Source organism: Bos grunniens, chromosome X (assembly GCF_055505025.1).
Source record: "Bos grunniens cultivar Pamir isolate PY7600 chromosome X, Bosgru_T2T1.0, whole genome shotgun sequence".
NCBI classification, from domain to species: Eukaryota; Metazoa; Chordata; class Mammalia; order Artiodactyla; family Bovidae; genus Bos; species Bos grunniens.
In genome coordinates, this window is record NC_141194.1 from 101,911,529 (window position 1) to 102,055,707 (window position 144,179).

Below are 144,179 nucleotides of genomic sequence, written 5' to 3' on the forward strand. Positions count from 1 at the left end.
CCATCTACTGGATCATGTTTTTATAACCATTCTTTCAATTACTACACTTTGGTTGGAGTTGCCCACTTATATTAAGTGTAATTACTGAAAATAACAATATTTAAAATATGTTGGATGGTACTAATGAATTCCTATTTAATAGCAAAATAAAATCAGATCAAGTAATAAGATGGCTATATTAAAAAATAAGCATGATTATCAATTAATTTGAAAAAAGAAAAGCAATAGAAGAAATTAATTAAATGAAAAGGTGAGTCTTTGAAAAAAAATGGTAAATTTGATGAATGTCTTGCAAAGACTGACAAAAATAAGTGAGACAAGACATGAATAACTAATATCATCAGTGTCATATGGTATTTCATTAGCAATCCAGCAATTGCTAAATGGATAAAAAAGCGAATACTATTAAAAATTCATAATAATAAAGTCAATAACACAGAAGATATACTCTTTTTTCTCAAAAACTACAAACTGCAAAAACTCAATCAAGATCGAACAGATAGCATAAATAGTTCTATAACATTTAAAGAATGAAATTGGAGATTATAAAATTCCCCTCCCCTGGAATGATTTTCAGGCTTAGATGGTTTCACTGAGAATACTACCAAATATGTAAAGTATAATTAATATCAATATTATATAATCTCTTGCAAAGTATTTAAGAGAATGGAACACTTCCTTACTTATTTTTTAAATTAATTAATTTATTTTAATTGAAGGTTAATCACTTTACAATACTGTGGTTGTTTTTGCCATACATTTACATTAATCAGCCATGGGTGCATATGTGTCTGCCCATCCTGCACCCCCTCGCACCTCCAACCCCACCCCGTCCCTCTGGGTTGTCCCAGAGCACCAGCTTTGAGTGCCCTGCTTCATGCATTGAACTTTCACTGGCCATCTATTTTACATGTAGTAATATGTATGTTTCAATGCTATTCTCTCATATAGTCTCTCCCTCACCTTCTTCCACAAAGACTAAAAGTCTCCTCTTTACATGTGTGTCTCTTTTGCTGTCTTGAATATAGTGTCGTCATTACCACCTTTCTAAATTCCATATATATGCATTAATATAGTGTATTGATGTTTCTCTTTCTGGTTTACTTCAATCTGTATAATAGGCTCCAGTTTCATCCATCTCACTAGAACTAACCCAAACGCATTCTTTTTTATAGATGAGTAATATTCACACAGTCTCTTGCAGAGTATTGAAGAGAATGGAACACCTCCCTACTTATCTTCATGAGGAAAGTACTACCATGAGAGCAATTATCTAGACCAGTACTTGATCAATATATCTCATTAAAGTATGCAGATGACACCACCCTTATGGCAGAAAGTGAAGAGGAACTCAAAAGCCTCTTGATGAAAGTGAAAGAAGAGAGTGAAAAAGTTGGCTTAAAGCTCAACATTTAGAAAACGAAGATCATGGCATCTGGTCCCATCACTTCATGGGAAATAGAAGGGGAAACAGTGGAAACAGTGTCAGACTTTATTTTTGGGGGCTCCAAAATCACTGCAGATGGTGATTGCAGCCATGAAATTAAAAGACGCTTACTCCTTGGAAGGAAAGTTATGACGGACCTTGACAGCATATTAAAAAGCAGAGACATTACTTTGCCAACAAAGGTCTGTCTAGTCAAGGATATGGTTTTTCCAGTGGTCATGTATGGCTGTGAGATGGACTGTGAAGAAAGCTGAGTGCTGAAGAATTGATGCTTTTGAACTGTGGTGTTGGAGAAGACTCTTGAGAGTCCCTTGGACTGCAAGGAGATCCAACCAGTCCATTATAAAGGAGATCAGTCCTGGGTGTTCTTTGGAAGGACTGATGCTAAAGCTGAAACTCCAATATTTTGGCCACCTGATGTGAAGAACTGACTCATTGGAAAAGACCCTGATGCTGGGAAAGATTGAAAGCGGGAAGAGAAGTGGACGACAGAGGATGAGATGGCTGGATGGCACTACCAACTCAATGGACATGAGTTTGAATGAACTCCAGTAGTTGGTGATGGATGGGGAGTCCTGGTATGCTGTAGTCCATGGGGTCACAAAGAGTTGGACACGACTGAGCGACTGAACTGACTGATCAGGGAATGTAATCTGTAAAATATTTTATTTTTTGGAATATGCTGAGATTTTTGATGTTGTTGTTGCTTTATTCAGTCATTTAAATATATATATATAGAGAGATACTAACTTGTGCCAGGAAAATAAGGATGGATATTATGTGGTTCCCAGTTCTATCTCTTCTGACTCATGTTTTCTACACTTTCACACTTCCTCTATGTCTGTACAGAGAACTCTTACTTATTTTTCAAGATCTTTGTAAACTTCAGAGGGTTCTCACTCTCGCAGATGAAATTAAATAATAACGTTTCAATCTTTGGAGTCTCTGTGACACCTTATATATACACTTATACAGTGTTATGTTCATTTTTGAATTTTGAGAGTATAGTAATACTTGTCAAAAGAAGACAAACTGCGAGTTCATATAGATCTGATCACAATTTTCAAGAAGAACAAAAATATAGGCAATTTAATAAAATAATGTTTGGTAACTGTTAAAACTGTTAGATAGAGTACTGTGGAAATACAGATGGAAGAGAAATAAGGATAGATTCTTCTTGGGTGGTGAGTACATAGAACATTTTCCTAGAGAAGGCAGTGTCTCATATACTAATTCCTTGGTGGAGAAGGGATATATTCTCTGCCAAGTGAATGGAATGAACAAAAGTAGGGTCATGACCCAGTGTTCAATGAGGATCAGGTGATGGGGAAAAAAGTTGAGTTTGAAGGATGTTTATGTGGAGGATTCATTTCAATATTTGGCAAAACTAATACAATATTGTAAAGTTTAAAAATAAAATAAAATTTTAAAAAGGAGAGAAAAAATAAATAAATATTAAAAAAAACCTATATGTGGGAAGCATTCGATAACAAAGTTGACTTAAAGCAACAACAACAAAAAAATAAATAAATAAAATAAAAAGGCGTCTAAGTCAAGTTTCAAAAGGTCTTTGTACTGGACTTTGCCTCCCAGTGAACACTTAAAGATAACAGTAGGGCAGTGGTAGAGAGGAGCTGAGCCCTGTCCAGGTAAGACATAATAAGACCATATATTTCTTATTCTCGAGGTCAAGGAAACCTTCTTGACTACACATGCACATAAAGACTCCTGGGGGTCAAAAATGGAGGAACAGCATCCTATAGCAGGTGATATCAACCTACATATAGGCTTCTTCACTAGAATCCATCTTGGCTAAGAGATGCACATGCACACACATGGGAGGACCCTGAAATAAACAGAACCAAGCAAAGCAAGATTAGTGGCCAAAGGAAACCAGAAAGAAATGTCCCATATAAGTGATTCAAAATACCATGAGAGTGCGACTCTCTCTGATTCCGTGTGTGTGAGTCTATTCACACGTGCTCTTTTTTCTCCTAATAAACACTTTATTTCACTTTAAAAACAACAACAACAACAACAACAAGATCTTGCTAGGGAACTTGGAGTTTATCATATAAACAAAACAGAACCATCAAAATTATTAAAAGCTTCTTATGAAACTAAATAGACAAAAGAATACTCAAGATTTAAAATTTTACTTCAGCATACCTGATTTATAATGAAGCTTTGTAAAGTACAACAAAGTACAACATTCATGCTTTTCCCTCCAAGTGTACCAGGATTGTGTTGTTCTTGTTTAAAGTATTAGTTTTACTCTTGGGTATAGCAATTTGACTTTCAAATCAGACCTTAGCTTTTGCAACGACGGAAAAAGGAGGAGGCTCATATTCAAAAGTGAAGTTTACTACAGATGTTTCAATGTCTTAGCTGAATTATTTAAGAATTAGAAAATAGCTATGGGTTATTTTGTGTCCGGGCAAACACATTAGGTTTGATTAGTTTTTATATTCTCATTTTACTTTAAAATAATAAACATATCTTGAAACACGTTACATGGAAATATATAACAATCATATGTGGGTTGTTGGTTCAAATCTAACCATTTTTCAATGTTTAGCAAAGACTCCCGTCTATTGATCCCCCACTTCTCCACCTTTACTCCTTACTCAGTTTCCATATATTTCTAACCTTGTGAAACTACAAAAATGTAATGCTTAAAGGTAATTTAAAACGTCAGGTCAGTTAGAGACAGTCAGTCATAATTAATGATTGCATAACACAAACTACCCTTCAATTCAGTGTTGCTTGTCACTTTACAACCAGTCCATGGGACATGAAAATCACTGGCAATAATTATCCAGAGGTGAATTCACAATACAAACTCTGGTAATTTCTTATGAAAAAGCTTTAACATCATTTTTTGTGTATTTTGATTAAATTGTTGTGAAACAATTTATGGAAAACAATGAATCTCAATTTTTTTCTTTGCCTCGAAGAATAATATGCATGCCTGAGAATAGAAGTACCACTTTTATAAACACTTTAACAACCAAAATATCTATTTATACAGAACTATTGACTTCAGTTTTTGAAAAAGAGCTTAAGTGAGCTCTTCTGCCATTATTAAATTCTTACCAACTATGTATTTGCGGGATTAGTATTCATCAGAGTATTCTTTTTGAAATATAACCATGTATCTAGAATGAACATGTTGTAATTAAATACTTAGATCATTGGAAATAAGATAATACAATGTATATGGTTCCAAAAGATACAATTAAGTTATACAAACAGTTCCTCTAGGCTTACACTCCCCAGATATAATTTGGTATATATATTTTCCTTGGTACTTTCCAATGTCATCTCATAGAATGTGCTATTGTACAGATTTGAATAATTAGGTCACTGGAAGCCCAAAGGGAGGCTGGATATTAGAGACAAGATTTTGTAATAAAGAAGATTGTCTTGCACTCTGGTACATTTAGGAAAAACAAAGTCCCTTGTTCTTCTTTTACTTCAGTAAAACACTTCAGTTTGTGTCTCATGACTGCACTAAAGTGGATTCCAGTGTTTTATTTACTCTTCCCTGGGAAGTCATCCATAAAATGTTTCCCCCCCTCCTTGGTGCTTATTTTCTAGTTTCACAATGTGAGCTAGTGAAGGTCATTAAAAAAAAACAAAAAAAAACAAAACAAACAAACAAACAAACAAAAAACAGGCTGCAAAGAATATCTGCTCTGAAACAAATGTGTGCAAGGAAAACAATTTAAATTGTTTTATTTTAAATTGTTAAATTTATTTTTAACCCTTTTTTAAATTTAATTTTATTTTTTAACTTTACAATATTGTATTTGTTTTGCCATCTATCAACATAAATCCGCAACAGGTATACACGTGTTCCCCATCCTGAACCCTCCTCCCTCCTCCCTCCCTGTACCATCCCTCTGGGTCATCCCAGTGTACCAGCCCCGAGCATCCAGTATCGTGCACCGAACCTGGACTGGCGACTCGTTTCATACATGATATTATACATGTTTCAATGCCATTCTCCCAAATCATCCCACCCTCTCCCTCTCCCACAGAGTCCAAAAGACTGTTCTACACATCAGTGTCTCTTTTGATGTCTCGTATACAGGGTTATTGTTATCATGTTTCTAAATTCCATATATATGTATTAGTATACTGTATTGGTGTTTTTCTTTCTGGCTTACTTTACTCTTTATAATAGGCTCCAGTTTCATCCACCTCATTAGAACTGATTCAAATGTATTCTTTTTAATGGCTGTGTAATACTCCATTGTATATAGGTACCACAGCTTTCTTATCCATTCATCTGCTGATGGACATCTAGGTTGCTTCCATGTCCTGGCTATTGTAAACACTGCTGTGATGAATATTGGGGTACATTCAGTTCTGGTTTCCTCAGTGTGTATGCCCAGCAGTGGGATTGCTGGGTCATATATATGCTGCTGCTGCTGCTAAGTTGCTTCAGCCATGTCTGAATCTGTTCGATCCCATTGACGGTCATATATATAGAAAACTATAAAACACTGGTGAAAGAAATCAAAGAGGACACTAATAGATGGAGAAATATACCATGTTCATGGATTGGAAGAATCAATATAGTGAAAATGAGGATACTACCCAAAGCAATCTATAGATTCAATGCAATCCCTAACAAGCTACCAACGATATTCTTCACAGAGCTAGAACAAATAATTTCACAATTTGTATGGAAATACAAAAAACCTCGACTAGCCAAAGCAATCTTGAGAAAGAAGAATGGAACTGGAGGAATCAACCTGCCTGACTTCAGGCACAGTCATCTGTGCCTGACAAAGCCACAGTCATCAAGACAGTATGGTACTGGCACAAAGACAGAAATATAGATCAATAGAACAAAATAGAAAGCCCAGGGATAAATCCACGCACCTATGGACACCTTATGTTTGACAAAGGAGGCAAGAATATACAATGGATTAAAGATAATATCTTTAACAAGTTGTGCTGGGAAAACTGGTCAACAACTTGTAAAAGAATGAAACTAGACCACTTTCTAGCACCATACACAAAAATACACTCAAAATGGATTAAAGATCTAAATGTAAGACCAGAAACTATAAAACTCCTAGAGGAGAACAGAGGCAAAACACTCTCCGACGTACATCACAGCAGGATCCTCTATGACCCACCTCCCAGAATATTGGAAATAAAAGCAAAAATAAACAAATGGGACCTAATTAAATTGTTAAATTTAAAACATTTCTTTTCTGCCATCTGATCTGACCTCTTACCAAAACAGGAAATAGGTAACTTATCCTTAATGCAGTCCTATCTGAAGATGCCTACTGACATTTCAGAACTTTCAAAAAAAATCTTCATACTCTGGACTTTACCCTAATTTCTCTTCTGTTTTCCATTATCTTTCATAAAATTTGCTTTCCCTATGCTCAATTCTCTTACATCTTACTACACGACAGTGAATGTTAGTTTCTGCTGATATGATGCATTGTGTATCAGGATGCATACAATAATAAGAACAGACAATCCAGCTTAAATAATATTCTCTCATAGCCAGAGGTTCAGAGACAGGAAGACTTCAGGGTGTGCTCAAGGTTCCTATCAGGGATCCAGGTTTTAACTCTCTTTTGGCTTTGTTAAATTATGAACAGCATTTGTAGTGGAGTAGTATTGTGTCAACTTATCTAAGTTGAAATCACATGTCCCAGAATTTCCTTCCCTGCATAGTTAGAGTTAGCAAGAGTCACAAATCATTTTGTGTGAGTTTTGGAAGGTAGAAATAAAGTAGCAGCCAAAGTATTTTTATGTTTAGAAGATTGATGCATGTGTACCAGGTGTTGTTGCAGTTCACACATGTTGTTGCTTATCTACTGACTAGTCATTTTGGCAAAAGGCAGGAGCAGGCCTTCAACTATTTGTCCTCTCCCTGGATTCTCAACGTTCTGTGACTACTGGACCATATGAGTATTTAGTTCCTCGATCAAGGATACTGTGGAGAGAGAGCAAACTAGCCAAGATACTGTGTTCAGGCTCTCTCACTCCATGTCTTGTAAATAATGACTATGTAACAGCTGAGATCATTTATAGCACTGCACATACACATCACGAGGTACTCACTTGGTCCCAGGTTGTGTGTGGTATGGCTGTATGAGCACCACCCACAAATTGGTGGCCTTACTGCTATTTCACGGCTGTGTCTGTTGGGTCAGCCATGAAAGGAGAGATTATAGCATGCCTACTTTTATGGCCATTGTGCCAGTCAGGAGAGAGGTTGTGTTGTGTTAGGTTATGCTATGACTGCTGCTACGGCTACTCTGTCAGCCAGCAGAGAATAAATGTGTCTGTGGTTCCTATTGCTCCTCAGCTGCTTGAGTCTTCTTCCAGCTTCCCCACTCATGTCTTGTCTACCGTGGATTCAACAAACAGTGCACACAGTGAGATACAGCAAGACAACTGGTATCACAAACAGGATCAGTAATACAGATACCAAATTCATATGCATAACAGCCACATCTTTGAAATTGGAAACAACTGAGAAACCAACATGAGATCAGGTTCATTTCCATGGGTTCCAGCCTCCCCTTACTCTCTCTTACTTCATATTCATCCCTTCCTCAGCTGCCTTCCCTGCAGATTTCAAGATCACTAAATATAAAATCAACAGACTTAAAGAGACTATTTATTAAGGTTCCACAATTGCATAAGCTTAAGGTCAAATATGGGCTTGCTAGGTGGCTCAGTGATAAAGAACCCACCTGCCAGTGAAAGAGATGCAAGAGAGGCAGGTTTGGTCCTTGGGTGGGGAAGATCCCCTGGAGTAGGAAATGGTAACCTGCTCCAGTATTCTTGCCTAGAGAATCCCATGGGCAGAGGAACCTGTTGGACCACAGTTCATGGGGTCACAAAGAGTCAGACATGGCTGAGTGACAAAGCACACATGCACACACAAGGTCAAATATATATATTTGGGAGTTGCATTCACAGGCCTATGAGGCCTATACTTGCCCAGGTTCAAGATCAAAGAAAGAGCCTAGAGTCAGCAGAAGACACATTATTTGTTTAATGGATGGGGGAGCTTACACATCTGAAGCAAGGTCTCAGAGTGACACCCTACCCTGGTGTGGGCAGGACATGGCAGTACCCTTCACTCTTGGGGAGAATAGGGAGACTACCAGTTTATAGGGAGAATTGATGTCAGATTGGTTCATTGGTTTTGTCTCTCTCAGCCCTTCTTGGCCCCTTGGGATAAGTACCTTCCTGGAGGTAGAGGTCTTCCCTTTGTTAAACTATCAAAGGGGAACCATTCTAGAACAATCACTAGCTGGGGCAGGATGGAGTAAGACAAGTATATATGTAATTACTGATTAGGCTCTGTGATTAAAGGGGAAAGTCAGTCAAGAGAGCAGGGTGTATTTGAAGCAGGGACTGCTGGAGCACAGGATGTACAGAGAACAAGAGAACATCCATCTTGGGTGCCATAATTATATATATATATATATATATATATATATATATATACACACACACATATATATACACACACACATATATATACACACACACATACTTCCTGGTGTGGTTAAGTTTCTATGATCAAACTCTGACCAATACAGCATTGCTTCAATAGTAAGATCATTGTAATTATATGTACAAGTGAAACAAGAGTGGATGTTGCACAAGATTTCATAAACTGAAAAATATGAGAGTTCACAATATTGATAAAGTTAAAACTTTTTAAAGATGCAATAAACATTTCTTTATAATTGCAAGGGCATAAAAAATACTGGTATGAACTAAACATGTTTGAAGTAAAAATTGTAGGATTTGATGGTGAAAGAGCAGGTGCAATGGAAGAGAAGCAGTATAGGGGCTAACTAATAGGGTCTTGCATCAGATTTCTTGGGTCCAAACTCTGCTTTAATCCTTACTGACAATGTTACCTTGAACATATTATTTAAGCTCTCTGAGCCTTAGTTTTCTCATTTTCAGTATGTGGATAATAATAGTAGCTCTTTGTTGCAGACATAATATACAAGATGTAGAGAAAGCATTCAATAGATTATAGATATAATTATAATGAAGATAATAAGCATAATAACTTTTATTCAATATTATGTTAGCTTGAGCAATCCTAAGTAGTTTGTGAGGAAAGGAAGCTCTCCAGTATTACTGAAACTTAAATTAAAAAAAAAATAGATCCCACAATTTCACTAGGAATTGAACAAAAAGACTATAAATCAACTCAAAAAGCTCATTATTTTATTATAGGCTTGATCAGCATCCTACTTTCTACCTGAGCAATGACCTGATATAAATCCTATATGCCTCAGAATACAAGCAAAATTGATATGACATGATATGCACGGAGCAATTGGGAGGTCATTAATAATAAATAATTGACTTCATTGTTCAGTTCAGTCACACAGCCATGTCTGACTCTTTGTCACCACATGAAACTGCAGCACGCCAGACTTCCCTGTCCATCACCAACTCCCGGAGCTTGCTCAAACTCATGTCCATCAAGTCAGTGATGCCATCCAAACATCTCATGCTCTGTCAACCCCTTCTCCTCCTGCTTTTGATCTTTCACAGCATCAGGGTCTTTTCAAATGAGTCAGTTTGCATCAGGTGGCCAAAGTATTCAAGTTTCAGCTTTAGCATCAGTCCTTTCAATGATTATTCAGGACTGATCTCTTTAGGATTGATGGGTTTGCTTTCCTGTCAGTCCAAGGGACTCTCAAGAGATTTCTACAACACCATAGTTCAAAAGCATCAATTCTCTGGTGCTCAGCTTTCTTTGTAGTCCAACTCTCACTACTGGAAAAACCACATTTGAATAGATGTACCTTTGTTAGTAAAGTAATGTCTCTGCTTTTTAATATGCTGTCTAGGTTGGTCATAGCTTTTCTTCCAAAATGTAAGCACCTTTTAATTTCATGGCTGCATTCACCATCTGCAGTGATTTTGGAGCCCTTCCACCAAAAATAAAGTCTGTCACTGTTTCCATTATTTCTCCATCTATTTGCCATGAGTGATGGGACAGTGAGCTATTTCAAATCCTAAAAGATGATGCTGTGAAAGTGCTGCACTCAATATGTCAGCAAATTTGGAAAACTCAGCAGTGGCCACAGGACTGGAAAAAGTCAGTTTTAATTCCAATCCCAAAGAAAGTAAATGCCAAAGAATTCTCACTACCACACAATTGCACTCATCTCACACACTAGTAAAGTAATGCTCAAAATTCTCCAAGCCAGACTTCAGTAGTAATTAAACTGTGAACTTCCATATGTTCAAGCTAGTTTTAGAAAAGGCAGAGGAACCAGAGATCAAACTGACAACATCCACTGGATCATCAAAAAAGCAAGAGAGTTTCAGAAAAACATCTATTTCTGCTTTATTGACTATGTCAAAGCCTTTGTGTGGATCACAATAAACTGTGGAAAATTCTTCAAGAGATGGGAATAGCAGACCACATGACCTGTCTCTTGAGAAACCTGTATGTAGGTCAGGAAGCAACAGTTAGAACTGGACATGGAACAACAGACTGGTTCCAAATAGGAAAAGGAGTACGTCAAGGCTGTATATTGTCACCTTGCTTATTTAACTTATATGCAGAGTACATCATGAGAAACCCGGGGCTGGAAGAAGCAAAAGCTGGAATCAAGATAGCCAGGAGAAATATCAGTAAACTCGGATATGCAGATAACACCACCCTTAAGGCAGAAAGTAAAGAGGAACTAAAAAGCCTCTTGATGAAAGTGAAAGAGGAGAGTAAAAAAGTTGGCTTAAAGCTCAACATTCAGAAAACGAAGATCATGGCATCTGGTCCCATCACTTCATGGGAAATAGATGGGGAAACAGTGGAAACAGTGTCAGATTTTATTATTTTGGGCTCCAAAATCACTGCAGATGGTGATTGCAGCCATGAAATTAAAAGACGCTTACTCCTTGGAAGGAAAGTTATGACCAACCTACATAGCATATTCAAAAGCAGAGACATTACTTTGCCAACAAAGGTCTGGTTAGTCAAGTCTATGGTTTTTCCAATAGTCATGTATGGCTGTGAGAGTTGGGCTGCGAAGAAAGCTGAGTGCCAAAGCTGTGGTGTTGCAGAAGACTCTTGAGAGTCCCTTGTACTGCAAGGAGATCCAACCAGTCCATTCTACAGGAGATCAGCCCCGGGTGTTCTTTGGAAGGAATAATGCTAAAGCTGAAACTCCAGTACTTTGGCCACCTCATGCAGAATTCACTCACTGGAAAAGACTCTGATGCTGGGAGGGATTGGGGGCAGGAAGAAAAGGGGACGACAGAGGATGAGATGGCTTCATGGCATCACCGACTTGATGGACATGAGTTTGAGTGAACTCCGGGAGTTGGTGTTGGACAGGGAGTCCTGGCATGCTGCGATTCATGGGGTAGCAAAATTTCAAACACGACTGAGTGACTGAAGTGAACTGACTGAAGTATTTCTTAGTAGAGTTCCCTGTGCTATACAGTATGTTCTAATTAGTTATCTATTTTATATGTAGTGTTAATGGTGTATATGTGTCAATCCCATTTCCTCCCATCCTTTTTTAAATGACAGAACAATGAAGTCAGTATTATTGACCTCATTAATTCACTTCATTAATGAACTCTACTTAATGCACTGTGGTGACCTGAATGAGATGGAAATACAAAAGGAGAGAGATATGTGTATATGTATGACTGACTCAATTTTCTATACAGCAGAAATGAACACAATATTGTAAAGTAACTACATTCCAATAAAAATTAATTTTGAAAAAGAAAATGAGCATCCTTATTGCCTTCATTGGAAATGGACTATTGCCACAATACTACCTTACTGTGCTCCAGCTATTAAGAAGCTTATAGTCCTATTGGTGTGTAAAACTTGTGTTCAAAACAAAGCAGTACAAGATAATTTATTATTTAGTGCCAACTAAAAAATAAAAATTACCTTTAATCTAAGGCTTATAAAAAAGAAGAGCCTATGGTGAACTTAAGTTGTTAAAAAAGGATATTTAATAGAGATGGAATTGCAGCACGTATTAAGGGATAAGATGGATGTGGATAGGCTGTGGACTTATATAAAATTAAGTTTTGGATATTAAATGAAAGTTTCACATAACTGGAAAATATATTGTTTAATGTCGAACACAGGGAAGATAAAGTTTCAATTTTATGATCTACCTTTTCCTGGAATATAACACATTTCAAAATAGACTGTAGCTTTTTGACTTTTAGAGAGACAAGAAATAATCCGTGTGAAATGCTAAAGAAAGGAGCAGCAAACTTAATATTGGCAGATTTTAGCTCAAGACCAGGTTCTGGCACTTCAGTTTAGTTCAGTTGCTCAGTCGTGTCCGACTCTTTGTGACCCCATGAATTGCAGCACACCAGGCCTCCCTGTCCATCACCAACTCCCAGAGTTGACTCAAACTCATGTCCATCAAGTCAGTGATACCATTCAGCCATCTCATCCTCTGTCGTCCCTTTCTCTTCGTGCCTCCAATCCCTCCCAGCATCAGAGTCTTTTCTAATGAGTCAACTCTTTGCATGAGGTGGCCAAAGTATTGGAGTTTCAGCTTTAGCGTCAGTGCTTCCAAAGAACACCCAGGACTGATCTCCTTTAGAATGGACTGGTTGGGTCTCCTTGCAGTCCAAGGGATTCTCAAGAGTCTTCTCCAACACCACAGTTAAAAAGCATCAATTCTTTGATGCTCAGCTTTCTTCACAGTCCAACTCTGACTACAGCAGTTGGTAATAAGACAGTAATGATCCATCAATTGAACGAAATGCACAAAAGCATAAATTTTGGTTAGTTTCCTAAGACTGTTTCTCTTGGACCATGATGCATAAGCTTATATCATCTGACCAGAAAGAATCCAGAACCAAGGTTTATGTTTTGGGAACTTCTTCCTTTTTCTTTGTATTTTGTAAGTTGGATCATGTCCCTGGTTATTGCTGTAAGGGGTCTTTCTCGAATTCAAAATTTCTCCTGGGATAGCAATAATCTGTTAGTGAAAGTGAAAAGTGAAAGTGAAGTCGCTGGGTCCTGTCCGACTCTTTGCGACCCCATGGACTGTAGCCCACCAGGCTTCTCCATCCATGAGATTCTCCAGGCAGGAATGCTGGAGTGGGTTGCCATTTCCTTCTCCAGGGGATCTTCCCAACCCAGGGATCGAACCAAGGTCTCCTGCATTGCAGGCAGATGCTCGTAGATCAGATCAGTCGCTCAGTCGTGTCCAACTATTTGCGACCCTATGAATCGCAGCACGCCAGGCCTCCCAGTCTATCACCAACTCCCGGAGTTCATCCAGACTCACGTCCATCGAGTCAGTGATGCCATCCAGCCATCTCATCCTCTGTTGTCCCCTTCTCCTCCTGCCCCCAATCTCTCCCAGCATCAGAGTCTTTTCCAATGTGTCAACCCTTCGCATGAGGTGGCCAAAGTACTGGAGTTTCAGCTTTAGTATCATTCCTTCCAAAGAAATCCCAGGCCTGATCTCCTTCAGGATGGACTGGTTGGATTTCCTTGCAGTCCAAGGGACTCTCAAGAGTCTTCTCCAACACCACAGTTCAAAAGCATCAATTCTTCGGGGCTCAGCCTTCTTCACAGTCCAACTCTCACATCAATACCTGACCACAGGAAAAACCATAGCCTTGACTAGACGAACCTTTGTTGGCAAAGTAATATCTCTGCTTTTGAATAGGCTATCTAGGTTGGTCATAACTTTCCTTCCAAGGAGTAAGCGTCTTTTAATTTCATGGCTGCATTCACCATCTGCAGTGATTTTGGAGCCCAAAAAAATAAAGTCTGACATTGTTTCCACTGTTTCCCCATCTATTTCCCATGAAGTGATGGGACTGGATGCCATGGTCTTCGTTTTCTGAATGTTGAGCTTTAAGCCAACTTTTGCACTCTCCACTTTCACTTTCATCAAGAGGCTTTTGAGTTCCTCTTCACGTTCTGCCATAAGGGTGGTGTCATCTGCATATCTGAGGTTATTGATATTTCTCCTGGCAATCTTGATTCCAGCTTGTGTTTCTTCCATTCCAGCATTTCTCATGATGTACACTGCATATAAGTTAAATAAACAGGGTGACAATATACAGCCTTGATGTTCTCCTTTTCCTATTTGGAACCAGTCTGTTGTTCCATGTCCAGTTCTAACTGTTGCTTCCTGACCTGCATATAGATTTCTCAAGAGGCAGATCAGGTGGTCTGGTATTTCCATCTCTTGAAGAATTTGCCACTGTTTATTGTGATCCACACAGTCAAAGGCTTTGGCATAGTCAATAAAGCAGAAATAGATGTTTTTCTGGAACTCCTCAATTAATTGCTAATGATACCATGAAACTAAGGGTGTTCCACAATAAATGTATGAATTAAAAAAATATAAATAAAAACTGTGATGTGATGAATAATCTTAGTATATATCATTTTTGATATATCCAAATGAGAAATATAATAACATACTACTTTTTGCAAGTAAGATGGAAATATACAATTTAAAGTTTTGATCATATATTTTCTTAAGGTTTTGAAAAGTAAGCAGTCTCATACGTTGTCAGTGGGAACTGTAATTGTCACAACCTCTGTGGACAGCAGTTTTATTTCATCTATCAGTGATAACACTATTTCTATACAAAGGCATATATACTTTTTTCAGGCTAAGTTCCCTAAAAAGCAGAGTGAGGCAAGAATAAATTGCTAAAACTTTACTTGGAAGGTCTAATACTAGGACACTGTGAGTAGGGGAAAAATGAAAATAGGGGCAGGAAGGATGAAAAGTAATGCATGGTGATTAATTCCTACACAGGCCACTACTTTCCAAAAGACTGTAAACCAGAACAATTACCCCCAATTGGCCCAACAATCTGTAGAGAGAAATTATACTTAAGTCCATCAGAATGAGAAAGAGAGAAGGGATTTATTTACCAGACATTTCCCAAAATTCTATTTCCCATTAGTGAAAGTCCACCCCTATTAATTTTTCTAAACTCCTGATTTACATCATCCAGCTCCTTCAGAAGCCATTCAGGACAATAAATCCTATGCCCTGTGGTATTGCATTTCATCTGAATCCAGAAAGGGCAAGTAGAACTAGAAACTCCAGGCTAATGGCTGGTTGTCCTTAGACAATATATCTACATAGGCTCTAAGAGGAACTGGGTTTCTCTGGTGGCAGCCAAGGCAAGACAAACTGCTAAGAATCCAGGAGACACATCAGACCAAGAAAAAATGAAAATATAAATAAGCCATTCCTAGGTGGTGCCAGTGGTAGTGAACTTGCCTGCCAATGCAGAAGACATGAGACATGGGTTTGATTCCTGGTTCAGGAATATCTCCTGGAGGAGGAAATAGCAACCAACTCCAGTGTTGTTGCCTAGAAAATCCCATGGACAGAGGAACCTGACTGGCTACAGTGCATAGGATCACAGAGTCTGATATGACTGATTGAGCACACATGTCCAGTTGTGTCTACCTTTGTGCCAATCAGATCCACCTGTACCTTTCCATTCTATCTGGCTCCTCTATTAAATTTTCAGACCTCCATTGTGTGTGTATATGTGTGTGTGTGTGTGTGTGTGTCTGGATGTGGGTTTGTGTACAGAAAGAGAGGGAGAGAAAAAGATCAAGAGAGATTTTTCATTTACAGCATATGTCAGTTGATGGAGAGATTTCCACCAGTTATTTTACCTTTCCTTTGTTTAATTTAAATTACTCTATGTTTAGTGCTCTTTTGCTTTAAATGTTTATTTTTATCTAGAAATGGGTATTTCCACAATGTTTTTTTTTTTAAATTCACACTTAAGTTTACCCATTCTTCCATTTAAAAATGTATTTGGTTTTACTATAGCATTGGATTTGAGTTTCATGTCTTGAAAAATTAAACTATAGGAAGTATTTTCTGTTTGTTTTTAGTTACTGTCAATTTATCTTTCTATTGAGAAAATTGTGTAGCACAGTAAGGTCCTTCTTGAGTTATAAAAATCAAAATAACATACACTTTTTTTGCTGTAAGCTATGCTATAAAGTTCACCGAGAAGCAAACCAGTAACCAGTTCATCCTATTAAACTGTCAGTTTTAAATGAGTTTTAAAAAGACCTCAAAAAATACTCAAAGTTTATAATACAACCTTCATACAAAAAACTAATTTAAAATACCATGAAACTGTTTGCTTTTTCATTATCACTTGGCCATTATTCCTTGGAATATGTACTTTGGTGAAATTTTACCATCCACTCTGGCTTGTGTGATAGTGGCCTGCCACATTTTCTGTGCAAGTGATATGAGTTGATTTGACCAGAAATGTATTTTTAATCTTAAATATTCAGTAAAATTTCTCGTTTGAAGAATATATTTTTGATTATTAACAGAAGCTATCAATGGGAGGTAATATTATAGGTAAATTTAGTTTTCTTCCTTACATTCATATATATTCTTCAGATTTTCTATCAGGTACATGCATCACATAAGATATTCTTTTAAATGCACCCAATCACAGTAAATGTTTCATTTTTTAAAAAGTCAAAATGGATTAAAGATCTAAACGTAAGACCAGAAACTATAAAACTCCTAGAGGAGAACATAGGCAAAACACTCTCTGACATACATCACAGCAGGATCCTCTATGACCCACCTCCCAGAATATTGGAAATAAAAGCAAAAATAAACAAATGGGATCTAGTTAACCTTAAAAGCTTCTGCACATCAAGGGAAACTATTAGCAAGGTGAAAAGACAGCCTTCAGAATGGGAGAAAATAATAGCAAATGAAGCAACTGACAAACAACTAATCTCAAAAATATACAAGCAACTCCTACAGCTCAACTCCAGAAAAATAAACGACCTAATCAAAAAATGGGCCAAAGAACTAAATAGACATTTCTCCAAAGAAGATATACAGATGGCTAACAAACACATGAAAAGATGCTCAACATCCTTCATTATCAGAGAAATGCAAATCAAAACCACTATGAGGTACCATTTCACACCAGTCAGAATGGCTGTGATCCAAAAGTCTACAAATAATAAATGCTGGAGAGGGTGTGGAGAAAAGGGAACCCTCTTACACTGTTGGTGGGAATGCAAACTAGTACAGCCACTATGGAGAAAAGTGTGGAGATTCCTTAAAAAACTGGAAATAGAACTGCCTTATGATCCAGCAATCCCACTGCTGGGCATACACACTGAGGAAACCAGAAGGGAAAGAGACACATGTACCCCAATGTTCATCGCAGCACTGTTTATAATAGCCAGGACATGGAAGCAACCTAGATGTCCATCAGCAGATGAATGGATAAGAAAGCAGTGGTACATATACACAATGGAGTATTACTCAGCCATTAAAAAGAATACATTTGAATCAGTTCTAATGAGGTGGATGAAACTGGAGCCTATTATACAGAGTGAAGTAAGCCAGAAGGAAAAACATAAATACAGTATACTAACACATATATATGGAATTTAGAAAGATGGTAACAATAACCTGGTGTACAAGACAGCAAAAGAGACACTGATGTATAGAACAGTCTTATGGACTCTGTGGGAGAGGGAGAGGGTGGGAAGATTTGGGAGAATGACATTGAAACATGTAAAATATCATGTAAGGAACGAGTTGCCAGTCCAGGTTCGATGCACGATACTGGATGCTTGGGGCTAGTGCACTGGAACGACCCAGAGGTATGGTATGGGGAGGGAGGAGGGAGGAGGGTTCAGGATGGGGAACACATGTATACCTGTGGCAGATTCATTTTGATATTTGGCAAAACTAATACAATTATGTAAAGTTTAAAAATAAAATAAAATTTAAAAAAAAAGTCAAGCCCTCTAATGTAATCTGAAACTTACTTTCTCACTCAGCAGCAAATAACTCGGACAACTTTGCTATCCAAATAAGGATCTAATTATCTAGGTACCTGTTTTGTGTATCCCACCACTATCTGCCTTGAAATATATTTCTGCAATAGCTGAAGCATTTGATGAAGATCTTATATCTACACTGGAAGAATAAAATATCCTTTGGTGAAAGGCTCCTATGTGCCAGGCAAGCTGTTACCCAGATGTGTATGCAAGTTTACCTCCAATTTCATATCTAAAAGAATTTGACAGTTAATGTTACCAAATGTCCTATTGAATAGATATATGCTATCTGTTGATGAAGCAATCTACTTTGATTTATTTGCTGGTTCAGAGCTTGCTTTGTAAAACTAGAAATTGTACATATTTAAAGTATACAATCTGGCATTCCAACATGTGAATATCCCTGTGAACTATTACCACAGTCAACTTAGTGAATGTATACTGAATATATCACCCACAATTTGCCTCATGTCCCTGTAAAATCCTTTCCTTCTACCCCTGCTCATCTACTCCTACCCAAGATAACCACTCATTTGTTTTTTATCACTAAAGATTATTTTAAATTTACCAGTATTTTACATAAGTTAAATTACATAGGATATATTATTTTTTTGTCGGATTTATTCCATTCAGCATAACTTGGCAGTCATCCATGTTGCTATGTACTATTGATCACACTCAGAAAAGATCCTCTCCATGACTTGGAGCCCTTTATATTTGTTTAAATTTAATTTATGGCCCTTAATATGATCTATCTTGGTAAATGTTCCATGAATGTGTTCTGTTTATGTCACATGGAAAATATGTCAAATGCCAGCTATATCAAATTAGTTGTTAATATTGCTGAAGTCTACAGTCTCCTTGCTGATTATCTGTCTTCTCATTCAATCAAGTAATATGAAGTTTATCTTTTTTTGTTAACTCACTACAAGTATTGATTCTTTTCTAAAAATAATTGAAGTAGAGATATTCTGAACTTATTTTATGTTTTTTATTTGTTAATTGCATCTCTTGTGTCTCCTGCATTGGCAGGTGGATTCTTTACCACTGTGCCACCTGGGAAGCCATCATCTTAGATTACAAATATAAGCAATGTGATATTTATCATTCTCTGTCTGAATTACTTCACTCAGTATGACAATCTCTAGGTCCATACATGCTACTAAAAATGGCATTATTTCATTCTTTTTTATGGCTTAGTACTAATGGGTTATCCCTGGTAACTCAGTGGTAAAGAATCTACCTGCCAATGCAGGAGATGCAGGTTTGATCCCTGGGTCAGGAAGATCTCCTGGAAAAGGAAGTGGCAACCCACTCCAGTATTTTTGCCTGGGAAATTTCATGGACAGAGGAGTCTGGCCAGCTATAGTACACGAAGTTGCAGAAGAGTCAAAGATGACTTGGAGACTAAAACAACAACAATAATATTCCACTGTGTATATATACCATATCTTCTTTATCCATTCCTCTGTCAATAGACATTTAAGTTCCTTCCATGCCCTGGTTATTATAAACAATGCTGTAATGAACATTGGATGCATGCATCTTTTCAACTGATGGTTTTCTCTGGCTATATGCCCAGGAGTTAGATTGCTGGATCATATGGTAGCTCTATTTTTAGTTTTCAAAGACCCTCCATACTGTTCTCCATAAGAGCTGTTCAGTTCAGTTCAGTTCAGTCTCTCAGTCGTGTCCGACTTTTTGCGACCCCATGAATTGCAGCACTCCAGGCCTCCCTGTCCATCACCAACTCCCGGAGTTCTCTCAAACTCATGTCCATTGAGTCGGTGATGACATTGGGCCATCTCATCCTCTGTCATCAACTTTTCCTCCTGCCCCCAATCCCTCCCAGCATCAGGGTCTTTTCCAACGAGTCAACTCTTCGCATGAGGTGGCCAAAGTACTGGAGTTTCAGCTTTAGCATCATTCCTTCCAAAGAACAACTAGGACTGATCTTCTTTAGAATGGACTGGTTGGATCTCCTTGCAGTTCATGGTACGTTCAAGAGTCTTCTCCAAAACCACAGTTCAAAAGCATAAATTCTTCAGCACTCAGCTTTCTTCACAGTCCAGCTCTCACGTCCATACATGACTGCCGGAGCCAGCCGGCAAAGTCGGTCAGGTCCCGAGAACGTGCACGGCAGGGCTAAGAAAGAAACTAAAGCAAGAGACTACAAAGATGGGGTCGAGAGGTTCAGACATGTCACCACGAAGGGACGCAGTCTGACACCAACTTTATTCAACATCTCATATTTATACAGAAAAGCGTGAGAAAGACAAGACAGTTGACATTTTTTCTTGGTTGGCCTATACATCTTACAAACAGTCACAAGAAATCTTGAGAGCATGGGAATGGCTCCCTGTTATTATTTCTTACACCAGATAACATTTCTCTGTGCGTGAGAAGTTTGCACAGAACTCCAGGTGCCTGCAGTAAATAAGCACCTAATCTCTGGGGTGGCGGGACAGAGAGCTATGTTTGCAAGCAAACCCTCAAGGACTGAGGCAGCTCCCAGAGCTGTGTCCTTCAGACAAAGGACCCCGTTCTCACGGGCAGCTCCCCGCACATGACTACTGGAAAAACCATAGACTTGACTAGATGGACCTTTGTTGGCAAAGTAATGTCTCTGCTTTTGAATATGCTTTCTAGGTTGGTCATAACTTTCCTTCCAAGGAGTAAGAATGTTTTAATTTCATGGCTGCAATCACCATCTGCAGTGATTTTGGAGCTCCAGAAAATAAAGTATGATACTGTTTCCACTCTTTCCCCATCTATTTGCCATGAAGAGATGGGACCAGATGTCATGATCTTCGTTTTCTGAATGTTGAGCTTTAAGCCAACTTTTTCACTCTCCACTTTCACTTTCATCAAGAGGCTTTTGAGTTCCTCTTCACGTTCTGCCATAAGGGTGGTGTCATCTGCATATCTGAGGTTATTGATATTTCTCCTGGCAATCTTGATTCCAGCTTGTGTTTCTTCCAGCCCAGCGTTTCTCATGATGTACTCTGCATATAAGTTAAATAAGCAGGGTGACAATATACAGCCTTGATGTACTCCTTTTCCTATTTGGAACCAGTCTGTTGTTCCATGTACAGTTCTGGCTGTTGCTTCCTGATCTGCATACAAATTTCTCAAGAGGCAGGTCAAGTGGTCTGGTATTCCCATCTCTTGAAGAATTTTTTTTGCAATTTATTGTGATCCACACAGTCAAAGGCTTTGGCATAGTCAATAAACAGAAGTAGATGTTTTTCTGGAACTCTCTTGCTTTTTCAATGATCCGGTGGATGTTGGCAATTTGATCTGTGGTTCCTTTGCCTTTTCTAAAACCAACTTGAACATCTGGAAGTTCACGGTTTATTTACTGCTGAAGCTTGGCTTGGAGAATTTTGAGCATTACTTTACTAGAGTGTGAGATGAGTGCAACTCTGTGGTAGTTTGAGCATCTTTTGGCATTGCCTTTCTTTGGGATTGGAATTAAAACTGACCTTTTTCAGTCCTGTGGCCACTGCTGAGTGTTCCAAATTTGCTGGCATATTGAGTGCAGCACTTTAACAGCATCATCTTTCAGGATTTGGAATAGCTCAACTGGAATTCCATCACTCCACTAGCTTTGTTTGTAGTGATGCTTTCTAAGGCCCACTTGACTTCACATTCCAGGATTTCTGGCTCTAGGTGAGTGATCACACAATTGTGATTATCTTGGTCATGAAGATCTTTTTTGTACAGTTCTTCTGTGTATTCTTGCCACCTCTTCTTAATATCTTCTGTTTCTGTTAGGTCCATACCATTTCTGTCCTTTATCGAGCCCATCTTTACATGAAATGTTCCCTTGGTATCTCTAATTTTCTTGCAGAGATTTCTAGTCTTTCCCATTGTGTTGTTTTACTCTATTTCTTTGCATTGATTGCTAAAGTAGGCTTTCTTATCTTTTCTTGCTATTCTTTGGAACTCTACATTCAGAGCTGTACCAGTTTACATTTCCACCAAAGTGTAGGAGGATCCCCTTTCCTCAGCACTCTCTCCAGCATTTATGCTGTTGTTGTTCAGTCACTCAATCATGTCCGACTCTTTGCGACCTCATAAACTTTGCAGTACACCATGTTGCTATATCTTTCACCACTTCTGGGAGTTTGCTCAAACTCATGTCCATTGAGTTTGTGATACCATCCAACCATCTCATCCTCTGTTGTCCCCTTCTCCTCCTGCCTTCAATTTTTCCTAGCATCAGGGTTTTTATAGTTTGAACATTTTTTGATGATGGCAATTCTGACTGATGGGCAATGATACTTCACTGAAGTTTTGATTTCATCTCTCTAATAATTAGTGCTGCTGAGCATCTTTTTCTGTGCTTTTCAGCCATCTGTATGTCTTCTTTGGAGAAATGTTCATTTATATCTTACACACACTTTTTGATTAGATTGTTTCTTGATGTTGATTTGCTTCTATATTTTTCAAGATTAATCCTTTGACAGTTGATTCATTTGCAAACACTTTCTCCCATTCTGAGGGTTACCTTTCATTTTGTTCATAGTTTCCTTTGGCTGTACAAAAGATTTTAAGTTTACTTTCAGTTCAGTTCAGTTGCTCAGCCATGTCCTACTCTTTGCGACCCCATGGACTGCAGAACGCCAGGTTTCCCTGTCCTACACTAACTCTCAGAACTTGCTCAAACTCATGTCCATCAGTCAGTGATGCCATCCAACCATCTCATCCTTTGTCGTCCCCTTCTCCTCCTGCCTTCAGTCTTTCCCAGAATCAAGGTCTTTTCCAATGAGTCAGTTCTTCACATTAGGTGGTCAGAGTGTTGGAGTTTCCGTTTCAACATCAGTCCTTCCAATGAATATTCAGGCTTGAATTTCTTTAGGATTAACTGGTTTGCTCTCCTGGCAGTCCAAGGGACTCTCGAGTCTTCTCCAACACCACAGTTCAAAAGCATCATTTCTTTGGTGCTCAGCTTTCTTTATGGTCCAACTCTCACCTCCATACATGACTACTAGAAAAATTATAGCTTTGACTAGATGGACCTTTTTTGGTAAAGTAATGTCTCTGCTTTTTAATATGCTGTCTAGGTTTTTCATAACTTTTCTTCAAAGGAGCAAGCGTCTTTTAATTTCATGGCTGCAGTCACCATCTACAGTGATTTTTGGAGGCCCCCCCCCCACCCCCAATAAAGTGTCTTAGTGTTTCCATTGTTTCCCTGTTGTTTATTTTTGTTTTTATTTTTATTAATCTTCCTTAGTTGTTTTTTTTTTTTTTTTTAAGTCTTTTCCAGTGGTTCAGCCTGGATGAGGGCATAGCAACCCTCTCCAGTATTCTTGCCTGGAGAACCCCCATGGAAAGAGGAATCTGATGGGCAATCCATGAAGTCACAAAAAGTCAGAGATAACTGAGTGACTAAGCACAGCACAGTGGTTCAGACAATAAAAAGTCTGCCTACAGTGCAGGAGACCTGGGTTTGGTCCCTGGGTTGAGAAGATCCCCTGGAGAAGGGAAGAGCAACCCATTCCAGTATTCTTGCCTGGGAAATCCTATGAACAGAGGAGCCTGGCAGGCCTTAATCCATGGGGTTGCAAATAGTCAGATATCACTAAGCAGCTAACACACTCAGGTCCTTTTTTCATTTCTGTTTTTATTTTTATTAATCTATTAGGTGGATCAAAAAGATTTTTTCATGTTATGTCAGAGTGTGTTCTTGTCTATGTTTTCCTTTCAGACTTTCATAGTATCTGGTCTTACATTTAGTTTTTAATCCATTTTGAGGTTATTTTTATGTGTAGAGTTAGTATGTGTTCTAATTTCATTGATTTACATGTAGTTGTCCAGTTTTTCCAGCACCACTTATTGAAGAGACTGTTTGTTCTCCATTGAATATTCTTTTCTCCTTTGTCATAGATTAGATGATCATAAGTGTGTGGATTTATCTCCACACTGTCTATCCTTTTCCATTGATATATATATTTCAGTTTTTTTGCCAGTACTCTACTGGTTTGATGACTGTGGTTTTGTAGTATAGTCTAAAGTCAAGAAACATGATTCCTCCAGTTCTGTATTTCTTTCTCAAGGTTTCTCTGGCTATTTGTGGTCTTTTGTTTTTAACCACAAATTGTAATTTTTTTGTTCCAATTCTGAAAAAATGTCATTGGTAATTTGATAGGGATTGTATTGAATCTGTAGGTTGCTTTGAGTAGTATAGTCATTTTCATAATATTGATTCTTCCAATCCAAGAACATGGCATATCCTTCCATCTGTTTGTGTTGTCTTTGATTTCTTTCATCAGTATCTTATAGTTTTCTGACTACAAATCTTTTGCCTACTTAGGTAGCTTTATTCCTACATACTTTAATATTTTTGATCCAATAATAAATGGAAATGTTTCCTTGATTTCTTTTTCTGACTTTTCTTTGTTGTATACAGGAATGAAAGAGATGTCTGTGGATTAACTTTGTAGATTAACTTTCTGTGGATTAACTTCAACATTGCCAAAATAATTGATTCAATAATGAATTCAGCAAACTTTCTGGATACAAAGTCAACACAAAAAAGTAAATCATGTTTCTATACATTAATAACAGTAGAGAATGTTTTGAAAATTAATTTTCTTTTGAAAACGAATAAAATATTTCTATTTATAAAGCACCAACAATAGTAAACTAGAAATAAACTTAACCAAGAAGGCAAAAGACTTGTGCACTGAAAACTACAGAACACTGTTGAAAGTAAATTGAAAAGATATAAATACAGGGAGAGATGTCCCATGTTCATCTTTTGGAACACTTAATTTCCTTAAGATATTAATACTCCTCCAAAGGAATCTACATACTCATTCCAATGAAAAACCTATTAAAATAACTTTTTTCTTTTTTTTTTTTTTTTTTGCAGAAATAGAAAACAGTCTATCCAACAATTTATAGGAAATCTCAAAGAAATCAGAAAAAAAATATTAAAACAATCATATTAAATAAGGACAGATTTGCAGGACTTACATTTCCTAATTTCAAAACTTGCTACAAGGCTTAAGTAATCAAAACGCTTTTGATAGCTTATGGTAGAAGATGTCGGATGCATGATCTCCGAAGAAAAAGATTTAGCTTCAGGACCAGAGACTAGGCTTGACCATTCAGAGCTCTTGTGTGGCAGAAGTTTTATTACAGTGAAAAGAGACAGAGAAAGTTTATGACGTAGACATCAGAAGAGGGCTGGAAGTGCCCCCACTCACTAGTCTTAGCAAGAGAGCTGTATACATTTTTTAATTGCTTATTACAATAAATCAAAAGAATGTCTTAAGATTGTAAAGATATTACTAGACCCATTCCCATAATTTACATTTTAAGATGACTGAATTAAAACAAACAATAGAAAGATTTTACAGGTTCAGTTCAGTCACTCAGTCATGTCTAGCACTTTGCAACCCCATGGATTGCAGCACGCAGGCCTCCCTGTCCATTATCAACTCCCAGAGTTTACTTAAAGTCATGTCAGTTGAGTCAGTGATGCCAAACAACCATCTCATCCTCTGTCGTCTCCTTCTCCCGCCTTCAATCTTTCCCAGCATCAGGGTCTTTTCCAGTGAGTCAGTTCTTCGCATCAGGTGGCCAAAGTATTGAAGTTTCAGGTTCAACATCAGTCCCTCCAATGAACACCCAGGAATGATTTCCTTTAGGATGGACTGGTTGGACCTTCTTGAAGTCCAAGGGACTCTCAAGAGTCTTTTCCAACACCACAGTTCAAAAGCATCAATACTTCAAGCCTCAGCTTTCTTTATAGTCTAACTCTCACATCCATACATGACTACTGGAAAAACCATAGCCTTGACTAGATTGACCTTTGTTTTGCAAAGTAATATCTCTGCTTTTTAATATGCTATCTAGGTTGGTCACAACTTTTCTTCCAAGGAGCAAGCATCTTTTAATTTCATGGCTTCAATCACCATATGCAGTGATTTTGGAGCCCCAAAAAATAAAGTCTGACACTGTTTCCACTGTTTCTCCATCTACTTCCCGTGAAGTGATGGGACCAGATGCCATGATATTAGTTTTCTGAATGTTGAGCTTTAAGCCAACTTTTTCACTCTCCACTTTCACTTTCATCAAGAGGCTCTTTAGTTCTTTTTCACTTTCTTCCATAAGGATGGTGTCATCTGCATATCTCAGGTTATTGATATTTCTCCCAGCAATCTTGATTCCAGCTTGTGTTTCTTCCAGCCCAGCGTTTTTCATGATGTACTCTGCACAGAAGTTAAATATGCAAGGTGACAATATACAGCCTTGACATACTCTTTTCCTTATTTGGAACCAGTCTGTTGTTCCATGGCCAGTTCTAACTGTTGTTTCCTGACCTGCATACAGATTTCTCAAGAGGCAGGTCAGATAGTTTGGTATTCCCATCTCTTTAAGAATGTTCCACAGTTTGTGGTGTTTTGTTGTGTAATCATCATTTCCAGCTTAAAGGAAAAAAAAATGTTTTATGTGACTAAGACAAAAAAAAAAATCCTTTTCTCCTCCTTGAGAACTCCAAACCCTTCTCTCTTCCTTGGCGACCCTGACTTCTTATTATCCTACCTAAAAACTGAGTCTCTCATTCCCCTCTTTTCCTTTAGGAGAACTATGCTGCCAAGGGAAATGGGTGTCATTTTCATTCCATAACTACTTCATGCTGTTGAGGGGTATCATCCCTAAATTGTTGAGGCAACGTATTCTTCTAACCCTCATATTGAGAGTGTCTGATCCAGGGGCCCCAAGTAATAGTTGGAGGAGGCTCTGGCACTCATAGGAGCCTGAACAACCATCTGTAACTTTTTAGCTTTAATACAGTGGAAAATAAATCCAGTTACACAGTTACAAATGCAGGGAACAAACAGCAAAAACAGAACAATTAAAATTATTACCATTAAGATAGTCTTCCACCATGGGGAGCTAATTAATGTTTCCCAAAGTGAGGTGACTGAGGCTTCAGAGGAAACCATAGCATGAGTCATTTTGTTCATCTTTTCAATAAAGTGAGTACATTAGTACTCGTATTTCGTATATATGTACAACACTGGATATGAATAAAGGCACGAATTCTTCCTTGTGCAGCCGTTAGAATATATCAGGCCAATCTGTTCTGTGAAACCACCCTTTTAATTTGTATTTGTTCAGCACTAAGGGCTAAAATAGCTTTTTGAGAATCTTGTAAAGCCTGCTGAGTAAAGTTAGTCAGAGCGTCAGCTCATAGCATAACATCTGTAGCTCTCAGAGAGGGAAGGAATATTGCAGCCAGATAATCATAGCAGTGACATACAGACCTTGCCCAGCAAGTTTTATGGTGTGGCAGATTAGCAGGCTTCCCTGGAAGGTCTGAAAATATGAAACCATGAGTAAAATGTAAACATAGGGTGTGTCTCACTATCCAGCCAGGAGGAAATCACATCCATACATAAGAGCCACATATTCAATAGGTTTTGTTTGGAGCAAAACAGCATGACTGAGGAATCCAGTCCCAAAGAGTTTCTGGCCAGGTAAAAGGAGAACCTGAAGTGGGATTGGGAAATACAGGAATGATTACATTGCATATTTCTTGAGGCAAAATTCCCAATTATTTCCAGTCACTATAATTAAGTGTTGGCTAACTTTTGGGGATGGCTCTATTTCTTCCCAGCATATGGGAGCAGTAGATAGTAGGCATCCCTTTTCAGGAGTTAGCCATATGACTTCATCCCATATTAGATAAACATCAGGTAGGAAACCACCAGATCTATACCCATTTACCTTCCTATGTTCAGCAAAATAGCCATTAAATCAAGATAATGTATAATCAAAGTTGAAAGTCACATTATGTCCATATTTACAGTACAAAATGTTACACCACTCCATTTTAGGATTGCTAGATGTCATCAAGTGAAAGAGAGGCATCACACATGATTGTTGTTGGTGAAGATATTCACAGAGTTGAAGAAAGTCTTTTCCTTTAAATGGAGAAACCCATCATAGGAAGCCTTCAACAGATTGCAGACCCAGAAATTAGACCAATTGTAGAATGAAGCATAAGAATGAGCCCAGGACAGGAAGATATTGTCTTGAGAGTCAAACAGAAGACTAAGGACTTTTGGAGTCAGCAGAAGCAGGCCCACATATATTATCAAGACCATCTGAAAAGTAAAAGGTGAAAATATAGAGGATAAAGGCATAAAATGACATTGTTTAGTTTAACTGGAGTGTGGTGTACCAGATCCATTTCCATAATATACATTTTAAGATAACAGGATTAATCAGAATATTCTCAAGAAGGAGAAACTGTCCTCAAGCAGGATACATTGTTGTTATATAATCCTTAATACAGAGTTTAAGCTGAGTCTTTTTTTGTTATGTAATCATCATCTCCAGCTTAAAGAAAAAATAATTTTATGTGACTAAGACTAAGGAATGTAGAAAAAAGTTTGTCCTTTTCTCTTCCTTGAGAACTTCAATCCCTTCTCTCCTCCCCAGGGACCCCCGGGCTTCTTATCAACCTACCTAGAAATTGCCTCTTTCAGTATGATACTAAAATAAAACAGACACACATATCCATGGGATGGAATAGAAAGCCCAGAAATAGATACTCACATATATGACATGTCAAAATCATTCAGTGAGGAAAAGAACAATCTTTTCAAGAAATTTTGCTTGGAAAACTGCATGTCCACATGAAAAGAATGAATTTGACCCTTACTTTGTGTGTGCTGTCACTTCGGTTGTGTTTGACTCTTTGAGATCCTATGGATGATAGCCTGTCAGGCTCTTCTGTCCATGGGATTCTCCAAGCAAGAATACTGAAGTGGGTTGCCATGCCCTTCTCCAAGACATCTCCCTGACACAGGGATTGAAGAAGAGTTTCTTGTGTCTCCTGAATTGGCAGGTGGGTTCTTTACCACTAGTGCCACCTGGGAAGACCCTAGAACTTTACATTACACTATATATAAAATTTAACTCAAAGTGGATCAAATATCTAAACATAAGAGCTAAAAGTATAAACTCTTCACAATAATATAGGAGGAATGCTTTATGACAATGGATTTGGCAAGATTTCTTGATTATGACACTGAAAGCACAAACAACAAAAGAAAGAAAAAATAGACATCATCAAACTAATAACAGACTACACCAAAGGATGATATCAAGGAAATGGCAAGGCAACCCAAAAATGGGAGAAAATAATTGTAACTCATAACAAATTGAGAATTCCACTGTAGGGGACCCCAGGTTTGTTCCCTGGTCAGGGAACTAATATTTCACAAGCTGCATCCAAAAAAAAAATAATTAAAATAATTATTAGTCAATATATGTAAAGAACTTCTAACACTTAGCATAAACAAAACAACCTAATTTCTCCAAAGAAGAAATATAAGTGATCAATAAGCACATGAAAAGTTACTAAATACCACTAGTCATTAGGGAAATTCCCATCAAAACAGCAAGGAGAGGGGGACAGTCCCAAGATGGTAAAGAAATAGCATAAAGAGACCAATTTATCCCCCACAAATTCATCACAGGATCATTTGAATGTTGAGTAACTTCCACACACACAAAAAAAATTCTGAACTCTGGCAGAGGAAAACAGGCACCCAGAAAGGCAACCCTTTCTCTTCAAAAGGAGGTAGGACAAAATATAAAACATAAAAACAGAGACAAAATATTTAGGGACTGAGACTTGTGCTGGGGAGGGAGTCGGGAAGGTGGAGAAGATTTCTAATAGTAAGAACACCTCTCACAAGTGTGTCTGTGTGTAGTTTTGGAATCTCAGAAGGCAACATAACCAGTAATACAAAATAAATAAAACCCCACAGAATATGGACCCAACCACAATTGCAAGCAGAGAATTAGCCCAGATGCTCGTGTCCACCACGAGCGAGTGGGGGCTGGGCAGGGAGGTGTGGGCTGCATCATCGGTCCTTAGGGTAAGGACCAGGCCTGAATACCGAGAGAACAATCTGAGGGAACTAATGTGAGATAGCAACCCAAACCGTGGGATCGTCAGAGAGATTAAAAAAAAAAAAAAAAAAACTTTCCTGTGAAAGGCTCTAAGGCCTCACAGTGACCCCTGGCATGCTCACAGAACAAGGATTCAGCTAATACCAAAGGAGAGCAAGCTAGCTGCCATATAGGGCCCTTCCTCCCTGGAGGCAGAGAGTCAGGCAGACAACACCCAGAGCCAGAAGGCAAAGGGTTGCTGTAATCTAAGCCCCAGAGATTGTATCTCCCACCAAACTGTGAGCAGGTTCCCAGTTGCTAACCAGGTCTTCCTGGGATCCTGGACAATTGACATCTGTCAGGAGTGTCACAACCTGAGATCAGCTCCCCAGAGGAAACACATGGCACACCTGTGACTGGGTTCTCATAGTGCACCTGGGAAACTGAGCAGCCAGGACTGGGGAGGTGAATAAGACACATGGCCCACCTGGGAGAGTGTGCTCTCCAAGCACCTGGTCACCTGAGCTGCTTGGACTTGAGAAGGGTACAAAATGAATAGCACATCTGGGTCTGTGCCTCTGCTGAGAGCACCCTAGAACAAGAATGCCTTAGTCCTGGGAACTGCATGAAACTCAGGGCCCACTTGGAACAATGCCCATGCAGAGCACCCTGGAGCCTGAGCAGTGTAGACCCAGGAAATACAGTCCATCTTGGGCTGTGGCAAACCCAGTGTGGTCCATCCACTGTGAACACTCCCCACACATGTCAGTGGTATTTCTTTGCAGTGTCCCTCCCTCCCCATAACACAACTGAACAAGTGAGCTAAACAAGTGGCCACCTTTGCCCCCTTGTATCAGAGTGGAAATTAGACACTGAAGAGACTTGCAAAAAGAGGAAGCCAAAATAAACAAAGAAGGGGGAACAGCTCTGGAAGTGACAGGTGCAACAGATTAAAACCCTGTATTTAATACTGGAGACTGTGTGTTTGAGAGACACTTGTAGACCTTGAGAACAAGTAAAACCAGAACAAGGGACTATATGACACTGAACTGACCCCACACTGCCCACAATAGCTCCAGGAAATTTCGAGATATATTTTTGCTATTACCACTTTTTTTTAAAATTTAGTTTGTTATTAATCCTTTAAATTTAATTTTTATATCCTTCTATTACATTAAAAAAACTTTTTGAAAACAAATTCCATATATATATATATTTTAATTTTTGTGATTGTTCACATTTCGCATTTTTACATATTGCATTTTTGAGAGTCTAACCTCTATTCTAGGTTTTTAATCTTTGCTTTTTGATATTCCTTATCAACTTTGTACCTCTAAAAATCTAATCTTCAGTTGTCAGGAAGCACTTAACAGGAGACTTCTTGTGTGCTGTTTTGGATCTGTCAGAAATTACCTATTCCTTACTAATTCCTGAATATTCAGGAATTAAGAGGAGAGGAAAGTCTCTCCCAGGGGCTGAGGAATCCAGGCATTTCCTTCATTAATTTTTCTATACAGTGATAAGTACCCTCTTCCTTTTTATGAACCATATGGTAAAAGTGATCATTTACAACTCTCTCTCTTTCATATGGATGACCTCAAAACTTTCCTTGTAAGTTTTGATTTTGTCTCTGCTGCAAATAGTCATCTTATAAGACAGTATAAATACCTACACAATGTTAAATAAAACACCTCTGCTCCATCAGAGCTTTGGTCCTCATGTCTTGCTCTCTCACTCTCTCTCTCTCTCTCTCTCTCTCTCCTTCAGGCTGATCCCCTGGAGCACAGTGGCTCTCTGAGTTCACTTTCCTGCCTGGGCTTCTAACACCCTCTTGAGAAGGTGCTCTGTGCCTTCACCCCATTGAGAGGGCGCCTGAGGCCTCTGTGAACAGAGCAAGCCCCATACCAGGGGCTTTACTGGCTTTCTGCATAAACCAAGGAATATCAGCCTCTTTCTCCTTTACTTTCTTATCCGTCAACTCCAGACCACCAGGTTCCAGTCCATTAAAGGACCTCAACAAGTGGCGCCCAGAACAGGAACCTGGTACACGTAGGCAGATTCGGACAGAGTGACCCCAGGGCCTATTGAGGCCAGAAAGTACTAAGACATGGGTAAAATGGCTGGAAAGCCCCATCACTTTTGTACTTTACTTCATCACTTATTTAAAGATCAGGGACTTAATAATAGGTATGCTGATTTTTAGCTAGATTACAAACTGCTATTTCCCATACTGTAATTGGAGAAGAAGTCAAAAGGCAACTAGAGAAATTACTTGCTTATGAAAATGCAAATCAGGAATGTCAAAAAGCTATAGCTGCAATTCGTGAGACAGAGACTATTATTTGAAGGCTTGTCACAATCTAGGATTTGAAACTCAAAAGATGCAAATGCTAGCTGAAACAATGGTTGCTGCCTTAGGAAAGGGAAATGAAACATACTTTGCATGTGGAAATAAGAACCATTTTAAAAGGGACTGCCTTAAGAAAGCTAAAAAAAAATAATAATAAAAAATAAAAATAAAAAACCTCCAAAAATCTGCCCTCGCTACCACAGAGGGCCAAATATTGGAAGTCTAAATTTGACACTGAAAGAAAACCTATTCCAGGAAACTCCAAGCAGGGGACCCCCCAGATCCCCTTCAACAAAAACCAGGGGCAGATTCCATCTTTTCCCTCAAACCCTTAACATCTGGCAGTGCTGCCATTGATATACCAGCTTTGTTCTTAGATAATATGAAGTTAATGAGCTCTATTTAAATTCAAATTCATGTGAACTAAAAAATATTCAATATTAAATATAATGTTTATTTAAATATAAATATAATTTAAATACAATTGTTTGCTTACCTAATTAAGGTATGTCTTAAGTCATCAACATTATATAATACTTTTATGCTAGGTTTTAGGTAAACTAAATTTGTCAACAAAAAGGTAACTCTTTATATATATATATATACATATATATATGTATATAAATGAGATAAAAACTTTTAAACTCTAATAAAATAATTATATTTTAATAGAATAATCTATTGTTATAATCTAAAGTAATCTCTTAGGATTGGGATAATTTAAATTTCTGGAGTTGTACTAAACTAAATAATAAAAGTTTATTAAATAGCTAGGTCATTTCCAAATAAAATAAGATTTTAAAACATCAATTACTGAACATTAACTTCCTCTTACAAAGTTTTTCTTACAGAAAAAGTAAAGAAATTTTAATCTATTAATAAATATAGTATATAATGTATAATATATAAATATATATATATAATAAATACATATTATAATATGATATAATAAATATATTAACCAATTGATAAAATACTATTATACAAAAAAGTAAGATATATGCTTTTAATAAAAAGATATACGATATGGCAAACTCAGAAATACATTCCACATTTTTCCTAAGGGCCACTGCTCATTTAACAAACAATACAATTATTAAAATAACTTGGAAGAATGACGAGCCAACTTGGACAGAACAACGGCCCTTCACAAAAGAGAAATTACAGACAGCTAAGGAACTTACATATACACAACTAGAATTAAAGCATATTGAAAAATATTGTTCTCCTTGGAACTCTCCTATTTTTTTTTTTTTTTATAAAAAAGAAATCCAACAAATGGTGTCTCCGAACAGACCTTAGAAAACTTAATGCACCTATGAAACCTATGCGTGCACTACAACTCCTACATCACCTACCACTATTACTGAAAATTGGCATATTATTATTATTGATTTACAAGATTGCTTTTTAAATATGCCTTTGCACCCTTTAGACTGAGAGAGATTTGCTTTCTCTCTCTCTTATCCTAATCATATTGGACCTCATAAATGGTACCAATGGACTGTACTGCCACAAGGGATAATGAATTCTCCCACCATGTGTCAGTACTACGTAGCCAAAGCCCTTGAGCCTGTGAGAAAGCAATTTCCTAACTTTCTTGCTATTCACTGTATGGATGATATATTGCTTCTGGCTCCATCTATCTTAGAAACTCAATACATGTTTGATATAGCTCTACTATGCTTAAAAAACTCTGGATTAATCATTGCCCCTGAAAGAATTCAAACCTCTACACCTTACCATTAGCTGGGGTTTGTTGTTAACAGGCAACGCATTACTCCCCAACTAACTGAGATCCGTACTGATAAATTATCAACCTTAAATGATGTTCAAAAGCTCTTTAGTTCAGTATCTCAGTCGTGTCTGACTCTTTGTGACCCCATGAATTGCAGCATGCCAGGCCTCCCTGTCCATCACCAACTCCCGGAGTTCTCTCAGACTCACGTCAATCGAGTCGGTGATGCCAACCAGCCATCTCACCCTGTTGTCCCCTTCTCCTCCTGCCGCCAATCCCTCCCAGCATCAGAGTCTTTTCCAATGAGTCAACTCTTCGCATGAGGTGGCCAAAGTACTGAAGTTTCCGCTTTAGCATCATTCCTTCCAAAGAACACCCAGGACTGATCTTTGGAATGGACTGGTTGGACCTCCTTGCAATCTCTAGAGTCTTCTCCAACACCACAGTTCAAAAGCATCAATTCTTCTGCCCTCAGCTTTCTTCACAGTCCAACTCTCACATCCATACATGACTACTGGAAAAACAATAGCCTTGACTCAACGGACCTTTGTTGGCAAAGTAATGTCTCTACTTTTGAATATGCTATCTAGGTTGGTCATAACTTTCCTTCCAAGGAGTAAGCGTCTTTGAATCTCATGGCTGCAATCACCCATGATCTGCAGTGATTTTGGAGTCCCCCAAAATAAAGTCTGACACTGTTTCCACTGTTTCCCCATCTATTTCCCATGAAGTGATGGGACCAGATGCCATGATCTTCGTTTTCTGAATGTTGAGCTTTAAGCCAACTTTTTCACTCTCCTTTTTCCCTTTCATCAAGAGTCTTTTTAGTTCCTCTTCACTTTCTGCCATAAGGGTGGGTGTCATCTGCATTATCTGAGGTTGTTGATATTTCTCCCGGCAAACTTGATTCCAGCTTTTGCTTCTTCCAGCCCAGCATTTCTCATGATGTACTCCGCATAGAAGTTAAATATGCAGGGTGACAATATACAGCCTTGATGTGCTCCTTTTCCTATTTGGAACCAGTCTGTTGTTCCATGTTCAGTTCTAGCTGTTGCTTCCTGACCTGCATACAGGTTTCTCAAGAGGCAGGTCAGGTGATCTGGTATGTTCATACCTTTCAGAATTTTCCACAGTTTATTGTGATCCATACAGTCAAAGGCTTTGACATAGTCAATAAAGCATAAATAGATTTTTTTTTTTTTTTGGAACTCTCTTGCTTTTTTGATGATCCAGCGGAGGTTGGCAGTTTGATCTCTGGTTCCTCTGCCTTTTCTAAAATCAGCTTGAACATCTGGAAGTCCACGGTTCACAAAGCTCTTAGGTGATATTAACTGGATTAGATCTTCTTTAGACATTGCTAATTATCAACCGAACAACCTATTTAATACTTTAAAAGGAGATCCTGACTTAAATAGCCCTCGTTCACTTTCCCAAGAGACAGTAAAAGAACTCTATTTGGTACAAAATAAATTACAAAAACAATTTCTTACTCACGTCAAACTAGATTTACCTCTAGAATTGTTTGTACTTCCCTCTCCTCATTCTCTCACAAGACTTCTTTCCCAACAAGAACACCCAGTACTATGGGTCTATACCCATTTTAGGAAAATAAAGTCACTTACACCCTATCTTGATTTAATGCTCTAATCATTATCAATAAAAAAAGACTAATTGGCTTTGAATTGGCTTTGAAATTATTAGTAATTGCTCTACTTGTAGACCTCTACCCATCACACAAGGTATTAATCCTCACAATTTACAACCTAATGAACTATGACAAATGGATGTATCTCATTGCCTGCCCTGAACTTTGTCCATTTTCTTTCCTATACGTCTGTATAGACACAAATTCCTCTTTTATCTGGGCCACACCTCTTTGCGGTGAGGCTACACTACATGTTATACCCTGCCTATATTTCTAAATACTTTAAACAAATTTTACAATCTTTTTCTATTAAACATATTACAGGTATTCCTTGTAATCCACAGACACAAGGCATAGTCAAACAAACACATCACACACTAAGTTACGCATAAAAAAAATTAAAAAAGGGGGAATACACAGGTACACCACTGTCTTCCTTATCTAAAGCAGACTTTACTAGATTCCAACATAAGATATTTTCTAACCTATAACTATTGTTAATACAGTTTTGTTTTAATTTTTTTAAATCTCTTCAAATCTTTAAATTTGACCCAATGGGGTCCCCGGCATTCAAAATGGAGATGAAACAACAAGAACCCCAGGAAGAAGAAATTCCAATACAGGCTATGTCTGCTCTAAAGATCTACAGAAAGCACCACCCTCAGGGGGATCACCCCTTTGATCTCCCTACTTGGGGACAAAGAAAAACCCTTACTAATTGAGCTGAAAATTTGGTCTCTCAACAGGGATTGCGTCAGAGTCCTGAATACATTCTCCTGGCAATGCTCAGTCTTTTGGCCTGTACCTCTCCACCGCCCCACCCCACCCCACTCAAGTTTGGACTAATACCGAACACCCTCTATTACAGATGGTTGAATGGACAGAGAGAGGACCAATCATTTCAACTAATGACTCTATACATATGCCTTCTCCCTAGTACATTAAATGGCCCTCACACCCTGGGGAGGAAAGAAAACTAATTAACATTTCCTTAGGCTATGAAGTCCTTCCCTTGTGTATGGGCCCAGCAAAATTGTGCATAAACATCAGCCGACAAACTTGAGCTTGCACCCTGTCTCCCAAAAAAGGATTTTCAGACATTGCTTAGACTATTCACTGCCCTTTCTTTGTCTGTAAACCATGTTTATACTACTGAGACTTTAGGCAAAGGGTTAGGGAAAGAGTTAGGGGAAAAACAAAAAAAGAAAACATACAAAGGGTTTACTTACAAAACTTTACTTATACTCCTGTTTGTTGGGACAAATTTCAAACCAAATCAAGAAAATCCATGTTTGTGGCTAATCATACAATTGTTGATTGGGGACCCCATGGTATGTGGTTATCTGACAGCTCAGATGATATTAACAACACTGTGTGATATGGAGGGCCATTGACACTATGATGGAATGTTATTATGACAAAGGACTTCTTGAGTGGCTTGACTGTGGATTAGTCCCACCTCGTCCTAGGATCGTCCTTGATAAACAGAGTGGGCCTGAAAAATGGAACATTTGGAAACTTGCTGTGAACACCAGAGCACCGAAGAACTTGGAACTTGGACCAGACATTTCATAGGGACCAGTCGTTGTCATAGTAACTATTTCTTTCGCTATAATCAGTCATATTTTATACAGGCCTGTGCCCCACTACCTTTGTAGAACAATTTAATAAGACTTTTACATTCTGTAACTTGTATTATACAATTGCAAACTATATACTTGTCTTAACTTCTCTATTTCTTTAAGCTACTCAATTTTTGTTACTCCTGTTCAATTCAATCATAGTGCCTACTACTGGGAACAAATCAAATTTCATTTACAAAATATACATGATAATGCTTCTCTGAATGCACAATTACTACAAAGAGAAATCTTTAAAACTTTTTCTAAAAATCTGCCCTCTTCCCCTAATTTGGAAAATTTAGCTAAACAAATTATCCAGGCTAGACCCACAAAGATGGTTTCAAAGTATTATCCAAAGTATTGGGTCTGGAACTGTAACTTTGATGATTGTCTTGATAATTATATTAGTTGTTTACCATCGCCTTTCTATAAGGTTGGTTAATACTAACCAAACTCATTTGGTCAGGACTTTTTTTTTTAACAAATATAATAAAATAGAGGGAATTGTCAGGAAGAATTTAACAGGAGGCTTCCTATGTGCTGTTTTGGATCTGTCAGGAATTCTCTGTTCCTTATTAATTCCTTATTAATTCAGGAGTTAAGAGGAGAGGCAAGCCTCTCCCGGGGGCTGAGGAATCCAGGCATCTCCTTCATTAGCTTTTCTATACAGTGATAAGTACCCTCTTCCTTTTTATGAACCATATGTCACTCTCTTTCAAAAAGATGACCTCATGTTTCCTTGTAAGTTTTGATTTTATCTCTGCTGAAAACAGCTATCTTGTAAGACAGTATAAATACCTACACAATGTTAAATAAAACACCTCTGCTCCATCAGAGCTTTGGTCCCCGTGTCTTGCTCACTCTCTCTCTCTCTCTCTCTCTCTCTCTCTCTTTCAGGCTGATCCCCTGGAGCACAGAGGCTCTCTGAATTCACTTTCCTGCCTGGGCTTCTAAGACCCTCTTGAGATGGCACCCTGTGCCTTCACCCCATCTAGAGGGCGCCTGAGGCCTCTGTGAACAGAGCAAGCCCCATGCCAGGGGCTTTATTGGCTTCTGCATAAACCAAGGAATATCAGCCTCTTTCTCTCTCTTTTACTTTCTTATCAGTCAGCACCGGACCACCAGGTTCCAGTCCATTAAAGGACCTCAACATTCAGTATCTATTTTCACTTATTGATTTGATTACCGGCTGATTGCTCTCTCCCGTGTAGATTTGCTCATTTCTTCTCCAGGTCGCTTCTATCTCCTTCCTCTCTCTTCTCTGCATAACTCTGTGAATCTCTCTGAGTGTTTCAGGCTACGGATATGACTAAGCTATTTGATTACAGGCTAGATTTCTCTCTCCCCTTTGACTCTCCCTTTTCTCCTCCTCGTCACCTATATCTCCCTCCTCCCTCTCTTCTTCTCTGTATAACTCTGTGAATCTCTCTGGATGTTCCCGGCTGTGGAGAACTGTTTCACCAATAACCTAGGTGTTTTATATTTTATGCTGTATGGATGGAGAAGTGGTGAGGCTACTGTAAGAGAAGGACTGAAAGCCAGAGACAGGAGGCTTAACTCCAAAACCTGAGAACATCAGAAACTGCTGATTCCATGGAACATTGATAGACAAGACCTCTCCCAAAAGCCTCCATAACTACACTAAAACCGAGCTCCACCGAAGAGCCAACAAGTTCCAGTGCAAGACACACTACATAACTATCAAGTAAAACAGGAACACAACACTGAATATTAAAAGAGAGCTGTCCTAAGCCATTCCAAACCTACAGACAGCCCAAAACTCACTACTGGACACTTCATTGCACTCCAGAGAGAAGAGATACAGCTCCATCCACCAGAACACCAATGCAAGTTCCCCCAACCAGGAAACCTTGACAAGACATTAGTCCAAACCCACCCACAGTGGGGGGAAAACTCCACAATTAAGAGGGACCATGAACTTGCAGCCTGCAGAAAGGGCACCCCAAACACAGCAATATAAAAAAAAATGAAAAGGCAGAGAAATATTCAAAAGGTGAAATAACATGATAATAACCCACCAAACCAAACAAAAGAGGAGATGATAGGGAGCCTACCTGAAAAAGAATTGAGTATAATGATAGTAAAGATGATATAAAATCTTGAAATCAAATTGGAGTTACAGATAAATAGACTAGAGATGAGGACTGAGAAGATGCAAGAAATGTTTAACAAAGACCTAGAAGAAATAAAGAAGAATCAATCAATAATTAATAATGCAATAACTGAGATCAAAAGAACTCTGGAGGGAACTAACAGTAGAATAACTGGAGCAGAAGAGAGGATAAGTGAGGTGGAAGATGGAATGATAGAAATAAATGAAGCAGAAAGGGAAATAGAAAAAAGAATTAAAAGAAATGAGGACAACCTCAGAGACCTCCAGGACAATGTTAAAGGCCCTAACATTTGAAACATGGGTGTCCCAGAAGAAGAAGACAAAAAGAAAGGGCATTAGAAAATACTTGAGGAGATAATAGTCAAAAACTTCCCTAAAATGGGGAAGGAAATAGCCACCCAAGTCCAAGAAACCCAGAGAGTCCTAAACAGGATAAACCCAAGGTGAAACACCCCAGGACACTTAGTAATCAAACTAACAAATGTCAAACACAAAGAGAAAATATTAAAAGCAGTAAGGGAAAAGCAATAAATAACACACAAGGGGATTCCCATAAGGATAACATCTGATATTTCTATATAAATTCTTCAGGCCAGAAAGGAATTGCAGGACATACTTAAAGTCATGAAAGAGAAAAGCCTATATCCAAGGTTACTTTACCCAGAAAGGTACACTTTCAGATATGAAGGAGAAATCAAAAACTTTACAGATAAGCAGTAGTTAGGACTTCCTGTACTATTCTGAACAAAAATTGTAATAGTGAATAAAAATTGTAAACATTTTTCTCTTTTTCCTAATTTTAGGGGAAAAGCATTAAAATTTTCATCATTAACTATGGTGATAATTACAGATGTTTCCTGAAAAGTGAAAGTTGCTCAGTCATGTCCAACTCTTTGTGACCCTATGGACTATACAGTCCATGGAATTCTGCTAGCCAGAATACTGGAGTGGGTAGCCTTTCCATTCTCCAAGGGGTCCTCTCAACTCAAGGATCAAACCCAAGTCTCCTGCATTGCAGGCAGATTCTTTACCAACTGAGCTATAGATGTTCTTTATTAAGTTGAGGAAGTTCCCTCTTGTAGACCTAGTTTTGTGAGAGTTATTGTTATAAATGAGAATGGGCTTTGACAAACTATTTGTGTGCATCAATTGATGTGATCTTATTCTTTTTCTTTTTTGACATAAAACTTTTTATTATATAGTCTCTAATATCACCTAGACATAAAATTTCAAGCTTGTTTTCTCCCAGATCTCATGAACTCCCATGCTTTTCTCAGATTTTCATGTCAATAATTTATTAATATTTTACTGGACAATCTTTATTGCATTTTGCTTATTCTCTTTATAATGAGTTCTATTTTAATTATTGCTTCCTTTTCACTTTTTTTCACCTCTGACAGCTATATTTTTTAGTTAGTTTATTCTTATTATCTACCATAGAACTAGCAGGCAAAATAAAGCATTTGCCCAGTTATAAATTGTACTTAAGGATAACATTAATTCTTGAAAGACTTATAGGAAAAGATTTTTAAAAAAAAGTAAACAAGAAAGCAGACTATATTATGAGAAAAACTTCCTTTTAAAATTTGTTTAAGCTTTTAAATTTTTTATTATTTTTAAATTTTTAAAAATTGAATTATATTTTGATTAACAATGCTGTGGGAAATTCTGAAAGAGATGGAAATACCAGACCACCTGACCTGCTTCTTGAGAAATCTGTATGCAGGTCAGGAAGCAACAGTTAGAACTGGACATGGTACAATTGACTGGTTCCAAAAAGGAAAAGGAGTACGTCAAGGCTGTATATTGTCACCCTGCTTATTTAACTTATATGCAGAGTACATCATGAGAAATGCTGAGCTGGAGGAAGCATAAGCTGGAATCAAGATTGCCAGGAGAAATGTCAATAACCTCAGATATGCAGATGATACCACCCTTATGGCAGAAATTGAAGAACTAAAGAGCCTCTTGATGAAAGTGAAAGAGGAGAGTGAAATGTTGACTTAAAGCTCAACATTAAGAACTCTAAGATCATGGAATACGGTCCCAGCATCCTTCCCAGCATCAGGGTCTTTTCAAATGAGTCAGTTCTTCACATCAGGTGGCCAAAGTATTGGAGTTTCAGCTTCAACATCAGTCCTTCCAATGAACACCCAGCACTGATCTCCTTTAGGATGGACTGATTGGATCTCCTTGCAGTCCAAGGGACTATTCATGGCAAATAGATGGGGAAACAGTAGAAAGAGTTGTTGAGTTTATTTTTGGGGGTCTCCAAAATCACTGCAGATCGTGATTGCAGCAATGAAATTAAACGACGCTTACTCCTTGGAAGGAAAGTTATGACCAACCTAGACAACATATTAAAAAACAGAGACATTATTTTGCAACAACGTTCCATCTAGTCAAGGCTATGCTTTTTCCAGTACCCATGTAGAGATGTGAGAGTTGGACTCTAAAGAAAGCTGAGCACTAAAGAATTGATGCTTTTGAACTGTTGTGTTGGAGAAGACTCTTGAGAGGCCCTTGGACTGCAAGGAGATCCAACCAGTCCATGCTAAAGGAGATCAGTCATGGGTGTTCATTGGAGGGACTGATGTTGAAGCTGAAACTCCAACACTTTGGCCACCTCATGTGAAGAGCTGACTCATTTGAAAAAAAAAAAAAAAACCCTGATTATGGGAAAGATTGAGGGCAGGACGAGAAGGGGATGACAGAGGATGAGACGGTTGGACGCCATCACTGACTCAATGGACATGAGTTTCAGCAGACTCTGGGAGTTGGTGATGGACAGGGACCCCTGGTGTGCTGCAGTCCATGGGGTCGCAGAGATCTGGACAGGAGTGAGTGACTAATCTGAACTGAACTGAAGGGTAATGGACTCACCAAGGTCATGTCTCTTCCCTAAAGATAGCCTGCATCTTCTCATGGGTCAATGCAGGATTAAAAAGACCGGGCCCCTTTGCCTCCGAGCACATTTCTGAGAGGTCATACCAAGCTCAGCATTCTTGCCAAGATTGGATGGGGCCTCTGTTGCTACTGTATTATGGTTTTACTCCTCCTTCTACTCAGTCCTGCTTCTTTCATTCTGTTAGAAGGTTGTTTCCAAAAGCATTTCCAAATTAATCTCTTAAATATAATTCTCTGTCTCAGAGTCTGTTTTCATAGAGCACTTGACAGAAGACAGTTACTTCAGAAATAGTTTTTTAAATCTTGCTTCTCCATCTCGACTTGCATCTAGTCTAAGCTTTACTACTTCACACTTGGTTTATTTCAACAGCCTCTAAACTGTTCTTTTGTCCTATCTACCTTCTCTCCACCACTTTTAGAATTTTTAGTCATGAACCTCTAACATAGTGCTTCTTAAACTTTATTGGGTCATGGAACTCTGTGTAAATATGATAAAGTTCTTGTCTGGTCTATCATGCCTCATGAAATAAATGCAATTTTGCATCTTTATATAAATTATTGCATACAATTTTCTTGGGGTAGCATCTCCTATATCTCATCTATGAAATTTAGAAACTTCTGTTCAAAAGGCTTAGTTAGAATAACTGAGTAAGCAAAATATACAATTATTTAAACATCCATTTCTAAGAAAAATAAAATAGTAAAATTCTTTATCTCTTTATTTACTGTGTTTTTTTTGGGGGGTTGTTTGTTTTGCTTGTTTTTCTTTGGCTAGCTGAAAAATAGCAGTGCTGTTCTTTGGCTAAACAAACAAACAAACACAATCACCTAGAAAAATATTTAATTTTTTAAAATTTATATAGTTAACATATAATGTTATATTAGTTTCAGGTGTAAAACATAATCATTTGATATATGTATACATTGGAAAATGATCACCCCAAAAAGTTTAGTTAACATCCATCACTACAAATAATTATAATCTTTCTTGTGATGATAAATTTTAAGATGTACTCTTAGTAATTTTTAAATATACAATGCAATATTATAACTATAGTCATCATATTGTGTACATTACATCATCAGGACTTATTTTATAACTGGAAGTTTGTTCTCTTGGACTACTTTCACCCATTTCGTGCCCCCTGCAATAAAGAATCTTTTCTCTATATCTATGAGTTAAGGTTTTTGCTTCTGTTTCTATTTTAAAGGTTCCATTATAAGTGAAGTTATGAAGTATTTAATATTTATCTTTCTCTGTCTGACATATTTCATTACTGTAATATCTTGAAAATGCAACCATGTTGTCATATGGATTTACTCCTATAACCCTTCCAGGCTTTTTAAAGAGGTTTTTCTGTCTGAAGGAGATTGGTGTTACAGTGGCAAACCTAATCTTTTTAAATCAGTAAATAATTTATCTTCAATCAATTATGTATAATGTAAAATCATGAGAACTCTGTGAATGCAGATGGGTTAATAAGGCACCATTATAAATGGTTAATCAAATTAGTTAAAATCAAAATAGTTACAGTAAAAAGGAGGTCAGGTTTGGTTACCAAGAATGAGAAGACAGAACAATAACTTATTAAAGTTAATACAGTGATATATAAAGAACTGAAGTATGTGTCTGACTCATAGTTACTGACTCAAAATCAGTGAAAATCTTCAAATTATTGTATAATATATTTAGGCCCAATTTTTTTTTTTACTTTGAAGATGAACTGGTTTGAATTCCTTGCTGTCCATGGGACTCTCAAGACTCTTCTCCAGCACCACAATACCAGCTAACCACTGCTTTTAAATTGAAAACATTTCAAAACTTAGTGGCAGCTTTAAAAATAATTTATTTGTTCACAATTCTGTGGATCAGTAGTTTGGATTAGGCTCAGCCATGATAGCTCATCTCTGCTCCATGAGGTATTGAGTAAGTGAGCTGCTTTCTGAGTCATGTCTGACTCTTTCCAACCCATGGACTGTAGCCTGCCAAGCTTCTCTGTCCATGGGATTCTCCAGGCAAGAATACTGGAGTGGGTTGCCATTTAATTCTCCAGGGAATCTTCCTGACACAGGGATAGAACCCACATCTCCTGCATCTCCTACATAGACAGGAAGATTCTTTACCACTAAGCCACCTGGGAAGCCCCTATGAGGTGTTAGTTGAACACAATATTAAGTGTAGGACCACAAGTGGTATAATTGGAATGTCTGATTTTACTGGCTTTCTCTTCCTAAATCATCTCATCATCCAACAGACTAGCCTGGCCTTGGTCAAATGGAAATAGCATTCCTACAGCAAGAGAATGGCAGCTCTAAGGCCTTCTGAGGCCTAAGCTTAGAATGTGTACCACATCATTTCTGTTTCATTCGATTAGTCAAAGCAAGTCATAAAGTCAATCAAGATCCACAGAGTTTAGAACTAGATTCCATTTTTTGATAGAAGGAGATGAACTTAATTTGTGATCATTTGTGATTTAACAAAGTCCCATTAGTAGTAATAGTGAAAGCTTATTGCATAATAATTACTTGATATTCACTGCAGTAATACAAATAAAGATTCTTGAAAAGATTAAGATGAAAAATATCTAAGAAATACTACAATTGGTAAATTAATATGATAGACACAAATGTAATTATTTTGCTCCACAGAAGAAATAGAAGTTTATTTAGAACACATTCTCTAGCAGAGTACCTTTTTAATTTTAAAATCATATTTTTGAAGCAACTTATGAAAATACATCTTTTATGACTAGTTTCTAATATTTGAGAAAAAGTCATAGGATTTCAAATTTATCTCTGATTTCTGAGAGAGATATAAATTTAAAAATTCATTACCTTTGGAATACCCAATTGAAAAAACTGAGGGAATACATTCAGGGAACATACACAAAAAGTTTCAACAACTGATGCAATTATCTTACCAAGTTAGAGAAAAGCATAACTTTCTCTAAATACCTTAACCCTAGGAGATCCAGTGCAGTAGGTAAAAAAAAAAAAAAAAGTAGCTAGCAAAAATCAGTGTTAAAAGAAATATAACTCATTTTCTTCACAGAATGTATAAAACTGTTAAAATGTTAATGTAGGAATATTATGTCTTTATTACCCTTTTAGAAATAGTTTTCTACTAAAATAGATGAAAACATTTGGTGCTAACTAATTTAGCAGCTGTCAAGCCAATATTGCTTTGTTTGCTTTCCAGTAATTAAAACTAGGCATTCTGATGATTTCTATTAGAATTTTTCTTCCTGATGTTAAAAAAGAACCTTGTTTATAAGGTAAAATACTGAGCTTTCTTTTCAACCTGAGTACTGACTTCCTTGTTTGTTTAACAGAGAACAGTAACTTCTATATCACAGGAAAAATACCAAGCATAGGATAATCAAACTAATAAATTGCTATACTTTTTCTTTTCTTATTGACTATCAGAGTCTAGTCAAGATTCAATTAAAGCCCAAAATAAAAGAAGAGAAAAAAATAGCAATAGGTCAACAAATACCCAAAACTTCTTGTGGAATCTAAATAGAGAGATTTGGCTGTGATATCTTGTGATTATCCACTTGTGAAATATATATAAACTACCTTCTCACTGTACATAATGAACAAGTTTACTGTGTAGAATGATTATATCTTAAACTCAATTAATGTTGGTAATTTCCAACTAAAATCACCCATGCTGACAATACATGTCCTTTCTGGTGGCAAACACACTGGTAACTTACTTTGGATTTTATTATCTAGAATAATCAGCACCAAGAACATACAAAAGCTAATTGCACATTCTTGGTCAAAATTTTTATTTATTTATTTATTTTTAAGAAATGTGGCTTACCAAAATCCATCTGACATTTTGAAAATTTAGCCTGCATAACAATCACATAGTAAGAATAACAGAATCAACACTTGTAGAACACTGGGCCCTATATTGGGATCTAGGAGCTGGGGGAAATATAACTATATCTATCTATATGTGTGTAACATATATATATATATATATAATATAAGGGCTTCCCTCATAGCTCAGTTGTAAAGAATCCACCTGCAGTGCCAGAGACTCCAGTTTGATTCCTGGGTCTGGAAGATCTGCTGGAGAATGAATAGGCTACCTACCCCAGTATTCTTGGGCTTCCCTTGTGGCTCAACTGGTAAAGAATCCTCCTGCAATGTGGAAGACATAGGTTCGATTCCTGGGTTGGGAAGATCCCCTGGAGAAGGGGAAAGGCTACCCACTCCAGTATTCTGGCTTGGAGGATTCTATGGACCATATAGTCCATGGGGTCGCAAAGAGTCAAACACGACTGAGCAAATTTCACTCTCTTTTACTTTTATATATATATAAATAATAACATTTCATTTTAACTTTCACAATCCTCTGTCACAGAAATTACTATTTCTATTGCCCATGCAAGACAACTGGGTTCTTAAAATTCAGTAAGTTATGGTGCTAAGATTTAATTTATCTTTCAAAACTTGGAGTTTCTATGTGGCAAATTAGATGAAAATCTAAGGGATCAGGATTCACATGGGGGCTTTATCCATGAAAAGCTTCATAAAGCATGCGATGATTCTATTCATGTTGACTTAACACTTAAAAAAATGAAGACAAATCTTGATTCCATACACCACTGATTTCTCAAAACTGACCAGCACACCCTCTTCTGCGTGTGCTGATCTTTTCTTAGGGAATGAAATAACTCATTAACTATGAATGAAGGATGCATAGATAAATGAAGTGATTGTGATAAGAAACAAATGATACATTTAAAATTTTAATTTAATTAAAGATGTCATATCTTTATATTACTCGGATTCAATTCATGTATTGAATTCAAACAGTGGATGTATGGCAAAACCAATACAATATTGTAAAGTAATTAGCCTCCAATTAAAATAAATAAATTTATATTTTTTGAAAAATTAAAAAAAGAAGAAAAAGAAGATATTTCCTTAAATATACATATAATAATGTGGTAAAGGTCTTTTAAAAATGGTGATTAATTAAATAAGCTTCTTTGTTCACTGTTATTTACACACATTAGAGCAAATTATATTTTAGCATATAATTCTACTTATAAATTATTTGTTTTATGGCTTTTCTCAAAGCACGTATAATTCCAAATGCCAACTTTATATATTGAACCTGCTAGAATAGCACTTACACTTTGGTATTTTAAATGTCAGCAACCCATCTTTGATGAGCAGCTTAACAATTCTAAAACAGTGTGTACACTTATTTAAAAGAAAGGAAAAATCAGAATGAAAATTCAAGTCAATATTTCATTCTACTGCATACAAACTGGCTATTATTAAAAATGGTAAGTTGGAAAGTGCTAGCCAGTATCTTTCCAAACCTGTAATATCCTAGTATATTTAACTAAAATATATTTAAGCTACTGAAGACTCACTTATGCCCAAACATGAAAAGAATATTAATGTTAGCACTAAAATATTTAATATGAGCATCAGAATGATGCTCTTTTCCTGTAGACATTATATCACATGAACATATGGCCCACATTTTGCAGAAGAGATTTTCTATTACCATACAAAATACTCATGGTATAACTGAAAATACATAGGATTGGGAGTGAGAAGGCCTGAGTTGCAGTTTAAACTTTTTCATCATTCTATATGTGTGATCTGTGGTAAATCAGCATAGGAAACTGAAGAAATTTGGGACTTACAGTGCCACATTAAATGAATTAAATGGATCATAACATTTTTGAAGACATACATAAGAATGCAAAGCAGAAAATGTTTAAATGTCTCACACATAATCAGTGTACATGCTGTGTGAAAATGCTATTTCAGTTATATAAATGTGTTTTGGCCTGCCAGAGTGTATGATCAATCTTTATCTAGGAAAAAAGAAATGGTTCAAATGTTGAAACTCCAAGAGGGTATGTGACAAGGCTTAATATTCACATAGAGAGGCTTTCTGTGAAAAGTAGAGTGGGTACCCATGTGGACCAAATGGCTTGAGTGAAGGGAGGGGCAAGTAGCTTTGTTTCTTATTGTGATTTGGGGATGGGGCTAGAGTGAGAGAAGTTTGCACTTCTTTCCAGCACCAAAGGAGAGAATGTGCATGATTTTTTTATCCACATTCCCAGATTTGGTGAAAGACAAATAGGGAGCGGTTGGGCTTTAAAGTTCTCACAGTCAAACATCAAAATGGTCAGAATCTTTACTGCGTATGTATGTGTATACCTGGTCACTTCTTATTGAGAAGTACTATCAAAAACATGTATATATAATTTCTATTTTTGAGCAGTTTTCACCATATCATATTTAGAACAGTGAACGCTGGAAAGGATATTGTGAGGATGAATTTCTGAGATTCTCACATACATCTTTTATCCCAGTGAAAAGGAACTTCTGCAAGTGGGAAGAGGCCCTCTGTACTAGTAAGCCTTGCTTACACAAAACATATGGTGTGTCTTGGCCATTGCTTATATTAAATTATTAAAATTTATATATTTTATATATATATATATATATATATATGGTAATATATCAAAACTTTCAGCCAGGGATGACACTCCCTTTGAGAAGTCATACTATTAATCCTGACTGACATCATTTTCAGAAAATTCTTCATAATTTGGAGCAGCTCCAATTGCTTTTTACAGATGTCCTTGCACATATACCTTGGAGAAATTGGTATTTTGTGGCCTCTTCCTCCTTCAGTTCAGTCCAGTTCAGTATCTCAGTCATGTCAGACTCTTTGTGACCCCATGGACTGTATCATTCCAGGCTTCCCTGTCCATCACCAACTCTAAGGGTTTACTCAAATTCATGTCCATTGAGTCAGTGATGCCATCCAATAATCTCATCCACTGTCATCCCCTTCTCCTTCTGCATTCAATCTTTCCCAGCATCAGGGCCTTTTCAAATGAGTCAGTTCTTCGCATTAGGGGGCCAAAATATTGGAGTTTCAGCTTCAGCATCAGTCCTTCCAATGAACACCCAGGACTGATGGTCCATACAATTTCTGTCCTTTATTGAGCCCATCTTTGCTTGAAATGTTCCGGTGGTATCTCTAATTTTCTTGAAGAGATCTCTACTCTTTCCCATTCTATTGTTTTCCTCTATTTCTTTGCAATAATTACTGAGGAAGGCTTTCTTATCTCTCCTTACTCTTCTTTGGAACTCTGCATTCAAACGGGTATATCTTTCCTTTTCTCATTTGCTTTTCATTTCTCTTCTTTTCACAGTTATTTATAAGGCCTCCTCAGACAGTCATTTTACTTTTTTGCATTTATTTTTCTTGGGGATGGTCTTGATTCCTGCCTCCTGCACAGTGTCATGAACCTTCACCCATAATTCATCAGGCACTCTGTATATCAAATCTAGTCCCTTAAGTCTATTTCTCACTTCTACTGTATAATCATAAGGGATTTGATTTAGGTCATATCTGAATGGTCTAGTGGTTTTCCCTACTTTATTCACTTTCAGTCTGAATTTGGCAATAAGATGTTCATGATCTGAGCTACAGTCAGCTCCCGGTCTTGTTTTCAATGACTGTATAGATCATCTCCATCTTTGGCTGTAAAGAATATAATCAATCTGATTTTGGTGTTGGCCATCTGGTGATGTCCATGTGTAGAGTCTTCTCTTGTGCTATTGGAAGAGGGTGTTTGCTATGACCAGTGTGTTCTCTTGGCAAAACTCTATTAGCCTTTGCCCTGCTTCATTCTGTACTCCAAGGCCAAATTAGCCTATTACTCCAGGTGTTTCTTGACTTGCTACTTTTGCATTCCAGTCCCTTATAATGAAAAAGGACATCCTTTTGGGTGTTAGTTCTAGAAGGTCTTGTAGGTCTTTCTCCTTAATATCCCTCAAAGTAAGTGACTGTTAATACCAGATACTTATAACATTTTAAAGCATCTCCTTAAAATTCACAATAGCACTAATAAAAATAATCAATATCTCAGATTTTCAGTCATTGTTTAATATACCTTACTGTATAAATTTTAATTTTATTAATAAAATGGTAATCCACTCCTTTAAATCTATTTAATGAAAGGTATGAAAATTCTTCCAAATATATATATGTATTTTTAATTAGTCTATTTATTTTTAACTGAGGGATGATTGCTTTATGGCATTGTGCTGGTTTCTACCAAACATCAACATGAATCAGAAGTTCCTGGGTTGTTACCTAGAGGTTCTAGGTTGTTACAGACGCCCCGTTTGTGTTCCCTGAGTCATTGAGTAAATTCATTTTAGCTATCTGTTTTACACATGGTAATGTTTATTTCCATGCTACTCTCCATACATCTCCATACATGGATGTACTCTCCATACATCCTGCCCTCTCCTTCCTCCTCCCTGCCCCCGTGCCCTAAGTCTGTTCTCTATGTCTGTATCTCCATTGCTGCCCTATGAATAGTTTCATCAGTACCCTCTTTCTAGATTCCACCTTTCTAGATTCTAGATTCCATCAATATATATATATATATATATATATATATATATATACACACACACACACATACATACACACACACACACACACACACACATATATATATATATATATATATTAGTGTATGATATTTATTTTTCTCTTTCTGACTTACTTCACTCTGTATAACAGGCTCTAGGTTCATCCACTTGATTAGAACTGACTCAAATGCATTCCTTTTTATGACTGAGTAATATTCAACTGTATGTATGTATCACAGCTTCTTTATCCATTCATCTGTCAATGGATATCCAGGTTGCTTCCATGTCCTAACTATTGCAAACAGTGTTGCAATGAACACTGGGGTACATGTGCCTTTTTCTATTTTGGTTTCCATAAAGTATGTGCCTAGTGGGCTTCCCTGGTGGCACAGATGGTAAAGAACCTGCCTGTAATCTCTGGTTTACAAAGATCCTGAGATTGCTGAGTCATATATTCTTATACCCTAACCAATTATAACCCAAATATTAACTAAGTTCTCATTGTCCAGTAAGAGCTAATTAGAATTGAATCCCTATCTACATCTTACGGAAGTCCCAAACTATCTCAGAGTTCAACGAATTCCTAGAGGATCTAGGTTTCAAGAGCTACCATTAGCTCCAGGATTCTACTTCTGCTGAAATACTTACATTTATAAATTATCTCTCAAAGTGATATTCTTTCTATGCCTATTATGCATTACTTTATATAGATAAAGATGGTGTAGGAGGACCAGGTGCCAATTCCTGCATCTGTGATAAGGAAGTATGTCTTGGTTTTGACTTTGAAAATAGGATTGACCATCTAGTTCTTCTGAGTAACTTAAGAAAATTTCAGAATGTTTCTATAGGTTTCTACAGCCTATCATAATCTTTATAATCATATGTTCTCTTTTGCTATCCTCATAGTTCTTGTATCATGCTTTCTCCTTTTACGCTCACTTTGAGTTTTATCTGTATGTTTCTCAATAAATGGTGTACCACAAAAAAAAAAAAAAAGAAACAATCCTTGTGAGAATAGTGAGTTTCAATAATGGTTTTATGGAAAATTGTTTCTTTTGGTGGATTGCAATGTTGCAAATAACTTTTAATATTTACTAAACTTCATACTTTATTCATATTCTTATAGTTTTTTTTTTTTTAAGTTGATCATTCTTATATTAGGGTCCTATCCTGTACAACGATAACTCCCCCAGCGGAGAAGCAGCGCAGACGCCTGCAGGCGCCATTAACAAGCGGGGGCTGGGCAGGGAGGCGCAGCGCGGGCTGCATCGCTTAGAGTAAGAATCTGGCCTGAATACCCTAAGCACTATCTGAGCGAAATAATTTGGGCTAACAAACCAGACTGTGGGATATCTACCACGCGAAAAGCCAGCCCCAACCTAAGACCGCCAGGCCCGCGCACGGAACAAAGAATTGAACAGAGATAGCCGGCTGCAGACCTTCCCCCTCCGGTGACAGGCAGCCAGAGCTGGAAGGGGGCAATCGCAGCCCCAGAGAGACATTATCTATAAAACTGTAAGCAGGCTTCTTTGCTAACTAAAACTTCTTGGGGGTCTCGACGGTTAACATCTGCCTAAGAAGGTGCCCCGGTTTTGCGCCCAGATAACCGAGTGGCGGGGAGGCGATAAGTCGCAGCATTGGCGCTCGCCAAACACCTCATCACTTGAGCTGCTCGGACCTGGGAAGAGCACAATACTCAGGCCCAACTGAGTCTGCGCCTCTGAGGACTACCCGAGTGCCTGAACCTGAGCGGCTTGGACCTGGGAGGTACATACAACCCAGGGCCAGCCTCGGATTGTTCCTGGCGGAACAACCTAGAGCCCGAGCAGTGTGGGCAGGGAGGCTACACGCGCAGTGAGCGGGGGCAGACCCAGTGTGGCTGAGGCACTGCGAGCGCTCGCCAGTGTTATTTGCTTGCAGCATCCCTCCCTCCCTCCCCACAGCGCGACTGAACAAAGAGAAGAAATACAGTTCCACCCATCAGAACACTGACACAAGCTTCCCTAACCAGGAAACCTTGACAAGCCACCTGTACAAACCCACACACAGCGAGGAATAGCCACAATAAAGAGAACTCCACAAACTGCCAGAATACAGAAAGGACACCCCAAACTCAGCAATTTAAACAAGATGAAGAGACAGAGGAATAGCCAGCAGATAAAGGAACAGGATAAATGCCCACCAAACCAAACAAAAGAGGAAGAGATAGGGAATCTACCTGATAAAGAATTCCGAATAATGATAGTGAAATTGATCCAAAATCTTGAAATTAAAATGGAATCACAGATAAATAGCTTGGAGACAAGGATTGAGAAGATGCAAGAAAGGTTTAACAAGGACCTAGAAGAAATAAAAAAGAGTCAATATACAATGAATAATGCAATAAATGAAATTAAAAACACTCTGGAGGCAACAAATAGTAGAATAACAGAGGCAGAAGATAGGATTAGTGAATTAGAAGATAGATTGGTAGAAATAAATGAATCAGAGAGAATAAAAGAAAAACGAATTAAAAGAAATGAGGACAATCTCAGAGACCTCCAGGACAATATTAAACGCTACAACATTCGAATCATAGGGGTTCCAGAAGAAGAAGACAAAAAGAAAGATCATGAGAAAATACTTGAGGAGATAATAGTTGAAAACTTCCCTAAACTGGGGAAGGAAATAATCACCCAAGTCCAAGAAACCCAGAGAATCCCAAACAGGATAAACCCAAGGCGAAACACCCCAAGACACATATTACTCAAATTAACGAAGATCAAACACAAAGAACAAATATTAAAAGCAGCAAGGGAAAAACAACAAATAACACACAAGGGAATTCCCATAAGGATAACAGCTGATCTTTCAATAGAAACTCTTCAAGCCAGGAGGGAATGGCAAGACATACTTAAAATGATGAAAGAAAATAACCTACAGCCCAGATTATTGTACCCAGCAAGGATTTCATTCAAGTATGAAGGAGAAATCAAAAGCTTCTCAGACAAGCAAAAGCTGAGAGAATTCTGCACCACCAAACCAGCTCTACAACAAATACTAAAGGATATTCTCTAGACAGGAAACACAAAAATGGTGTATAAATTCGAATCCCAAACAATAAAGTAAATGGCAACGGGATCATACTTATCAGTAATTACCTTAAACGTAAATGGGTTGAATGCCCCAACCAAAAGACAAAGACTGGCTGAATGGATACAAAAACAAGACCCCTACATATGTTGTCTACAGGAGACCCACCTCAAAACAGGGGACACATACAGACTGAAAGTGAAGGGCTGGAAAAAGATTTTCCATGCAAATAGGGACCAAAAGAAAGCAGGAGTAGCAATACTCATATCAGATAAAATAGACTTTAAAGCAAAGGCTGTGAAAAGAGACAAAGAAGGTCACCACATAATGATCAAAGGATCAATCCAAGAAGAAGATATAACAATTATAAATATATATGCACCCAACACGGGAGCACCGCAGTATGTAAGACAAATGCTAACAAGTATGAAAGGAGAAATTAACAATAACACAATAATAGTGGGAGACTTTAATACCCACTCACACCTATGGATAGATCAACTAAACAGAAAATTAACAAGGAAACACAAACTTTAAACGATACAATAGACCAGTTAGACCTAATTGATATCTATAGGACATTTCATCCCAAAACAATGAATTTCACCTTTTTCTCAAGTGCACATGGAACCTTCTCCAGAATAGATCACATCCTGGGCCATAAAGCTAGCCTTGGTAAATTCAAAAAAATAGAAATCATTCCAAGCATCTTTTCTGACCACAATGCAGTAAGATTAGATCTCAATTACAGGAGAAAAACTATTAAAAATTCCAACATATGGAGGCTGAACAACACGCTGCTGAATAACCAACAAATCACAGAAGAAATCAAAAAAGAAATCAAAATTTGCATAGAAACGAATGAAAATGAAAACACAACAACCCAAAACCTGTGGGACACAGTAAAAGCAGTCCTAAGGGGAAAGTTCATAGCAATACAGGCACACCTCAAGAAACAAGAAAAAAGTCAAATAAATAACCTAACTCTACACTTAAAGCAACTAGAAAAGGAAGAAATGAAGAACCCCAGGGTTAGTAGAAGGAAAGAAATCTTAAAAATTAGAGCAGAAATAAATGCAAAAGAAACAAAAGAGACCATAGCAAAAATCAACAAAGCCAAAAGCTGGTTCTTTGAAAGGATAAATAAAATTGACAAACCATTAGCCAGACTCATCAAGAAACAAAGGGAGAAAAATCAAATCAATAAAATTAGAAATGACAGTGGAGAGATCACAACAGACAACATAGAAATACAAAGGATCATAAGAGACTATTATCAACAATTATATGCCAATAAAATGGACAACGAGGAAGAAATGGACAAATTCTTAGAAAAGTACAACTTTCCAAAACTCGACCAGGAAGAAATAGAAAACCTTAACAGACCCATCACAAGCATGGAAATTGAAACTGTAATCAAAAATCTTCCAGCAAACAAAAGCCCAGGTCCAGACGGCTTCACAGCTGAATTCTACCAAAAATTTAGAGAAGAGCTAACACCTATCCTGCTCAAACTCTTCCAGAAAATTGCAGAGGAAGGTAAACTTCCAAACTCATTCTATGAGGCCACCATCACCCTAATACCAAAACCTGACAAAGATGCCACAAAAAAAGAAAACTATAGGCCAATATCACTGATGAACATAGATGCAAAAATCCTAAACAAAATTCTAGCAATCAGAATCCAACAACACATTAAAAAGATCATACACCATGACCAAGTGGGCTTTATCTCAGGGATGCAAGGATTCTTCAATATCCGCAAATCAATCAATGTAATACACCACATTAACAAATTGAGAAACAAAAACCATATGATTATCTCAATAGATGCAGAGAAAGCCTTTGACAAAATTCAACACCCATTTATGATAAAAACTCTCCAGAAAGCAGGAATAGAAGGAACATACCTCAACATAATAAAAGCTATATATGACAAACCCACAGCAAACATTATCCTCAATGGTGAAAAATTGAAAGCATTTCCTCTAAAGTCAGGAACAAGACAAGGGTGCCCACTTTCACCATTACTATTCAACATAGTTTTGGAAGTTTTGGCTACAGCAGTCAGAGCAGAAAAAGAAATAAAAGGAATCCAAATTGGAAAAGAAGAAGTAAAACTCTCACTATTTGCAGATGACATGATCCTCTACATAGAAAACCCTAAAGACTCCACCAGAAAATTACTAGAACTAATCAATGATTATAGTAAAGTTGCAGGATATAAAATCAACACACAGAAATCCCTTGCATTCCTATACACTAATAATGAGAAAACAGAAAGAGAAATTAAGGAAACAATTCCATTCACCATTGCAACGAAAAGAATAAAATACTTAGGAATATATCTACCTAAAGAAACTAAAGACCTATATATAGAAAACTATAAAACACTGGTGAAAGAAATCAAAGAGGACACTAATAGATGGAGAAATATACCATGTTCATGGAAAAAAAAAAAAAAAGAAAATTTCAGAATGTTTCTATAGGTTTCTACAGCCTATCATAATCTTTATAATCATATGTTCTCTTTTGCTATCCTCATAGTTCTTGTATCATGCTTTCTCCTTTTACGCTCACTTTGAGTTTTATCTGTATGTTTCTCAATAAATGGTGTACCACAAAAAAAAAAAAAAAAGAAAGAAACAATCCTTGTGAGAATAGTGAGTTTCAATAATGGTTTTATGGAAAATTGTTTCTTTTGGTGGATTGCAATGTTGCAAATAACTTTTAATATTTACTAAACTTCATACTTTATTCATATTCTTATAGTTTTTTTTTTTTTTTAAGTTGATCATTCTTATATTAGGGTCCTATCCTGTACAACCTTTATTTAGTTTTCATGTCTACTTAGACTCCCCTGGACTGTGATAATTTTTTAGACTATATTAATTTTTTGAAAGTTTTGAGGAGTACTGACCAGATATTTTATAGAATACCCCTTGATTGGGACATATCAGCTGTTTTCTTATGGTTAGACTGGGGTTATGGAATTTTGGAGCTAAACTACCATTCTTAACACATTAATTTAAAAATACATGCTATCAAAATGACACCAATAATGGTTTCCAAAATGGCTCTAGCAGTAAAGAAACTACCTGCCAATACAGCAGATGTAAGAGACACGATGTTAATCCCTGGGTCGGGGAGATTCCCTGGAAAGGGCATGACAACCCACTCCAGTATTCTTGCCTGGAGAATCCCATGGATAGAGGAGCCTGATAGGCTAGAGTCCATGAGGTCACAGAGAGTTGGACACAACTGAAGTAATTTATCACACACATAATGGTAATAACCTTGTTGAAGTTGATTTTGCCACTCTATTTTTGCTTCTCTTTCCTTCATTTTCCAATAAGAAAGCCATGCCCACATTTTAAAGCTGAGAAGGAGGTCTGCTCCACCTTATTGAGGTGGCAGCATCTATATATGTTATATATGTTACCAAACTGAGGTTAGGTTCCTTCCCCGCTCAAAAAGACAATAATCAAGGGGCAAGTGTCAGTAGAAAGGAAAGATATTTATTCAGCAAAGTAAAACATAGGGGAAAGGTGTACTCATGTCCCAAGATCAACTCCAAAGTTTCTGCTTAGCCATGAGAGTTTTTAAAGGGAAAAAGGGAAAGCAATTGTAGTTCGTCATAAAGGTGGGAGATTCTTCATCCATCACTTTTCCACTGTTTGCAGAGCTTCTGACTTCTACTAATCTTCCTTTGGATGTTATTCTGAAAATTTGCTAAGAGGAAAGCTGGAGGTAGAGAGTCTGTCATTCTCTAACTGCTTAATTCTTCATTCTTAGGTCTTCAAATCCAGGAAAGGAATAAACAGTTTAGGCAAGACATGGTGTGCATTCAGTAGAGCTAAAGTCAGGAGTTAGGTTAAAAGCTACCTAGTGATCTCATTTTTAATTAAGGTTTAAGGGGAACAGAGATAAACAGGAAAGGGCCAAAAAATTTGCTCACAAATCCCTGCTTCTCAGACATTATTTCATTTCTGCAATATTAGGGACAAAGGTCCATCTTCTGTAACTTCTTCATGCTGACATCAGATCAAATCAGATCAGTCGCTCAGTCATGTCCGACTCTTTGCGACCCCATGAATCGCAGCACGCCAGGCCTCCCTGTCCATCACCAACTCCCGGAGTTCATCCAGACTCACATCCATCGAGTCAGTGATGCCATCCAGCCATCTCATCCTCTGTCGTCCCCTTCTCCTCCTGCCCCCAATCCCTCCCAGCATCACAGTCTTTTCCAATGAGTCAACTCTTGGCATGAGTTGGCCAAAGTACTGGAGTTTCAGCTTTAGCATCATTCCTTGCAAAGAAATCCCAGGCCTGATCTCCTTCAGAATGGACTGGTTGGATCTCCTTGCAGTCCAAGGGACTCTCAAGAGTCTTCTCCAACAAGCATCAATTCTTCGGTGCTCAGCTTTCTTCACAGTCAAACTCTCACATCCATACATGACCACAGGAAAAACCATAGCCTTGACTAGATGAACCTTTGTTGGCAAAGTAATGTCTCTGCTTTTGAATATGCTATCTAGGTTGGTTATAACTTTCCTTCCAAGGAGTAAGCGTCTTTTAATTTCATGGCTGCAGTCACCATCTGCAGTGATTTTGGAGCCCAGAAAAATAAAGTCTGACACTGTTTCCACTCTTTCCCCATCTTTTTGCCGTGAAGTGATGGGACTGGATGCCATGATCTTCGTTTTCTGAATGTTGAGCTTTAAGCCAACTTTTTCACTCTCCACTTTCACTTTCATCAAAAGGCTTTTAAGTTCCTCCTCACTTTCAGTCCAGCATTTCTCATGATGTACTCTGCATATTAGTTAAATAAACAGGGTGACAATATACAGCCTTGACGAACTCCTTTTCCTATTTGGAACCAGTCTATTGTTCCATGTCCAGTTCTAACTGTTGCTTCCTCACCTGCATATAGATTTCTCAAGAGGCAGATCAGGTGTTCTCGTATTCCAATCTCTTTCAGAATTTTCCACATTTTATTGTTATCCACACAGTCAAAGGCTTTGGCATAGTCAATAAAGCAGAAATAGATATTTTTCTGGAACTCTCTTGCTTTTTCCATGATCCAGCAGATGTTGGCAATTTGATCTCTGGTTCCTCTGCCTTTTCTAAAATCAGCTTGAACATCAGGAAGTTCATGGTTCACATATTGCTGAAGCCTGGCTTGGAGAATTTTGAGCATTACTTTACTAGCGTGTGAGATGAATGCTGACATGGGTGCTATATTCTCAGAATGGAAGATGTCAACATTGGTCTGACAATTTGAATTGCTTGTTTATGTATATAGGCAGAGTAAGCTGCCAATATTTTGATGCACACACACATAAATAGATTTTTATGGACAATAATGTTAATCTCATTCTCTTGAGGTCAGTTTTTGAAATTGCTCTAGCCATAAATTTACTACTGCTCAAGGAGGAACATACATGGGCTTTCTTATGGCTCAGACAGTAAAGAATCTGCCCACAATGCAGGAGACCCAGGTTCGATCCCTGGGTTGAGAAGAAGGGTATGGAAATCCACTCCAGTATCTTTCCCTGGAAAATTCCATGGACATAGGAGCTTTGTGGACACAAGCAAAGAGTTGGACACAACTGAGCAACTAACACAAGATGGAACAACTATGTCATGGGTATAGTCTGGTTATCAAATCAGTTGATCATTTTTCTAAGCAAATACAGATCATGTCAGTTGCATATGTACCTAGGTTTTGCTTACTGGATTGCATGATGACTATGCTTAGCTTTGTGAAAATTTCCCAACTGTCTTCTAAAGTATCTGTACTATTTTGCATTCATACCAGAAATGAGTAAGAGTTCCTGTTGCTCCACATCCTTGCCAACAATTGGTATTTTCAGATATTTTGTATTAAATGATTTTAATAGGTGTGTAGCAGTGTCTACTTGCTTTATATTTTCCTAATGGAAAATGATGTTGAGCAACTTTTCATGTGTTTAATTGTCATCTATATATCTTCTTTTCTGAGCTGTTCAGGTATCTCAACATTTTGAACTAGTTTATTTGTTTTGTATTGTTAAGTTTTAAGAGTTGTTTATATATTTTGCATATAAATTCATTATCAGACCTACATTTTACAATTCACTTCTCTCAGGCTGTGTGTTTTCATTCTGTAACAGATTTTTTCTCAAAGCAGAATTTTTAATTTTAATAAAGTCAAATTTATCAATTTGTTCTTTTACATATCATACTTTTGCTGTTATATATAACCACTCATCACTAAATTCAAGGTCATGCAGATTTTCTCATATATTTTCATCTAGAAGCTTTATGGGATTGCATTTTACATTTAGATCTATGAGAACTGAATGATGCATGGTGTTTCAACACTGCATAGAACTTTTTCATTAAGTATTTAAAAAGTAAATGTCTTTGACCAATCTATTACAAGGACTATTGTCTGCATACTTCACTCTGCATATATCACAACCTTGAACCATCTACCTACCTTGCCTCTCTCCTTTTCATGTTCATTTATAACATTTTATCATGTGATATTCACCAATGTAAGCACCTTCCAGGTAACTCTTTTGATTCTTACCAATATCTATGAGTTAATTGCTATTGTTCTTCTCACTTTTCAGAAACAGAAACTGAAGCACAAAATGTGTAAGCAGCTTTGCAATGGCCATATATCAAGTTAATGGCAGAGTTAGGATTTAAACCCCATTCCTTTTCTTAACTTATTCAATATAATAAAATTATACTACAACAATATAATAAAATATTTTAATATGGCTAATATAAAATAAGTATATAATTATTTCAAATATTATTTCAAATATAATTTGAAGTATATAATATTTCAAATATAATAAAATATACTTTTTCAGTTAATAAATGTGTCAGCTATTAAATATATTTTTCTGATTATACACAACATTTATACAAATTGACTATATTCCAAATAATAAAGCAAGTTTCAATAATTTTCAAAGATTCAAATATTATAGGAATGTTTCTGGACCATAATAAATTTAAGCTACAAATTTATAACAAGAAGCTAAATGTAAAATTTCCCTATGATTGTAAGATAAACACTATATTATAGATGGACCTTTATCAGCAAAGTAATGTCTCTGCTTTTTAATATACTGTCTATGTCGATCATTCAGTTTTCATTCCAGTCCCAAAGTAAAGCAATGCCAAAGAATGCTCAAACAATTGCACTCATCTCACACGCTAGTAAAGTAATGCTCAAAATTCTCCAAGCCAGACTTCAGCAATACGTGAACCATGAACTTCCAGATGTTCAAACTGGATTTAGAAAAGGCAAAGGAACCAGAGATCAAATTACCAACATCCGCTGGATCATCGAAAAAGCAAGAGAATTCCATAACAATATTTATTGCTGCTTTATGGACTATGCCAAAGCCTTTGACTGTGTGGATCACAATAAACTGTGGAAAATTCTGAAAGAGATGGGAATACTAGACCACTTAATCTGCCTCTTGAGAAACCTGTAAGTAGGTCAGGAAGCAACAGTTAGAAATGGGCATGGAACAACAGACTGGTTTCAAATAGGAAAAGGAGTATGCCAAGGCTGTGCATTGTCATCTTGCTTATTTAATTTACATGCAGAGTGCATCATGAGAAATGCTGGGCTGGATGAAGCACAAGCTGGAATTAGGATTGCCAGGAGAAATATCAATAATCTCAGATATGCAAATGACACCACCCTTATGACAAAAAAACAAAGAAGAACTAAAGAGCCTCTTGATGAAAGTGAAAGAAAAGAGTGAAAAAGTTAGCTTAAAGCTCAACATTCAGAAAACTAAGATCATGGCATTTGGTCCCATCACTTCATCGAAAATAGATGGGAAAACAATGCAAACAGTGAGAGACTGTTTTTTTGGGGCTCCAAAATCACTTCAGATGGTGACTGCAGCCATGAAATTAAAAGATGCTTACTCCTTGGAAGGAAAGTTGTGACCAACTTAAGCTAAGCTAAGCTAAGTCACTTCAGTCGTGTCCGACTCTATGTGACCCCATAGACGGCAGCCCACAAGGCTCCCCCGTCCCTGGGATTCTCCAGGTAAGATCACTGGAGTGGGTTGCCATTTCCTTCTCCAATGCATGAAAGTGAAAAGTGAAAGTGAAGTCGCTCAGTTGTGTCTGACTCCTAGCGACCCCATGGACTGCAGCCTACCAGGCTCCTCCGTCCATGGGATTTTCCAGGCAAGAGTACTGGAGTGGGGTGTCATTGCCTTCTCCAATGACCAACTTAGACAGCATATTAAAAAGCAGAGGCATTACTTTGCTGATAAAGGTCCATCTAGTCAAAACAATTTCCAGAGGTCACATATGGATGTAAGATTTGGACTATAAAGAAAGGTGAGCTCCTAAGAATTGATGCTTTTGAACTGTGGTGTTGGAGGAGACTCTTGAGAGTCCTTTGGACTACAAGAAAATCCAACCTGTCAATTCTAAAGGAACTCAGTCCTAAATATTCATTGGAAAGCCTGATGCTGAAGCTAAAACTCCATTACTTTGGCCGCCTGATGTGGAGAACTGGCTCATTGGAAAAGACTCTGATACTGCAAAAGGTTGAAGGCAGGAGGAGAAGGGGATGACGGAGGATGAGATGGTTGGATGGCATCACCAACTTGATGGACATGAGTTTGAGCAAGCGTCAGGAGCTGGTGATGGACAGGGAAACCTGGCTTGCTGCAGTCCATGGAGCCACAAATAGTAGGACACTACTGAGTGACTGAGCTGAATTGAGCTTATAGGTCGTAAGAAAAATCTCAATGCAAATTAGAAACCTATATTGAATAAGTATATTAAAAAAATTTCCCTGATGGAATGCAACTAATGCAGCATGTAAGAGAATTAGTGTCTTCACATTTTTACATTACAAAAAGAAAGAAAATTGGAAAATTAGTGACTTAATCATCTGACTCAAGAAGTTAGAAATAGGACAATTGAGTAAACCTACAAAAATGGAAGAAAAAAATATAATACAAGAGAATAAATTCACAAAACAGAAGAATAAAATTATTGTCCCCAGTCCCAAATAAGTGATTCAAATTTGAATTCCATACTACACATTGTTGTTGTTTAGTCTCTAAGTCATGTTCAACTCTTTTTGTGACTCCTTGAACCGTAGCCTACCAGACTTCTCTGTCCATAGGATTTTCCAGGCCGGAATACAGAGTTGGTTGCCATTTCCTTCACCAGGGGATCTTCCTGACCCAGAGACTGAACCCACATCTCCTGCATTGGCAGGTAGATTCTTTACCAATGAGCACCGAGAAGCCCATACTACATTTTATGATATGAAATTTAAAATGTCAGGATTTTAACTTGAAATAAAATCAAAATTAGTTAATATTCTCACTTATAGATGAATATGTATTTAAACTTTTTAATCTTCAATATCAAACATGTTTGCATTCTTGAAATGGGAATTTGAGTTCTCGTATATGGACCTGAAGAATGAATTTCAAGAACACTCTTGGTAGCACATGAATGACTTTTACTAAAGATAATGAAAGTAGAAAGCTCTGAGGGGGTAAAGACTGCCCCAAAGGTGGGACTTAATCCTTACCAGTATTAATCTGTATATTTTTGGTTGGATCCTCTCCTTAAAATATGTCATTTCTAACCAATCCAGTTTAAAGGTCAAAATGTTTAACTTAACATCTTTATGGCTTCTTTTGATCCTTGGATAAAGTTGCCACACTTTTTCATGCTGCCTGGACATTTTACAATGGACTAGATGTATGGGTTTACCAGTTGTTTTTCCCTCAGGCATGTGGAACAGAAGTTAATTACTGCCCTGGCCTGGATCTGAGTACTGATAATTTATCAGACCAAGGACACATTCCAGGAATTCAGGACAAAAGATATAGTTTTAGGTTAATGTATCAAGACATTTATTGAAAACAAGACTGAGGTCTCAGAAGTCCTACACTGACTGCCTAGCAATTTCTCCCTCATTATGATACCTGGTTAAGAAAGTTTCTGGCAGTTGATTAAAAAAGAAAATCTATCCTAGTTAGTGTATTTGTTAAACTTTGTTTTTCTCTTTCCATTTAGAGTTTAAAATCATGAAAGCCCCTTTAGATTCAGTTCATACTGTTCTTGGGCAAGTGAGATTTAAAGCAATTGATTGCTAATATAAAAGAAACTTGACTCTATTTTTTACTGTAGGAGTGTAAAGAGAATCATATTGATCTGTTTTCTTACAATAATATTATATGAAAACATATCTCCATATTCTCCAAATTCTGAAATAGACACTAAAAACAAAGAAAAAGCACCAAAACATACATTAAGGAAACATAATGTAAATATGCACAGTGTATTTATTTTAGATTGGGGCCTTTAAAGCACACCCTCAAATGCCAGATTATTTTCTTTTCTTTCCTAAAGATTTCATGTACAGGTTACCTTTAGGGTAGTGAGGTAAGCAGGATAAGGAAAGAAATGAGCTAAACGAAGATGTCCTTTTAAATGAAGTTTAAATCTGATGTGATAGGGTGATCTGGAATGAAATTTCACCTCAGTCATGCCACTCCTGCTTGACTCAAGGGAGTGAAGCTTTTGCAGGCCTGTGCTGTTAATTAAGGGTTGACCTGGGTGGAGGGTATAGACTCCTAGAGCTGGCTCCAATCTTTCAAGGGCAATCTTCTGGTTAAGGTTTTAGGTAAGAGCTGTTAGCTCAGGCAACAGATGGTAATAGAGATGCCCAGGCCATCAACAAAATCTGCTACAAAAGCTAGAGATAATTCAGTAAAGGGAAAAATATACTAAAATATGTTTAACTGTACAACAAAAGAGGAAAAAAAAAAAGGAATTGAAATGATAATACAGTATCTCCACTTTTTACCAATTATATTAACATACATTTTAAAATGATTTGCATTACTGAAACGTGGCAAAGCAGGTGCAGTCATGTATTACTGACATTGTCTTAAATTATTAGCAACATTTTAGAACAGTATATGTTGAGAACCTTAAAATTTTTAAACTTTCATCCTAATAATTTCACTTTTGGTATTATTGGCCTTAATAATCTAAAATATAGAAAAGGCAATGTGCATGTGATGGTTTATCACAGTATTGCTTATATAACCTAAATTGAAAAGCAGTTTATTTTCAACCACAACAGAATCGCTAAATAAATGTTTTGTACATTTTCTGCAGACTGTTTTCAACCATTGAATAATGCAGTTGTGTAGATTAGATTGCAAAATGGGATGATGCTTATTGCTCAAAGTGAAGTGAAAAAATCAGCATACAAAATTACAAGTACACTCTCTTTTCCAGATATTGGTGACTATGTGTAGGTGAGTTATTATGAGTATTCTTCTCTTGTTTCTCAAATTCCTTCTAATGAAATTTTATTTCTATTACTCAAATATGTTTCTTTTAAATCAAAACAAGGAATTACCTTTTAAAAATGGAAAATAATTCTTAGATGTTAAATTCCCTGCATTATTCAGAGAGAGATTCAATATTTGCCATAAAACCTTCTCAAAATTTGTTGTTTAAACCAGTTCTTTTTTAGGCATAGTGCTCAGTGATAATGAGGAGCAAGGTCCCTTCTAGGTACAACCTAGAACTTAAGGAGTTCTCAATCTTCTGAATGTTCCCATTACTCTTTCAAAGTACTTTTATTCATTTAACCTTTCAAAAACATCAGTGGAGGAGAAACAACTAAAATGGGTTGAATGCCAGAATAGAAATAGGACTAAGTATTACTGGAACAAAAGAAAAAAGAGCAAAGATACTCACATAGCATGTTTCTGAATACATGTGATTCTGTTATTTAGTGTGTCTGTCATTGCATGTTTCTGGCAGAGAAATTATTTGAAATGTCTCTTGTCTTAACAGTTCTGTGAGTGTATGAATCAATAAATCTGTTTTGTAACCTGAGACGATTCTAATTCACTTCATAATTTTAAAGTTGAATTAATTCCTTGTTCTCCACTATTCTGTAATTACTATAGATGAATATGACTCTCTATTTGTATTTATTAAAAATATTTATTTTCTTTCCACTAATATTTCCCATGAAATGGCATAAAGATACTGTTACACTAATACAACCAAAAAACAGACACACAAAAAAAGACACTTTTATATCAAGAGGTTTTTTATAAGTAACAAGAAACTCAATAGAAAATGACTTTAAAAAGTAAATGGTATATATGGGGCTGTTGTCAAACTCAGGTTCATGTTCCTGAAGTTCAATGAGGCTAAACAAACCAGAACGTTGAAGTTTGGAGTAGAGAAAGATTTATTGAAGAACCATGCACAAAGAATGGGTGACTTGTGCCCAAAAGAGAAGAACTCCCTGATGGGTTTCAAGGAATAAGTTATTCTAGGCAAAATTTGGGGGAAGAGTTGCAGGGTTTGTAACCCTCTTCTGATTTGTTGGTGGTGAAATAACAGGGTGGTGTTTCAGGAATCTCAATCATCAGCCTTCTGGTTCTAATCAGTCTGGGGTCAACTTACTTGTGTCAGCCTGAAGTTACTATCCTCCATCTGGAATGGGCCTTTAGTTTTTTTAGAACTAAGATATGTATCAAATTGTTATGCACATTTCCAAGGAAGAACTAGACTCAGGCCCCTTGATACACTAATGTTTCTTTCTGCATTCCCTTCCTTCCTTGTTTAGCAACTGTTTGAATCTGCCCTTTGGAACTCAGGTAACGTCTCCAAGACTGAAATATTTTTTTCTACAAACAAGAACTGGTGGGGTGGAGGGAGGGTGGGGAAGGGAGCATGGAAAGGCTTTTGTGCCTAGGAGGGCCCCACAGGGCCCTGATTGCTTTCAGATTTAGAGAGGGTGGGTTGCATGGTTGGTTAGATTTAGAGATTTATGATACTGAAGTTTCCCAGGTGGCACTAGTGGCAAAGAACCCACTTGCCAATGTAGGAGATATGAGAGACCCAGGTTTGATCCCTAGGTTAATCCCTGGGAAGATCCCCTGGAGGAGGAAATGGCAGCCCACTCCAGTATTTTTGTCTGGAGTATCCCATGGAATGAGGAGCTTGGCATGCTACAGTCCATATGGTCACAAAGAGTGAAACACAACTGAGTAACTAACATTTCATTGGATGATGCTGAGGCAGGAAGCAAATGGGGTTCCCCAGGGAAAGCAACTGTAGTTCATTCCCTATAGACAGAAAGCCCCAAAATATCAATATAAGGACAATTAAGAGAGGAAGCTGGGTCCTGCCCAGATAAAAAATAAGATACCATATATTTTTCATTCAAGAAGTCAAGAAAACCTTCCTGATAGAAAGCCCCTTGGAGACCAAGAAGGGAGGAGGTACCACCTCATAGTGGGCTTCCCAGGTGGTGCAGTGGTTAAGAACTCTCCTGCCAATATAGGAGACACAAGAGACGTGAATTCAATCCCTGGGTCGAGAATAATCCCTTGGAGAAGGAATGGCTATCCACTCCTGTAACATTGCCTGGAAAACTTCGTGACAGAGAAGCCTGGTGGGATACAGCCTATGGGGTTGCAAAGAGTCAGGTAGGACTGAGCGACTTTACACACACACACACACACACACACACACACCACCTTATAGTAAGTGATGTCAGCCTACCCATAAGCCTCTTCTCTGGAATACATCGTGGCAAAAAGATGCTTGTGCACACATGGGAGGATCCTGAGATATACTAAACATGGACTCAGAAAAAGGCAAATCAAAATGATTGGCTAAAGGAAACCTGGAACAGATGCCCCAGATAAGTGATTTAAACTACCATGAGGGTGTGAATCTCTCTCTCTCTCTGAGTCTGCTTGTGTGACTATCCACAAGTAATGGATAGTCACTCTTTTTCTCCTAATAAAGACTTTACTTGTTTCTCTATTTCTGTCTTTGAGGGAATTCTTTCCCAGAAAGCCAGAGTCAGGGACTTTGTCACTGACCACTGGTCTAGTGGCTAGGATTTGGTGTTCTCATCACCATTCCCCAACCTCAATCTCTGCTTGGGAACCCAAGTCACACTTCAAGCTGTTGGAGTCCAAGGCCACCTGAAATCAATGCCTGCAGACTGTAGTTATGTTTTTTCTAAAAGTATCTTGGCTCTTCCCTTCTCACAGGTTGGCTTTATTTTGGGGCTGACTACTCTCATAGTTGGATGGCTGACAGCGGTTCCAAAATTTATATACTTTCTTATTCTCATCAAGGGGAAAGAAAGGAGAATGTCTCTTCAAAATATTTAACAAAAGTTCTAGACTTGCCACTGATGAGACTTTCTCTGCCATGTGCCAACATTGATCAAATGTAGCAACTACAATGGCATCCCACTCCAGTACTCTTGCCTGGAAAATCCCATGGATAGAGGAGCCTGGTGGGCTGCAGTCCATGGGGTCACTAAGAGTCAGACACGACTGAGCGACTTCACTTTCCCTTCTCACTTTCATGCATTGGAGAAGGAAATGACAACCCACTCCAGTGTTCTTGCTTGGAGAATCCCAGGGACGGGGGAGCCTGGTGGGCTGCCGTCTATGGGGTCGCACAGAGTCGGACACGACTGAAGCAACTTAGCAGCAGCGGCAGAGTGACCCTTTAAGCAAGGGCCTGTGCTGAAATTGGAAAAATAAACAGGCTCCTCCATCCACGGGGTTTTCCAGGCAAGAGTACTGGAGAGGGGTGCCATTGCCTTCTCCGAGGTGTAGTGTTAATCCTACCTAAATCAAAAAGTTGTGACAGCTAACAAGCACATGAAAAGATGCTCAACGTCACTTATTATTAGAGAAATGCAAATGAAAACTACGACGAGATATCACGTCACATCAGAGTAGCAGTCATCAAAAAGAAAAAGAAAAAAAAAAACTACAAAGAATAAATGCTAGAGAGGGTGTGGAAAAAAAGGAGCCCTCTTGTATTGTTGGTGGGAATGTAAATTCATACAGTCACTATGGAAGAGGTATGGAGATTCCTTAAAAAAAAAAAGGGAATAAAACCACCAGCAATGACCCAGCAATCCCACCAGTAGGCATATACCTTGAGGAAACCAAACAAGAAAAAGACACATGTACCCCAATATTCATTGCAGCACTATTTACAGTAGATAGAACATGGAAGCAACCTAGATGTCCATCAATAGGTGAATGGATAAAGAAGCTGTGGTACACATATACAATGAAATACTACTTAACCATAAAAAAGAACACATTTGAGTCAGTTCTAATGACATGGACAAACCTAGAGCCTATTATAGAGTGAAATAAGTCAGAAAGACAAAATAAATAAGGTATACTAACACATATATATGGAATCTAGAAAGATTAATTTATTAGCAGGGCAGCAATGGAGAAACAGACATAGAGAACAGACTTATGGACATGGCGAGGACGGGAGGAAGGAGAGGCTGAGAGGTATGGAGAAAGTAACAAGGAAACTTACAATACCATATGTAAAATAGATAGCCAATGGAAATTTTCTGTATGAATCAGGGAACTCAAACAGCGGTTCTGTAACAATCTAGATGGGGTGGGATGGGGAAGGAGATGGGAGGGAGGTTCAAGAGGGAGGAGATATATGTATATCTATGGCTAATTTATGTCGATACTTGACAGAAAGCAAGAAAATTCTGTAAAGCAATTATCCTTCAAAAAGGAAAAAAAAAGCTGTGACAAAATGAAAAGGGATAAAATCATGTTAAAGTGGTAAGCAATCTGCTTAATACAAAGTGACATAGTATCTGATACATACTATAATAGTATTAGTCACTCAATCGTGTCTGACTCTTTGCAACCCCATGGACTGTAGCTCACCAGGCTCCTCTATCCATGGGATTCTCAAGGCAATAATACTTGAATGGGTTGTCATTTCCTTCTCCAGGGGATCTTCCTGACCCAGGGATTGAACTCGAATCTCCTCTATTGGCAGGTGAATTCTTTATCACTGAGCCACCAAGGAAGTATACATACTATGATAACTACACAACAGATTTGTTTTACTTTATTTTATTTCCCTTACATATCGAATTCTTTCAACACTAAGGAGAAAAATAAAACTCATTCATGGGTTTTCAAAGGGAATAAAATCCTTTATAATTATACAGTCCTGCAAATTATCCATTAAAATTTATGTGACTTGATTTATAAACCTAGTCTTCTCCTTGTGTTTTGATTCCAATGTATATCAAGTCTAGGAGAAAAATATTCTAAAAATAGGTGAAAAAGGGAGGGTGGCATGGAATTTCCCAAATGAAATATATTTTTAATCTCTGCTCTCCACCAGTTAAGAAAGTCTTTTTCTGAGTAGGTTTTTTTCATTTTCCTTTTTAATCTGTGCCCTTATCCAATACTTTTTATCCTCAAATTGAGGTTTGGCATCTTGAAGGTCCTGTGTTAAATACTTTATAATATTGAATCATGGTCATTAGAGTCAACTGAACTCTCACACACCATACAAATGCCTGGAAACTCGATGTTATATGTGAGAATATTTATAAAACTGTATCGTTACTCAATATCCATTTCCCTGGAATTTCCTGCTGATTTACTCTGAAATCATTAAGAAAAGAATAGTCATTAGTTGTGTCACTTATGATTTGCTTAAGGGTAAAATCAAATGAAGTAATTTTTTCCACTTTTCCTGACAATCCAAGTCTGAAAACTTCAAGTCTATGCAAATATAGTATTTATAACAAATTATTTTAGGCAAGCAACTTCTGAAGGAGATGCAATGAATTTCAGCCTTTAGGAATTTTGAGCTATTAGGAAGTCTGGCATTGCACTAATAAAATACAAACATTTATAGTCAGATCTTATTTCTGATGCTGCTAAATGGGAACTTACAGCTTAACATAATAGGCAATTTAGCATATAAATGTGTCCCATAAAAGCAAGATGTTGGCAGTTCAAAACAATAAATGTTACCCTTCGGGCAGACTGTTACTGAGGTGTTAAAGGCCCCTGAAATTTTAATGAACTTGTTTATACTAAGAATTTCCTACACTAAATATCTTGCCTGAATTAACCCACTACCAAGTTCATGCCAGACTACAAGTTAGACGTGAAGGAACTGACCTTTTAATTGAATTATTTTGGCAAAAGTTTTATTTCAACCTTTCCCCTTCACTTTTATGTTTGCATCTGTCATTTCTTCTGGTAACTTTCTAAGTACATTCTAATAGCAATCTATTCCCCAGGACCAAGAGGAGGCATGGAGTGTCTCTTAACTTGAAGAACCATTTTCCATGCAAGTACATCACAACATTTTTTATACTCTAAATAATTCAAGGGTACCTTTATTTCTTTCTCATTTTTCTAAGCAAATACAGATCATATCAGTTGCTCTTTCTAACCTTCAGTAGAGAAAACAAAACAAAACAAAAAGAAAAAAAAAAAAAAACTATCTTCACAGTGGAATTCATTGAAAAGGCAACCCAGTTTAAAATGATTGAATCAGGTCTCCAGAGGAGATTGTTGCACATGTATAGAAACTCTTAAAATCTCCATAATATCAAGTAAAAAAGTTCCCCTCTTCCTCCTTCCCCCAATCCCTCCCAGAATCAGAGTCTTTTCCAATGAGTCAACTCTTCGCATGAGGTGGCCAAAGTACTGGAGTTTCAGCTTTAGCATCATTCCTTCCAAAGAAATCCCAGGGATGATCTCCTTCAGAATGGACTGGTTGGATCTCCTTGCAGTCCAAGGGACTCTCAAGAGTCTTCTCCAACACCACAGTTCAAAACCATCAATTTTTCAGTGCTCAGCTTTCTTCACAGTCCAACTCTCACATCCATACATGACTACTGGAAAAACCATGGCCTTGACTCGACGGACCTTTGTTGGCAAAGTAATGCCTCTGCTTTTGAATATGCTATCTAGGTTGGTCATAACTTTCCTTCCAAGGAGTAAGTGTCTTTTAATTTCATGGCTGCAGTCACCATCTTCAGTGATTTCGGAACCCAGAAAAATAAAGTCTGACACTGTTTCCACTCTTTCGCCATCTATTTGCCATGAAGTGATGGGACCAGATGCCATGATCTTAGTTTTCTGAATGTTGAGCTTTAGACAACTTTTTCACTCTCCTCTTTCAATTTCATCAAGAGGCTTCTTAGTTCCTCTTCACTTTCTGCCATAAAAGTGGTGTCATCTGCATATCTCAGGTTATTGATATTTCTCCTGGCAATCTTGAGTAAATAATGATAAATTTTCAGGGATTGTTCTAAGTGCTTTCCATAAAATAAGGCATTAAATTCTGAGAACAACCTTTTGATGTAGGTACTATTTTCACCATCATTCCCATTTTATAGATAAGGAAACTGAGGAACAGAAAGTTTCAATGAATGTCAGTGGTCATACAGCTGGTAAATAGTAGAGCCAAGATTTGAACTGGAAAATCTAGCACTAGGGTCTTTGTTCTTAACTACTTTGTTTTGCTGCATATTTTCAGTTAAAATTAATAATATTTTCTATTGACTTTACCTCTATTCCTCTCACATCAACCTTTATAATCTTTTTTTTTTAACCTTTTCTTTGTTATTCCCCACTCCTCTTCCCACATGAGATCAGTTGCCGAGTTAACAAGTCTTGCATTTCTACCATTTCAGGTTTGTTTTTACCTTTTGTGAGCAAGTAGATTCAATTTGCTTTCCTGACTCCAGCATCTTTCTTTACTAACTCAGGAGTGGGGAGATTAATTTTACTATAGCACAGCTCTAATGGAATTTCTAACAAGTTTCTTTCTACTTACAGAGAAACAAAAACAAAACAGACTCTTCAAACTGAAATCCATGTTTCTCCACAATATATGGCTCCAACATACTTTTCTAAGCTTATTTATTACATTTCTAATACATGAGATCGATTCCTCAGTCATTTTGAACTGCTTGTTCCTGTCTTTTATAATCTCCTCATCTAATTCTATCCCTAATTTCATAGTTATTCATTTTATAGTCTTTATGCACTACAAATATAAACTGTCTGTTAGTCTCTGCCTTTCCTAGTTACAACTCAGCAGATAACACTATTCACCTCCAATATATAGGCTCAGTCCTTTCCATTTTAGGGGCCAGAGCCAAACAATCCTACTGATATATTAAAAATGTTATTTTGTGGTTAAAAATATAAGCAGACAATAAATAACTTGTAAAAGAAATATAAATGTCATTAATAGATTTTCAATATTGTTTTAAACTTTAAAAATCAATATTAAAATGATAGCCAACATTATGTGAGATGGTCAGGCTCAAAACTTGTGATGAGAATTATTTATTTTTTCACTATACCACTAAAAATTTTATTCAGAAATCCATCTTTATTGGTTTTGCTCTTTCTGTTTAAAAAATTACCATTATGAACCAGTTTGTTTAATCAACTATGCTTTCTAGCAGACATAGAGTAAAAACGGTATGGCTTAGAATTGCCCACATCTTTCATGGTCTCTTAACCACCTTCTGTAGGCACTCTAGTCCCTACACATAGACCTTGACCTCCATCTATGTTTCTTGTGATGGTGTCAGTATAACTCTCACCACAATTCTCTAGAAATGTGCTTCAAATGCATGAAGTTCCAAAAGCCTTCCCCTGCACTACACACTCCCTTTTCATACTGGTGGTAGCAGGCTTCTCTGTTCCAGGGGAGAGCTCAGCAGCATGCACTGTATGTTAAGCCAACAGTTATGCAAGTCAATCACAGCCTTTTCTGTATATTTTTCTGGATGAAATTTGACAAACACCTTTACAATTGGTGATCTCCAAGTTTATCACAGATGTTCTTCTCTTCAACTTATTTCTATTTTTCTGTTTTGTAAAAACCTCCTCAAAAAATTCATCATAATATACTTACCTTTTGACACCACTCATAGCACAACACAAACTGTCAGCAGGCAATGAAGAGCTTTGAAGGTTATGGTACATGTTCAAGCAGAGAGTGGTCTGGTAAATTTATTGCATGACTGAGTGCCTCTCTTTCCATGAGGATGCACTCTAATTTTGAAATAAAATGAACAGTTGACTTTGTCTTTCTTGGTGCCAAGGATGGAGACCAAGTAGCCTTCCATTTCCCACCTGCCACTGCCAACACTGTTGCCTGCACAGCTGACCTTCTATGAAGGAAATTTAAATTGGGATTACCTCTGGAAAAAGCAATTGATCAATTTAAAACAACAGCCTATAATAAAAAGCAAATTAAAAATTAAATATTAATAATAATAATCACTAATTTAAATATGGAGTATCTACTCTATTGAAGTATTCATATTTATATGCACTGAGATTAGAAGGGTCTTTAAGGGATACTGCCAATTGTAAAGGAAAGGTTGCAGAATGACGAGCACTATATTTGTATCAACATATACAGATAAAATACCTAATACTCTGTATTATTATGATGACATTTTGTTGTTAGTCACTCACTCATGTCTGACTCTTTGCAACCCCATGGACTGCAGCATGCCAGGCCTCCCTGTCCCTCGTCATCTCCCAAAGTTTGCCCAAGATCATGTCCATTACATCAGTGATGCCATCAACCATCTCATCCTCTGATGCCCTCATGATTACATTTATTGTCAAATAAATATACCAAAAACCTCTTGTAATATTAAAATTTTATGTTTTAAAATGCTTATATTATTTGTTGTAGTTTATCTTATTCTAGAAAAATGTTTTGGGTAGATAATCAGAAAAAACACAAAAATGAATATAAATTTATATGTGAATTATAATGTAATTATAATTCTAAGGTCCAATATTAGTGTAATATTAAATAAATTTTGGTATGCCAATATTGTGCTTTGAAAACCATGCCTAAATATTTATAATATAATATAAATAAAGTTATAGTTTATATCTCCAACGTCAAACACAGGGCCTGATACTAACAAATCAATTTTTAAGGAATGCATGTGTGTATATTATAGTATTAATTGGAAAAATAAAAGATAGCATGCATGTTCAGAGTTTAGAAGTAAGTTGATGAAAATGATTATTGATGGATTATGAGCATAAGAATATTTTAACTATTATCCATACACATATTTTTTCCACAAATGATGATTTGTTGTAGTAAAAAGAATAGCAGTCCCCCAAAAAAGCCATGACAAACTTATTAAAAAGCAGAGACATCACTTTGCAGGCAAAGGTCCATATAGTCAAAGCTTTGGTTTTTTCAGTAGTCATGTATAGATGTGAAAGTTGGACCATAAAGAAGGCTGGGTGCCAAAGAACTGATACTTTCGAAGTGTTCAAAAAGAGTCTTGAGAGTCCCTTGGACAGCAAGGAGATCAAACCAGCCAATCCTAAAGGAAATCACTCCTGAATATTCATTGGAAGGACTGATGCAGAAGCTGAAACTCCAATACTTTGGCCATCTGATTCAAAGAGCTGACTCACTGGAAAAGATCCTGATGCTGGGAAAGATTGAGGGCATGAGGAAAAGGAGGCAACAGGGTATGACATGGTAGGAAGGCATCATCAACTCAATGGACATGAATTTGAGCAAACTCCAGGAGATAGTGAAGGACAGGGAAGCCTAGTGTGCTTCAGTCCATGGGGTTGCAAAGAGTCGGACATGACTGAGGGACTGAACAACAACAAATATGTCCATGTCCTAATTCCCAGAACTTGTTAATATGCCACCTGCCTGGTAAAAGGGACTATACAAGTATGATTAAGATTAAGGACATTAAGATATGGAGATTACTCCAGGTTATGGAGGTGGGCCCACCTTATCAAAAGAATCTAAAAACAAAAGAATGTTTCTCAGCTGTGATCAAAGAGAGATTTGTATCAATGTGTCAGAGAGATTTGACATTAATGGTTTAAAAACGGAGGAAAGAAGACACAAGCCAAGGGATGTGGGTGATCTTTAGAAAAATTCTCTCCTAGAATCTCCAGTAAAGGAATTTAACCTTGCTGACAGCTTGATTTTAGTTCAGTGAGACCCATGTTAGATTTATGAATCCACAGAAGTATAAGGTAATAATTTGTGTTCTTTTGTGGCAATTTGCTATGGCTTCAATAGAAAACAAATACATTTGTTGAATACAAATTCAAAGTATAGACATGCACATAAAAAATCATCTTTAATCCCATATTCAGAAATAACTACCATAACATTATATATACTATAGCATTTTCCTTTATAAATGCAACATATCTCAGAAAAAGGCAACTTCATTCTTCCAGTTGCTCAAGTCAAAACCCTTGGGGTAAGTATTTACTTTTTTTTTTTTTTCTGTCATATACAACATTCCATTAATCAGCTCTATATTTGTAATAATCTAACCATTCTCACCATCTCCAAATATTACCTGGTCCAAGCCACCATTAGCTCTCACTTAAATTTTAATAGCCTCTAAATATTTTCCCTGCATCCATACTTGCCCATTCACCATAGAACAGCCAGAATTATCCTTTACAAATATATATCAGTCACCTTCTAAAGATATTCTTTCTTTCAGAATAAAATTTAATTCCTCACAGTTGCTTATGAATCCCTAGAAAAATGTGACCTTCAGGTGCTTCTCTGATCTCATTTTCTATTGCTTTTCAGTCTCAGTCACTCCACTCCAGCCATTAATACCCTGAATGCTTTTGCTTTCAATTACCAATCATGTTCAAAAAACAGGACCTTTATACTCACTGATTCTTTTGCCTATAACATTTTTCATAAAGACATCTATATGGCTCAATTTCATTTCACTTAGGTTTATGCTCAAATATCATATAACCCAATGGATTTCTGTGACCTCCCTCTATCAAATAACACCATTTTCCCTATGTTCTCTGTCTCCTTACTTTACTTTATTTTTCCTCATTAAACTCACCAGTACCTGAAATAAATTATGTGCATTTCAGATATTGTATATGAAATTGTATGTTTATATGCATTTATTTTTTATGTATTTTATAAGAATTTCTGTGCTTTTTCTTCTTTTTCAGGATATATAAATAACATAAATGTGTTTCTCTTATGTTTTTGGAAGCACATGATTAAGAAATGATCTCTTCCTAACTACTTTTGTTACTGCATGCCTTTGACTTTGAGGCTTTTATGCATATTGTCATTATGAAAGCTGTTGTTGGTGTACCTCAATGTAAGATTTTGAAGTTTTCTTTTGGTATTTATCTTTTATGGTTGTCTCTGAGATTTCTGTATCTGTGGTTTTGTGTCGGACATTAATTTAGGGTAAATTCTTAGTCATTATTGTTCAACTATTTTTCTGTTTCTCTTATTTTCTCCTCCTTGTATTCCCATTATGTGTATGTTACATGTTTTGTAATTGTACCACAGACCTTGGGTATTCTCTTCTGGTTATTTCAGTCTTTGTTCTCTTTGCTTTTCAGCTTTGAAGGTTTCTTTTGAGATATTCTTAATCTCAGAGATTCTTTTCTCAGTCATATCCAATATACTAATAAGCCAAGCAGAGATAATTCTTCATTTCTGTAACAGTGTTTTTAATCTTTAGAATTTCTTTTGTTTTTTTTCCTAGAATTTTCATCTTTCTGCTTGCATTGCCATCTGTTCTTGCACGTTGTCTGCCTTATTCATTAGAGCTGTTACCATGTTAATTATAATTGTTTTAAATACCTACTTTAACAGTTCAACATCCCTGCCATATCTGGTTCTGATGCTTGCTCTGTCTGTTCAAGTTATGTTTTTTGCCTTGTTTGCATTTATGTGTTTTAATTTTTTCTTAATGACTGGAAATGATGAATTGGGTAAGAGGAACTGCTATAAATAGGACTTCAGAAGTGTGGCAGTAAGGTGTGTGTGGTGGTTGGGGGGCTAACATACTATAGTACTATGATTAGGTAACAGTCTTTTAATGAGTCTATGCCTCTGGACTATAAACTTCATAGTCTATCTGTGTTTTTCTCCCAACTTAGGTGGGACAGGATGGTTAGAGTGTGCTGGAATTGCAATTCATCAATTACTGTACAGTTTTTACTATTTCAACACTGGTTCCCTAATTGGCTTCTGCTCATGTGTCTCTTCTCTGGAAAGCTCTGACTCCTTGTATTCACTTGACTGTTTCTTCAATTTAGGAGGCAGCAGTTTGTCCTGTGTCCTTCCTAGTCTTCTAGATCTAATAAGAGTTGTTCATTTTTCAGTCTGTTCAATGTTTCACTTGTTAGTGTGGAGTGTAAACTTCCAAGTTCCTTACATGTAGGACTAGAGATTGGAAGTCTCTAGAAGTTTTTTTAAAATTCACTCCAATTGCTTTATATTCAAATATCTTCATATGTGAGTTTTTAATAAGATAAAAACTTATTTTATAAATGCATCTTTTCAATAAGATAAACATGTCAAGAATATATTTTTTCACAATGAGTACATGGGTTAAACAATCTTTGTGTTTTCAATAAGTCCTTTTGGATATCTTCACACCTGAATGAAAACTTAAAAGGGTATAAAACAGATGGATAACAACTTTCACTTTTTGTAAACCTTGTTTGATATATCAAATACCTTTATTATTTTAAATAAACTATTTGTCTATTTTTAAAACAACATATACCATTTTGATGATAGTGGCTTTATGATACATTCTAATAGCTAGTGAAGTTTGTCCTCATTATTTGCATTTTTCAATATTGTTTTAGATATTTTTGTTCAGTTGCTAAGTCATGTCTGACTCATTGTGACCACATGATCTGCAGCATACCATGCTTCCCTGTCCTCACTATCTCTCAGAATTTTTTGAAACTCTTATTCATTGTGTCTGTGATACCATCCAACCATCTCATCCTCTGTCACCCCCTTCTCCTCATGCCCTCAATATTTCCCAGCACCAGGGTCTTTTCCAACAGCTCTTCACATCAGGTGGCCAAAGTTTCGGAGCTTCAGCTTCAGCATCAGTCCTTCAAATGAATATTCAAGTTTTACTTCCTTTCAGTTCAGTTCAGTCACTCAGTAGTGTACGACTCTTTGCAACCCCATGAACCACAGCATGCCAGGCCTCCCTGTCCATCACCAACTCCCAGAGTCCACCCAAACCCATGTCCATTGAGTTGGTGATGCCATCCGACCATCTCATCCTCTGTTGTCCCCTTCTCCTCCTGCCCCCAATCCCTCCCAGCATGAGGGTCTTTTGCAATGAGTAAACTCTTCACATGAGATGGCCAAAGTATTGGAGTTTCAGCTTCAGCATCAGTCCTCCAATGAACACCCGGGACTGATCTCCTTTAGGATGGACTGGTTGGATCTCCTTGCAGTCCAAGGGACTCTCAAGAGTCTTCAACACCACAGTTCAAAAGCATCAATTCTTCTGTGCTCAGCTTTTTTTATACTCTCACATCCATACATGACAACTGGAAAAACCATAGCCTTGACTAGATGGACATTAGTTGACAAAGTAATGTCTTTACTTCCTTTAGGATTGACTGGTTTGATCTCCTTACAGTCCAAAGGACTCACAAAAATCCTCTCCAGTACCACAGTTCAAAATCATCAATTCTTCAGTGCTCAACCTTCTTTATGGTTCAGTGCTCACATCTGCATACTTAGTCACTCAGTCATGTCCAACTCTTTGTGACCCCATGCACTGTAGCACACCAGGCTCCTCTGTCCATGGGGATTCTCCAGGCAACAATACTGGAGTAGATTGCCATGCCCTCCTCCAAGGGATCACCCCAACCTGGGATTGAACACAGGTCTTCCACATTTCAGACGGATTCTTCACTGTCTGAGGCACAAGGGAAGCCCATGAATACCGCAGTGGGTAACATAGCCCTTCTCCAGGAGATCTTTCCAACACAGGAATTGAACCAGGGTCCTACATTGCATGCAGATTCTTTACCAGCTGAACTGCCGGGGAAGCCCAAAAATGTGTTAGTCACTCAGTCATGTCCAAGTCTTTGCAACCCCATGGACTGTAGTCTGTCAGGCTCCTCTGTTCATGGAATTCTCCAGGCAAGAATACTGGAGTGGGATGCCATTTCCTTCTCCAGGGGATTTTCCTGACCCAGGGATTGAACACTGGTCTCCTTCATTGGAGGAAATTCTTTACCATCTGAGCCATCAGGGAAGCCCAAGGAGTCTGTACATGACTCCTGGAAAAATGTTAGCTTTAACTAAACAGACCTTTGATGCTCACACAATTATTATTTTACATAATCACTTAAATTATTTTAAACCAATTTAAAAAATTCCAGCCCCAAACATTTGCCTTCTAAATGAAACTGCATTAAATTAATAAATTAATTTTGTCAGAATAATTTCATAGTATTTCTTTCTTTTCTAAAAAACATGACACTTTTTGACTTTTTCTGATATGATTTTATGTTCTTCAATTTAATGTTTTGGTAATAGTTTTATCAAGATATGATTCACATATAACACAACTTACCCATTCAAGTGTATGATTTAATGACTTTTAGTATATTCACAGAGGTGTGCAACAATCATCACAATCAATTTTAGAATATTTTCATTATCCCTCAAAGAACATTATAAACTTGAACTATCTTCCTGCAATCGTCCCCACTTACCCTAGCCTAAGGGAACCATTAATACTCTCTGTCTCTATGGATTTGCCAATTGTGGATTCAGTATAAATGGAATAATGTGCAGACTTTTGCGGCTGACTTCATCCCCTTAATATAATGTTTTTAAGTAAGGTTCATATGAGTTGTAGCATGTAGAAGTATTTTATTGATTTTTATTGTTGAATATTTCATTTATGGACATCAGTTCACTTCAGTCTCTGAGTCATGTCCGATTTTTTGCAACCCTATGGACTTCAGCACACCAGGCTTCCCTGTCCATCACCAACTCCCAGAGCTTGCTCATACTCATGTCCATCATGTCGGTGATGCCATCCAATCATCTCATCCTCTGTCATCCTCTTCTCATCCTGCCTTTAATCTTTCCCAGCATCAGGATCTATTCGAATGAGTCAGTTCTTAACATCAGGTGGTGAAAATATTGGAGCTTCAGCTTCAGCATCAATCCTTCCAATGAATATTCAGGACTGATTTCCTTTAGGATTGACTGGTTTGATCTCCTTGCAGTCCAAGGAACTATCAAGAGTCTTCTCCAACACCACAGTTCAAAAGCATCAATTCTTCAGTGCTCAGCCTTCTTTATAGTCCAAATCTCACATCCATACATGACTACTGGGAAAACGATAGTTTTGACTAGATGGACCTTTGTTGGCAAAGTAATGTTTCTGCTTTTTAATGTGCTGTCTAGGTTTGTCATAGCTTTTCTTCCAAGGAGCAAGTGTCTTTTAATTTCATGACTGAAATCAGCATCTGCAGTGATTTTGGAGCCCAAGAAAATAAAGTCTGTCACTCTTTCCATTGTTTCCCCATCTATTTGCCATGAAGTGATGGGACCAGATGCCATGATTTTTGTTTTTTTGAATGGTGAGTTTTAAGCCAGCTTTTTCACTCTCCTCTTTGACTTTCTAGGGGTTACCTAATAGCTCAGTTGGTAAAGAATCCACCTGCAATGAGGGAGATCCTGGTTCAATTGCTGGGTCAGGAAGATTCCTTGGAGAAGGCTACCCACTCCAGTATCCTTGGGCTTCCCTTATGGCTCAGACAAAGAATCTGCCTGTAATGCTGGAGACCTGGGATCGAGTCCTGGGTTGGGAAGATTCCCTGGAGAAGAGAAAGGCTACCCATTCCAGTATTCTGGTCTGGAGAATTACATTGACTGTTTAGTTCATGGGGTCTCAAAGATTCAAACACAACTGAGCGATTTTCACTCCTTTGTAAATGAAATGCTCACTCCTTTTACTTTCATTAAGAGGTTCTTTAGTTCCTATTCACTTTCTACCATAAGGGTGGTGCCATCTGCATATCTGAGGTTATTGATATTTCTCCCTGCAATCTTGATTCCAGCTTGTGCTTCATCCAGTCCAGCATTTCACATGATGTGTTCTGCATAAAATTTAAATAATTAGAGTGACAATATACAGCCTTGACGTACTTCTTTCCCAGTTTGGAACATTTGATTATCCATTCATTAGTTGATAGATTTTGGGGTTGTTTTCATTTTTTGGCTATTATTAATATCATGAACAAAGATCATGACATCCAGTCCCATCACTTCATGGGAAATAGATGGGGAAACAGTGGAAACACGTCAGACTTTATTTTTCTGAGCTCCAGAATCACTGCAGATGGTGACTGCAGCCATGAAATTAAAAGACGCTTACTCCTTGGAAGGAAAGTTATGACCAACCTAGACAGCATATTCAAAAGGAGAGACATTACTTTGCCAACAAAGGTCTGTCTAGTCAAGGCTATGGTTTTTCCTGTGGCCATGTATGGATGTGAGAGTTGGACTGTGAAGAAGGCTGACCGCTGAAGAATTGATGCTTTTGAACTGTGGTGTTGGAGAAGACTCTTGAGAGTCCCTTGGACTGCAAGGAGATCCAACCAGTCCATTCTGAAGGAGATCAGCCCTGGGATTTCTTTGGAGGGAATGATGCTGAAACTCCAGTACTTTGGCCAACTCGTGTGAAGAGCTGACTCATTGGAAAAGACTCTGATGCTGGGAGGGATTGGGGGCAGGAGGAGAAGGGGACAACATAGGATAAGATGGCTGGATGGCATCACCAACTGGATGGACGTGAGTTTGAGTGAACTCCGGGAGTTGGTGATGGATAGGGAGGCCTGGCGTGCTACGATTCATGGGGTCACAAAGAGTCGGACACGACTGAGTGACGGAACTGAACTGAACTGAAGTGGCTCAGTGGTAAAGAATTCACCTGCCAAGCAGGAGATACGAGTTAGATCCCTGAGGTGGGAAGATCCCCTGGAGAAGGAAAGAGCAACCCACTCCCATATTCTTGCCTGGGAAATCCATGAACAGAGGATTCCGGCAGGCTGCAGTCCATGTGGTCGCAAAGAGTTAGATACAATTTGGCAAATAAACAGCAACAACAACATGGTTGTTATAGATTTCCCATAACTAAGGTAACTTCATTTAACAAAATGACCCGGTAAGAACATCTGATCACTGCATCATTGAACTTTATACACCATTGTTCTGCATATTTATCTGTAATAATCATCTCATTGTAGCTTATTCAGGAGAGGGGCATATGGAAAAGCTTTAGTGAACGGATTTCTAATCCCATTTCTCTTAAGGGAGTTTCTTCATTATTGGTTGCTGACTATTCTTACTCTCATTGTTATTATCCTTTTTAATAAACAAATTATCCTAGTTTTAGCTAACGTGGGACCCTTCAAATTGACTTTTGTGGGGTTTTTTTTTATCATGATCTTAATAGTTTTTTTTTTTTTTACAGCTTACTAGCTTTCAGACATGACAAGATATTCTAAACTTATTCTGTACATTTCTTAATTTATATTGGAATTGGCTATTTCTCTAAGAATTCCTTCTTTTAGTATAACATGGTATTTATAGACCACTCTGGATCCTAGAAATGCTCTTTGAAACTGGGTTGGCTGTTAGTCTTATTTTATTATCTAACACCTTTATACAGAATAAAATAAAAGCTCTAGAAAATGATGAACTTTATCTTGTCTCTAACTTTAATGACAATGTTTCTAAAATTGTAGCATTAAGGATAAAGGCTTCTGCATATTTATAATAGGTTACTTTAATCAGATTAATGAAGTTTTCTTATTTACATACATTGGTAGATAACCTTTCACAGGTTAGGTGAAGTCACTATGTTCTAAAAAAAGTTTCTTGAACAAAAATGTTTATTGAAATTTAATTGAATGTTTACATCTATTATAATCATATAGGTTCTTCTGAAATCACTGTATATGATATACTGGATTAACATATTTTCTGGCCTAAAAAGTCTTTGCTTTTTGGAAATAAACTTTAGCTGGTCATGATAAATGTGCATTTTAATGTGATGGAAATTCTTTTGTATTTTTGTGGATTTTTCTTTTTCCCTCTCTGGTAATCCCACCGTTTGGGTTGCTATCTCACATTAGTTCCCTCAGATTGTCTTAAGGGCATTCAGGCCGTGTCGTTACACTAAGGACTGATGATGCAGGCCCCACTCACTGGTGGCAAATGCAAGCATCTGGGCTACTTCTCCGATGGCATTTGCAGTTTGGCGTGTATTCTGTGTGTGTGTGTGTGTGTTTCCCTCCCAGTTATATTGCCCTCTGAGATTTCAAAACTCCCTACAGACCCTCCTGTGAGAGGGTTTCCTACTATTTGAAAACTTCTCCTTCATGACTCCCTTCCCAGAACGGGTCTCCATCCCTAACTCTTTTGTCTCTTTTTTCTTGTCTTTTATATTTTGTCCTACCTCCTACATCCTTTTGAAGAGAATGGGCTGCCTTTCTTGGTGCATGGTCATCTCCACCAGTGTTCAGAAGTTATTTTGTGGAAGTTGCACAGCATTCAAATGATCTTCTGATGAATTTGTGGGGGACAAAGTGGTCTCCCTGTCCTATTCCTTTGCCATCTTAGGACTGACCCTTTTTTGGGATTTTTATATTTACATTCATAATTGATATTGGTCTCTAGTTGTCCTTCTTGTATTGTTATATTTCCTCCTGAATAAATTAGGGATATGTTTTTCTACCCTATGAAAAAGTTTACATTACTTTTTGGGTTAATTATTGGGATTTTTTTTTTTTTGTCTGATAAAAAATAATCTGGAACTTTTTTGTGTGCTCTTTCAATTACTGATTAAATTTCACTGATTTTCTGTTTAATTTTTGGCAAATTTTACTAATTCATAATTTGAGGTATTTATCTCATCTAGTTTCAAATATGGAGAAGGCAATGGCACCCCACTCCAGTACTCTTGCCTGGAAAATCCCATGGACGGAGGAGCCTGGAAGGATGCAGTCCATGAAGTCACTAAGAGTCAGACACGACTGAGCAACTTCACTTTCACTTTTCACTTTCATGCATTGGAGAAGGAAATGGCAACCCACTCCAGTGTTCTTGCCTGGAGAATCCCAGGGATGCGGGAGCCTGGTGGGCTGCCATCTATGGGGTCGCACAGAGTCGGACACGACTGGAGCAACTTAGCAGCAGCAGCAGCAGTTTCAAATATACCCACTCCACTGTTCTTGCCTGGAGAATCCCAAGGACGGCGGAGCCTGGTGGGCTGCCATCTATGGGGTCGCACAGAGTCAGACACGACTGAAGAAACTTAGCAGCAGCAGCACTTTCAAATATTGGATAAATTTGTTCATAGTACTCTTTCATGAAATTTTAATATCTGTATTATCTCGCTAATTACATTCCTATTTTGTCCTCTATTTATATATGCATATTTTTTAGTATTTATATTTATGTCTCTTCAAAGAATAAAGTTTTGCTTTCTTTATTTTTAATTATTTGCTTTTGTATTTATAATTTTTACATTTCTTTTATATTTAGGATTATTTTCCATCTTTATGACTCTAAGTTAAGTGTTTTAGTGATGCATTTTCAAAAATTCCTGAAGAAATTAATTTGTCTATAAACTGAATTGTAAATAACAATTTAGCTACATCCCATAGATGTTTTATAATGCTCATTAGCATTCAGATCTAAATATTGTGTAATTTCTAGTTTTAATATAATTTCCTCTTTAAATCATGATTTATTGAGGACATTTTAAAGTTTCTGAATATTTTCATTTTTTAATTATTTTTTTAATTTTATTTTATTTTTAAACTTTACATAATTGTATTAGTTTTGCCAAATATCAAAATGAATCCATCACAGTTATACATGTGCTCCCCATCCTGAACCCTCCTCCCTCCTCCCTCCCCATACCATCCCTCTGGGTCGTCCCAGTGCACTAGCCCCAAGCATCCAGTATTGTGCATTGAACCTGGACTGGCATCTCGTTTCATACATGACATTTCACATGTTTCAATGCCATTCTCCCAAATCTTCCCACCCTCTCCCTCTCCCACAGAGTCCATAAGACTGTTCCATACATCAGTGTCTCTTGTGCTGTCTCATACACAGGGTTATTGTTATCATCTTTCTAAATTCCATATATATGCATTAGTATACTGTATTGGTGCTTTTCCTTCTGGCTTACTTCACTCTGTATAATAGGCTCCAGTTTCATCCACCTCATTAGAACTGATTCAAATGAATTCTTTTTAATGGCTGAGTAATACTCCATTGTGTATATGTACCACAGCTTTCTTATCCATTCATCTGCTGATGGACATCTAGGTTGCTTCCATGTCCTGGCTATTATAAACAGTGCTGCGATGAACATTGGGGTACACGTGTCTCTTTCCCTTCTGGTTTCCTCAGTGTGTATGCCCAGCAGTGGGATTGCTGGATCATAAGGCAGTTCTATTTCCAGTTTTTTAAGGAATCTCCACACTATTCTCCATAGTGGTGAATATTTTCAGTTATATTTGTATTGTGATATTTTATTTATTTGTATTTTGCTCTAAGGATGTTATTTGTATTATGTAAGTTTTGTGACTTTTGTACTTCCTTTTGATCATTATGTGTTTATTTTTTATTCATATTCCCTGCATACTGTTCTTGCAATATTTATATATTCTGTATTTGGAATTCAAGTTTTATTCTCTCTCTCTCTCTCTATATATATATATATGTATATGTATATATACATATATATATATACACTCTTCAAGCTAAGCTTCAGAAGTACATGAAATAAGAACTTCCAGATATACAATTTGAATTTAGAAAAAGCAGAGGAATCAGAGATCAAATTAATTGCCAAATTCGTTGGACCATAGAGAAAGCAAAGGAATTCCAGAAAAATATCTACTTATTCTTCATTGAATCCCATGGATGGAGGAGCCTGGTGGGCTGCAGTCCATGGGGTCGCTAAGAGTCAGACACGACTGAGCGACTTCACTTTCACTTTTCACTTTCATGCACTGGAGAAGGAAATGGCAACCCACTCCGGTGTTCTTGCCTGGAGAATTCCAGGGACGGGGGAGCCTGGTGGGCTGCCGTCTATGGGGTCGCAGAGTTGGACACTACTGAAGTGACTTAGCACTTAGCACATTCTTCATTGACTATACTAAAGCCTTTAACTGTGTGGATCACAACAAACTTCAAAAAATTCCTAAAGAGATGAGAATACCAGACCACATTACCTGTCTCCTGAGAAACCCATATGTGAATCAAGAAGCAGCAGTTAGAACTGGACATGGAACAATGAACTGGTTCCAAATTGGGAAAGGAGTATGACAAGGCTGTATATTATCACCCTGCTTATTTAACTTCTGTTCAGAATACATCATGGTAAAGGCTGAACTGGATGAATCACAAGATGGAATCAAGACTGCTGGGAGAAATATCAACAACCTCAGATGTGCAGATGATACCACTCTAATGGCAGAAAGTGAAGAAGAGCTAAAGAGCCACTTGATGAAGGTGAAAGAGCTGCTTTAAAAATCAACATTCAAAAAAAATCATAACATACAATCACATCACTTCATGGCAAACAGATGGGGGAAAAGTGAAAATAGTGCCACATTTTGTTTTCTTGGGTTCCAAAATCACTGTGGACGGTGGCTACAGACATGAAAATAAAAGATACTTTCTCCTTGGAAGAAAAGCTGTGACAAACCCAGAAAGCATATGAAAAAGCAGAGACATCACTTTTCCAACAAAGGTCCACATTGTTAAAGGTATGGATTTTCTGGTAGTCATATACAGATGTGAGAGATAGGCCATAAAGAAGGCTGAGAACTAAAGAACTGAGACTTTTGGATTCTGGTGCTATAGAAAATTTTTGAGAGTCCCTTGGCCAGTAAGGAGATCAAACCAGTCAATCCTAAAGGAAATCAACCCTGAATACTCATTGTAAGGACTAATGCTGAAGTCGGAGCTTCAATACTTTGGCCACCTGATGCAAAGAGCCAAATCCTTGGAAAAAACCTTGAGGCTGAAAAAGACTGAAGGCAAAAGGAGAAATGTAATGGACATGAATCTGAACAAAGTCCGAGAGAGAGTGAAAGACAGGAGAGCCTGGTGTGCTGAAGTCCATGGGGTCGCAAAGAGTTGAACACTACTTAGAGACTGAACAACAAAATACACATGCACATATATTTGTATATAAAAATGTATGTACATATATATTCATATATGTGTGTATGATGTGCATGAGGCTTCCTCGGTGACCCAGTGGTATACATTCCGCCTTCAATGCAGGAGACACAGGAGACTTGGGGTCGATCCCTGGGTTAAGAATATCCCCTGGAGGAGGGCATGGCAATCCACTCCAGTATTCTTGCTAGAAAAACCCCATGGCCAGAGGATACTGGCAGGCTATGGTCCATGGGATTGCAAAGTTTGACATAACTGAAAGGACTGAGCATGCAGAGAAACATGATGTGTATGTATATGTATGTTTTAGATCAAGCTTAAGTTTTTTGTTCCAATGTTTCATATCTGTACTAATTTTGAAAGTTTTTGTTTCAACTATCATATTAAAAAATTTCCAGGTAGGAATAATATTTCTGTACCTAAAGAAAATAATACTAAAGGAGATTTACTTACTTAAGAAAAGTTCTTCAAAGATCAGGAAAGAAATAGGTAATTGGTGAATATGATATACACTTAAATTTTTTTTTGTCTAAAGCTTATACTAAGAATAATTGCAGTATCAATCATTATTCTTATAACTGTTATCATAATCATTGACATGATTACCATCATGATTATTGATATATTTTATTGAGTTTTATTATGGTAGACATTGTACTGGAAACTTTATATACACTATTGATTCCACATGAAAGCCGTCTGAAAAAGCTACTAAGACAGCTGCCATTTGTAGATCAGGAAACTACACGTAATGGGCTGTATGCCATGCCATGCTAAGTTACTTCAGTTACGTCCAGCTCTTTGTGACCCTATGGACTGTAGCCCAGCAGGCTCCTCTGTCCATGGGATTCCCTAAGCAAGAATACTGGAGTGGGTTGCTGTGCCTTCCTCCATGGTATCTTCTCAACCCAGGGACTGAACCCACATCTCTTACATCTCCTACATTGGCAGGCAGGGTCTTTACCACTAGCGCCACCTGGGAAGCTCCAATGGGCTAGGTAACATATTCTAAATCAAATAACTTAATGTACCAGAGCTGGTATTGTGAGCAACTCTGTCTGATTTTAAAGTCTTTGCTATTTGCTTCTATTCTCTACTAAGTGAAGTGAAGTCCCTCAGTCATGTCTGACTCTTTGCGACCCCATAGACTGTAGCCTACCAGGTTCCTCCATCCATGGGATTTTCCAGGCAAGAATACTGGAGTGAGTTGCCCTTTCCTTTTCCAGGAGATATTCCCAACCCAGGGATTGAACCTGGGTCTCCCGTATGGTAGGCAGACACTTTATCATCTTAGCTACTGGAGAAGTCCTCTATTCTCTATAATGTAATGCATAACAAACTTGGGTTTCCACATTTCCCCACAAAGATCATCTATCCATTTATAGCTATAGTGCTTTGTCTGTATTTATTACTGTCTTTTCCAGCCACAGATACCTTTCCTTTCTTCTATCCCAATACCTGAGTCTGATTCACACAAACCAGGGTAAACTGTTCAAGTTATGCTTTCCTTGTATGACTGGACACAGAGGTAAAACTGCAGAGACTGCAGTTTTTCAAGTTCCATCACTCTGCCTATCTAGAAGTTTCCTTCAGGCCACAGGCACCTCATTGTTGTTGTTCAGTCCCTCAGTAATGTTCAACCCTTTGCAATGCCATAGACTGCAGCATGCCAGATTTCCCTGTCATTCATTATCTCCAGAGATTGCTCAAACTCATGTCCATTGACTCAGTGATGTCATGCAACCATCTCATCCTCTGTTGTCCCCTTCTCCTCCTTCCCTCAGTCTTTCTTAGCATCAGGGTCTTTTCCAATGAGTCAACTCTTTGCATCAGGGGGGCAAAGTGTTGGAATTTCAGCTTCAGTATCAGTCCTTCCAATGAATATTCAGGGTTGATTTCCTTTAGGACTGATTGATTTTATCTCCTTGCTGTCCAAGGGACTCTCAAGAGTGTTCCCCACCACCATGGTTTGAAAGCATCAATTCTTTGGCATTCAACCTTATTTATTGTCCAAGTCTCATATTCATACATGACTACTGGAAAAAAAAAATCTTTGACTATATGGACCTTTGTTGGCAAGTCATATCTCTGCTTTTTAATATTCTGTCTGGATTTTTCATAGTTTTTCTTCCAAGGAGCAAGCATCTTTTAATTTCATGTCTGCAGTCACTGTACAGAGTGATCTTGGAACCCAAGAAAATAAAGTCTTTCACTGTTTCCATTGTTTCCCCATCTACTGGGTTCATATGAAACTGAGGATGATGGCCGAAAGTTACAACATAAGCAGAAAACAAAGTTACAAGTAAAGAGTTTGTTTCAAAGTGTTTATCTGTACTTCTGTAAGTAATCCCAAATAAGAAATTACTTTTCCCCCTTGGGGTAGAAAAATAATTCTTCCACAATCTAGGCAAAAAATAAGATCCCAAAATATATCACTGTGGATAACCCTAAACTTAGAATGGGCCTCATCAAAGCAGGGAGTAAAAAATCTTACCACAAAATATCTGGATCATTAAAGCTCCATACAGTCATCAAAAGAAGACCAAAAGCTGACTGTTTCTCAGATCATGAACTCATTGCAAAATTCAGACATAAATTGAAGAGTGTAGGGAAAACCACTAGGCCGATCACGTATGACCTAAATCAAATCCCTCATGATTATACCTTGGAAGTGACAAATAGATTCAAGAGATTAGATCTTGTATACAAAGTGCCTGAAAACCTATGGATGGATGTTTATAACATTGTACAGGAGGCAGTAATTAAAACTATCCCTAAGGAAAAAAAAATGCAGAAAGGCAAAATGGTTGTCTGAAGATGCCTTACAAACAGCTGAGAAAGGAAGAGAAGTGAATGGAAATGGAGAAAAGAAAAGATATACCCATCGAACTCAGAGTTCCAAAGAAAAGCAAGGAGAGGTAAGAAAGCCTTCCTAAGTGAACATCACAAAGAAATAGAGGAAAAGTATAGAATGGGAAAGAATAGAGATCTCCTCAAGAAAACCAGAGATACCAAGTGAACATTTCATGCAAAGATGGGCACAATAAAGGACAGAAACAGTATGGACCTAACAGAAGCACAATATATTAAGAAGAGATGTCAAGCATACACAGAAGAACTATACAAAAAAGACTTAATGATCCAGATAACCACAATGGTGTGATCAGTGACCTAGAGGCAGACATCCTGGAGTGTGAAGTCAAATGAGCCATAGGAAGCATCACTGAGAACAAAACTAGTGGAGGTGATGGAATTCCAGCTGACCTATTTCAAATCTTAAAAGATGATGCTGTTAAAGTTCTGTACTCAAAGTGCCAGCAAATTTGGAAAGCTCAGAAGTGGCCACAGGACTGGAAAAGTTCAATTTTCATTCCAATGTCAAAGAAGGTCAATGCCAAAGAATGTTCAAACTACATTAAAATTGCATTCATTTCACATACTAGCAAGATAATGCTCAAAGTCCTTCAAGCAAAACTTCAACAGTATGTGAGTCAAGAAATTCCAGATGTACAAGCTGGATTTAGCAAAGGCAGAGGAACCAGAGATCAAATTACCAATACCCATTTCCTCATAGAGAAAGCAAGAAAATTCCAGAAAAATATCTTCTGCTACATTGAATACACTAATGAGTTTGACTGTGTGGATCACAACAAACTGTTGAAAACTTTTCAAGATATGGGAGTGCCAGACCTCCTTAACTGTCTCCTGTGAAACTTTCAGACTCAGACATGGAACGACGGACTGGTTTCACATTGGGAAAGGACTACTTCAAGGCTGTATATTGTCACCCTGCTTATTTAACATATAAGCAGAGTACATCATGTGAAATTCCAGGCTGGATGAAGCACAAGCTGGAATAAAGATTACCAGAAGAAATATCAATAACCTCAGATATGCAGATGATAGCACCCTTGTGGCAGAAAGACAAGAGGAACTAAAGAGTCTCTTGACGAAGGTAAAAGAAGAGTGAAATAGCTGGCTTAAAACTCAACATTGAAAAAACTAAGATCATGGTATCCTGTCCCATCACTTCACAGCAAATAGACGGGGAAACAACGGGAACACTGACAGACTTTATTCTCTTGGGCTCAAAAATCATTGTGGACTGTGAGTGAAGCCATGAAATTAAAGGAAGCTTCTTCCTTGGAAGAAAAGCTATGACAAACCTAGACAGCATATTAAAAAGCAGAGACGTTACTTTGCTGACAAAAGTCCATCTAGTCAAAGCTATGGTTTTTCTAGTAGTCATGTATGGATGTGAGAGTTGGACCATAAAGAAGGCTGAGTGCCAAAGAATCGATGCTTTCAAACCATGGTGTTAGAGACGACTCTTGAGAGAGTCTCCTCACTCTTGGACTGTGAGGCGATCTAACCAATCAGTCCTAAAGGAAATCAGTCCTGAATATTCATTGGAAGGGCTGAAGCTGAAGCTCCAGTACTTTGGCTACCTGATGCAAAGAACTGACTCATTAGAAAAGACCCAAATACTGGGAAAGATTGAAGGCCAGAGGAGAAGGGGACGACAGAATATGAGATGGCTGGATGGCATTACTGAATCAATGGGCATGCATTTGAGCAAACTTGGGGAGATTGTGAAGGACAGGGAAACCTTGTGTGCTGCAGTACATGGGGTTGCAAAGAGTTGGACATGACTAAGCAACTGAATGATGACAACAAATAAGCTTTGTGTGAGGATTTTTCACACTGGATTTGACTTGTATGTGATTTCTTGAGTTTAAGAACCTACTTACCCATTAACATTGTATGTGTTTTACCCATCACTATTATTCTTAAACAAATAAGACCTCTGACCTTTGACAATATGTTTTAGATTACTAAACTTTTTGACATGTTACCAATTAAAGAAAATTTGTATGGCAATAAAAATCAAAGCCCAATATTTAGAGGAAAAATATGGAATTTCAAGCATTAGCCTCCCTATAATTATTGATCTTTTTCTTGACCTTTGAATTATATCATTCAAAGGCATCACTTACAAAGTTTCCTGGAAAGACCATCCCCTCAAAATAGACCATAGCATCTTAGGTTGCCTTTAAATTTGGATGGTAATGGTAACCCTGTATGCAAGACAGCAAAAGAGACACAGATGTATAAAACAGTCTTTTTGACTCCTTGGGAGATGTATAGCACAGTCTTTTGGACTCCGTGGGAGAGGGCAAGGGTGGGATGATTTGGGAGAATGGCATTGAAACATGTATAATATCATATGTGAAATGAATAGCTAGTCCAGGTTCGATGCATGATACAGGATGCTCAGGGCTGGTGCACTGGGATGACCCAGAGGGATGGTATGGGGAGGGTGGTGGGAGGGGGGTTCAGGATGGGGAACACGTGTACACCTGTGGCAGATTCATGTCAATGTCAGGCAAAACCAATACAATATTGTAAAGTAATTAGCCTCCAATTAAAATAAATAAATATATTAAAAATAAATACATAAAATTTTTCTTTCTGTACTTTGCTTATGGGCTCCCCAGGTGGCTCAGAAAATTAAGAATCTGCCTGCAGTGTAGAATCCACAGGATGCATGGATTTGATCCCTCCGTCAGGAAGACCCTCTAGGGAAGGGAATGGTTACCCACTCCAGTATTCTGGCCTAGAGAATCCCATGGACAGAGGAGGCTGGTTCATCACGTCACACAGAGTCAGACACGACTATAGTGACTAACACCACACCAAGGACCTTGTGTATAGTGCTTCATATTTGATCACATTTGATTTGCCTTCCACTATCAGATCCACACACAATCTCTCTCTTCTAGGAACTGTAACAAAGTAATAAACAGAAACATCAATTATATCGAATCAGGAGCTGAAAAGGGGGAGGATAGTAGAGCCCAACAGGAAGAAGAAAGACTCCTCTTCTTTCCTGACAACTCAACCAGTGAAGAACCATGGACATCTGTCTACTATAACTCTCTCTCAACTTCCTTTACCCTTTATAAGTTCTTTTTTTTTTTTAAGCAAAATTCGTCGGAGTATAGTTGATTTATAAATTTGTGTTAGTTTCAGATGTACAACAAAGTGTATCAGTTATAGGTATATGTATGTATCTATTCTTTTTGAGATTCTTATCCCATATAGGTTATTACTGAATACTGAGTAAAGTTCTCTCTGTGCTATACAGTGGGCCCTTGTTGATTATCTATTTTATATATCATAGTGTGTATATATTTATCTCAATGTCCTAATTTATTACTTCCCCACATGTTTACCCTTTGATAACCTTACATTTGACTTCAAGATCTATGAGTCTTTATTTTTTTTACTAGATTTCACATATAAATGATATTATATGATATTTGTCTTTATCTGACTTACTTCACTTAGTATGATAATCTCTAGATCCATCGATGTTTCTGAAAATGGCATTATTTCATTCTTTTTTATGGTTGAGTAGTAATATTCCATTGCCTACATCTTCTGTACCTATTTCTTTGTCAATGGACCTTTAGGTTGATAACCATTTATAGTTCTCCTCCCCTGGCTGTATGGGGACATGCACATGGCTCACCATGCTTACAGACGCTGAAATGCAATTCTTAGCTAATCCCAAATAAACTTATTTTTGTTGGGGAAATATATGGCAGTCTATTAGTTTTAGGTCAGCGGAACAGAATAGCTCTGTTTCAGGATTAATGGGTGAATATGTATTATAGGTATTCACTATTGATGAGCCTATATTATTACTGTTTGCTCATTAAGGTGCAGAAAACTGTTGAGGAGACTGGGAATTTTAGATACAGTCTAAATTAGTGGGTACAGTCTTGGGTATTGAAATTAGATCCAGATTAAAAGTGCAAGCATATCTCAGAGATATTGTATGTTCAGTTCCAAACTACTACTATAAAAGAAATATTGCAATAACATGAGTCCTACTTTTTTTTTTTTTAACTTTTCAGTACACACAAGATAAATGTTTACATTATACTGTAATCTAACTGTGCAGTAATATTATGTCTAAAAAAACAATGTACGGACAATAACTAAAAAATAATTTGTAGCTAAAATATGTTAATAATCACCGAGCCTTTAGCAAACCATAATCTTTTTGCCTGTGAAGCATCTTGTCTCAGTGTTGATGGTTGTTGACTGAATAGGGAGGTGATTGCTGAGGTTGGGGTGGCTGTGGCAATTTCTTAAATTAAAACAACATTGACGTTTTCTGCCCTGATCAACAATTTCCTTTTGCAAATGATTTATCCATTTGTGAAATGCAATGCTGTTTGGTAAAATTTTACATATAGTAGAACTTCTTTCAAAATCAGAGTCAATCCTCTCCAACCCTGCCACTACTTTCAACTAGGCTTATGTGATATTCTAAATCCTTTGTTGTCATTTCAACAATCTTCATGACAACTTCAGTAGTAGATCCCATTTCCAGAAACAACTTTTTTTGCTCCATAAGAAGTAATTCCTCATCCATTAAAGTTTAATATATACAAGAAATAAGAAAGTTTGAAATATTGTGAACATTACCAAAATATGGCACATATCATGAAATGAGAAAATACTGTTGAAAAAAATGATGCCAATAGATTTGCTAGATGGAGGGTTGCTATCAACCTTCAATTTGTAAACAAACAAACAAACAAAAACAACAACAACAAAAAACAGCATCTTTGAAGTGCAATAAAGGAAGGTACAAGAAAATGATGTATGTCTGTATATCACTTGTCCTTAGAGGTATGATGCTTAACAAATCTTTTAACACACAATTTCATAGGAGGGTTAAATAAAATAATGTATATAAAGTGCTGGGTGAATAGTTGCTGCTGCTGCTAAGTCGCTTCATTCGTATCTGACTCTGTGCGACCCCATAGACGGCAGCCCACCAGGCTCCCCTGTCCCTGGGATTCTCCAGGCAAGAACACTGGAGTGGATTGCCATTGCCTTCTCCGGGGTGAATAATTAGGACTCAGTAAATGTTAATCAAACTAAAACAAAACAACCCCAATGGAAACTTGAGAATGTACCTAAATTTCATAGTCCTGTTGGGTCATTAATCATTTGAACTTTACTTTCCATAGCTAAAAGTGTATTCATGAACTATTGAAACTTTATAAAACGAAGACTTTGACTACCACAACTCAGACCCTAAAGCAAAATTCCCTTAATTTTATGTATTTGAATTTTTCATATAAATTGACTGTGTCAGAATTCTGCTAATGTTTAAGCCACATGCTAGCCTTCTTGGTTCAGGTTTAGATTCTTGATCATTCATTTGATAACAATTTATCTAATATATACTCTGCATCATGACTGCATCATTTGTGGCTAACATAAAATATTGTTAATGCTCTCAAGATAGGCACAGGTTTAGTAGAGGAAGATATGTAAACAGCTAATGATGGGAACACATCATGGGGATGGGGAACACATGTATACCTGTGGTGGATTCATTTTGATATTTGGCAAAACTAATACAATTATGTAAAGTTTAAAAATAAAATAAAAATAATTAAAAAAAAAAAGACATAAGGAGAAGAGTACTAACTTGACCTCTTACCTGCAGTGAGACATAGCAGGGCCATAAAGTGTTTTGTCACTATAAACTGTGTGATTATGAGCCTTACTTTTCTATTCTGTAAATTGGGGAAATAAAACTTTCATTTCAATATTTATTTTGAGGACTTGTTCTTTCACCCAACAAGTATTTATTAAATCTTTTTTCTGCCAGGCAGTGTGGTAGGTGGTAGGCAATATAAATAATGTACCTGATACATGGCAGACTGTGATTAAACACAACGATACAAGTGATAATAGTCAGCTAACAATAATAAGTGATAATTCATTGAATATATTCTATGTGATACGTATTATATATTTTTTCCTTTTTAATTAATTCATTTATTTAAATTGGAGGCTAATTACCTTACAATATTGTAGTTGTTTCTGCCATAAATTGACATGAATCAGCCACAGATGTACATGTGCTCTCCATCCTGAACCCCACTCCCATCTCCCTCCCCACGCCATCCCTCTGGGTTGTCCCAGAGCACTAGCTCTGCGTGACCTACTTCATGCACTGAACTTGCACTGGTCATCTATTTTACATATGGTAGCATACATGTTTCAATGTTATTCTCTCAAATTGTCCCACCCTCGCCTTGTCCCACATAGTCTAAAAGTCTGTTCTTTACATCTGTGTCTCTTTTGCTGTCTTGCATGTAGGGTCATTGTTACCATCTTTATAAATTCCATATATATGTGTTAGTATGTTGTATTGGTGTTTCTCTTTCTGGCTTATTTCACTCTTTATAATAGGCTCCAGTTTCATCCACCTCATTAGAACTGACTCAAATGTAGTCTTTTTTATAGCTGAGTAATATCCCATGTGTATATGTACCTCAACTTCCTTATCCATTCATCTGCTGATGGACATATAGGTTGCTTCCATGTCCTAGCTGTTGTACACAGTGCTGCAATGAACATTGGGGTACATGCATGTCTTCAGGTGCAGTCCTTACCCTAAGGACCAGTGATGCAGTCCACGCCTCCCTGCCCAGCCCCCACTCACTGGTAGTGGATGTGAGACTCTGGGCCACTTCTCTGTAGTTGCGGTTAGTGGTGTCTTTTTTTTCTTTTTTTCCCCTCTCCAGATTTTGTTGCCCTCTGAGACTCTAAAATTCCCCACAGATATACCTGTGAGAGTTTCCTACTGTGTGGAGACTTCTCCTCCTTCATGACTCCCTCCCCAGGATGGGTCTCCTGCTCTAAATCTTTTGTCTCAGTTTTTGTCTTTTATATTTTGTCCTACCTCTTTTTGAAGAGACCAGGCTGCTTGGCAGCCTGGTGTTCTCCACCAGCGTTCAGATGTTATGTGGAAGTTGCTCAACATTCAAATGATCTTTTGATGAATTGTGAGGGAGAAAGTATTCCTCTGCCATCTTGGGACTGCCCTCCCATTTTTTAATAATGAAAATGATCAATGGAGAAATCTAAATATATTTATACTGCTACTGTAGCACTTACTTTATTATTTGGAAATGTTTCCCACAACACCCAATATCAATAGCAATGTTATTTCTCATTTTTTGAAGATTCTTATATAAGTGACAGCATATGATAATTGTTTTTCTCTGACTTTCTTCACTTAATGTTATAATCTCCAGTTCCCGCCATGTTGCTCCAAATGGCATTATTTCATTTTGTAAATTGCTGAGTATTTCAAGTGTACAACAAAGTAATTCAGTTATATAAGTACATTTCTTTCCTTTATAGATTATTACATGACATTGAGTTTAGTTCCCTATGCTATGCAGTAGGATTTTGCTGCTTATCATTTTATATATAGTAGTTGTATCTTGGAGTAGGAAATGGCAACCCACTCCAGTATTCTTGCCTGGAGAATCTCATGGACAGAGAAGCCTGGCAGGCTATAGCCCATGATTGCAAAGTCAGACATGACTGAGATAACTTATCACAGAACAGCACAGCTTGTATCTGCTGCTGCTGCTGCTGCTAACTTGCATCAGTCGTGTCTGACTCTGTGCAACCCCATAGATGGCAGCCCACCAGGCTCCACTGTCCCTGGGATTCTCCAGGACACTGAAGTGGGTTGCCATTTCCTTCTCCAATGCATGAAAGTGAAAATTGAAAGTGAAGTCAATTAGTCTTGTCCAACTCTTAGCAACCCCATGGACTGCAACCTACCAGGCTCCTCCATCCATGGGATTTTCCAGGCAAGAGTACTGGAGTGGATTGCCATTGCCTTCTCCACACCTTGTACCTACTAATCCCAAATTCCTAATTTATCCCTTCCCCCAATCTTTCCCCCTCTGATAACCATAAGTTTGTTTTCTATGTCTGTGAGTCTGTTTCTGTTTTTAAGTAAGTTCATTTATAATATATTTTTTATTTTACATATAAGTGATAAGTCTGTCTCTGTCTGACTTACTTCCCTTAGTATGATAATTTATAGGTCTAATACTTTGCTTCAGATGACATTATTTCTTTCTTTTTCAATGGCTGAGTAATATTCCATTGTATATACACATCACATTTTATTTATCTATTCATCTGTCACAGACATTTAGATTGTTTCCATGTCTTGGCTATTGTAAATATTGTTGCTATGAGTATTGGGGTGCACATATTTTTTCAACTTATAGTTTTCTCCACGAATATGCCCAGAGTGGGATTGCTGTATCATATGGCAACACTATTTTTATTTTTTTAAGGAACCTCCATACTGTTCTCCACAGTGGCTATTCTGAAAATATTCAGCTCATTCCCTTTCTCCACACAAAATATTTTTACGACAGTCTCAGGAAGGGCAATAATAACAAAAAACCTTATCTAGTGACTCTAAATCCAAGATCTCTGAATTGAGCACACAGTATCTGTATTAGGTATAGATGTGACTCTTCCTTATGCGAAGAAAATTAAAATATAGAGAAAAAGTATCTGCTTCCCATGCTTACTCAATTTATGGTGATTGAAAAGATAATACCAATAAACATTTTCATTAGGAGAAGGGATGGATGGGAAACATACACACGATGATTGTTAAAGCTTCCACCTAGAAGTGGATATATATATAACAACAACTTTGAGAAAATGCCATTTTAAGGAGACCCTGAAAGTAAGGGAGTCTGAAATAGGTAACATATAACTTTAATGATTTCTATATACCATGTACAAGAATATCTGAGACCACATCAAAGTAAAGAAAAAAAAGTCTCCATGACTGATTTTTTACCTATTCCCTGAAATGCACACCTCACTTGTCAGACCTCTAGTACATCGAAACTTATAATCAGACCACAAGGAAAGATGACAAGTTAACTTCATAAGGCCAATTGCAGGTGACTTTTGCACAACATTTTTATATCTTATATTAGAGTTAGTATACACAAAAGACAAGGAGTTGTGATAATTAGAACAAAATGAATGTCAAGCTTAGAGCATATCATAAATTTATTTTTCATGTTTAGAAGATATTCATATTTTTCTCTTTTTTGATTTAATATATTTTATTTAGATTTCAGAATTTTCAAACTTTATAAAACATAACACTGTGCATAAAAATGACCTCAGATCCTTGTTATGTATGCAGCTATTGGGTCTTACTCCTTATTAGTGCTGTGGTGGGTCGTAGGGATATACACTTTTAATAACCATTCCTGATTATTCTGAAATGAGTGTTCTATGCAAATCCCATTTATAAATGAATGAAATAGAGTAACTAGCTTCAAAGTCATCCAAGAAATTTTGAATTATTTTGCAGGGAAAATCTATATTAATAATAAAACTTATAGTCAATACACAAAATAACTTATAGAACATGGCATGGCTAAATCAGTTATTAGTAAAGTTAATTCCTTACTAAAAAATACATCATGTTTTAAATCTGATATATTAGCTGCTGAATTAAATATATCACCTTCTGTATCAGATATACCATGTATTAAAGTATATAGTCTGCTAAATTATATATTCTGCTTGAATCTGATAAATCACCCCTTGAAACATAAATTAACCTTCAAAGTTAGATACATATGGATGATGTGAGGAAGGAGGTGGGAGGGGTGTTCAGGATGGGGAACACGTGTACACCCGTGGAGGATTCGTGTTGATGTATGGCAAAGCCAATACAATATTGTAAAGTAAAATAAACAAATAAATACGTAAAAATCATTCTTAAAAAAAATTAGATACGTAACTTGCTGAGTCTAATATATAGTGCACTAAATCAAAGTTACCACCCATTAATTAATGAGTATTGATATACATCTATTCTCAAGTTACATACATATTTAAAGGACTAGTGCATACCCTACATCATTCTTATCTCAGATTTTCTTGAGGAAATTCCTAGAGATTTTATTTTGTTTTAATGCTTTAAGAGTTTGAACAGTTTTCTTCTACTTAGTATATTTAAGGCCACCAGTTATGTAAAGAAAGAGGAGGTATATCTCTACATGAATTATGGAAATATATATTTTTAGCTAAGAAATCTAAACAAATACAATATTTAGGAAGTTATATTTACTGTTGCTACTTCTGTGTTATGAAATGACCATATCTAAAGTGTAGAAAGTGAGCAGAAATGGTACCTATCAAATGACGCCTATTTAAACTAGTGATATTTTAGTAGTTTATAAAGATCATCTAGGGAGGGTTGTTAATGGTTTGAAACAGATAGAATAAGAATTACTATTTGATCAATATATTTGAATATGTGGGTATTTTTGTTGTGTTGAAAATCATATAAGAAATTAACCCTGAATACTCATTGGAAGGACGGATGCTGAAACTGAAGCTCCAATACTTTGGCCACCTGATGTGAACAGCTGACTGATTGGAAAAGACCCTGATACTGGGAAAGATTGAAGGCAGAAGGAGAAGAGGGTGACAGAGGATGACATGGTTGGATGGCATCACTGATTCAATGGACATGAACTTGGGCAAACTCCAGGAGATGGTGAGGGACAGAGAAGCCTGGCATGCTGCAGTCCATGGCATCACAAATCAGATATGGCTTGGCGACTGAGCAACAATGATTGTAAATTCAGATTTACTCCATTTGACTAGAATATAATCTATACACTATATCTACTGGCATCTGTATATCATGCTTAATAGTCTTCCAACTATATAGACTACCTAGGCCTAGCATAAATCTCAGTAGAATCCTATATTCTTGTGTGATTTTTGGTAGTGTATAAGAATGAGTTAGTATATTTAAATAAAATGATTATATCAAATATTTTCTGAAACATGTCACCTGCTGATAATTATTACATTATCATCAATATTTAATTATTTGCTTTTTGAACTATTTTAAAACATTTTTTATGTCAAAAATCTAGGGTTATCTTATTTTTTGAAATTTAGAGTTGACTTTGAAACATTTTTTTTAAACAGGAAACATGAAAAAAATGTATGATGAAAAAGGATTTTTAAAGTGAGTAAATGATTTCACCATAGTATATTCCCTTTTCATTTGTACCATAAATTATTTTTCTAGAAATATTAAAAATACAAATAAATCACTTTAGTATTAAATCATAAAAAATCTCATGACTCAAAGATTACCATTGTCATTACTCAAATATCTCCTATTAAAATACATACACTGAAAATGTTCCTGAAGCCATTTTAGCAAGCATCACAATCTGAGGTTAATTTGAAGCATTAAAGCTTTGCATGTTTATACTTAGTAGCTTAGCTGCTTCTCATGGATTTTTGTGAGTTAAGATAGGAGAGTCTGGTGTTATCTCTTCCATTTTGTAGAAGAAAAAAAGATAGAGATGCATTTTCATGTATTAAATTGGAAATATCTTCAGTAAGTTTGATCTGTTAAAAAATCCTCATATATGATTTGCATTTAAAAAGTTAAAAATAAATCATTCCTATTTTTTAAAGACAAACACTTTTATTACTTTATCATGTTTTATGCCCTTTAAAAGATATTCCACTTAGTTTATTTCTCTATAAGTGTGCCAATAATGAATTTGCCTTCATTATCTCATGAATTAATTTCATAGTTCAACTGTAATTTTACCATAACTTAATCTCATTTTCTAGAAATTTTCTTCAAACTTATGGATTCATTGAAATCCTTATATTCCTTGAGAAATGTAGTATGGTATCCATATCATGAATTTGTTGTTGTTCAGTTACTAAATTGTGTCTGACTCTTTGTGACCCCATGAACTGCAGCATGCCAGGCTTTCCTGTCCTTTACTATCTCTGGCAGTTTGCTCAAATTCATGTCCATTGAGTCAATGATTCTACCTAACCATCTCATCCTCTACCGCCCTCTTCTCCTCCTGCCTTCAACCTTTCCCAGCATCAAGGTCTTTTCCAATGAATCAGCTTTTTGCATAAGGTAGGCAAAGTGTTGGAGATTAAGCTTTAGCATCAGTCATTCCAATGAATATTCAGGGTTGATTTCCTTTAGTATTGACTGGTTCGCTCTCCTTGCAGTCCAAGAGACACTCAAGAGTCTTCTCCAACACCACAGTTCAAAAGCACCAATTTTCTGGTGTTCAGTATTCTTTATGGTCCAACTCTCATATCTGTACATGACTACTGGAAAAAACATAGCTTTAACTATTCGCAACTCTGTCAGCAAAGTGATGTCTCTGATTTATAACGTGGTGCCTAAGTTTGTCATAGCTTTTCGTTCAAGGAGCAAGTATCTTTTAATTTTATGGTTGCAGTCATCATCTACAGTGATTTGGAGCCCAAGAAAATAAAATGTCACTTTTACACTTCTTTTCCTTCTATTTGTCATGAAGTGATGGAACCAGATGCCATGATCTTAAATTTTTGAATGTAGAGTTTTAAACAAGCTTTTTCACTCTCATCTTTCACCCTTATCAAGCGGCTCTTTAGTTCCTCTTCACTTTCTACCATTAGAATGGTATCATTTGCATATCTGAGGTTGTTGATATTTCTCCTGACAGTCTTGATTCAGAGCTTGTGATTCATCGAGCCTGGCATTTTGCATAATGCACTCTGCATACAAATTAAATAGGCAGAGTGACAACGTGAAAAATTGTTTTACTCATTTCCCAGTTTTGAAGTAGTCCATTTTTCCTCGTTCAGAATCTAACTGCTGCTTCTTAACCTGTATACAGGTGAAAAGACAGCCTTCAGAATGGGAGAAAATAATAGTAAATGAAACAACTGACAAACAACTAATCTCAATAATATACAAGCAACTCCTACAGCTCAATTCCAGAAAAATAAATGACCCAATCAAAAAATGGGTCAAAGAACTAAATAGATATTTCTCCAAAGAAGACATACAGGTGGCTACCAAACACATGAAAAGATGCTCAACATCATTCATTATCAGAGAAATGCAAATCAAAACCACTATGAGGTACCATTTCATGCCAGTCAGAATGGCTGCAATCCAAAAGTCTACAAGCAATAAATGCTGGAGCGGGTGTGGAGAAAAGGCAACCCTCTTACACTGTTGGTGGGAATGCAAACTAGTACAGCCACTATGGGGAACAGTGTGGAGATTCCTTAAAAAACTGGAAATAGAACTGCCTTATGACCCAGCAATCCCAAAGCTGGGCATACACACTGAAGAAACCAGAATTGAAAGAGACACGTGTACCCCAATGTTCATTGCAGCACTGTTTATAGTAGCCAGGACATGGAAGCAACCTAGATGTCCATCAGTAGATGAATGGATAAGAAAGCAGTGGTACAAATACAGAATGGAGTATTACTCAGCCATTAAAAAGAATACATTTGAATCAGTTCTAATGAGGTGGATGAAACTGGAGCCTATTATACAGAGTGAAGTAAGCCAGAAAGAAAATTACCAATGCAGTCAGATCAAATCAGATCAGTCACTAAGTCGTGTCCGACTCTTTGTGACCCCATGAATCGCAGCACGCCAGGCTTCCCTGTCCATCATTAACTCCCAGAGTTCACTCAGATTCACATCCATCGAGACAGTGATGCCTTCCAGCCATCTCATCCTCTGTCGTTCCCTTCTCCTCCTGCTCCCAATCCCTCCCAGCATCAGAGTCTTTTCCAATGAGTCAACTCTTCGCATGAGGTGGCCAAAGTACTGGAGTTTCAGCTTTAGCATCATTCCTTCCAAAGAAATCCCAGGGCTGATCTCCTTCAGAATGGACTGGTTGGATCTCCTTGCAGTCCAAGGGACTCTCAAGAGTCTTCTCCAACACCACAGTTCAAAAGCATCAATTCTTCTGCGCTCAGCCTTCTTCACAGTCCAACTCTCACATCCCTACATGACCACAGGAAAAACCATAGCCTTGACTAGACGAACCTTTGCTGGCAAAGTGACGTCTCTGCTTTTCAATATGCTATCTAGGTTGGTCATAACCTTCGTTCCAAGGAGTAATAGTCTTTTAATTTCATGGCTGCAGTCACCATCTGTAGTGATTTTGGAGCCCAGAAAAATGAAGTCTGACACTGTTTCCATTGTTTTCCTATCTATTTGCCATGAAGTGATGGGACCGGATGCCATGATCTTCATTTTCTGAATGTTGAACTTTAAGCCAACTTTTGCACTCTCCACTTTCACTTTCATCAAGAGGCTTTTGAGTTCCTCTTCACTTTCTGCCATAAGGGTGGTGTCATATGCATATCTGAGGTTATTGATATTTCTCCTGGCAATCTTGATTCCAGCTTGTGTTTCCTCCAGTCAAGGGTTTCTCATGATGTACTCTGCATATAAGTTAAATAAACAGGGTGACAATATACAGCCTTGACGAACTCCTTTTCCTATTTGGAAACAGTCTGTTGTTCCATGTCCAGTTCTAACTGTTGCTTCCTGACCTGCATACAAATTTCTCAAGAGGCAGATCAAGTGGTCTGGTATTCCCGTCTCTCTCATAATTTTCCACAGTTTATTGTGATCCACACAGTCAAAGGCTTTGGCATAGTCAATAAAGCAGAAATAGATGTTTTTCTGAAACTCTCTTGCCTTTTCTATGATCCACTGGATGTTGGCAATTTGATCTCTGGTTCCTCTGTCTTTTCTAAAACCACCTTGAATATCAGGAAGTTTATGGTTCACATATTGCTGGAGCCTGGCTTGGAGAATTTTGAGCATTACTTTACTAGCATGTGAGATGAGTGCAATTGTGTGGTAGTTTGAGCATTCTTTGGCATTGCCTTTCTTTGAGATTGGAATGAAAACTGACCTTTTCCAGTCCTGTGGCCACTGCTGAGTTTTCCAAATTTGCTGGCATATTGAGTGCAGCACTTTCACAGCATCATCTTTCAGGATTTGGAATAGCTGAACTGGAATTCCATCACCTCCACTAGCTTTGTTCGTAGTGATGCTTTCTAAGGCCACTTGACTTCACATTCCAGGATGTCTGGCTCTAGGTCAGTGATCACACCATTGTGATTATCTGGGTCGTGAAGATCTTTTTTGTACAGTTCTTCTGTGTATTCTTTCCATCTCTTCTTAATATCTTCTGCTTCTGTTAGGTCCATACCATTTCTGTCCTTTATCAAGCTCATCTTTGCATGAAATGTTCCTTTGGTATCTCTGATTTTCTTGAAGATATCCCTAGTTTTTCCCATTCTGTTGTTTTCCTCTATTTCTTTGCATTGATCGCTGAAGAAGGCTTCCTTATCTCTTCTTGCTATTCTTTGGATCTCTGCATTCAGATGTTTATATCTTTCCTTTTCTCCTTTGCTTTTCGCTTCTCTTCTTTTCACAGCTATTTGTAAGGCCTCCCCAGACAGCCATTTTGCTTTTTTGCATTTCTTTTCTATGGGAATGATCTTGATCCCTGTCTCCTGTACAATGTCACGAACCTCATTCCATAGTTCATCACACACTCTATCCATCAGATCTAGGCCCTTAAATCTATTTCTCACTTCCACTGTATAATCATAAGGGATTTGATTTAGGTCATACCTGAATGGTCTAGTGGTTTTCTCTACTTTCTTCAATTTAAGTCTGAATTTGGCAATAAGGAGTTCATGGTCTGAGCCACAGTCAGCTCCTAGTCTTGTTTTTGCTGACTGTATACAGCTTCTCCATCTTTGGCTTCAACGAATATAATCAATCTGATTTCAGTATTGACCATCTGGTGATGTCCATGTATAGAGTCTTCACTTGTGTTGTTGGAAGAGGGTGTTTGTTATGACCAGTGCATTTTCTTGGCAAAACTCTATTAGTCTTTGCCCTGCTTCATTCCGTATTCCAAGGCCAAATTTGCCTGTTACTCCAGATGTTTCTTGACTTCCTAGTTTTGCATTCCAGTCCCCTATAATGAAAAGGACATCTTTTTTGGGTGTTAGTTCTAAAAGGTCTTGTAGGTCTTCATACAACAGTTCAACTTCAGCTTCTTCAGCGTTACTGGTTGTGGCATAGACTTGGATTACTGTGATATTGAATGGTTTGCCTTGGAAATGAACAGAGAGCATTCTGTCGTTTTTGAGATTGCATCCAAGTACTGCATTTCGGACTCTTTTGTTGACCATGATGGCCACTCCATTTCTTCTGAGGGATTCCTGCCCACAGTAGTAGATATAATGGTCATCTGAGTTAAATTCACCCATTCCAGTCCATTTCAGTTCGCTGATTCCTAGAATGTCGACATTCACTCTTGCCATCTCTTGTTTGACCACTTCCAATTTGCCTTGATTCATGGACCTGACATTCCAGGTTCCTATGCAATATTGCTCTTTACAGCATCGGACCTTGCTTCTATCACCAGTCACATCCACAGCTGGATATTGTTTTTGCTTTGGCTCCATCCCTTCATTCTTTCTGGAGTTCTTTCTCCACTGATCTCCAGTAGCATATTGGGCACCTACTGACCTGGGGAGTTTCTCTTTCAGTATCCTATCATTTCGCCTTTTCATACTGTTCATGGGGTTCTCAAGGCAAGAATACTGAAGTGGTTTGCCATTCCCTTCTCCAGTGGGCCACATTCTGTCAAATCTCTCCACCATGACCCGCCCGTCTTGGGTTGCCCCACGGGCATAGCGCATATATATGGAATTTAGAAAGATGGCAACAATAACCCTTTATATGAGACAGCAAAAGAGACATTGACATATAGAACAGTCTTTTGGACTCTTTGGGAGAAGGGGAGGGGGTGATTTGGGAGAATGGCATTGAAACATGTATAATATCGTATATGAAATGAGTCGCCAGTCCAGGTTTGATGCATGATACTGGATGCTTGGGGCTGGTGCACTGGCATGACCCAGAGGGATGGTATGGGGAGGGAGGAGGGAGGAGGGTTCAGGATGGAGAACACGTATATACCTGTGGCGGATTCATGTTGATATATGGCAAAACCAATACAATATTGTAAAGTTAAAAAATAAAAAAAAAAAAGAAAGAAAAAAAAAGAAAACTTACCTGTGTGAGTTGATAACTAAAAAAAGTAACTGTAGAAAATATTATAAGTTGGTCTAAACAGTATTGTTTGTTGCTCTAGCATTCCTATGAGCCTCAAGTTTAGAATTTATACAAAAATTCAATATTTTATCAACTTTCATAGCCTTTTCAGAAATAACTCAAATAATTCTTTCAGCCATTTGTTGAAATGCCGTGGGTCCATATCAAAGTTTTTTCTAATACCAATTTCTTGTTTTCCTCTTTTATCATTTTGACTTTAATTAGATTGTCATTTTTAATTATCTTCTCTAAACCAAACACCAAAATATACATATTTTCTTTGGTTGTAATTATGCATATTTTGATGCCTTCCCATGCTTGTCCGAAATTTGTTCTAAGAACCCATGCTTATCTTTTAAAACATATTCAGCGAAAATTGTGTGTGGAATTTACCTCTCTAAATAACCTTTGGTTTTAGAAGTTTTAACTTTCTTATTAAAAAAATGTAAGGCCTAGGTCTTAATGTTTTGGTCAACATTTTATCACCAGTTCCTACCACTCTCATGTAAAAATTACTACTGGATTCAGTGAGTCTGTCATTTGGGTTTCTTAGCTAATGAACACAAGTACTTTCAATTAAAATAGAAGTGTTTATTACTTGTAATGAGTATGGAGACAGGGAGGTAGCTCTCAAAGTACTGTTTCCCTGAACAGCAAGATCAGGGAAGTTTTAAGCTAAAGATGTGTGCATCTTCCAGGTAAAGGTGGAGATCTAGATGTGCTTACTCCATGTGACAGTATGCTCAAATATACATTGTATGTTCAAAAATAGCAGCAATCCTCACCCTGAGGGCAAAGATTTAACCTTAAATGAGGCAAAGATTACTCTAGGTTAACAAAATCCAGGCACCTAGTTGAATGAAGTAACAGGGTCAGCAAAGGTCAGCATCACCATTTCTTGGGCTCCATTTAAAAGTAAGATGATTGAGTGCTCAAGGGAGTTTATATCCTGCAAAACAGTTCAAGAAGTACTTCAAGTGCTTCAGGGTAATTTTTACCTTTTTTTTTTTTTCCAATGGTTTGGATTTTATTTTTAAATAATTCTGGAATATAAAACATCCTTCAGAAAGCTGTTTGTCCGACATGATCTTACCTTCTTTTTAATTTTTTGTAATAAATTTATTTATTTTAATTGGAGGCTAATTACTTTACAGTATTGTATTGGTTTTGCCATACATCAACGTGAATCCACCACGGGTGCACATGTGTTCCCCATCCTGAAACCTCCTCCCACTTCCCTCCTTGTATCATCCCTCTGAGTTATCCCAGTGCACCAGCCCCAAGTATCCTGTATCATGCATTGAACCTGGATTGGCGATTCATTTCATATATGACATTATACATGTTTAAATGCCCTTCTCCCAAATCATCCCACCCTCTCCGTCTCCCACCAAGTCCAAAAGACTGTTCTGTACATCTGTGTCTCTTTTGCTTTGTCACATACAGGGTTACTGTTACCATCTTTCTAAATTCCATATATATGTGTTAGTATACTGTATTGGTGTTTTTCTTTCTGGCTTAATTCACTGTGTATAATAGGCTCCAGTTTCATCCACCTCATTAGAATGGATTAAAATGTATTCTTTTTAATGGCTGAGTAATACTGCATTCTGTATATGTATCATGGCTTTCTTATACATTCATCTGCTGATGGACATCTAGGTTGCTTCCATGTCCTGGCTACTATAAACAGTGCTACAATGAACATTGGGCTACACATGTCTCTTTCAATTCTGGTTTCCTCGGTGTGTATGCCCAGCATTGGGATTGCTGGGTCATAAGGCAGTTCTATTTCCAGTTTTTTAAGGAATCTCCACACTGTTCCCCATAGTGGCTGTACTAATTTGCATTCCCACCAACAGTGTAAGAGGGTTCCCTTTTCTCCACACCCTCTCCAGCATTTATTGCTTGTAGACTTTTGGATCACAGCCATTCTGACTAGCGTGAAATGGTACCTCACTGTGGTTTTGATTTGCATTTTTCCGATAATGAGTGATGTTGAGCATCTTTTCATGTGTTTGCTAGCCATTTGCATGTCTTTTTTGGAGAAATGCCTGTTTAGTTCTTTGGCCCATTTTTTGATTGGGTCATTTATTTTTCTGGAGTTGAGCTGTAGGAGTTGCTTGTATATTTTTGAGATTAGTTGTTTGTCAGTTGCTTCATTTGCTATTATTTTCTCCCATTCTGAAGGCTGTCTTTTCACCTTGCTTGTAGTTTCCTTTGTTGTGCAGAAGCTTTTAATTTTAATTAGGTCCTATTTTCTTATTTTTGCCTTTATTTCCAGTATTCTGGGAGGTGGGTCATAGAGGGTCCTGCTGTGATTTATGTCAGAGACTGTTTTGCCTATGTTCTCCTTTAGGAGTTTTATATTTTCTGGTCTTGTGTTTAGATCTTTAAACCATTTTGAGTTTATTTTTGTATATGGTGTTAGAAAGTGTTCTACTTTCATTCTTTTACAAGTGGTTGACCAGTTTTCCCAGCACCACTTGTTAAAGAGATTGTCTTTTCTCCATTGTATAGTCTTGCCTCCTTTGTCAAAGACAAGGTGTCAGTAGGTGCGAGGATTTATCTCTTGCCTTTCTATTTTGTGCCATTGATCTATATTTCTGTCTTTGTGCCAGTACCATACTGTCTTGATGACGGTGTCTTTGTAGTAGAGCCTGAAGTCAGGCAGGTTGATTCCTCCAGTTCCGTTCTTCTTTCTCAAGATTGCTTTGGTTGTTCAAGGTTTTTTGTATTTCCATACAAATTGTGAAATTATTTGTTCTAGCTCTGTGAGAAATACTGTTGGTAGCTTGATAAGAATTGCATTGAATCTATAGATTGCTTTGGGTAGTATTCTCATTTTCACTATATTGCTTCTACCAATCCATGAACATGGTATATTTCTCCATCTATTAGTGTCCACTTTGATTTCTTTCAGCAGTGTAGTTGTCTATATGTAGGTCTTTAGTTTCTTTAGGTATATATATTTCTAAGTATTTTATTCTTTCCGTTGCAATGGTGAATGGAATTGTTTCCTTAATTTCTCTTTCTATTTTCTCATCATTAGTGTATGGGAATGCAAGGGATTTCTGTGTGTTGATTTTATATTCTGCAACTTTACTATATTCATTGATTAGTTCTAGCAATTTTCTGGTGGAGTCTTTAGGGTTTTCTATGTAGAAGATCATGTCATCTGCAAACAGTGAGAGTTTTCATTCTTCTTTTCCAATTTGGATTCCTTTTATTTGTTTTTCTTCTCTGATTGCTGTGTCCAAAACTTCCAAAACTATGTTGAATAGTAATGGTGAAAGTGGGCACCTAAAAGAAAGCAGGAGTAGCAATACTCATATCCGATAAAATAGACTTTAAAACAAATGCTGTGAAAAGAGACAAAGATGGACACTACATAATGATTAAAGGATAAATACAAGAAGAATATATAACAATTATAAATATATATGCACCCAACATAGGAGCACTGCAATATGTAAGGGAAATGGTAACAAGTATGAAAGGGGAAATTAACAATAACACAATAATAATGGGAGACTTTTATACCCTACTCACACCTATGGATAGATCAACTAAGCAAATAATTAACAAGGAAACACAAACTGTAAATGATACAATAGACCAGTTAGACCTAATTGATATCTATAAGACATTTCACCACAAAACAATCAATTTCACCTTTTTCTCAAGTGCACACGGAACTTTCTCCAGGATAGATCACATCCTGGGCCATAAATCTAGCCTTGGTAAATTCAAAAAAAATTGAAATCATCCCACGCATCTTTTCTGACCACAATGTATTAAATTAGATGTCAATTACAGGAGAAAAACTATTAAAAATTCCAACATATGAAGGCTGAAAAACATGCTGCTGAATAACCAATAAATCACAGAAGAAATCAAAAAAGAAATCAAAATATGCATAGAAATGAATGAAAATGAAAACACAACAACCCAAAACCTGTGGGACACTGTAAAAGCAGTGCTAAGGGGAAGGCTCATAGCAATACAGGCATACCTCAAGAAACAAGAGAAAAGTCAAGTTAATAACCAAACTCTACACCTAAAGCAACTAGAAAAGGAAGAAATGAAGAACCCCAGGGTTAGTAGAAGGAAAGAAATCGTAAAAATTAGGGCACAAATAAATGCAAAAGAAACAAAAGAGACCATAGCAAAAATCAACAAACCAAAAGCTGGTTCTTTGAAAGGTTAAATAAAATTGACAAACCATTAGCCAGACTCATCAAGAAACAAAGGGAGAAAAATCAATTCAATAAAATTAGAAATTAAAATGGAGAGATCACAACAGACAACACAGAAATACAAAGGATCATAAGAGACTACTATCAGCAGTTATATGCCAATAAAATGGACAACTTGGAAGAAATGGACAAATTCTTAGAAAAGTACAACTTTCAAAAACTGAGCCAGGAAGAAATAGAAAATCTTAACAGACCCATCACAAGCACAGAAATCAAAACTGTAATCAGATATCTTCCAACTAATAAAAGCCCAGGACAAGATAGCTTCACAGCTGAATTCTACCAAAAATTTAGAGAAGAGCTAACACCTATCCTACTCAAACTCTTCCAGAAAATTGCAGAGGAAGGTAAACTTCCAAACTCATTCTATGAGGCCACCATCACCCTAATACCAAAACCCGACAAAGATGCCACAAGAAAAAAGGAAACTACAGGCCAATATCAGTGATGAACATAGATGCAAAAATCCTTAACAAAATTCTAGCAATCAGAATCCAACAACACATTAAAAAGATCATACACCATGACCAAGTGGGCTTTATTCCAGGGATGCAAGTGTTCTTCAATATCCACAAATCAATCAATGTAATATATCACATCAACAAATTGAAAAATAAAAGCCATATGATTATCTCAATAGATGCAGAGAAAGCCTTTGACAAAATTCAACATCCATTTATGATAAAAACTCTCCAGAAAGCAGGAATAGAAGAACATACCTCAATATATTAAAAGCTATAAGGCAATGGCACCCCACTCCCGTACTCTTGCCTGGAAAATCCTATGGATGGAGGAGTCTGGCTGGCTAAAGTCCATGGGGTCGCTAAGAGTCGCGCATGACTGAGCGACTTCACTTTCACTTTTCACTTTCATGCATTGGAGAAGGAAATGGCAACCCACTCCAGTGTTCTTGCCTGGAGAATCCCATGGACAGCAGAGCCTGGTGGGCTGCTATCTATGGGGTCGCACAGAGTTGGACACGACTGAAGCGACTTAGCAGCAGCAGCAGCAGCAGCATATATGACAAACCCACAGCAAACATTATCCTCAATGGTGAAAAATTGAAAGCATTTCCCCTAAAGTCAGGAACAAGTCAAGGGTGCCCACTTTCACCACTACTATTCAACATAGTTTAGATTTTTACCTTTGAAACAGAACTGGGAGACTTCATGATGAATCATTGTCTTTGCTATGGCTACTCCTCGTGCCTGATGACAATTGTTAGTTCCTGTATTCTTTGTTCTTTTTAAAATAATTAACCACTGAAACTTGTTCTATATGAAGACGTAGGAGGCCATAGTTCACCTATCCTCCAATTATCAGTAAAGAAAGCACAAAGGGGTTCTGAAATTCATGCTCCAATTCTCAACTAATGTTTGTCTCATGTGTGTTACAGTTTTTCTTATTGCCTGGTATTCTACTTCTAAAGATATGACATACTCTGGATTAACCTCACTCCTTCATTATTACTGTCTCACTAACAATCTTATATTCTAGGCATTCACAGTTATTTGCAGTTTTTGCTCCCACAAAAGCTCTTTTATACTCTTCCACTGTTGAAAGTATTGTTTTCTACTTTCCTTCCCTCCTCATGAAATTCCTAGTCATCCCCCAAACCTGTATTCTAACTTTGCATCCTCCATAAAGCTCCCTTTGACCAGGCCCCAGCTACCGAGTCAAAGTTGGAGTGTATCTTATTGTGATGTTCTCATATTTCATAGCACTAATCAATTCACATACTTGGGGCTGGTGCACTGGGATGACCCAGAGAAATGGTACTGAGAGAAATGGGAGGGAGGTGGGAGGGGGGTTCAAGATGGGGAACACGTGTACACCCATGGCAGATTCATGTTGATGTATGGCAAAACCAATACAATATTGTAAAGTAATTAGCCTCCAATTAAAATAAATAAATTTATATTAAAAAATAAAATAAATAAATATTAATGATGTCTAAGACTTACTGCTAATGCACCAGGCACTACTCTAAAAAACTTATACATACTAATTCATTGATCTTCCTAAATCCACAGTGAACTAGATACTTTCTTTTTGCTTAATTCTTTTTTACATAAAGAAGCTGTAGCATAGACAGTTTAAGTAACTTTTCCAGGATAAGAGAACTGGTTAGTGCCAGAACTCCAATTGGACCCAAAGAGCCTGCAGTCAGAGTCTATGTTTTTGATAACTTTCCTACACTGCTATACTTGTCTATCTTCCCTTCTAAAATATAAGGGTAAGAGTTTTGTCATTTTTATCACCAACACATTATTGATATTAGTACATAGCAGACCACCAACAATGTTTTATAAATTAATCAATAACTAGATGAATATTTGTGAGGTTAAGACCATATCTGTCTTGAATATTATGATATTATTATAAGAAGAAATTCATGTATGCTGAAAATAAGATAAAAGTTGATGTTTTCTATGAGAGTCATAGACAGGTCTCTGTTGCTTCTGATATGAACATTATAAAATTTTTTACAGACAATGTTTTTAATCTTATGAGAGCAGAACTTAAAATTATAATGTTTCTTAATATATCACCAATAAACATTAAAGCCAATATATCAGCAGAAAAACCTCAAGAACTTTGTAAAAATACTTAGATTCCTAAGTCATAACATTGAATTTGGCAATGATTTATTGGCTATGACACCAAGAGCTTAGGCAACAAAAGTAAAAATAGATAAACTGATGTCCAGCAAAATAAAAAAAAAAAGTTTTTCCACATTCTTTTATCAACAGAATGGAAAGACAACCCACAAAATGGGGAAAATATATGCAAATCATATTTTGATAAGATGTTTATATCCAGAGTATATAAGGAACAAGATGGAAGAGGAGTAGGTGGAGCACATCTTTCTCCGTGGATACATCAAGAATACACCTTCAGACATAGAAGTGCTTGCAGAACACCAGCTGGGAGCAGGCAGGAGAATCAGACAATCTTTGCCACAATCATACGTACCCAGGACAGGAACGCAGGTTCCCTAGAAGGTGCAGTGACTGGGAGCTGGAGTATAGGGATTGTGGAGCAATCCCAGGGTTAGGGCTGCCATTGACTGCTGGGAGAGAGACCAAGGGGATGTGAGGGAGGAGACTGTGGTGGGAAATGCCTGTGAAGGAAAGCCACGCAGCCATGGACGTAAAATGATACTGCTGAGTGCTGAGTCATGCATAGGGAGTGGAGCCATCACTGTTGCCTCTCTCCAGACATGCCAGCATCAGCAGCTGAACAACAGAGAGGCTGGCCCATCAAATGCCTGATGTATGGAACAACAAAGTAGAATCCCATCCGGGGTGACCCTTTAAATGCCTGAACAGCAGAGAAGGACCCGAGACAAGGGAGCCCTCTAAGTGTCAGAATGCGCAGAGCTACAGAAAAAGACTAGTCAAAGAGGCCTTCTGATTACCAGCTGCCAGAGGCTTAAAAAAAAACACTCTGATAGGGCCATAACTCCTGCGGCTGGGACAGTCCATGTCCCTGCACACTTGGTGCCACCAGGATCCCTGAGACCCAAGCAACTGCACCACCTTCATGCTCAACACTCACTGGATCAGAGCTGCCACAGGCAAAAAAAAAAAGTCTTGCATCTATGCACGCAGGGTCACTTCAGTCATGTCCAACTCTTTGTTGTCCTATGAACTGTGGCCTGCCAAGCTTTTCTGTGAGGGATGGGGGGGGGGGGACGTTCTCTAGGCAAGAATACTGGAATGTGTTGCCATACCCTTCTAGAGCACTGTATTTCCTACTGCCCTAGCTGCAAACTCCCATTGAGTACCTGGTGCTGCCAGAGCCCCTCCAAACCAAGCAGCTTTACCACCTTCACACTTGGGACTCACTGGGGCAGACTCAAGTTCTCCAGGGCAGCCTCAGAAGAAAACTCCAGTGGACAACCCACATCCAGAAGTGGAGATAAAACCACAATAGAAACCCAGGGGCAGTGTGCCTAAGGAAGGGGATGTAAAACCTTCCCAGAGCTGTACAAGCTGCAGATGAAAACCACATGATCAGCTAGGCAGACTGTGTCTATGGAATATATAAAAGAACATTGAGAGCTCCCACAAAAGAAAACGCACTCTGACAGCTATGGACAATGTAGGTAAGAACACACAGGATTAGGACCAGATTAGTCACAGCAGGTACAGATACCAGCGTAGTGTTGGAGGTCATCCTAGGGAGGGGAAGGGGACTGTGACTCCCAGTGAGAGAAAGGATGCTGACAGCAGACTCAAGAGAAACAGTTATTATTTACATATTTTCACTCTTCTGTAGTTTCTTTTGGACTTTTTTGTTTGTTTTGTTTCTTCTCCCCCGCCCCCACCATTGAAGTTGTCAATTTTATTAGCACTATGAAATGTACTTAAGCTTTTGAGATGTTTTTTCAATCACACTTTTTATTTCTGTTATAAACTTCTGCCTCTACCTTGGCCTTTTGCAGTTCTGTGGAGCTTTCATTTATTTTTTCTTTTTTTAATTTTAATTTTTTAAGCTTATTATTATTTTTCTACATTTAATCCTTTGGTTGTTTTTCTACTGGTCTTTTCCCCTTGCAGTTTATCTTTAATATATATAAATCTTCTTTATCTACTTCGATTTAACTTTGCATTTCTATTATTTCTTTCTTTTCTTTTTCTCACCATATTTGTTAGTTTCGTTTTTGTTGCTTGATTTCCCAATTGATGCCTTGCTTTAGCTTTGTTTTCCAGTTTGTGCATTAGTTAGTATTGTTCTTAACTGGTGGATAACATTTCTGTTTTTTTTTTTTTTTTTCTTTTCTGGGTCAATCTATTGTACTTTATTTTTGTTGGATTTTGCTTTTGTTTATGGGTGTGTATGTATGTGTGTATATTCCATGATTATAATTACAATTTGCCTAATTTTGTAATTGCCATTTTTTAATCCAATTTAATGCCATAAATCCATTTAATCCCATTTAATGTCTTCTCTGGGCACCAGAGAAGGCAATGGCATCCCACTCCAGTACTCTTGCCTGGAAAATCCCATGGATGGAAGAGCCTGGTAGGCTGCAGTCCATGGGGTTGCTAAGAGTCGGACGTGACTGAGCAACTTCACTTTCACTTTAATGCCATAAAAACACCTGTGGAATCTCCGTTTAGGGCCAAAGATCAAACCCTGAGCCTTTGGAATGGGAGAACTGACTCCAAGACCATAAGACTACCAAGCAACTCATAACTCTAGGGAGTATCAATAGTGAGAACTCCCACAAAGGCAACCACTTGTATACAAAACACAGCATCACCCAACTACTAGTAGCAACCTGTGCGGGACGCCTCATCCAAACAAAAAATGAGACAAAACTACAAACCCAGTCATCAGCAGACAGGATTACCACCTCACTCAGCTCTGCCCATCAAAGGGAAAAAAAAAAAAAATTGCACCTCCTCCTACCAGAATGCAAGCACAAGTCACACCTTACATGAAGCTAACACAAACCACTTGACCAAACGTCAATTAGTTCAATTCAGTCACTCGGTTGTATCCCACTCTTTGTGATCCCATGGATTGCAGCATGCCAGGCTTTCCTGTCCATCACCAACTCCTGGAGCTTGCTCAAAGTAATGTCCATCTGACCATCTCATCCTCTGTCATCCACTTCTCATCCTGCCTTCAATCTTTCCAAGCATCAAGTCTTTTCCAATGTGTCAGTCCTTTGCATCAGGTGGTCAAAATACTGGAGCTTCAGCATCGGTCCTTCAAATTAATATTCAGGACTGATTTCATTTAAGGTTGACTGGTTTGATCTCCTTGCAGTCCAAGGGACTCTACAGAGTCTTCTCTAACACCACAGTTCAAAAGCATTAATTCTTCTGTGCTCAGCTTTCTTTATAGTCCACCACTCACATCCATACATGACTACCTGAAAAAACCATAGCTTTGGCTAGACAGACCTTTATCAGCAAAATAATGTCCATTTTTAATATGCTGTCTAGGTTGGTCATAGCTTTTATTTCAAGGAACAAGCATCTTTTAATTTCATGACTGCAGTCATTAAATGCAGTTATTTTGGAGCCCAAGAAAGCAAAGTCTCTCAATGTTTCTCGATCTATTTGCCATTAAGTGGTGGGACAGAATACCATGATCTTAGTAATTTGAATGTTGAGTTTTAAGGTATCTTTTTCACTGTCCTCTTTCACTTTCATCAAGAGGCTCTTCTTCTTAGCTTTCTGCCATAAGGGTCTTGTCATCTGCATATCTTAGGTTGTTGATATTTCTCCTGGCAATCTTTATTTCAGCTTGTGCTTCATGCAGCCTGGCATTTCGCATGATGTACTCTGCATATAACTTAAATAAGCAGGGTGACAATATACAGCCTTGATATACTCCTTTCCCAATTTAGAAACAGTCTGTAGTTCTACGTCCAGTTCTAACTATTGGTTCTTGACCTGCATACAGATTTTTCAGAGGGCAGGTAAGGTGTTCTGGTATTCCCATCCCTTAAGTAATTTTTGCGGTTTGTTGTGATCCACATAGTCAAAGGCTTTAGAGTAGTCAGTGAAGCAGAAGAATATGCTTCTTCTGGAATTCTATTACTTTTTCTGAGATCCAACGGATGTTGGAAATTTGATCTCTAGTTCCTCCTCCTTTTCTAAATCCAGCCTGAACATTTTAGGAAGTCTGGCTTGGAGAATTTTGAGCATCACTTTGCTAGTGTGTGAGATGAGTTTAATTGTACAGTAGTTTAAACATTCTTTGGCATTGCCCTTCCTTGGGATTTCAATGAAAACTGACCTTTTTAAGTCCCGTGACTACCGCTGAGTTTTCCAGATTTGCTGGCATACTGTGTGCAGAACTTTAACAGCACCATCTTTTAGGATTTGAAATAACTTAGCTGGAATTCTATCACCTCCACTAGCTTTTTTTTTTTTTTTTTTTTTTTAAAGTGATGCTTCCTAAGTCTCACTTGACTTCACATTCCAGGATGTCTGACTCCAGGTAAGTGATCACACCATCGTGGTTATCTGGGTCATGAAGATCTAGTTTGTATAGTTTTTCTGTGTATTCTTGTCACCTCGTCTTAATATCTTCTGCTTCTGCTAGGCCCATACAATTTCTGTCCTTTATTAAGCCCATCTTTGCATGAAATGTTCCCTTGGTATCTCTAATTTTCTTGAAGAGATCTCTAGTCTTTCCCATTCTACTATTTTCCTCTATTTCTTTGCATTGATAACTGAGGAAAGCTTTCTTATCTCTCCTTGCTATTCTTTGGAACTCTGCATTCAAATGGCTATATCTTTCCCCTTCTCCTTTGCCTTTAGTTTTTATTCTTCTCTCAGCTATTTGAAAGGCCTTCTCAGACAACCATTTTTCCTTTTTGCATTTCTTTTTCTTGGGGATAGTCTTGACCACTGCCTCCTGTACAATGTCATGAACCTCTGTCCATAGTTCTTCAGGCACTCTGTCTATCAGATATAATCCCTTGAATCTATTTGTCACATCCACTGTATAATCTTAAGGCATGTGATTTAGATTATAGCTGAATGGTCTAGTGCTTTTACCTACATTCTTCAATTTAAGTCAGAATTTGACAATAACATTCCAACCTTACAATCTACCCTTACAAGGGCAGAAACCAAGAGAAAGAAAAATTCAACTTTAAAGTCGAGGAAAAGGAGGCCTCAAACACAATGTTTTAAAAAAATAATTAAAAGACTGAGAAATACTACATAAATTAATAAATAATCTAGAAACACAAAAGTGCAAATAAATAAAGAGGAAATAGGCAAACTACCTGAAAAATAATTCAGAATAGTGATAGTAAAGTTGACCACAAACCTTAAGAATATAATGGAGAAAATGCAAGAATCGATTAACAAAGACCTAGAAGAATTGAAAAATAAACATAAAAAGACAAGAAACACAATTACTGAAATTAAGAATATTCTAGAACCAATCCATAGCAGAATATCTGAAGCTGAAAAACGAATCAGTGAGCTGGAAGATAAAATGGTGGAAATAACTGCTGAAGAGCAGAATAAAGTAAAAAGAATGAAAAGAACTGAAGATTGTCTCAGAGACCTCTGGGAGAATATTCAACACAACAACATTAGAATTCTAAGGGTCCAAAAAGAAGAAAAGAAAAATAAAGGTATGATAAAATTTTTGAAGAGATTATAGTTGAAAATTTCTACAACATGGAAACGGAAATGGTCAATCAAGTCCAAGAGGTGCAAAGAATCCCATACAGGATAAACCCAGGGATAAAAATGCCAAGTAGCATACTAGTCAAACTAACAAAGATTAAACACAAAGAAAGAATATTAAAAGGAGCAAGGGAAAGCAACAAATAACATAAAAGGGAAACCTCATACATTTAACAGCTGATCTTTCAGAAGAAACTCTGCAGGCCAGAAGAGAATGGCAGAATATATTTAAAGTACTGAAAGGGAAAAATCTACAATAAAAATTACTTTACCTGGCATGGATCTCATTCAAAATTTATGGCCAAATCAAAACCTTTACAGACAAGCAAAGTTAAGAGAATTTAGTATCACCAAATCATCTTTATAATAAATGTCAAAGGGACTTATATAGTCAGGAAATGCAAGAGAAGGAAAGATCTACAAAAACAAACCACAAACAATTATGAAAATAGCAATAGGAATGTATATATGAATAATTACTTTAAATGTAGATGGATTAACTGCTCCAATCAAATAACACAGACTGGCTAAATTGATTAAAAAAAACTATATATATGCTGTCTACAAGAAACCCACTTCAGACTTAAAGACACATATAGACTGAAAGTGAGAGGATGGATAAATGGATTCCATGCAAATTGAAATCAAAAGAAACCTGGAGTAGCAATTCTCATATTAGACAAAATAGACCTTAAAGAATATTACAATAAATAAGGAAGAACACTACATCATGATCAAGGGGTCAATCCAAGAGGAAAACATAACAATTGTAAATATCTATGCATCCACCATAGAAGCAACTCAATACATAAGACAAACAGTAACAGACATAAAAGGAGAAATTGACAGTAATACCATAATATCAGGAGATTTTAACACCCACTTACACCAATGGACAGATTATCAAAACAGAAAGTCAATAAGGAAACCCATCTTAAATGATACATTAGACGAGATGGATACAATTCATATCTTCAGGACATTCCATCCAAATGCAGATGGATACACCTTCTTCTCAAGTTCACATGGAAGTTATTAAAGGATAAACCACATCTAGGGTCACAAATTTAAGAAAATTTAAGAAATTTTTAAAAATGAAATCATACCAAGCATCATTTCTGACCACAACTCTATGAACTAGATATCAATTACAAGAAAAAAATAAAAATAAAAATCACAAACACATAGAGATTAAACAATACCTTTCTAAATAATGAATGCGTCACTGAGGAAATCAAAAGGGAAATAAAAAAAATTCCTAAAAACAAATGACAATGAAAACACAACAACTTAAAACCTATGGGATGCAGCAAAAACAGTTTTAAGAGGGAAGTTTATAGCAATATAATTCTACCTCAAGAAACAAGAAAAAACATCGACTAGACAACCTAACTTTACACCTAAATCGACTAGAAAAAAAAGAACCAGAAAACTAAAAATTAGCAGAAGGAAAGAAATCATAAATATCAGAGCAGAAATAAATGAAAAAGAAATGAAAGAAACAATAGTAAAGATTAAGAAAACTAAAAGCTAGTACTTTGAGAGCATAAACAAAATTGACAAAACTTTAGCCAGACTCATCAAGAAAAAAAGAGAGAAGAATCAAATGAACAGAATTAGGAATGAAAAAGGAGAGGTTACAACAGACAGTGAAGAAATGCAAAGGATTATAAGAGACTTTTATGAGAAACTATATGTTAATAAAATGGATAAAACAGAAGAAAAGGAGAGGTTCTAAGAAAAGTTCAATCTTCCAAGAGTAAGCCAGGAAGAAATCAAAATTAAGAACAACCCAATTACAAGCACTAAAATTGAAATTGTGATACAAAAAAAAAAAAGTCTCCCATAAAACAAAAGCCCAGGACCAGATGGCTTCACAGGTGAATTCTATCAACCATTTACAGAAGAGCTAGTACTTATCCTACAAGTCTTTCAAAAAATTGCAGAGGAAGGAACACTCCTAAACTTATTCTATTAGGCTACCATCACCCTGATACCAAAATCAGACCAAAACAACACACAAAAAGAAACCCTCAGTCCAATATCACTGATGAACATAGATGCAAAAATCCTTAACAGATTTCTAGCAAACAGAATTCAACAACACATTAAAGAGCTTATGCACCATTTTCAACTTTGTTTTATTCCAGGGATGCAAGGATTCTTCAATATACACAAATCAATCAATGTGATACACCATATTAACAAATTGAAAGATAAAAATCATATGATAATCTCAACAGATGCAGAAAAAGCCCTTGACAAAATTCAGCACCCATTTATGATTAAAACTCTTAAAAAATACGTGTAGAAGAAATTTTCAAAAAAATGAAAGCAAGCATGAGAATAGATATCTGTGCAACAATATTCATGACATTAGTATTCACAATAGTCAAAATGTAGAAACAGCCTAAGTGTCCATTAACAAATGAATAGATGAACTAAATCTGGTATATACATGCAAAGGAATATTTTTTGACCTCAAAAATGAATGGAATTATGATATATGCTACAACATGGATGAAGATTGAAGCTTATGTTATGCTAAGTGACATAAATAAAATGCAAAGGTTAAATATTGTTTGATTCAAATTATATGGGATATTTAGAATATTCAAATACATAGAAACAGGAAATAGAATGGTGGTTACCAAGAGCCAGGTAGAGGTGAAAAGGTGAGGATTTTTATGGGTACAGAGTATAAATTTGTGAGTGATGAAAATTTCTGGAGATAGAAGATGGTCGTGACTGTAGAACAATGTAAATGGTCTTATTGCCACTGAACTGAATACCTAAAAATGATTAAAGTGGTAAATTTTATGTTATTAAAGAAATATAGTGATAACATAAATGTGTAGATATACCCTTTTGTCCAGTCAAAATGGTCCAGTGATAAAATTTGAGAACTATTAAAACTGTCTGATGGATAGATGGAACTTAGTAACTATTCATCCACTTATTTAATATTTCTTGATTAACTTGGTACCAAAGAAGATGGAAAAAGTAACATTGAACATGCTATACTTAAACTCATGGCCATTGTTTTATGTCAGGTCATAAACTTGAAGCTTATTATGATCCAAGATCTAATTAAATTCTACAGGATAACATTTTTTTTACATGTCAGCAGAAAAGATACATTTTATTGGATAATCCTGAGAGTGGCTTACAAATTCACTGATAGAACTGTTCTGAATATCCAGACTTCATATTAAGTTGAAGTATAAGTGTTTTAATTGAAAGTAAAAACAAATACAGATTTGTGTAGACAGAACTACTTTCTTCTTTGGGGGCAAATTTGTAATAACCATCTTTTTTCAGTTCAGTTCTGTTTAGTTCAGTTCAGTCACTCAGTCGTGTCTGACCCTTTGCGACCCCATGAATCACAGCACGCCAGGCCTTCCTGCCCATCACCAACTCCAGGAGTTTACCCAAACTCATGTCTATCGAGTCAGTGATGCCATCCAGCCATCTCATTCTCTGTGGTCCCCTTCTCCTCCTGCCTCCAATCCCTCCCAGCATCAGGGTCTTTTCCAATGAGTCAACTCTTTGCATGAGGTGGCCAAAGTATTGGAGTTTCAGCTTCAGCATCAGTCCTTCCAATGAACACTCAGGACTGATCTCCTTTAGAATGGACTGGTTGGATCTCCTTGCAGTCCAAGGGACTCTCAAGAGTCTTCTCCAACACCACAGTTCAAAAGCATCAATTCTTCGGCGCTCAGCCTTCTTCACAGTCCAACTCTCACATCCATACATGAGCACTGGAAAAACTCGACTAGACGGACCTTTGTTGGCAAAATAATGTCTCTGCTTTTGAATATGCTATCTAGGTTGGTCATAACTTTCCTTCCAAGGAGTGTCTTTTGATTTCATGGCTGCAATCACCATCTGCAGTGGTTTTGGAGCCCTCAAAAATAAAGTCAGCCACTGTGTCCACTGTTACCCCATCTATTTCCCATGAAGTGATGGGACCAGATGCCATGATCTCAGTTTTCTGAATGTTGAGCTTTAAGCCAACTTTTTTCACTCTCCTCTTTCACTTTCATCAAGAGGCTTTTTAGTTCCTCTTCACTTTCTGCCATAAGGGTGGTGTCATCTGCATATCTGAGGTTATTGATATTTCTCCCAGCAATCATGATTCCAGCTTGTGCTTCATCCAGTCCAGCATTTCTCATGATGTAGGCTGCATATAAGTTAAATAAGCAAGGTGACAATATACAGCCTTGATGTACTCCTTTTCCTATTTGGAACCAGTCTTTTGTTCCATGTCCAGTTCTAACTGTTGCTTCCTGACCTGCATATAGGTTTCTCAAGAGGCAGGTCAAGTGGTCTGGTATTCTCATCTCTTTCAGAATTTTCCACAGTTTATTGTGATCCACATAGTCAAAGACTTCTTCAGATATTATGTAGAAGAAATGGTAATATCTTTGAGCTTTCCTCTTACCTCTCACCTCCATGTGGCCAATAATCTTGGAAATGTTAAAGTCCTAAGCCACAATAATAATAATGATCAGAGTTTATTTTTCTTCATCATCACACACATAAAAAATAACTGAAAATTTTATATTTTTATTGCAATTTATGAAGATATGAATTAGTGATTTGTTTAGTCTGTAATTAAATATGGAACTTGAAGTCCTAGGTTATTTTGTTGAATTGATGTAGCTCTCATGAAATCTTTCTGATAATGTGCAGAGACATTTCGTCCTTCATTTCTCCCTCCTGGGGCATATATTTCTATCCCCAAATATTTTCTCTCTTTTTTTATCTTTATCTTTTGCTCTATCTCATTCTGAGGGAATTTTTTTTTTTTTTTTAAGTCTGAAGTCACCTACCAGCATTCAGAAGGTGTTCTGTAGGAGATGTTCCACATGCAGATATATTTTTGATGTATATATAGGGAGGCTCTCCCCATCTTACTCCTCAGCTATCTTGAAAGTCCCCTGCATAAATTAGATTTATTGGTTTGATTTTCATCCTTTGTTTGCAACTCTGAGACTTAGGACTCAGAGTTGGCTCCAGCTTTATGATTCACCAACCCTTCCTGTGGAAGAATTCTTTCCCAGAAGTGTCCTGGGACCCATAAGCTGAGGTTTGATGGGGAAGTGTACCAATTTTTATTTACTTCTGATTTCTGAATGATAGCATTAGGTCTTTTCTTCAAAAATTATTATGTACAGTATGCTTAAAACTGAAGCATATTTATACCAAGATACATTATCTAATTACATTGGAAATGTCAAGTAAATGTAAAAAATTAACTTTCCCACTTGTCCAAATCAGTTATATGCAAACAGATTTGAGTAATACAATTTATCCAGCACGTCTAGAGTATAGTATATTTCTTTTTCGTCTCAGAGTCTCAATATCTAGCAAGTTCAGAACTAAAATATCTGCTTCATCCTTACCAATGGCATGAGAAAAATGTTTAAGGATCTATATGTCCTACAGTTATCAGATTTGTAAGTTAGTTCATTATTTTTTTTTAATCCATGTTACTAGATGGGTTTCATAGATGTTTCAGTGGTTCACATTGGAGCCCTAAGCAGATGTTTTCCTATACTTTATTACCTTAAAATGTGCAAATATAAAAATCATCCTAGATAAGTACTAAAAGCTACTATGAATAAAGCTTCCAATGACATTCAAATATGTGTGGTAGTATTTTTATTGTAACTTAGACAAAAATTGAAATGAGTTTTCCATCCATCTATATTTGTCTGCTTGACAAAAACAATAAAGCAATTTTTGAAGCAATTTTTCAAGCTGGAAATATTAAACATAAAACTATATACTTAAAATTTTATAAAGTGTTTATATTGACCCATTTGGGGGGAAAAAAAAGAAATAAAGCCAAATGTATCATTCAGTTCAGTTCAGTTCAGTCACTCAGTCGTGTCCAACTCTTTGCAACCCCATAAATTGCAGCATGCCAAGCCTCTCTGTCCATCACCAGCTCCCGGAGTTCACTCAGACTCACGTCCATCAAGTCAGTGATGCCATCCAGCCATCTCATCCTCTGTCATCCCCTTCTCCTCCTGCCCCCAATCCCTCCCAGCATCAAAGTCTTTTCCAATGAGTCAACTCTTCACATGAGGTGGCCAAAGTACTGGAGTTTCAGCTTTAGCATCATTCCTTCCAAAGAAATCCCAGGGCTGATCTCCTTCAGAATGGACTGGTTGGACCTCCTTGCAGTCCAGGGGACTCTCAAGAGTCTTCTCCAACACCACAGTTCAAAAGCTTCAATTATTTGGCACTCAGCCTTCTTCACAGTCAAACTCTCACATCCATACATGACCACAGGAAAAACCATAGCCTTGACTAGACGAACATTTGTTGGCAAAGTAATGTCTCTGCTTTTGAATATGCTATCTAGGTTGGTCATAACTTTCCTTCCAAGGAGTAAGCGTCTTTTAATTTCATGGCTGCAGTTTGTAAAGCTGAAAGTAAGACCATGGAAATGAAAGATTATTGACATGAACAGAATTAGCAAATTTTATTCTTTTAGATTATTTATAAGTAAATATAGATAATCTGTAAAAATATTCTGAGCGATTTTGCATGCAGGTTATTGCCAATGCAGGTGGGAATTTTGCTGAGTTCTACATACTTTACATATTTGATGATTTCCCAAGTTTGTTAGCAAAATAAATGGACTGATTATATTAACACGATGAAGCATTTCAATTGTAAATTTTATAACATCTTGCTCTAACTAGCAAATTGACAGAAATAAAGAAGACATTGATATTGGAAAGGGATGCATCCTATGACATTTACTCATCTTCCTGTGAGTACCATTATCATTTATAATATCCTTTTAAAGAGATTTCTTAAATTTTTCTTCATGGCTAACTGCCCTTAACTAATGGGGCCGAGTTTTGTTATGAGAAATACAGGAGTGGATGTTATACCTGTGAGAGCATGGTAATATAGACACACAATAAAAATTATAACAAGTTCCACAATAGTCTTGTAGATTAATTTTATGAATATGAATTGAAAATCTTCCGAATGCTAAAAACCCATTGATCCAAATTAAATTGTTGCTTCATAGAAATGCATACATCACACACACTATTCTTGCTCCTCTAGGTGCATCATACTTTGGATAAGTAGTGGTTTGGCTAGAAGATGGAGTTTTTCTGAAATCCAGTATGATTATGGACTCTGAAGTAATTATTTTCCCTGATATTTCTCAATTTTTGCTACCTTTTTTCATAATTTTGTGTAATACTTGCCTTTGCTATGACTGAAAATATCCTAGTGTTCCTATCACTGAATGTATTCCTCTTCATCTCTCCTGCCCACATTGTCATTGTGATTGCATGACACATGCAGTCTTGTCTCACTATTGATTTAATGATAGTTCATCACCATTTCTCCTATACCTTTTTCACTACTACCACAGAGATTATTCAAGTTGGAATTGTCCCTCAGAGATTAGCATTTTTAATGTTCTCTCAAAAGTGAACACATCTTTTTAGCTTTACAAACGTAAGAGGACTTTAAGACTTTAACAAGACAGCTTGGAATGGGACTTTAGCTAGTGATTCTGAAACTGATTCTGATTCAACTAGACTGTAGGCCACACTTTGAGGAACATTTGAATAAACTGTCTTTGAAGAGTAATATATCATTTAGCATAAGTTCCTTCTTTACTGTTTTCTCAGTGACTCAGGGTTGGTTACAAAACTCCTGGCTCTTTTCTACATCCTGGGGGATTTCCTTCCTACTAAAATTATCCACTTTATAATTTGACAATACTATATGTCTCCTGTATTTATGTAAAATAGTTTTATAAGTATCCAATTCAGTCCTACAAACTCTTTACCTTTTAAGGACTGGAAGATATGCTGTATTGGCCTTGTGGAAACCAGTACTGTAAACTCTGGTTCCTGTTCAAAGTTCTTTATGCTGAGTAACAGATTCATTTTTAACATTAACACAGTGTGAAGCTTATGAACTTAAAGGACAAAACTACATCCACATAAACTGTAAAACTCAGTAGTCAAAAAAAAAAAAAAAAAACAACCTAGGCAGAGGGAATAGAGATAAAAAGCAATAGGCCCTTAAAAATGTTTACCTCTGATCAGCATTTCCATTCACATTACAGGTTATTATAAAAGTATCTTTATTTTATATATGACCGCTCTACAAAATTACTACTTCTTTTTGTTTATTTCAGTGAACTGTTATTTACGTGGACCAATAATATTTACTTTTTGGTGTCGTCAACATTACCTTTCATCTTCCTTCTGAATCTAACTTCCCTATTCCTGATGTATATCTGTCAGTAAGTCATTAACTAAAGGTCTATGAGCAGCAAACTTTCAGTTATTGTTTAGGTAGTCTTAGAATTCTAACTTAAACTTATTTTTCTTGTTCAGTTAAGTTGAGTTCAGCTGCTCAGTCATGTCCGACTCTTTCTGACCCCATGGACTGCAGCACGTAGGCTTGCCTGTCCATCGACAATGCCCAAAGCTTATTCAAACTCATGTAGATCAAGTCAGTGATGCCATCCAACCATCTCATCCTCTGTCATCCCTTTCTCCTCCTGCCTTCAATCTTTCCCAGCATCAGGGTCTTTTCAAATCAGTTAGTTCTTCACATCAGGTGGCCGAAGTATTGGAGCTTTAGCATCAGTCCTCCCAATGAATATTCAGGACTGATTTCATTTCGGATTGACTGGTTTGATCTCCTTGCAGTTTGATCTCCTTGCAAGGGACTCTCAAGAGTCTTCAACACCACAGTTCAACAGAATCAGTCCTTCAGTGCTCAGTTTTCTCAATAGTCCAACTCTAACATCCATACACAACTACTGGAAAACCCAGAGCTTTTACTGGATGGACTTTTGTTGGCAAAGTAATGTTTCTGCTTTTTAATATGCTGTCTAGGTCGATCATGGCTTTTCTTCCAAGGAGCAAGCATCTTAATTTCATGGTCGCAGTCACTGTCTGCAGTGATCTTGGAGCCCAAGAAAATAAAGTCTGTCACTGTTTCCATTGTTTCCCAATCTATTTTCCAAGAAGTGATGGATCAAATGCCATGAACTTAGTTTTTTGAATATTGAGTTTTAAGCCAACATTTTCACTCTCCTCTTTCACTTTCATTAAGATGATCTTTATCTCTTCTTTGCTTTCTGCCATAAGGCTAGTGCCATCTGTGTATCTGAAGTTACTGATATTTCTCCCGGCAATCTTGATTCCAGCTTGTGCTTCATCCAGCCCGACATTTTGCATGTTGTACTCTGCATATAAGCTAAATAAGTAGGGTGACCATATACAGCCTTGATGTAGTCCTTTCCCAAATTGTAACCAGTCTGTTGTTCCATGTCCGGTTCTAACTGTTGCTTTTGACCTGCACACAGATTTCTCAGGAGGCAGGTCAGGTGGTCTGATATTCCCATCTCTTGAAGAATTTTCCAGCTTGTTGTGATCTACACAGTCAAAAGCTTTGGTGTAGCCAATAAAGCAGAAGTAGATGTTTTTCTGGAACTCTCTTGCTTTTTCTATGATCCAATGGGTGTTGGCAATTTGATCTCTAGTTCCTCTACCTTTGCTAAATCCAGCTTGAACATCTGGAAGTTCACAGTTCACATACTATTGAAGCCTGGCTTGGAGAATTTTGAGCATCACTTTGCTAGCATGTGAGATGAGTTCAACTGTGTGGTAGTCTGAACTTTCTTAAGCATTGCCTTTCTTTGGAATTGCAATGAACACTGACCTTTCCCAGTCCTGTGGCCACCTCTGAGTTTTCTAAATTTCCTGGTATATTGAGTGCAACACTTTAAGAGCATCATCTTTTAGGGTTTGAAATAGATCAACTGGAATTTCTTCACCTCCTCCAGCTTTGTCCATAGTGATTTTTCTTCGTGATATAATTTTATTTTTGTGTAGACTCTAGTGCTGCAGCTGAAAAGTTTCTTCTCACTTAGTTTTTCCTGTGTGGACAATCTGTCTTTTTTTTTTTTTAATTTTATTTTACTTTTAAACTTTACATAATTGTATTAGTTTTGCCAAATATCTAAGGTTTAATGACATAACAGCTGAGAACTTTTAAAGATTTGATAATGGACATAAAACTTGTGAACACAATGGTGTAAAATTTCTTAGCAGGAGAAAAAAAATAAAAATCATATCATGTGATGCATCTATGATTTCCTTTAATCTCTGATGTTCTATAGTTTCACTGTTGCATCACATGATATGGTTTTTATTTTTTTCTCCTGCTAAGAAAATTTACACCTTTGTGTTCACAAGTTTTATGTCCATCATCAAATCTTTAAAAGTTCTCAGCTGTTATGTCTTTAAACCTTAGTCATTCTCTCTTTCTTAAGCTATTATACAAGTATCAGACCTACTTATTATACTGTCTTTTATTAACTGGTCTTTTAATTTCTCTGTCTTACATTATGGATATTTTTTTTTCAAAGTTGCCTTTCTTTTTGTGAATTTCTCTTTAGCTGTGGCTAATATGTTAACTAAATTGCCATTATTTTTTTTTCCATTTCACAACTTTATTTTTTAAGTAATGTATGACTTTAATCCCCATTTTTGTTTTATTTATATTTTATTTACATATAGTAAAATTCATTTTTTAGGTCTATAGTTATATGCTTTTAAAAATCCTTAGAGTCATGTAATCAGTACCACAATCAAAGTATGCAGCAGTTCCTTCCCTTGAAACAAGTTTCTTTTGCTGTTACTTTGTAATCAAACACTGCCTTCTCCCACCCCTAGCCCATGGTAACCTCTAACTTGTTCTCTCTCTAGTGTTGCCTTACCCTGAATACATACAAATGAAACCAAACCATAGGTAGCTATGACTTTCTGTTTTGCTTTGCTTTTTATTCAAGTATAGTTACTTTACATTGTTATGTTAATATCTGCTGTACCTTTATAGATAGCTTTTTGAGACTAGTTTTCTTCTTTTTGCCAAGGCTTTTGAGATTTATCTATATTGTTCTGTGAATCAATAATTCACAATTGTCGTACATCGAGTTGCATCTAATTTCTGATAGCTATGTGATAAAGCTGATACCAAGGGAATATATCATGCAAAGATGGGCACAATACAGGACAGAAATGGCAAGGACCTAACAGAAGCATTGGAGATTAATTGGAAGTGGCAAGAATACACAGAAGAACTATACAAAAAATGATGTTAATGACTCACGACCCGGATAAACACAATGGTGTGATCACTCACCCAGAGCCAGACATCCTGGAATGTGAAATCAAGAGGGCCTCAGAAAGCATCACTACAAACAAAGCTAATGGAGGTGACGAAATTTCAGTTGAGCTATTTCAAATTCTGAAAGCCGATGCTGTGCAAGTGCTGTACTGAATATGCCAGCAAATCTAGAAAACTCAGCAGTGGCCACAGGACTGGAAAAGGTCAGTTCTCATTCCAATCCCCAAAAAAGGAGATGCCAAAAAAATGCTCAAACTACCGCACAAGTGCACTCATTTCATATGCTAGTAAAGTAATGCTTAAAATTCTCCAAGCCGGGCTTCAGCCATACATGAACTGTGAACTTCCAGATGTTCAAGCTGGTTTTAGAAAAGGCAGAGGAACCAGACATCAAATTGCCAACATCCATTGGATCAGCAAAAAAGCAAGAGAGTTCCAGAAAAACATCTGTTTCTGCTTTATTGACTATGCCAAAGCCTTTGACTGTGTGGATCACAATAAACTGTGGAAAATTCTGAAAGAGATGGGAATACAAGACCATCTGACCTGCCTCTTGGGAAATGTGTATGCAGATCAGGAAGCAAAAGTTAGAACTGGACATGGAACAACAGACTGGCTTCAAATAGGAAAAGTAGTACATCAAGGCTGTATATTGACACCTTACTTATTTAACTTATACGCAGAGTACATGATGAGAAACGTTGGGCTGGAAGAAAACACAAGCTGGAATCAAGATTGGCAGGAGAAATATCAATAACCTCAGATATGCAAATGACACCCCACCCTTATGGTAGAAAGCTAAGAACTAAAGAGCCTCTTGATGAAAGTGAAAGTGGAGAGTGAAAAAGTTGGCTTAAAGCTCAACATTCAGAAAATTAAGAGCATGGCATCCAGTCCCATCACTTCATGGGAAATAGATGGGAAAACAGTGGAAGCAGTGGCTGACTTTATTTTTCTGGGCTCCAAAATCACTGCAGATGGTGACTGCAGCCATGAAATTAAAAGACGCTTACTCCTTGGAAGGAAAGTTATGACCAACCTAGACAGCATATTCAAAAGGAGAGACATTACTTTGCCAACAAAGGTCTGTCTAGTCAAGGCTATGGTTTTTCCAGTGGTCATGTATGGATGTGAAAGTTGGACTATAAAGAAAGCTGAGTGTCAAAAGAATTGATGCTTGTGAACTGTGGTGTTGGAGAAGCCTCTTGAGAGTCCCTTGTAAGGAGATCCAGTCAGTCCATCCTAATGGAGATCAATCTTGGGTGTTCATTGGTAGGACTGATGTTGAAGCTGAAACTCCAATACTTTGGCCACCTGATGTGAAGAGCTGACTCATTTGAAAGACCCTGTTGCTGCTAAAGATTGAGGGCAGGAGAAGAAGGGAACGACAGAGGATGAGATGGTTGGATGGCATCGCCGACTCAATGGACATGGGTTTGGGTAGACTCTGGCAGTTGGTGATGGACAGGGAGGCCTGGCATCCTGCACTTCATGGGGTCGCAAAGAGCGACTGAACTGAACTGACTAAAGGAATCAGATAACCATGATGGCATGGTCAGTCACCTAGAATTAGACATCCTGACCTATGAAATCAAGTGGATCTTAGGAAGCATTATTGTGAACAAAGCTAATGGATGTAATGGAATTCCAGCTGAGCTATTTCAAATCCTAAAATGTAATGCTATTAAAATGTTTCACTCAATATGCCAGCAAACTTAGAAAACTCAATGGCTACCACAGAACTAGAAAAGGTTAGTTTTTGTTCTAATCTCAAAGAAAAGGGATCTCAGAGAATGCTCAAACTACTGAACTATTGCATTTATCTCACAGGCTAGCAAGGTAATACTCAAAATCCTTAAAGCTAGGCTTCAGAAGTATGAGAAATGAAAACTTCCAGATGTTCAATCTAGATTTAGAAAGGGAAGAGGAAACAGAGATCAAATTACCAACATTCCTTGGATCACGGAAAAAGCAAGAAAATTCCAGAAAAACATATACCTCTGCTACATTGACTACACTAAAGCCTCTGACTGTGTGGATCACAATAAACTGTGAAAAATCCTTCAAGAGATGGTGATACCAGGTCACTTTACCTGCCTCCTAAGAAATCTGTATGCAGGTCAAGAAGCAACAGTTAGAACCAGGTATGGAACAATGGATTTGTTCAAAAATGAAAAATAAGTATGTCAAAGCTATAGGCTGCATATTGTCACCCTGCTTATTTAACTTATATGCAGAGTACATCATGTGAAATGCCAGGATCAATGAATCAGAAGCTGGAATTGAGATTGTGGGGAGAAATGTCAGTAACCTCAGATATGAAGATGACAACACCCTAATGGCAGAAATCAAAGAGGAAGTAAAGAGCCTCTTGATGAAACTGAATGAAGAGAGTGAAAAAGCTGGCTTGAAACTCAGCATTCAAAACTATGATCATGGCATCTGGTCTCATCACTTCTTATCAAATAGATGGGGATAAAATGGAAACACTGGTAAATTTTGTCTTCTTAGGCTCCAGAATTTCTGTGGACAGTTTCTTCAACCAGGAAATTAAAAGATACTTGCTCCTTGGAAGAAAAGCTATGACAAACCTAGACAGCATATTAAAAAGCAGAGACATCACCTTGCCAACAAAGTTCTGTATAGTCAAAGCTATAGTTTTCCAGTAGTCATGTACCCATGTGAGAGAGCTGGACTGTAAAGAAGGCTGAGGACCAAATAATTAATGGTTTCAAACTGTAGTGCTGTAGAAGACTTTTGACAGTCCCATGCAAAGCAAGGAGACCAAACCAGTCAATCCTAAAGGAAATGAACTCTGAATATACATTGGAAAGACTGATGCTGAAGCCGAAGCTCTGATACTTTGGCCATCTAATGCAAAAAGCCTACACATTGGAAAAGACTCTGATGCTGGGAAAAACTGAGGGCAGGAGGAAAGGGGGTGATAGAGAATCAGATTGTTGGATGGCATCATCGACTCAATGGACATGAGTTTGAGCAAACTCCAGGAAATGGTGAAGGACAGGGAAGCCTGGTGTGCTGCAGTCCATGTGGTTGCAGAGTCAGACACAACTTAGCAACTGAACAACAACAAGCATGCTAGAAAAGCCATTGCATCACTTTCTTGTGTGAATATATTTTTACTTCCCTTGTGTAAATTCCCAAAGAGTCAGATTCTGGGGGCATAATGTCTATCTTTATCAAAAATGGCCAAACTATTTTCTGGAATGGCTGTTACTTTGCTTTCCAACCAGAAATATATGAGAGTTACAATTTCTTTCTGTCTTTGTGGCATTGTCAGCAGTAGGTGCTGCCAGATCTTTTTTTTTTTTTTTTCATTCCATTAGCTGTGCAGTTGTACCTCATTTGGTTTTAATTTGACTTTCCTTAGTGAGCTACTTTTAAGGACCTGTTTCTTATTGTAATACCTGATATATACAAACAAACAAGCTTAACAAGGGTATTTTATAAAATACTCAATTAGGGGTAGAAAACATTCTCAGTATCAATGTACCTTCCTGTGATTTTTTGTTTATCTGTGTTTTCCTTTTTTACAAATAAATTTGCTCTCCTAAATTTGGTGCATATCAATGCCTTCATTTTGTAGAACTTTTTAAGTAATTGATCACTGTCTTTAAAAAAATATTTAACATAATTCAATGTATTATTTGCTTGTGCTTTTTTGTATTACTGTTTTTATTTTTAATTTTGGTAAAACATATAACATTAAAATTACCATCTAAATCATTATTTAAATGCACAACTCAATACTTCTGAATACTTTTACATTGTTGTGCAACCATCACCACTATCCATCTCCAGAACTCTAATCATCTTGCAAAACTGAAACTCTGTACACATTAAACACTATTTTGCACAGTCTCCACTCCCTATGTCCTGGTGACAACTTTTATACTTTGTGTCTATAAATATGACTACTTTATGTACCTAATATAAATATAATCCCCTTCATGGACCACAACCTTGTCATGATGAAGGGAAGTGTGTAACTCAATGAAGTTATGAGCCATGCTGTGCAGGACCACTCAAGACAGACAGGTCAGAGTGAAGAGTTCTGACAAAATGTGGTACACTGGAGGAGAAAATGGCAACACATTTCAGTATTCTTGCCTGGAGAACTCCATGAAGTGGCTGGGCCAAAGAGGAAACGACATTAAGTTGTGGATGCGTCTGGTGTAAAAATGAAGTCTGATGCTGTATAGAACAGTATTGCACAGGAACTTGTAACGTTAAGTCCAAGAATCAAGGTGAATTGGATGTGGTCAAGCAGGAGACAGCAATATTGAACTGAGATATCTTAGAAATCAGTGAACTAAAATGGATGGGACCACACAAATTTAATTCAGATGACCATTGTATCTAGTACTATGGGCAAGAATCCCTTAGAACAAGTGGAGTAGACTGCATAGTCAGCAAAAATTCAAAATGTAGTACTTGTGTGCAACCTCAAAAATAACAAAATGAACTTGCTTTGTTTCCAAGGCAAACTATTCAGTATTACAGCTGTCCAAGTCTATGCCCCAAGCACTACTCATGAAGAAACTGAAGTTGACTGGTTCTATAAAGACCTACAAAACCTTCTAGAACTAACACCAAAATAGAAAGAAAAAAAAAAAGTCCTTTTCATCATAGGGGATTGGAATGCAAATGTAGGAAGTCAAGAGATACCTGGAGCAACAGGCAAGTTTGGCCTTGGAGTACAAAGACTCACAGAGTTTTGTCAAGAGAACACCCTTGTCATACCAAACACCTTTTTCCAGCAACCAAAGAGAGGGTTAAATTGAAGAAGGTCAGGAAAACCACTAGGCCATTCAGGTATGACCTAAATCAAATGCTTTATGATTATACAGTGGATGTGACAAATAGATTCAAAGGATTATATCTGGTAGACAGAGAGCCTGAAGAACTATGGACAAAGGTCTGTAACATTGTATAGGAGGAAGTGAACAAAATCATCCCAAAGAATAAGAAATGCAAGAAGGCAAAATGATTGTCTGAGGAGCCTTTACAAATAGCTGAAGAAAGAAGGGAAGTGAAAAACAAGGGAGAAAAGAAAAGACATAACCAACAGAATGTAGAGCTCCAGAGAATAGCAAGGAGAGATAAAAAGGCCTTCTTATATGAACAGCACAAAGAAATAGATAAGAAGGCCTTCTCATATGAACAGTGCAAAGAAATAGAGGAAAACAATAGAATGGGAAAGACGAGAGATCTCTTAAAGAAAACTGGAGATATCAAGGGAATGTTTCATGCAAGGATGTGCATAATAAAGGACCTAAATGGTTAGGATGCAGAAGAGATTAAGAAGAGGTAGAAAGAATACACAGACACACACACAAACACAGAAGTCGCTCAGTCGTGTCCGACTCTTTGGGACCCCATGTACTGTAGCCCACCAGGCTCCTCGGTCCATGGGATTTTCCAGGCATGAATACTGGAGTGGGTTGCCATTTCCTTCTCCACAGAATACACAGAAGAAGTATATATATAAAAAAAAAAACTATTAAAAAAAGGTGTTAATGACACAGATAAACATGATGATGTGGTCACTTAACTAGAGACAGATGTCTTGGAGTGTGAAGTCAAGTGGGCCTTAGGAAACATTACTAAGAACAATGCTAGTGGGAGTGACGTAATTCCAGCTGAGCTATTTAAAAATCCTAAAAGTTGAAGCTGTTAAAGTGTTACACTCACTATGTCAGCAAATTTGGAAAACTCAGCAGTGGCCACAGGACAAGAAAAGTTTAGCTTTCATTTCAATAACAAAGATGGGCAATGCCAAAGAATGTTCCAACTACAGCACAATTGCACTCATTTTGTATGCCAGCAAGGTAATGCTCAAAATCCTTCAAGCTAGGCTTCCACAGTACATGAACCGAGAGCTTCCAGTTGTACAACCTGAATTTAGAAAAGGCAGAGGAAACAGAAATCGAGTTGCCAACATCCACTAGATCATGGAAAAGGAAGATAATTCTAGAAAAACATCTACTTTTACTTCATTGACTACACTAAAGTGATTGACTGTGTGGATCACAAAATCTGTGGAAAATTCTTAAAGAGATGAGAGTACTAGACCACCTTACCTGTTCCCTGAGTAACTTTTATGCAGCTCAAGAAGCAACAATTAGAACCAGACAAAATCAACTGGCTGGTTCCAAATTAGGAAAGAAGCAGGACAAGGCTGTATATTGTTACCCTGCTTACCTAACTCATATGCAGAGTACATTATGTGAAATGTCAGGCTCAGTGTATCACAAGCTGGAATCCAAGTTGTGGGGAGAAATATCAACAACCTCAGATATGCAGAAGATACAACTCTAATGGCAGAAAGTAAAGAGGAACTAAAGAGCCTCTTGATGAGGGTGAAAGAGAAGAGTGGATAAAACTGGCTTGAAACTCAAGATTCTAAAAACTAAGTTCATGGCATCCAGTTCTGCCAGGAGCCGGCATATTGCATATTGCATATTGAGTGCATAGTGCATATTGCATATTGAGTGCAGCACTTTCCACAGCATCATCTTTCAGGATCTGGAATAGCTCAACTGGAATTCTATCACTGCTGGGAGCCAGTGAGGAACTCCGCCCATGACAAAGGTCATGAGGAAAGAGGCTCGGCACACGCAAAGGCGGGATCGAGCCTCAGGAGTCCCCCTGGAAATTCTCGAGCATTTACACCTAAAACCAGAGTCTGCCTACTTTCTGCTTTGTGCTTTCACCTACACCTCTGACTTTACGGGGGGCTGTCCCCCACTACCTCTCTGAAAAGAGTTAGCTTACAGCTCCAGTTAATAATTCCTGGGTGTGACAGTGTTTAACCTACAAACTCCTTTGGAAATCCTCTAGCCTGCCTGAATAGGTTTTTCCGGCCACATGTGATTGCTCAGAGCCTCCCAACTGTGAGAGGCAGGAGATGTTCTAAACTGTGTAAACACAGATTCTTTTGAGTAGTTAAAAGATTGATTAGAAATTGTATTGGTGAAGGGATTTTCACTTGTTGGGCCAATGTTTGCTGCTAAGTCTCCATATCCCCTACCTGCTGTGTCCCTGGCAGTGTATTGATTAATATAGTTGGTGTAAATAGTAGCTTTAATGTTTGTAACCTGGGACCCTTGAGTTAATTCTTTTTCTTGTTATAGCCCACCACACCTTTGCTCTGTAGGAATGCAACTTTATCTAATGCTTTTGGAGGGTGGCTCCTGACCAATCACCTTTAGAGAAAAATAAGTTTTCTGAAGAAAAGGTCTTAAAATGTTAACAGGCCTCCGGGCCAGAAGATGATGCAAATCACCTAAGCTTTTGCATATGATAAGTTTGCAGGAAGAAAGCCTGGCTTGCTGCCTGACTCTACCCCTTCCCCCATTATCCTCTATGCATAACTTAAGGTATAAAAACTACTTTGGAAAATAAAGTGCGGGCCTTGTTCACCGAAACTTGGTCTCACCATGTCGTTCTTTCTCTTACCTTCTGGCTGAATTATTCAGCCTCTTTTCTCCACTGAATTTCCTCACTGAGCTATCCTCATTCTATTACTCTTTATATCCTTAATTAACATTTAATTAAGCAATTCTTTCCTGATCTTCGCCTACGCCGTCTCTCCTTCGAATACTCTGGATCAGCCGGGGCTGGTCCCAGGCACAGTTCCATGACTTCATGGTAGATACAAAGAGAAAAAGTGGAAGCAGGGACAGATTTTATTTTCTTGGGTTCCAAAATCACTGCAGACAATGACTGCAGCCATGAAATTAAAGATGCTTGCTCCTTGGAAAGAAAGTTATAACAAACCTAGACAGTGTATTAAAAAGTAGAGACATCACTTTGCTGACAAATATGGATACAATCAAAGCTATGATTTGTCCTATAACCACGTACAGATGTGATTTGGAACAGAACGAAGGCTGAGTGCCAAAGAATTGACATTTTTGAATTGTGGTGTTGTAGAAGAGTCTTCAGAGTCCCTTGGACAGCAAGAGGTTCAAACCAGTCATTCCTAAAGGTGATCAATCCTGAATATTCATTGGAAGGACTAATGCTGAAGTTCCAATACTTTGTTCTCATGATACAAAGAGCCAACTCACTTTAGAAGACCTTGATGCTGGGAAAGGTTGGAGGTAAAAGGTGAAGGAAGCTGTAGAGGATGATTGTTCAGCATTTTTTATGGTTCAGCTCTTACATTTGTACATGATTATTGGAAAAAAACATAGCTTTGTCTCTTGGGTAGGTCTATTCCTGATTTGTTTTTAATACTAATGTAAATGGAAATGTTCTTCTAATTTCACTTTGCACAGTTTATTGTTAGTTTCTAGGACACTACTTATTTTTGTGTCTTATCTTATCTGAATTTATTTATTAGTTCTATCACATTGGTAACTTTTTGTGGAATCTTTAAGATTTTCTATATTTAAGATCATGTCATCTGTAAACAGAGATAATCTTACTTCTTCTTTTCCAATTTAGATGCCTTTTATTTATGTTTCTTTCTTAATTGTCTTGGCTAGTAATTCCAGTACTCTGTTGAATCAAAATGATCAGATCAGACCAGTCACTCAGTCATGTCCGACTCTTTGCGACCCCATTAATCGCAGCAGGCCAGGCCTCCCTGTCCATCACCAACTCCCGGAGTTCACTCAGACTCACGTCCATCGAGTCAGTGATGCCATCCAGCCATCTCATCCTCTGTCGTCCCCTTCTCCTCCTGCCCCCAATCCTTCCCAGCATCAGAGTCTTTTCCAATGAGTCAACTCTTCGCATGAGGTGGCCAAAGTACTGGAGTTTCAGCTTCAGCATCATTCCTTCCAAGGAAATCCCAGGGTTGATCTCCTTCAGAATGGACTGGTTGGATCTCCCTTGCAAAGACAGGCAATTGTTTGTTTGTTTTTGTTTCCTGATCTCAGGGGGGAAAAAAAAAAATGTCTTTCACTGTTCAGTACGGTATTAAATGTGAATTTTTCATATACATTCTTTTATTGTGTTGTTGAGGTAAGTCCTTCTATTTACAGCCACTGAGTGCTTTATAGTGACAAAGTGTTGAAATTTGTCGAAGGCTATTTCTTACATCAAATGAGATGATTACGTTTTTTTCTTTTCCTTTCATTTTGTTAATCTGGTTTATTCCATTGTTTATTTTCTATGTTGAATCATCCTTGCATAACCAGAATAAATCCTACTTGGTAATAATGTACAATCATTTTGATGTACTGTTGATTTTTTTTTCTAGTACTTTTAAAATTTGTATCAATATTCAAGAGAAATGATGGTCAATGGTTTCTTTCCTTGAGATGTCTTTATTTGATTTTATTATCATTAAGGTAATATTGGTCTCATAGAATGAGGTTGAAAAGGTTCCCTTCTCATCAATTTTTGGAAGAGTTTTGAAGAAATTTTATTAATTCCTTTAATATTTGGTAGAATTCACCAGTAAGCCATCTGGCCCTGTGTTTTACTTTTCTTGGAGGTCTGTTTTTGTTTGTTTGTTTGTTTTTTGTTTTTTACTTCTATATCCTTGATAGTTATAGATCTATACAGAAGAAATTTGTTCGTGATTCAGTCTTGGTCCATTGTGCATTTCTAGAAATTTGTGCATTTCACCTAGCTTATCCATTTTGTCATTGTAAAGTTGTTCATATTGTTGTCTTAGAATTCTTTTTATTTCTATAAAAGCAGTTGAAATATCCTTTCATTTCTGATTTTAGTAATTTAAGACTTTTCTCTCTCTAAGTTAATAGAGCTAACATTTGTTAATTTTGTTGACTTTTGGAAGAATCAACTCTTGGCTTTGGGTTTTGTTTCATTTTTCTATTCTAATTTTCATTAATCTCTGCTCAAATCTTTATTATTTCCTTCTGTTAAATTTAGGTTTACTCTTTCTTCTTTTTTTCACTCTGTTAAGGTTTAAAATTACTTGAGATATTTCTTCTTTTTTTGATATAAGTATTTACCTGTGGTGTTCTTTTGCTGAATCTCTTAAGCTTTAATCCATTGTGTTTTCATTCATTTGTCTCAAGATATTTTCTAACGTTCTGGTGATATTTTTCTTAGGCCTTTTTGGCTTCCCTGGTGGCTCAGATGGTAAACAATTCACCTGCAATTAAGGAGACTCTGGGTCGGGAAGATCCCGTGAAGTAGGAAATGGCTACCCACTCCAGTATTCTTGCTTGGAGAATTTTGTGGACAGAAGAACCTGGAGGAGTATAGTCCATGGTGTCACAAACAGTCAGACGTGACTGGGCAACTAAGCACATTAGCTCAATGATTATTTATGAGTGTGGTGCTTGACTTCCACATATTTGTGGATTTTCCCATTTTCCTTCAACTATTGATTTCTAATTTCATTCCTTCATGATCAGAAAAATATCTTCTATGATTTCAGTGTTTTAAAATTTGTTGAGACTTATTTTGTCCACTAACATGCTGTCTATTTTGAAGAATGTTCCATGAGCTCTTGAGAAAAATACGCATTTTGCTTATGTTACTAAATATATCCAATTGGTGTCAATCAGTTCAGTCGCTCAGTAGTGTCTGATTCTTGGTGACCCCATGAACTGCAGCATGCTAGGCTTTGCTGTCCATCACCAACACCTGGAGCTTGCTCAAACTCATGCCCATTGAGGCGATGATGCCATCCAATCATATCATCCTCTGTCATCCCCTTCTCTTCCTGCCTTTGATCTTTCCCAACATCAGGGTCTTTTCAAACGAGTCAGTTCTTCACATCAGGTAGTCATAGTATTGGACCTTCAGCTTCAGTATCAGTCCTTCCAATGAATACTCAGGGCTGATTTTCTTTAGGATAGACTGGTTTGATCTTCTTGAGTTCCAAGGGACTCTCAAGACTCTTATCCAACACCACAGTTCAAAAATATCAATTTTCTGTGCTCACCTTTCTTTATAGTCCTACTCTCACATGCATACATGACTACTGGAAAAACCACAGCTTTGACTACATAGACCTTTGTCAGCAAAGTAATGTCTCTGCTTTTTAATATGCTGTCTAGGTTAGTCATAGCTTTTCTTCCAAGGAGCAAGCATCTTTTAATTTCATGACTTCAGTCACCATCTGCAGTGATTTAGGAGCTCAGAAAAATAAACTCTTTCACTGTTTCCATTGTTTCCCCATCTATTTACCATGAAGTGCTGGGACTGGATGCCATGATCTTTGTTTTTTGAAAGCTGAGTTTTAAGCCAGCTTTTTCACTCTCCTCTTCCACTTTCATCAAGAGGCTTTTTAGTTCCTCTTTGCATTTTGCCATAAGGGTGATATCATCTTCATATCTGACATTGTTATTTCTCCAAGCAATCTTGATTGCAGCTTGTGCTTCATCCAGCCTGGCATTTCTCATGATGTGCTCTGCATATAAGTTAAATAAGTAGGGTGAACATATACAGTCTTGATGTACGCCTTTCCCAATTTGGAAGTGGTCTGCTGTTCCATGTCTGGTTTTAACTGTTGCTTCTTGACCTGCACACAGATTTCTCAGGAGGCAGATAAGGTGGTCTGGTGTTCCCATAACTTTAAGAATTTTTCACAGTTTGTTGTGATCCACAGAGTCAAAGCCTTTAGTGTAGTCAATGAAAAGGAAGTACATGTGTTTTGTTTTTTTTTTTCTGAAATTCTCTTACTTGTTCTATAATCCAACGGATATTGGCAGTTTAATCTCTGGTTTCTCTGTCTTTTCTAAACCCAGCTTGAACATCTTGGACTTCTCAGTTCATGTACTGTTTAAGTCTCGCATGGAAAATTTTGAACATTGCTTTGCTAGTGGGTGAGATGAGCGCAATTGTGTGGTAGTTTGAGCATTCTTTGGCAATGCCTTGCTTTTGTATTGGAATGAAAACTGATGCCATTTGATGTAGGATTGTTCAAATCCCCTATTTCTTTATTCATATGATGTCTGGTATATTCATATATCCTAACTGAATGTAGAATATTGAAGTCTTCTAGTATTATTGCAGTGCTATTTATTTCTCTCTTCAAAACCATCAATATTTGGCTTCATGTATTCCGGTGCTCTGTTGTTTGGTTCATACACACTTTAATCTACATATCTTCTTAGTGAATTGACCCTTTAATTTTTATATAATGTCCTTCATAAAGTTTACTTTATGTTATATAACAATAATCACTCCTCTTCTCTTTTGTTTACTCTTGACATGGAATATCTTCCTTTACTTCCATTGTCAACAAAAGTGTTGCATTGTATATATTTTTAATTATAAAACAATTACTGATAGAGAAAGATTTACTTTGTTAATTGTTTTCTATATTTCTTATAGAGTTTTTTTTTCTTTTTTAAAATTTATTTATTTATTTTAATTGGAGGCTAATTACTTTACAATATTGTAGTGGTTTTGCAATACATTGCTATGATTCAGCCATGGGTATACATGTGTTTCCTATCCTGAATCCCTTCCCATCTCCCTCCCTATGCCATCCCTCAGGGTCATCCCAGTGCACCAGCCCTGAGCACCCTGTCTCACTCATCGAACCTGGACTGGTGATCTGTTTCACATTTGATAATATACATGTTTCAAT